The following is a 144179-nucleotide window of genomic DNA, read 5'->3' as shown; positions in this document are numbered from 1 at the left end:
GATAATATTATGCATCACAAATTCTTACCATAAGTGGAGAAGTATTTCAAAGACAATTAAAGTAATTATGAAGTTGCATGAATGTACCTATAAAGATATAATTGAGTCCTACTTTAGTAGGTCAAATTTTCATTTTATTCAAATGTTAGCTGTAAAGTGTCTGAAAACATTAAGCTACATTCAGTTCAAACATAAGTGTACTCTTTCTGTAAAGATATGCTAAAATGTACAGTACTTATTTTTCAGAAAGGATATTTGGAAGGCAGTGATTTTTGATATCAAAATTAAACTGAAAATGAATAATTCAATTAAATTCAATTAAATTAAAGTTTATTTGTATAGCGCTTTTTACGATACAAATCATTACAAAGCAACTTTACAGAAAATTAGGTTTCTACAATATTTAGTAGTAGCTTATAAGTGGTGAATGTCAGTTTGTGTGCTTATGACAGGATTTTTCAGAAAAATTAATACAAGACGTAGTCAGCCAGACGATGAACATTATTAACAGCGATTACTATATGATGCAGTCACACTTGTAGCAATATTTGTTAGTTCTGTTTGTTGATTCAGGGTTAGCATCATCTGAGGTCCTCTGAGGGTCAGCATCATCTCTTCTCAGGTGTTCTGGATCCAGACTGGAGCTTTTGTAAATCCTAGTTGCAAAACAGAGAAACAAATAGAGACTTCATTAGCATAGCTGCTGTTCCAACAAAGTAAAATTAATTAGTTCAACCCAAGCAAAAGAATAAGAATGCGCATTTGATCAGATACAACTGCAGTCACAATTTAAGAGAAGTATTATTCGAATGCTTGGCGAAAGAGATGCATTATTAATCTAGATTTAAACAGAGAGAGTGTGTCTGAACCCCGAACATTATCAGGAAGGCTATTCCAGAGTTTGGGAGCCAAATGTGTAAAAGCTCTACCTCCTTTAGTGGACTTTGCTATCCTAGGAACTACCAAAAGTCCAGCATTTTGAGACCTTAGGGAGCGTGATGGATTGTAACGTGGTAGAAGGCTAGTTAGGTACGCAGGAGCTAAACCATTTAGGGCCTTATAGGTAAGTAATGATTAATTTGTAACTGATACGGTACTTAATAGGTAGCCAATGCAGAGACTTTCTTGACCTGGTAAGGACTCTAGCTGCTGCATTTTGGACTACCTGTAGCTTGTTTATTGAAGATGCAGGACAACCACCTAGAAGTGCATTACAATAGTCCAGTCTAGAGGTCATGAATGCATGAACTAGCTTTACTGCATCAGAAACGGGTAACATGTTTCGTAGCTTGGCAATGTTTCTAAGATGGAAGAATGCAGTTTTTGTAACATGGGAAATATGGTTTTCAATAGACAAGTTGCTGTCTAATATAACACCCAGATTTTTGACTGTAGAGGAAGTAACAGTACATCTGTCTAGTTGCAAATTGTAATCTACAAGATTCTGTGTTCTGTTTTTTGGTCCAATAATTAATATCTCTGTCTTTTCCGAATTTAATAGGAGAAAATTATTGGTCATCCAAATCTTTTACATTTTTAACACACTCTGTTTGCTTAGATAATTTAGAAGTTTAATCTGGTCTCGTTGAGATATATAGCTGAGTATCATCAGCATAACAGTGCAAACTAATCCCGTATTTTCCAATGATATTACCAAGGAGCAACATGTATACTGAAAATAGAAGGGGACCTAGGACGGATCCTTGTGGCACTCCATATTTTACTGGTGATAAATGAGATGACTCCCCCATTAAAATAAACAAAATGGTAGCGATCAGACAGGTAGGATCTAAACCATCTTTGAGCCTGCCCTTGAATACCTGTATAGTTTTGTAATCTATCTATGAGTATGTCATGATCTATGGTGTCGAACACAGCACTAAGATCAACTAAAACTAGCAATGAGATGCAGCTTTGATCTGAAGCAAGTTGCAGGTCATTTGAAATTTTAACAAGTGCAGTTTCTGTGCTATGGTGGTGTCACGGCAGAAGTAAGGACAGGAAGCAGTTGCGAGTAATTGATGTTTATTAAGAGAAGTATCGTCAGGCTCGATGATGGTGGGTGACGCAGGGACCTCAATGGCAGCACAGACAGGTGAGGAGGTGATTGAGTGCGCTGGTGGTGAGGAATCCGCGTGATGACTGGTAAATCCAAAAGCGACCGAACAGGAACAAGACACAATGAAGCAGAGCTGGTGGAACACAGACAAGAAGCACGGAGGACCTCGAACAACGATCTGAAAAACAAGAGACGAAAGACAGGGCATTAAGTAGGCTGGAATGAGCTGCAGCTGCCGCTGATCAGATGATTAATCAGGCGGATTAATCGGGGAATGAAATGCTGGCTTTATTTTGGATACATGAAAGGCGGGATGAATTCTCCTGTACGCTGGAGGAAGTTTGAGGTGGACTGCCACCGGACTAATGATGTTGGTGACAGTGAACGGGCCAATAAATTTGGGAGCCAATTTATTAGAGACAGACCGGAGAGGAATGTTCTTGGTAGAAAGCCACACTTTTTGACCCACGACGTATACGGGAGGCCTAGACCGGTGGCGATCGGCTTTAGCCTTGGTGCGCGCCCCCACTTGGAGTAGAGTCTCATGGGCTCTAGTCCAAGTGAGGTGACACCTCTGGATAAAGGCGTGAACGGAGGGGACCGCGACTTCGGATTCCAGACTGGGAAAAATAAGTGGCTGGTAACCTACACTACACTCAAACGGAGATAGGCCAGTAGCTGATATTGGTAACATATTGTGGGCGTACTCCACCATTGACAGTTGTTGGCCCCAGGAGGAAGGATTCTTGGAAACCAAACATCGCAACACCCTTTCCAAATCTTGGATGGCTCTCTCGGTTTGACCATTGCTCTGGGGATGAAACCCTGAGGACAGACTTACAGTCGGTCCCAGTAATCTACAGAATTCACGCCAAAATTTGGACACAAATTGGGGTCCCCTGTCGGAAACCACGTCTATCGGGAGGCCATGTAAACGAAAGACGTGATGTACGACGGTAAACGCTGTCTCCTTGGCTGAGGGTAATTTGGGCAAGGGAATAAAGTGGGCCGCCTTCGAGAACCGGTCTACCACGGTCAAAACTACCATGTTGCCATGGGAGTGCCGGAGGGCGGTAATAAAATCTAGTGCGATGTGGGACCAGGGTCTCGAAGGGACCGGCAGTGGTTGAAGTAACCCATCAGGGGGTCGATTGGAAGTCTTACCAGTGACACAAACCGAGCAAGCCAAAACAAAACTGTGAATGTCGCGAGCCATAAGTAGCCACCAGAATCGTTGCTTGACTAAGAATTTAGTACGGTTAACTCCTGGATGACAAGCCACATTAGAGCAATGCCCCCACTGGATGACGTTGGACCGTAATCCCTCCGGCACAAATAATCGATTCGGTGGGCCCCCGGGTGGAGGCGTTACCCCTTCTAAGGCCGTCTTGACCTTCGATTCGATCTCCCATGTGAGTGTGGAGACCACTAATGTCTCAGGTAAACTACACTCGGGAGTAGATGGGCGTTCGGAACGGTCAAAAATACGCGACAAAGAATCGGGTTTGATGTTCTTGGAACCAGGGCGGTACGAGAGAGTAAAGTCAAAACGTCCGAAAAAAAGTGCCCACCGAGCCTGCCTGGAGTTCAACCTTTTGGCAGTACTAATATCTTCTAAATTCTTGTGGTCGGTCCATACTATATAAGGAACCCCCAAGCCTTCTAACCAGTGGCGCCATTCCTCCAATGCCATCTTGACTACCAACAATTCTCGGTTACCAATATCATAATTGCATTCGGCAGGGGATAATCGATATTAAAAAACGCGCATGGGTGCACCTTGTCGTCTGAGGGAGAACGTTGGGATAACACCGCACCTACCCCCACCTCCGACGCGTCGACCTCCACCACAAACTGACGTGATGGATCAGGGGTGATCAGGATAGGGGCTGAAATGAAGCAGCTCTTCAGTTTGGCAAACACAGCCTTGGCTGTGTCTGACCACCTGAACGTAGTTTTGGGGGAGGTCAAGGCAGTCAGAGGTGCGGATAGTTGGCTGAAGTTGCGAATAAAATGCCGGTAGAAGTTGGCGAACCCCAGAAACCTCTGTAGGGCCTTACGGGAATCTGGACTTGGCCACTCTACCACAGCCTTAACCTTATCGGGATCCATGCGTATTCCCTCAGTCGACACAATATACTCAAGAAACGGAACAGACTGTGCATGAAACGCGCATTTCTCCGCCTTGACAAAAAGCCCATTCTCTAGCAACCTCTGAAACACTCGTTGAATGTGCTGCATGTGTTCCTGGAGAGAAGAGAAAAAAATCAATATGTCGTCCAGGTAGACCTATATGAATTGATCGATCATATCTCGCAGCATGTAGTTGACGAATGCCTGGAAGACCGCTGGGGAGTTGGACAGCCCAAAGGGCATGACCAAGTATTCAAATTGCCCCCTGGGGGTGTTAAAAGCGGTCTTCCATTCATCTCCCTCCCTGATACAGACCAAATGATAAGCATTACATAAGTCCAATTTCTTGAAAATCGACGCTCCCTGCAACCCCTCAAAGGCTGAAGACATCAACGGCAAAGGGTAAGTATTCTTTACCATGATGTTGTTCAGTCCCCGGTAATCAATACAAGGTCACATCTATCTTCCCCACAAAAAAGAACCCCGCCCCCGCTGGAGAAGAGGAAGGGCGGATGAACTTCGAAGCTAGAGAATCAGAAATATATTTCTCCATAGCCTCCCTTTCTGGGACAGAAAGTGAATATAATTTGCCTTTAGGCGGAGACTTACCTGAAAGGAAATCTATGGCACAGTCATATGGACGATGCGGAGGAAGAGAAGCAGCATGAGACTTACTGAACACTTCCTTCAGGGGGAGGTACTCCGCGGGCACGTTAGACAAATCCACTGCCTCCTCCTGAAACACAGACATAGAAACAGACGGACAAGCAGACACTAGACAAGACTCATGACACTTGTTACTCCAGGCCAGGATGGAATTTAATTGCCAGTCTATTTTGGGGTTGTGCAGGAGGAGCTAGGGGTGACCGAGTACTATGGGTGCAAGAGGAGAGTCAAGGATGTAGAAGGAGATGGTTTATGAGTGGTTGCCTGATGTGATGAGGGTGATGTTTTCAGTGATGTGTGAAATGACCGGCAGTCTCTGTCCATTAAGGGCGTGAACCGTGATGTGGTGCATGAGGGGTCTGAGGGGAATCTTTAGGAGCATAGATGATGATGAGGTCTTCTCGGCGGAGATCCTACCCGATAGTAACCTCATACTCACTACCGGGCTTGTCGGCCCACGGGCGACGGCCCAATCAAAAACCCGTTTCATCTCGGCGGAGAGTGTCTGGAACGAGGCGCAGCATTGATCTTGATTCTCCCACACCGCCGTTCCCCATAATGCCGCCCTCCCAGTGAGCAGGGTTAACACAAATGCCACCTTAGCTTGTTCGTTGGAGAAAGTCCTGGGTTGAAGAGAGAAATGCATATCGCATCGTGTTAAGAAAGCTCTTGAGAAAAATTCGGCTCACCCGAGTAGGTCTCCAGAATGGGGAGGCGTGGTTCCGGCTGGAACGGGGGTCTCCGGTGGTGTGGGAGGAACGGGCGGTGTGAGCGGCGCAGTGGGAGCTCGTAGAAGCTGTAGTTGCTGGGTGAGCTCGGACACCTGCGCCACCAAAACCTGAACAGCGCGACCAGTGTCATTAAGATTCCATTCCTGGGAGTCCATCCTTTGAGCACTGGCGCTGAGGAACTCTTCCAACGCCGGAGATGGGTTACTCGCTGCTTCCATGGGTGGTCAGATCGTTCTGTCATGGCAGAAGTAAGGACAGGAAGCAGTTGCGAGTAATTTATGTTTATTAAGAGAAGTATCGTCAGGTTCGATGATGGTGGGTGACGCAGGGACCTCAATGGCAGCACAGACAGGTGAGGAGGTGATTGAGTGCGCTGGTGTTGGTGGTGGTGAGGAATCCACGTGATGACTAGTAAATCCAAAAGCGACCGAACAGGAACAAGACACAATGAAGCAGAGCTGGTGGAACACAGACAAGAAGCACGGAGGACCTTGAACAATGATCTGACAAACAAGAGACGAAAGACAGGGCATTAAGTAGGCTGGTGGATTGAGCTGCAGCTTACATGAAACAATCAATATGACGTAACATGAGACGAGCAGGAGATGGTGCATTCATGAACCGTGACAGGTGGGGCCTGAAACCTGACTGAAATTCTTCATACAGATCATTTTTTGCAGGAAGGAGCTCAATTGAGCAGACACAACTTTTAGACGTAAATGGAAGATTTGAAATAGGCCTATAATTTGCTAGTTAATAGTTAAATAGGATCTAGTTTTGGTTTCTTAATAAGAGGCTTAATAACCGCCAGCTTAAATTGTTTTGGGATGTGACCTAAAGATAGCGACGAGTTAATAATATTGAGAATGGTTCTTTGGCTACAGGTAACAACTCTTTCAGTAATTTAGTGGGTACAGGATCTAATAAACATGTTGTTGGTTTAGATACAGTGATAAGTTTATTTAGCTCTTCCTGTCCTATAGTTGTAAAGCACTGCAGTTTATCTTTGGGTGCAATGGATGAAACTGAAATGTTAGACGCTGTAGAATCTACATTCGCTATTGTATTTCTAATGTTATCTATTTTATCAGTGAAGAAATTCATGATGTCATTACTATTAAACGTTGATGGAATATTTGAATCAGGTGGCGTCTGGTTATTTGTTATTTTAGCCACAGTGCTAAATAAAAACCATGGATTGTTTTGGTTATTTTCTATGAGTTTGTGGATATGCTCAGCCCTGGCAGTTTTTAGAGCCTGTCTATAGCTGGACATACTGTTTTTCCACGCAACTATTGGCTATTGGTGTGTAAAGGCCAAAATGCAAAGCATTACTTGTAATTGTTACTGCCAAAAGACAAACTGATTGACATTAAACAGTTCTTCATTATAAATACCTTCTTTATTGCTGGCAAATGATATGATGCTTAATGTTTGTTTCAACTGACCATAAGAAAATAATTCACTTCATCCAGATTTTTTTGCTACCGAAAATCCACATTATTTAAAAACTTGTACTGCAACTGAGAGATGGAGATAAATATAGCTACATACAGTAGCTTAGTGATGTTACTCCCCAACATAGATTGCTAATGTCTTATATGGATATATGGATTTATAAAGGAAAAATTAGCAAAACAATAAAAAGAAAAAAAAATGACTTGTGTTTTATTCAGACAGCTTCCTTTACTAAATGTGCTGGAACTGCACAGTACATTTTTAAAACATGCTCCTGGCGCTCCCAAAATATACACGTTAAATGATATTCATAAGGTCAGCCGTGGATAATCTTAAATAAGAACATGCTTAATGCACTGTAATATTCTCAATTATGCCTGCAGAACTGAGAGAATGTCATTGGAGCCTTACTGTAATTTTTGATCACCCTGAATGTGATCAAAATGCAGTCAGTACTTGCGGATCTCTAAAGCGCAAACAAACGATCCTTCCCTGGTTTTAACCATATATGATTGTTTATGCCATATTGATAATGATAAAGCAGATTTTTTTTGGTGTGCCACCATGCATCTATGTTTTACTGCATCCCCGACTGACTCGGCTCCTTTGTAAGTTTGCTGCCAAGTATGTTGCATTTAAGATGTGATATTAATGACCACAACAGAGTGTGAATTTATTTACTCATCCAAACAGTTAAACTAGGTCAAATGCAAATTGCTTAGCACTTACTTCTCTATAACCAGAGAGGTTTTGCATTTTTTTCTCAAAGCTAGATCCTTTTCAGGGGCAGCTAGAGCCAGAGAACTGCATACTGTGTGTTACATATTGTGGTTTATTTTCAATGTCAGACAACATATACTGTCCTGGAAGATAACCGAATGTTCAAAAATTTGTGAATGCTAGTTGTTTTGACTTGTATTTACTGTTACACCCTGAAGGATACCCTGAATCCTATATAGAGCCTCCTGTACACTGAGACTTCGACACATTTATACATTTAGACAGTTTCTTCAAGCCATTGTTACGTCTGCTGTGAATTTCTAAAACTGTCAGTTAGTTGACGTAAAGACTGTAGGATAAAAAGTTACAGCTTGTGCTCTGTAGGGTTTCAGGCTCTGTTTATACTTTTGCACGAACCTCTAAGCTGCACTATTCACTTTTCTTCTATATGTGGAGAAAATATCATTGCATTCAGCAAGTAGAAGGTGTGACAAGTACTTTACTACTATAGTGTTTGCATGACTCTTGTTCTAGTTTACTAGTTAACATTTATGTTTACATTTCCATTTCCATGTTAAGTTGACAAGGGAAATAAATAAATAAATAAATAAATAAATAAATAAATAAATAAATAAATAAATAAATAAATAAATAAATGTTCAAATTAAATATCAATACGCAGGAAATTGTTTTATTCAAAATGTTCTTTCTATTTTCATTTAGGCTAGTTTTTGCAATTTTGTGTTATTTATTTATTTATTTATTTATTTATTTATTTATTCATTCATTTATTTAGTCAATGGTAATTTAATTCATTTCAGTTTAGAACTTCGGCTACACCTAAACAAAAATGAGAATTGTTGCCTTTGAAGAATTTACTGAAATAATAATAATGAAATAATAATAATAATAATTATTATTATTATATTTTTTATTTATTTTTTTCATTTCAGTTAATTTTTTATTTTATTTAAAGTCCTTTTTAATTGTTTTAGTACAACAATCACCAGACAATAACCAGAAAGTAATACATTGGGTAAAATAATATTGAACACGTCACCATTTTTCTCAGTAATATATTTCTAAAGGTGCTGCTGACTTGAATTTTTTCACCAGATGTCCTAACAACCAAAATAATCCATGCATACAAAGAAAACAAAACAAATAAGTTCAGAAACTGAGTTATGTGCAACAAAATGGAATGAAGTATGAAAGGGAGGTGCAAAAAGGCATAGAGAGCCAAGACACCAGAAGAATCTATCAGTCTATTAGAAAGCAATCCTGCCCATAGTCAGTGGAAATAATTTGGCTGGTTATTAGCTGGTTCAGTCCAACACCTATCAGGATGATGAAGATGAAACAAGGCCACATTTCAGCAAGACCATGATCCCAAACACAGCCAGGGAAACTCTCATTTGGTTTCAGAGAAAGAAAATAAAGCAGCTAGAATGGCCCAGCCAATCACCTGACTTGAATCTGGTAGAAAATAAGAACTAAAAGATCAGAATTCATAGAAGAGGCCCACAGAACCTTCAAGATTTGAAGAGTCTGTGGAAGAATGGGCCAAAATCATACCTGAGCAATATATGCAACTAGTTTCTCCATACAGGAGGCATCTTGAAGCTGGCGTTACAGCACCTTTAGAAATATATTTACTGAGAAAAATGCAGTTATATATCATTTAGTTTCCTCATTTAGTTTCCTATGTAGACATTGCCTATAGACAGAGGTTTTGGCATTTACTGTCAGCATCTTTCCAAACGACCCTGTGCTGCTGGCAGAAGTTTGTTGATCTGTGCTGTAAAGAGCTGATCTGAGTTTGTATGATGTGCTGACCTGTTGCCGCAGCCCTTGGGGCCCTGTGGAGAGATCAGAGACAGAAAGACGGCTTTACTGGCCCCTCACTGAGCAGCAGGTCTTCTCCATCAGCTCCCTCTCTCTGTGTGTGTGTGTGTGTGTTTATGTGTGTGTGGAAGAAACTTGCTGACATCCTACAGACTGATCTCTGATAAGAGAGCTAGAGAGATTGGCTACATCTCAGGTGGTTGCATTTCAGACGGGCCGCGATAACTGACACAGGCCACAAATACAGGTATATAGAGTATGCATTTGCTTATCAGGAACATACACTCACCAATGCAAAACTTTCTTTTAGTCTGCCAGATCCACTTAGTACTCAAACACACACACAAACACACACACAGGCGTGTGCGGGCCACCTTGCGAGGACCCTGCCTCGAAGGGGCCTCCAGGCAGCGAATCCCCCCTGTGGTTCTTGGATAATCCCTTCCCAGGTTAATACAACTATGACCTCCTCCAGCTCTGCCGGTCTGATCCTATCTGCTCTCTCTCTGGCCAAAGTGGACTTCAGTTGATTTCAAAGCTCTGCCACAGCAGTAATAAAACCCAGAGGCGAAGCACAGAGCGGCAAGGCCAATCTGATAGCAGCAAAGACGGCCATTTGCCACGTCCTCTGAGTCTTATTGCAGTCATTTTGGGAGTTACCAGTATATGATTTTTGGGGGCAAAGGGGTTAGAGTGTATTTGCTCCACTTTCGAGTGTTTTTTTTATTCCTCTTTGGGTGTAAGGAGTCACTACAATAAATTTGAGACTGTTTATTACTTTAAAACTGCAGTGTGTCATTTCTATGCGACTGATGGTGCCAAATGCAACAGTAAAAACAATAGGTGAGGGAAGAATTGATCATCCAGTGCATCACAATTCTGTCTTCAAAAATTTATTAATCGATTCTGAGCTTAGGTATTTTGTATTTATTTATTTTTCTGCATATGTACTAGCCATATTTTACTAATTACATCGAACAAGAAAGTATTGAAAACACAGTTATGCTTTAAGGATTGGACAAAAACCATGAACTTGCTTATGAATGACTAGATCTATGAAATAATGCTAAGAAAAAGAAAAAAATTGTCACTGCACTTGTCTGGAAAACTTTTATTCTTTGCATTCTTTGCACACTCAAAGCATTCTTTGTTTATAGATTGTAATGTGTGTGTGTGTGTGTGTGTGTGTGTGTGTGTGTGTGTGTGTGTGTGTGTGTGTGTGTGTGTGTGTGTGTGTAATGTGTAATGTTGTGTTTACACATATAATGTGAATGCTTGTTTTAACCTCACATTCAGTCCATCACTGTTCTGACACATAGTCCCACCTCTAAAATAACACCATTGGTTGAACCAATGTTGCTATGTCAGCTTTGCACATCACATAACTGTAGTGTTTACACTTTTTGGAGAAATCATAGATGATTTGCCTCTGAATATTCAACTAGAATACGAGACATCAGCTTTAAAGTGTATTGGTAACACTCTACTATACAGTTAATTGGTTAACATTATATAATGCATTAGGTATCATTAATTAATAATGCAAACTTTTATATCAATTTAATATCATTTATGTAAACACACATTATATACTGCCCATACATGCAGCACAGTACAGTACAGTATACAGTACAGACCAAAAGTTTGGACACACCTTCTCATTCAAAGAGTTTTCTTTATTTTCATGACTATGACAATTGTAGAGTCACACTGAAGGCATCAAGGGCTATTTGACCAAGAAGGAGAGTGATGGGGTGCTGCGCCAGATGACCTGGCCTCCACAGTCACCGGACCTGAACCCAATCAAGATGGTTTAGGGGTGAGCTGGACCGCAGACAGAAGGCAAAAGGGCCAACAAGTGCTAAGCATCTCTTGGGGAACTCCTTCAAGACTGTTGGAAGACCATTTCAGGTGACTACCTCTTGAAGCTCATCAAGAGAATGCCAAGAGTGTGCAAAGCAGTAATCAGAGCAAAAGGTGGCTACTTTGAAGAACCTAGAATATGACATATTTTCAGTTGTTTCACACTTTTTTGTTATGTATATAATTCCATATATAATTCCACATGTGTTAATTCATAGTTTTGATGCCTTCAGTGTGAATCTACAATTTTCATTGTCATGAAAATAAAGAAAACTCTTTGAATGAGAAGGTATATAGCAAAACTGTAATAATGTGAGAAATGTTGAAGGTGTCTGAATAAATGTATGTTTGATTGTATGTTTCATTTTTACATTGAAGACTATCCAGTGCTATTTTACATTTAATTATTTGGTTTCTGTACCTTGACACCTACAAACTTGAAAAAAACTTAAACATTGTGTAAATAGCACAAATAAATAAAAATAGACAAACATACAAATTAAACAATTTCAAACAGGGCCCACTGGTACAACCTTCACCGGGGCCCCGCTGACCCCAGCTACGTCCCTGCTCACGCCTGTTTCACACATACTCCGTCTGCAGTGCGTATGCAGTCCGTGTGAGTTACGTATGTAGTGCAGCACAGACTCGATCTGCTTTCACACAGGACGCGTTTGCAGTTCGCTACTCGGTACGTAAACGATCGCTGCACTGTTGCAGACGCAACTCTCCTGGAACACAACTGGAATCCGTTAACATGGGTGTGTAAAAAAATATGCAACGCATACGCACTGCAGATGGATTATGTGTGAAACAGGCGTAAGGTTGTTTGCACCTTGTGCAATGTGGAATTAGTTTACAGCTTTTCAAGCAGTTTGTGATGCATTTTGGAAACAGGAGATGAGCCCCTTTTCTAATGCACCACCTAGTTTGATAAACCCCTTCTCAAAGACTTACTGTTTGTCAATTTTATTTGGGTAACACACATATTCTGAATGCCTTCGACAGAATTCGAATGAGCCATTTTAATCTAGATTAATTTCAAGATCAGAGTGAGATTAATCTAGATTAAGAAAATGTATCTATGCCCACCACTAATATATATATATATATATATATATATATATATATATATATATATATATATATACACACACACACACACACACACACACACACACCAGCCACTTTATTAGGTACACCTGTTCTATTGCTTGTTAATGAAAATTCTAATCAGCCAATCACATGGCAGCAACTAGATGTGGTGAAGACGGCTTGTTAAAGTTCAAACCGAGCATCAGAATGGGGAAGAAAGGGGAATTAAGTGACCCTGAACATGAAATGGTTGTTGGTGCCAGACAGGTTGGTCTGAGTATTTCAAAAACTGCTGATCTACTGGAATTTTCAGGCACAAATCTCTAGGGTTTACAGAGAATGGTCCGAAAAAGAAAAAAAAAAAATCCAATGAATGGCAGTTGTGTGGACGAAATACCTTGTTTGATGTCACAGGTCAGAGGAGACTGGGCAGACTGGTTAAAGATGATAGAAAGGCAACAGTAACTCAAATAACCACTTGTTACAACCGAGGTATGCAGAACACCATCTCTGGACACACAACACGTTGAACCCTTAAGCAGATGAGCTACAGCAGCAGAAGACCACACCGGGTGCCGCTCCTAGTCAGCTACAAACAGGAAACAGAGGCTACAATTCACACTAATCAAAACTGGACAATAGAAGATTGGAAAAATGTCGCCAGGTCTGATGAGTCTTGATTTCTGCTGCAACATTCAGATGGTAGGGTCAGAATTTGGCTTAAAGAACATGAAAGCATGGATCCATCCTGCCTTTTCTCAATGGTTTTAGGCTGCTGGTGGTGGTGTAATGTGTGGGGGATATTTTCTTTGCACACTCTGGGCCTCTTATTACCAACTGAGCATCATTTAAATGCCACAGCCTACCTATTGTAGGTGACCATGTCCATCCCTTTATGACTACCCATCTTCTGATTTTTACTTCCAGCAGGATAATGCACCATGTCACAAAGCTCAAATCATTTCAGACTGGTTTCTTGATGATGACAATGAGTTCACTTTACTCAAATGGCCTCCACAGCCACCAGATCTTAATCCAATAGAGCAGCTTTGGGATGTGGTGGAATGAGAGATTTGCATCAAGGATGTGCAGCCGACAAATCTGCAGCAACTGCGTGATGCTATAATGAAGTAGCCAGTGAGTGTGTGTATATATATATATATATATATATATATATATATATATATATATATATATATATATATTAGGGGTGTAACGGTTCACAAAATTCACGGTTCGGTTCGATTCGATACAATACACTGGTGTCACGGTTCGGTTCGGTACGTTTTAGATACAGCAAAAAGAAAAAATTGGCAGATAAATTTCCTTGATTTTTAAAAAATGTTTTATTTATTAAAACTAACAAAGTATGTTTTTTTTTTTTTTACATTGAACAATGATGGAGCTTTTCTTTACCCATCTTCTATGGTGTTTTTTTAGCAGCATAGTACTGTTTAAAACAAAAACAGCTCCTTATAAAAAAAAATTAAAATGTTATATTAGTTATAAACAAATACAAAGATGTAACTTTTTATATGGAACTCTATAACTCTTTATATTGAGTGTGTTTTTACTCAATTGGTTCTCTATAGGGCTTATGTTTTTTGGAACAAAGCAGGTATTACGGTCTGTCTGGTGTTTGTCTGGTATTACCAACAGGTCTGGTGTTTGGGTGCACTTTGGATTCCCTGTAAGCTATAATGGTGATGATAGAATGAATGGTAAATAGTAAGGTCAGATCCGCGGCTATAACGTAAATGTAGCCTACCAATCACCGTGGTGATGTCTTTTGCCCTGTTTGAATCCGTTGTAAATGTCTGTATAAATGCTGCGGGGATAGTTTGTTGTGTGTATGTTTTCTCCGTCTTTTCCCAGATACTGACACACTAAGGTGATGTCGGCGTAAATGAGTTGACATGTTTCAAGTATTCCCGCTGGTGTTTTTTTTTTTTTTTTTTGTATTCCAGCTGGTGTACCCTACATATCGTTGTTTTTTTTATCCACCACTCTCTTGCCATCACCATTATAGCTTACAGGGAATCCAAAGTGCACCCAAACACCAGACCTGTTTGTTATTGGAGGATCTTCTATTTCTGGTCTGTTAAACGCATTGGCCATTTTGCAACGAGCCTTCAGCGTGTATTACTGAGTGAGCGAGCGCCTGACTGAGTAGCCTAGCATAAACATATAAGTTGGTGTTTTTTTCTTCTTCGGGGGTGTCAGGGGCGTTGCCTGCTACGTCGTTTGGGTTATTGGGCTACCTTGTTGAACGCATATCATTATATTTCACAATTGTTTATTTTCCAAATATAATTAATTAGTCCAACGAACCGTTTCAATACGAATGGTTCAATACGAATACGTGTATCGTTACACCCCTAATATATATATATATATATATATATATATATATATATATATACATTCATCAATCAAATGTAAGGGGGTCCGTTAAGTTTAAAAAAGCATGCATTAAATTAATCAAGTGACAGTAATTTATAATATTACAGACAATTTCTCTTTCAAATAAATGCTGTTCTTTTGAACTTCCTATTGAAGAATAATTAAATATATGAAGCAACACAAGAGTTTTCAACATTGATGATAATAATAAGTGTTTCTTGACCAGCAAATCGGCATATTAGAATGATTTTTGAAGGATCCTGTGACTCTGAAGACTGGAGGAATTCAGCTTTGATCACAGGATTAAATTGCATTTTACAATGTATTACAATAGGAAAAAAAGTATATAGTATATTCTTTTGCATGGTACATGAATGGTAGCTAATATTTTATCTAATGTTATGATAAACCTTAATATAAAGTGTTCCCCTTGTGCTACCTGTTTAATAATTACTCAATAAGCTGAAAAAGAGTTAATAAATCACTTCAGAGATGATAATTGGCATGACAGTCGTATTTATACAGTATAGCATGTATTAATATCTCTTATTTATTTATTACATAAACCCTGTTAAGTGCAACATTATGTATAGTTCATCAAGTAAAGCTGTGAGCTCTACACACAATGACGAAGATGTTGTGTATAATGGCTCTTGGCAGATAAAGCTCTTGTGCTGTAAGCCTCTGGCTAACTGGCATGTTTATGTGCCCATTTATGGCACGTGGCTCCAAGGACACATTGCTTTCCATGTGGCACTGTCATCTATGTTGACTTAGGCACCAGTGCAATCTCCTCTGTGGAAGCCAAAACGGTTTTGATGTGGGGTTTGCCCCGCAACAGTTGAGGAGTGTTACTGTAGAGCCTTTTCATTTGAAACTTTTGCTATCCTAGTTTTACAATTGCAGCGCTTAGCTCAATAGCTTTGGGTATTATTCAAATCAAGCTCCCCTTATATAACCTCACTGATGATAGAAGAAACACTCTGAGGTGGTCTTCTAGTCAAGGAGGAATTGCAGTTTTAATATGTTTTCAAAATACCGTCAGATGAAATTAGGTCATGTCGTCTACTGTGCTTTTTATTATACCTAAATAAGGAGTTTTGACTGTCCAGGATGTGTTTTCAGACTCTGATTGTGTCGCAAGTAATCTAGTCGTTTTATTTATAGGTTTCACTAAAGAACTGGTCCCATGTTGCACTTATGGACGTTACTGTTTTTTACAAGGGGAGTTAATGAGCTAGAATGAGTTTAGAGGATTTTGAGGTTAGGAGTTAAACATGAGGAGGGTTTTAAATAGACTAATTTTGACCAGGTAATGTGAACTTTGATGTACACTTAAGTGTACACCTGCACAGGGCATCTTTGGGTCACTGAGGATCATTAGTAAAGAGCAATTTTAGGATTCTAGCCCCTCAAGTGATTATGAGCCATTCCATGCTTTAAAAGCCAGAGATCATGAGACTGAATCTTACTTGTAAGATTTCTTTTTAACTGTATAAGAGAATATAAAGTCAGAGATAACTGTGTGAAAAGAATTACATTTATTTTATGCCCTTAATTTTGTCCTTGTCCTTGTTACAGGTTACATGAGTCCTTGTTAAAGTTTACATGTACTATACTGTAAAATAATAACGGTAAAATAAATTATTAAAATAGATTACAACCAGCTAACCCTAAACCCTACAGTAAGTACATGCTGTTGGCTAATATTACTGGGTCTGGCCCCGCTGTTGCTGAGCGCTGTTATCATGGGGATCAAAAGTGGATTTAGCGGAGGGATCCGAGATGGGTTCATCCTTATCTCATTCCTCACAGTTAGGTTCTCGCCCATTTTGTTTAAATGGGGTTACATCCCTTAAGTGGTCCTACATTAGTGGGCCTTGAGCAGACTATGGTATTGGAACAAGAAGTAGAAATTCTCTTGAGGAAGGAGGCCATAGAACGTGTTCCTCCTCTGAAAAGAGAATCAAGTTTCTACAGCCGTTACTTCATTGTTCCAAAAAAGGATGGGGGACGTCTACTGAACCATGCTATCAAACAATTTTGGTTCAAGATGCTTACTATCAAACAGTGTGTATCAAATCAGGTCAGGGTACTGGTTTGTCATGATGAATGCATACTTCCATGTATTCATCCTTCCTCAACGCAGGAAATACCTGAGGTTTGCTTTCGGGGGCGAAGCTGCATACAATGTGATACTTTTGGCCTGCTGTACCAAGAGTACAAGTACTGTATGAGACCCTTGCAGTGGTGGCTCAGGACCAAGGAGTTTTCCTCGAAGGGGAACCTGCTTCACAAGATCAAGGTCAGGGGGGTCTGTACTCGCGCCTCTTTAAAGGCTGCCGCACTAGGTCCTCCTGTGGGCTCAGAGAAAGTTCCTCTCCCTAAGAGCAGTTTACATTCCTGGGCATCTCAATCGGGGGAATGTCCCAGGGAATGGAGTCTCCACTCAGAGGGGGTGAACCTTCTTTGGAGAGAGTTCACCCAGGTGGAAGTTGATCTATTCGCGTCGCAGTAAATGATACACTGTCTGCTCTGGTTTTCCCTCACACACCCAGCTCCACTTGGGCTGGATGCCATGGTGCAGACTTGGTCGAGGATTCATCTGTATGCATTTCCCCTGATCACTCTTCTCCCGGGAGGTCTGGAGATAGTCCGCCAGGACGGGTCCGTCTTCTGCTAGTAGCCCTGTTCTGGCCAGCCTGAGTATGTTTCTCAAACTGTGTGCCCCTCATTCACGGCTCTCTGCTGGAGACTCTGATAAGGATGGACCTTCTCTCTCAGGCAGGGGACACCATATTTCACTTCTGCCCGAAGTTATGGAAGTTGTGGCTGTGGCCCCTGAAGGGTGGTCTCTCAACTGAAGTTGTTGAGAAGATACTCCAGTCCAGAGCTCCCGCCACGAGGAAATTGTACGCCTTGAAGTGGAGACTTTTCACTTCTTGGTGCAGACAGCGACTGCAAGACCCAGTCAACTGCCCAGTTAGTTGAGTTCTGGAGTTTCTACAGGAGCGATTATCCGCAGAGTTATCTCCCTCCACTCTGAAGGTTTACATGGTGGCCATAGCTGCTTACCACATCATTCAGGGTGGCCAGTCAGTGGAAAGAAAACTGTTAGTTACACATTTCCTTTGTGGTACCTGGAGGCCGAGGCCAGTACAATGCTCCAAGGTGCCCTCGTGCCCTACTCCCTTCCATGAAGCAAGACAGGAAAGACTCAATCTGATGGTTCCCCGAAGGGGACTATACTCTGTGTCTCCCTGCAACACTCCCTGCATGTCTGCAGGAACTCTGTGTCTTGCTGCAACACTCCCTGCATCTCTGCAGGAACTCGCTTCCACAGAAGCTAACATGTGTGCTTGCCGGATGCACCTTTATGCTTCCTGGTTGCTTATATCACCCTACTTGTGATGTCTCGCTTCTCTATTGGACTGATTTCACAAATGCTTTAGAACATAGTATTGCCAGGGCATCCCCAAAGTGTTCGATGTAGCGTCTCATTCCCTTCAGGGAACCATGGTTACATACTTATATATGAATATTAGAATTTTGAATATTGGAATATTTGAAATGTGTGTATGGATGTTTGATTGCCTGGATTTGTTGAGTTGCTGCATTTAAATATATGTCTAAGAAAAAGGTTTTCAGTCAACATTACAATGCGACTGAATCATTCCAGTTGCTGTTGATGAACAGACTGACAGAAAACAGCAACTGTGCAGGAATAGCTTTGAAGAGCTGCTGTCTTTACTGAAGGACTGAAGGCTGTGCAGTTCATTTATTTTCTCTGGTCTGATGTGTGCCAGTCAAAGGCCCAGAGAGCCACAGTTAGCGCTGGATTTAAAGCTGACCGCACAGATATCCATCAGTTTGATCCCACACCATGTGGTGTAGTGCTCTGTTTATGTGTATGCGTGTGTGTGTGTGTGTGTGTGTGTGTGTGTTTCTGTCTCTAGGGCAGATTACTGCTGCTACCAGAGTGCGCTGGAGATATTGAGCGAATGAGGACCAGCATTTGAGAAATGCCCACCTTATGTAGCCTAGTAGGAGACCGATTCACTTGGGGGCTGCAACACATTTGCCAGCTCTGTTTAGTTTATTATCAATGTGTGTGTGTGTGTGTGTGTGTGTGTAGATGCCACTCATGCTGTTCAATCTCGTTAGGCGGTCCTGAACACTATCTGAATTGCATCATAAGTATTAAAGTTAGGCATCTTGCATCTTCCTGACATATGGAAGCAAGTCGACACTCAATAAACAAAAAAGACCACATGCATAGATTTTGTGAGCTGCCCCTGGAAGAGCACAACAAGCCATCGTTCACCTCAGAGGGAGACGTGTTTACTGTTTACAGCATCTTTGATATCAGTCACTCTCCTCGCAGAGGACTGTTGTAGTCTCATCTGCTAATTGCATGTTTTCTCGCCACATTCACATGCATATACTAATGCACACTTGCATCTGTGGTGTGCAATGGACTTCTGTTACAAGGTTTTTGTTGTTGTTGTTGTTGTTGTTGTTGTTGTTGTTCATATAAATTACAGTGTTGTTATTAAAGAAAAAGACAAAAGACAAAAAAAAAAAAACTTAAAGGGATAGTTCACCCAAAAATTAAATTTATGTCATTAATGACTAGGGATGGGTATCGTTAAGGTTTTAACGGTATTACTACTCTTACCGATACTGCTTAACGGTCCAGTACTTTAACGGTATTCTTATTGGTACTTTGTGTTGTGTTACTTTGTATTGTGTTAGGCAGTCGGAAACTTTGCATTTCTCTTTCTGCACATAATGCACTTTTAAAAGATGCTTTGACAGATTGCTTGTGTTTCCGCCCTTACATGCAAAAATGTTGTTGCACTTATGACAACCAGCGTTGTCTTCATCAACTCTAGTGAATTATAACCACACTTTGGAACGTTTTGCTGTCCCCGCCATCTTCTCTCTGTGTATTAAGCGGGAGTTTACGTGCTGTAAGGGGATGTTCACATAATCGCGTCTAAAAACGTGTGGAAAATGCTAGGCACGCCGCTTTCTGATTTTTTCCCCCAAAGCCTTCGGGCGCTTGCGCTCCTGAGGAGTCTGCCATTGCTAAGCAACCATGACCTGCTCTCTCCATGAAGACGCAGAAATTTCAGCAATGGATAAATGGATTTGCAGCACTAAAAACTGCTTGCAGTAGCTCTGCTACTAAATTAATTTACCAAATCCACATACAGCTATCAGCTGTTCCTTCATCTTGGCTGAGCTTTCAACGTTGTTACGGAAAAGGTAAGGAAGCTACATGACCTGCGGTGCGCTTGCGGCATTCTGAAAAGTTGAGATGTTTTTAACTCGATGCGGTGCGGACGCGCCTGGAAAAAACGAGCTCTTCGCACCGCGTGCGCGGCCGTTCACATATCGCGTCTTTTGCGCGCTCAAGTTCGCTATTTCCAATGTAGGCGCGGTATGCACGCTCATAATGCATTCAGTTAAAAACCACCGCATTCAGTTAAAAACATCTCAACTTTTCAGAATGCCGCAAGCGCACCGCGGGTCATGTGACAAGAACTAACCAATCAGCTTCATCCTTTCCCGTAGCAACGTTGAAAGCTCAGCCAAGATGAAGGAACAGCTGATCATTGCTGTATATGGATTGCCATTTTGAAATAAATTTAGTAGCAGAGCTACTGCGAGTGATTTTTATTGCTACAAATCCATTTATCCTTTGCTGAACTTTCCGCGTCTTCATGGAGAGAGCGCGTCATTGTTGCTTAGCAATAGCAGATGCCTCAGGAGCGCTTCTGCCCAAGCGCTTTGGAAAGAAGGAGAAAGCGGCGCGCCTAGCGTTTTCCACGCGTTTTAAGGCACGATATGTGAACGGCCCCTATGCGTGTGTGTGCGCCACCCTCGTTCTTGTTGTGTGTATGTGTGACTGACAGCCTCTGCGGTGCGCATGAGAGATCTCGCAGATCTCACAGACAAACGTCTTAATAATATCGCAAATTAGAAATGTTTGGTAAGATCAAATGTGCACAATAACAATATTAAGCAAATCTCTTCGCCATCGTCACTCTTTATTATTAAGTGGGAGTTTTCATACTGTTATGTCTGTGCGTGCGCCGCGCTTGTTGTGGTGTGTGTGTGACTGACAGACAAATGTTTGGTGAGATAAAATGTGCACGATAACATTATTAAGCCAAAATACATAGTACATTAATTTTTTCCCTTCAGTACCGAAAGCAGAACCGATAGCGTCAGATCTTACTGATACTACGGTCTTTCATAATTTAGCCCTGGGTCCATTTTAATACCGGGTTTCGGTACCCATCCCTATTAATGACTCACCCTCATGTCGTTCCAAACCTGTAAGACCTCTGTTTATCTTCGGAACACAATTTAAGATATTTTAGATTTAGTCTTTATGTATTTACAGTGTCATTTACGTATTATCTGGACGTAATTACAGGTTCGATACGTATCGAAATTTACGTAAAAACAACCTCAAATACGTACAGATAGAACGTGTTTTCTGACCAGTCAGTTATCCATAGAAATTTGCTCATGAAGCTGCTTTTCAATGCGTATCGGATTATTTTTTTTAATATTTATGTATATTTTCCCTTTTTATATTTTTTTTTGTGATAAATGTAAGATCCCTATACCTCACCCGAACCTAAACCTACCCATTTTATACAGAATGTTAAAAGAATAAAACATAATAAAACACAAGTTTTGTAAAAATATAACATTAAAACGTTATTTTGAGCCACTAACGTTAATCTTAAACCTACCCCTAAACCTACCCATAACCATTTCTAAAAACTACATAACGTTACTGTTATAAAGAAACAAATAACAGACAAACAAACATAATGTTAATCATTTATTTTTTGCGAAAAAATATCAAAAGTGGTACCAAAAGTAGTTCAAATGATAATGAGTTCCAGTCGCAGTCCTCTCTTGAGGTAATACTTTTATAGGGTACAGAGCAGAATTTAATTTAATTTATTAATTCGTGAAATTATGAATCTGTCTTGTCTCCGTGAAGGCGCACTGGCGCAGTAGTGATGTGTCGTTCTTGAACGATTCGTTCATTTTGAACGAATCTTTAATGTGACTCGGGAAGAACGAGTCGTCTCGGGGAGTGATTCGTTCAGTCGCGCATGCGCATTATTCTATAGGTTCTGTTCTAGTAGTAGTGATTCACCTGTCAGTCAATGCAGTCTTGAGCCGGAAAGAGAATTGATTAGTTCATAGTTCGGGTCTATCAGGTTTTTGACTCGTTCCTTAATCACGTGATAAAAATAATTAAGCTTTAAAATAAATAACACACTGTGGCTATATATTTAGGACTTGCTTTAAGGCATGTTTGCATTTTAAAAAAAAACAAGCTCCCTGACCTTGGATGGGCTGAGTCTGTTTCTTCTATCTGAAATAATCTGCCCAGTTTTAGAAAAAAATATTTCAGATGGCACAGATGTGGCCACAATGCAAAGTCTTGTCTTTGTGACTTCAGAAAGGCTTTTGTATACTGGTGAACATCTCCTCCACCAGGCCAAAGGGTCTGATGTGCAGGGTAAGAGTGGCTCTGCAAGGTAGGCCTGCACCTTTATAGCATCTGATGTCTTAGAAGAGGTAGCAGAAGGCCTCAAGCTTGCTACCCTCTCGTCAAAGTTCCCAAAACATGGCCCCTGCACTGGCAGTCGCACCGGGATCTGAACTATCCTCCTCACTCTTAGCTGGGTTAAAACTGTTAAAGCTGAAGTTATCATAACCTTAATGTTTTAAACTAACATTATTAATTCAAATTCAAAATTTGATTTGCTTTTAATGTATATGTCATTATGTCCTTTTTTGAGCAATCTTCTCATACATATATTACACCAATATGTCAAGTCTGCCTAGGAAAAGCAATTATTATACCAGCAAACTCAAAATTGGAGTAAAAATGAACAAACTAGTCTATAAAAACTTTTTATTGTAAGCTTGGATTATTATATTATTATATATAATATAATAATATAGCAGTTGGGGGTTCGATGCCTTGCTCAAGGGCACCTAAGTCGTGGTATTGAAGGTGGAGAGAGAACTGTACATGCACTCCCCCCACCCACAATTCCTGCCGGCCCGGGACTCGAACTCACAACCCTTCGATTGGGAGTCCGACTCTCTAACCATTAGGCCACGACTTCCCAGTCAAACTCGACCCGAGACCCGAAAGACTCATGAGATGAACTAATCAATTCTCTTTCCGGCTCAAGACTGCGTTAGTTTTGCGTATGGGGCTATATCCTCTTTGATATAAAGTTTTTATTTTGGCACAAAAGTGTTATTTATTTTAAAACGTATTCAATTTAAATTATTATATTAAAAAAAGCAAAGCTTGTTGTGCAATATTTAGTTTTTCTTTTTTTTTTTCTTTTTTTATATTGTACTTTTAAAGTTCATTTGTTAAGGTTATTAGACCCTGTGGCTTTATTATCTTTTAATTTTAATTTTATTTTTAATTATTTACTTTTTTATTATTTTGATTTATTTTGGAATAGTTGTCCTCTTTGTTACAAAGCTTTTCTGGCACAAAAATAAACAATAAACAACAATTCAAAAGTATGTACACGGTGTTTTTTAATGTTTATAAAGTGTCATATGTTACAAAAGTATGGTTTATACAGACAATCTGATTTAATAATTTGGCTTATAATTTCGGCTTTGACTATGACGGACGCTGTTGCTGAGAATGAAGATGAAAATCGATTGATATGGTTATGTTCCTTGCAAACATCTGGATTCTAAAGATGGAGTACAGCAAACAAATAAAATGGATGTGATTTGTAATTGTATGCTGTGCTTTTGTGTATCTATGTGTTGCAGCATGCACAGAAATGTTATTTCCTATTAAGTAGATGAGTAAACTGCTTTTAATAAATTCAATAAAAACATTTATTGATATGACAATTAAATACAACAGATTTAAATCATTAAAGCCACGATTTTAATATTAATACATGGGAATTCATGTAAATTCACACTTTACGTTAGATTATTTATGTTTTTGTAGCTGCTAACACGTAAGTATTTGTACGTTTTACTGCTATAAATACGTCAAAGTTGTACGTTTTTATGTGCATGAAAACATAAGTACATGTACCAAATCAAACTGAATCGTTTTAAACGGTTCGTGTCTCCAATACGCATTAATCCACAAATGACTTAAGATGTTAACTTTTTTAATGTGGCTGACACTCCCTCTGAGTCAAAATAAAGCAATATCCCAGAGTAATTCATTTACTCAAACAGTACACTGACTGAACTGCTGTGAAGAGAGAACTGAAGATGAACACCGAGCCGAGCCAGATAATGAACGAAAGATTGACTCGTTCTCGAGACATGAACCGTTTCTGTCAGTCGCATCCGATTCGAGAAACGAGGAGCTGATGATACTGTGCATGTGTGATTCAGCGTGAAGCAGACTGACACACAGCGCGTCTGAAACGAACTGGTTCTTTTGATGATTTATTCTGAACTGATTCTGTGCTAATGTTATGAGGGTGGGTAAACCAAAGGCTTGAATGAAGGACAATCATCACCAATGACGCCATTACATCGAGCGCAAAAGAACCGGTGAACCGTTTTTTTTTTTTCAACCGGTTTATTGAATCAAACTATCCGAAAGAACCGGTTCGCAGAAAAAAAATAACTTCCCAATCACTACTGGTGATCCGAAAACTGATCCAACCAGTTCTTGACTTGAGATTTTTATTTATTATATTTTTTTATTATATTTATTTATTTATTTATTTATTTTAAGTTATATTTTTAATGAACAATAACAACACTGGTTAATGATTATCTTATTTTCACACCGTTAGTCAACAAATCATCAAACACTGCATTTAACCAAGATTTGTCCTCGCCCAATACTTTAAAGTTAAAAATCCATAGCTAAGTAGTTGTACTTTACAGTAACAACTACGAAGTACTTCTAAAACTGTTCCTGAAACAGGGAATGCTTCCTGCCATGGACAAGGGATAATTAATGTCTATTCGTTTCCAACAGTTCATTTGCATGAGCTCAAATTGTGGACAGATTGCAAACATGCTATGTGGTATACTCTATAGCACTGGTTCTCAACCACATTCCTGGAGGACCCCCATCACTGCACAATTTGCATGTCTCCTTTGTCTGACCCATTTCAAGTCTCTGAATCTCTACTAATGAGCAGGTGACCTGAATCTGGTGTGTTTGATTAAGGAGACATGCGACATGAGAACCAGTGCTCTATAGGACCTTAGTGGAAACGCATGAACTCAAAGGATGCAGAAGAGACTCTGCCATGGCTGTGTTACTACACCATTTGATGTTACATTTTGTAATATTTGTTTAGTTTTGTACTGTTGACTGTTTTCTAATCCAACATTGTTGAAGATGCACACATAACTGGTGCACATACACACACACACACACACACACACACACACACACACACTTGCAATCCCCCTTGGGCTGCATTTAGGTCAACTGGGATTTTCTGCTGTCTGTAAATTCTGCCATGTCACGCAGAGCCTTGCATCTCTCTTTCTGTATCTCTCTTCTCACACTTTCTTCTTCCTCCTTCCAAACTGAGGCAACACCAGGAATACATATCTAAAAGATATAACGCCTCAGCACTGGCCTTTATCTTTATCATTCCCTTCTCCGTCCTGTCAGCATGTGGACAAGGGACAAAAACAGATGAATAAAAGAGTAAAGAGGGGCACGTTACTGTCAGGCTGCTTTGAAAGCTCAAGCGTGAGTGTGTCGTGCTCGACTGTAATGCACACGGGCCACTTCCTCATGCATAATTTATTGTTTGTCAGATTAGCATTGTTTTTGTAGATTTACACACTCCACAAGTGGGATTGATCTGAGCTTGAATGTTATTCTGGTGCATCTGTGTTCATGCATATCTGTATGTTTGCATATGGTGAATGAGACAGTTGAGAGTTGGGCATGTGCATTTGTTTAATGGTTTCTGCAAAAAATAAAAATAAAAATGAATGAATGAATTATTAAATAAATAAAACTATATATAAAACTCTATAGTTTAAAAGTACTTGTACTGAAACAACAAAACAACACTCATAAGTTTAAAGTCCAGTTCCAGTTTATGTTTAAACAGTTTCTAGGCTAAAGGCAATGCAAATAATTTGTCCTATACAATGTCAACAATGTTTGGATATTTTATAATTTAATACTATTTTTACATTTGATCCAAACCATGAAGATTTTTGCAACATTTTTTTTTTCAATTGAAAAATACTTACATAACATAATATAGTAGTAGTAACATTTTGTGTAGCTTTGTTTGTAATTACAAAAATGCTTTACAAAAACATTTATTCGTTTTTTTTTCCGATTATTTCTAAAGTGAAGTTACAAAAATAAATATTATGATTTTTATTTTTTTTTATTATTATTATTATTATTATTATTATTGCATAGCAAATTTTACCTTTGAGTCCATACCATTCTCCTGAAGTAAAAAAAAAAAAAAAAACTCAAGAACCAAAACATACAAATTTCATTCATAGATAGCACATGAGCAGCAGAAGGTTAACAATAACATGCATATGTTTGCTTATTGTGAATGGAGACAGATAATGTGTGTGCATTTGATGTTTCAGCTTGCACATGGAAAGCTGGCACATGATCTACATGATGTTTAAAAAGATACAAACAGCATATTTTGAATCATGGTGCCTAGTCCATCAAAACTCAAATGCAAGCATCAACAATGTCACAGAAGTCTGGAGGATGCATGCCAGTAAACTGGGTCTTGTGATTGAAGTCAATGGGTTGAGCAGAGAGAATTTCTGAAGTCAGAGAACTGAGAAGTCTTACCCACAGGGCAAAGTCCGCACTGGCCAAAGAGACCATTATTAATGCATATGTATGAGAACCAACAACTGATAAAGCAAACCCACAATATACAGAGCAGAACTACTCTCTTCAAACAAGCCCTCATCTTGACAAGATCTCTTAGTTTACCATCTTTTCCTGCTTGTCTAAATGCAAATCTCATTTAATTGTAAATGACCACTAAACCTGGGGCTTACAAGGTTGTGGCCTTTAGACCTGTCAAAGCAATAATCCACTGACTGTTAAGTAGCTATTGAGAACCCTGGAGAAACTAATCATTATTAGTGGTTATTTTATTCTGTTGATGTTCTATTTTTATTCCACTGACATATCATATCCAACTTTACCTGCATACATACAGTATGCTAAAGTAAAGTGATATATAATATATTGTTGCAAAATGTAAACTGTTTTCAGACATCTCTATACAGCTGGATATACAGTACAGACCAAAAGTTTGGACACACCTTCTCATTCAAAGAGTTTTCTTTATCTTCATGACTAAGAAAATTGTAGATTCACACTAAAGGCATCAAAACTATGAATTAACACGTGTGGAATTATATATGGAATTTTATACATAACAAAAAAGTGTGAAACAACTGAAAATATGTCATATTGTAGGTTCTTCAAAGTAGCCACCTTTTGCTTTGATTACTGCTTTGCACACTCTTGGCATTCTCTTGATGAGCTTCAAGAGGTAGTCACCTGAAATGGTCTTCCAACAGTCTTGAAGGAGTTCCCCAAGAGATGCTTAGCACTTGTTGGCCCTTTTGCCTTCTGTCTGCGGTCCAGCTTACCCCTAAACCATCTGGATTGGGTTCAGGTCCGGTGACTGTGGAGGCCAGGTCATCTGGCGCAGCACCCCATCACTCTCCTTTTTGCTCAAATAGCCCTTGATGCCTTCAGTGTGACTCTACAATTTTCATTGTCATGAAAATAAAGAAAACTCTTTGAATGAGAAGGTGTGTCCAAACTTTTGGTCTGTACTGTATAAGTGTCTAATTTTATCTACATGTATATGGTGCATTCATGTAAAGCCATATACACTATATAACAAATCTCAACTGCATGATTGTATTTTTTAATTGCCAAATGTGAAATATGATCGGCCAGCTAATCTGCTAAATGTGATTATAAGGCATGACGATTTTAGGATATTATAAACATTAACTGTATGATTTTCTGTAAAACTGCTGAAACGTTGAGGTAAAGTTTTTTTTTTTTATTGGCTTGGCTTCATATTATTTATTTATTTAATAATGATTTAAATGTAATTTAATTTTAATATTTATATATATCTAAACATTTTGGTGTGTTTTTCTGTAGAGTTACTCATTGCCACTATGACATTTATCTTGCTCACTGGTGGTTCTCTGTAAAACTGCTTAAAACACTATTTGCACATTTTATTTATCAGTTATTCAATTACATTTTAATTGAATAGAAAACAAACAAAAACAATAATAATTTAGTTTGACTTCAGTAAATGATAAATATGAATGCATTATCTTTTTTTCACACTGATAAATAGTGTTTTCAGACAGAAATGTAGCTGCATATGTCAGGAAAGGAGTCTCTCGCAGGAGGTAGCTTCAAAATCTCTGAAAGCCCCTGGGTTATATGGTTCTTTACAGATTTATAAACATCTTGATGTTACATTATAAGCCCTTTAGATCAGTCTATTGGCCACAGTACTTAAAAGTACCAGCGAGTAGATAGATAAAATACAATAAATTCCCCAATGACATCAGGCCATAAAACACTTTCTGTTTTTAACTGGACCCTTAATTAAGAGTGTTTTCTCAGTCAATCACTCCATCCCAAAAAAGTAAAGACCCCGGTTAATAGCGAACTAGAGACTGTGATAAACCAAGCAAGGTCCGTTAAACTTTATTGTTGTGCATTTTACATTTGCGCATCTATGCATGCTGTGATGCAAGTGTAGGTGTATGAAACGGGTCAGGGAGTGCATGCATTTGATTCGTCTCATGTTTGTCTGCTTTTTCAAGTGCCTGTGAGTGTTTCACGATTGCTTGGTGCTTATTTAAAGTATGCATGCCCCTACTTTCCATTGCTCTCATGCTCTGCTTTTAAATCTCAGCCAGCAGCGAGCATCTTCATGCAGCGTGCAGTCACTCGTGTTCTCGTCCTACGACTTTACTCCCTTGGTGAAATAATGGTTTCTCTCTCCCTTTACCTCCTCCTTGCCCTTTTTGCTTTCTCTAGCTACTGTAGGTATTGTGATGCAGCATAACAATAACAAGCTGCAGTGTGTCTGTCTGAAACTAATGCCTGTAAACACAGGTTTCTGCACTTCTCCTCAGAGACGCATCTCAAGCATCCTCTAAAGAATCTCGTACTCTGCACATAATCTGAAAACACACTTGCATACACAAATTACAGCCTGTGGCCATTTTAGTTTGAATGTGATGAGGACAAAAAAAAAATAAAGAAAAGAAAAAGATAATGGTACACTGACAGTTGAGTAAAATGACGAAATTAATTGCAATCAACATTTATTTAAAATATTTTATCTTCTTTTTTGCCTGATGTTACTCTTGTTAAACTTGCACTACTTAATTATATACTGGCATCACTGTTGCACATACTGATTTAGATTCATTAGATTTATACAATCAATGTATTACATTTATACTTCTATTCTTAAGTATTGAACTTTAGTGTGTACCTCATTCCAACATCCGTGAATTTTCCAAGTGATCAGAATTATGATTTATGACTGTTGGGCCATAAATTAAGCAACAATCGTTGTGTGTGTGTGTGTGTGTGTGTCAAGTCAAGTCACCTTTATTTATATAGTGCTTTAAACAAAATACATCGCGTCAAAGCAACTGGACAACATTCATTAGGAAAACAGTGTGTCAATTATGCAAAATGATAGTTAAAGGCAGTTCATCATTGAATTCAGTGATGTCATCTCTGTTCAGTTAAATAGTGTCTGTGCATTTATTTGCAATCAAGTCAACGATATCGCTGTAGATGAAGTGACCCCAACTAAGCAAGCCAGAGGCGACAGCGGCAAGGAACCGAAATTCCATCGGTGACAGAATGGAGAAAAAAACCTTGGGAGAAACCAGCTCAGTTGGGGGGCCAGTTCTCCTCTGACCAGACGAAACCAGTAGTTCAATTCCAGGCTGCAGCAAAGTCAGATTGTGCAGAAGAATCATCTGTTTCCTGTGGTCTTGTCCTGGTGCTCCTCTGAGACAAGGTCTTTACAGGGGATCTGTATCTGGGGCTCTAGTTGTCCTGGTCTCTGCTGTCTTTCAGGGATGTAGAGGTCCTTTCTAGGTGCTGATCCAGCATCTGGTCTGGATACGTACTGGATCCGGGTGACTGCAGTGACCCTCTGATCTGGACACAGACTGGATCTGGTGGCTACGGTGACCTCAGAATAAGAGAAAAACAGACTAATATTAGCGTAGATGCCATTCTTCTAAGGATGTAGCAAGTACATAGGGTGTTATGTGAAGTGTTCCCGGTTCCGGTTTACCTAATTAAAGCAGCCTAAAAATCCTTTAACGGATTTGGATGTTAAAAGCATATTAGTATATTATGTGTAAGCCAGGTTAAAGAGATGGGTCTTTAATCTAGATTTAAACTGCAAGAGTGTGTCTGCCTCCCGAACAATGTTAGATAGGTTATTCCAGAGTTTAGGCGCCAAATAGGAAAAGGATCTGCCGCCCGCAGTTTTTTTTTTTATATTTTAGGTATTATCAAATTGCCTGAGAGAGAGTGTGTGTGTGTGTGTGTGTGTGTGTGTGTGTGTGTGAGAGTATTCAAGACATACTCCTGTTGCTCAAATAGCATATGAATAACCCATAGCAGAGCTACACAGGTGGAGCTGGGGAAGGTGGATGGTATCAGAAAACTCTGAATACCTCAAAATCTCAAGTGAATGCTATCCAGCCATATTAATGCAAGGCAGTAAGCTCATTGGCTGCAACATGAACCAATCTCCTTGTGCCAAGTCATTTAACTCTCTGATTATCATCAGTTACATTAACAACCCATCAGCCTGTGCCATCTAGAGTGTCATGAATAAAAATACACATATATATATATACACACACACATATATATATATATATATATATATATATATATATATATATATATATATATATATATATATATATATATATACACACACATATAGAGTACAGACCAAAAGTTTGGAAACATTACTATTTTTAATGTTTTTGAAAGAAGTTTCTCCTGCTCATCAAGCCTGCATTTATTTGTTCAAAAATACAGAAAAAACAGTAATATTGTGAAATATTATTACAACTTAAAATAATAGTTTTCTATTTGAATATACTTTAAAGAAATAATTTATTCCTGTTATGCAAAGCTGAATTTTCAGCATCATTACTCCAGTCTTCAGTGTCACATGTAACATCCAGTCTATCACATGATCATTTAGAAATCATTCTAATATTCTGATTTATTATGAGTGTTGGAAACAGTTCTGCTGTCTAATATATTTGATGAATAAAAGGTTAAAAAGAACTGCATTTATTCAAAATAAAAAATAAATTTCTAATAATATATATTATAATAATATATTTTCTTTACTATCACTTTTTATCAATTTAACACATCCTTGCTGAATAAAAGTATTGATTTTATTTAAAAGAAAAAAAAAATACTGACCTCAAATTACTGACCAGTAGTGTATAGTGTTATTACATAATATTTATATTTTTAAAACATAGCTTCTTTTTTTTTCTTTTTTTTACTTTTTATTCATCAAAGTATCCTAAAAAAAGTATCACATGTTCTGAAAAAAGATTAAGCAGCAGAACTGTTTCCAACTTTGATAATGAATCATCATATTAGAATGATTTCTAAAGGATCATGTGATAATGATCCTAAAAATTCAGCTTTGCATCACAGAAATAAATTATAATTTAAAGAATAATAAATTTAAAAACAATTATTTTAAATTGTAATAATATATCACAATATTACATTTTTTCTGTATTTTTGATCAAATAAATGCAGGCTTGATGAGCAGAAGAAACTTCTTTCAAAAACATTAAAAATAGTAATGTTTCCAAACTTTTGGTCTGTACTGTACATATATACTTGTAATATTATATCAACTTTATATTACATACAAACTGAACATAATTGTTTTTGTTTGTTTGTTTTGTTTTTACTTACTTAAGTAGGACTTAAATGTATCTTTATATGTAATTTCATAATTACTTCTATTGTCTTTGATATACGGTTACACTGAATGCACTGACAAGCAACTGTGGTAACTAAAATATACTTTAATGCCATTTCAGTTAAAACTACTATGTCTTGTATTTAAATATATTTGTTATTTTACATTTGTTTTTAAGTTGCAATTTTGTGAATTATTAACAATAACTGTCATATTGAATAACCCAATACAAATAAAATTATAATCAGGTACTTTACATGTGCTTTAGTATGTTAGTGAATAAAAAATATGTTTATTTCTTTTAATGCACAACAAAAGATTATTAAAACAATGACAAGATGTACTTTAAAGTCAAATTTTCAATTTGACATTATTACAAAGTGCACTTTAAAAGACTACTTAAGTGTGTCAAGAAGCACTCTCACTTATTTAATTAACATTAGACTTTCAAGATTTACACTAGTGCAGTGAAGTACACTTTTTCACAAGGTTTGAATTGGAATGACAGAAATGTATGATTTTTTTTTTTTTGTAAATGATTTGGTAACACTTCAGAATACGTAATGTTTAGGCATAGGTAGGGTTATGGGATCTAGAATATGGTCATGCAGATTAAGGCAATAGAATGTGCTTTAAGTACTTATAAACCTCCAATATGCTAGTAATATGTAAGCTAATAAGTAACTAGTTAATATTTAATCAAAAGTCTTGGCATTCATTTTAATTCTACTTCCTTGCTTTCAAATTTAAACTTTTATTCTGCATCCTTTTTGGTAAATCAACCGAATTTAAGGAATTGAACTGAAATTTAAAATGCATTGTCAATTCTTTGATGAATGACACATGACCCTGGAGACCAGAATATAATTTAGGTGAGGGAGCTGCTAACAAAAGTCAACAAACTCCTAGCAACCATTCAAAACACTTTAGCAACTCCTTGACAACTGCATACCAGCATGCTAAAAACATCTAAACAAACAAACAAACAAACAAAAAACTCAGAAACATGCTGGCAAACACTCAAGACATTTTAGCATGTTAAAAATCTTATTGCACTGTACTGTACATTTCAAGCATACGATACAGTAAATCAAGTTCTTCCTCTGTGTGCAGCACATGCCTTGACTCAACTAAACTAGTAGGACAGAGTCAGTTTGGTTAAGAATAAAAGCATAGAATTACAACGTCACAGTTATTGCTTTAAATGTTCTGTCTCTTTCACTCTGTCCTGCATTCAGTCTGACGTACAAGCTCACGTGACTGCACAGTTTGTACGCTTTTACTTTGAAAACTACTAATAATCATTAAGCAAACATTTGGAATTGTGGGTCACAAGACTTAAGGTCAAGTCAGGTTACTTTATCGATTCACTAATTTATGCCAAAGTCATACACGCACACACATTTCCATACGCACGCGTACTCAAATAATCACAAAGTTAATCAGTAAGCAAACAGGATCCTTTGAACTTGTCTGAATGGAACCCGGGGACCTTCGAACTCTCTCTCTGTCTGTCCATCTCGGTTTCTCCCACGTTCATCCTTTCTATACACGTGCTGACATGCTGTGAAGTCTGAGCTAAAGTTATAAGCCAAGTACTCATCCTGTCAGTGAAGGCTATCATGATCCCTCACACTGGCTCTTTAAGTTAGCCAAAGTTCAGCTGAAGGACAAAAACTTTGACTTGCAGTGGCAGTCATGTGGCCAGGCAGCCTCCTGGCGTAGCTCCGCTGTGGGCCCCTTATCTGATTCCACTCTGCCAAAGCTGCTGTTGACAGCACAGTGCCGGTTTGAAGAACAGCACGTCCATTCTTTGTGACGCCCCCTAATCAGACACTGCGGAGCTTTATTTTATAATATCCTTCATGTATTTGCAAAGTAAAGACCTTCCTCTGCTGCTTTCCAAGGAGAATATCAAGCACTGCATGAGAAGGCCTGTGGTCCGCCTTCACAACCTCAGAGTAAAACAAAAACCCAATCAAAATAGCTAGCTGGAGGGCAACAGAGGAAAAAACAAGCCCACCACAACATCACAAACAATTCACACTAGAGACAAATGGAAAGAGTGCAAGAAAGGGACAGAGATACATGAACCAAATCAAACACAGCACACATCAAAAGGATGGAGAAAGATTCACATTCACACTAATCATGAATAATAATCTGACTGTGCAATGACGAAGGTTTTGATTTGTCAGTGATATCACAAGATTTGATAAAAATGGAATTGTAACAATAATAATAAAACAAACTCTTGACATATATATATATATATATATATATATATATATATATATATATATGTACATATATATATAGTGAAAATATATAGTGAAAATAAAAGTTTTAACAATGCACTAAGAAGAAAAAAAATAGTGAAAAGGCAACCAATTACATTTATACAAATCACAATTCAACTGCATTTTCATCATACGATGAAGGTTTTGATTTCATCAATAACAGCAAAGACAAGTGAAGATTTTTTATAATTCTTCACTTTTTTATATTTGGAATTATATACATAACAAAAAAGTTTTACCTTTGAGCCCATACAATTCTGATGAGCAGCAGAAGGTTAACAATAACATGCATATGTTTGCTTATTGTGAATGGAGACAGATAATGTGTGTGCATTTGATGTTTCAGCTTGCACATGGAAAGCTGGCACATGATCTACATGATGTTTAAAAAGATACAAACAGCATATTTTGAATCATGGTGCCTAGTCCATCAAAACTCAAATGCAAGCATCAACAGTGTCACAGAAGTCTGGAGGATGCATGCCAGTAAACTGGGTCTTGTGATTGAAGTCAATGGGTTGAGCAGAGAGAATTTCTGAAGTCAGAGAACTGAGAAGTCTTACCCACAGGGCAAAGTCCGCACTGGCCAAAGAGACCATTATTAATGCATATGTATGAGAACCAACAACTGATAAAGCAAACCCACAATATACAGAGCAGAACTACTCTCTTCAAACAAGCCCTCATCTTGACAAGATCTCTTAGTTTACCATCTTTTCCTGCTTGTCTAAATGCAAATCTCATTTAATTGTAAATGACCACTAAACCTGGGGCTTACAAGGTTGTGGCCTTTAGACCTGTCAAAGCAATAATCCACTGACTGTTAAGTAGCTATTGAGAACCCTGGAGAAACTAATCATTATTAGTGGTTATTTTATTCTGTTGATGTTCTATTTTTATTCCACTGACATATCATATCCAACTTTACCTGCATACATACAATATACTAAAGTAAAGTGATATATAATATATTGTTGCAAAATGTAAACAGTTTTCACACATCTCTACATATACAGCTGGATATACAGTACAGACCAAAAGTTTGGAAACACCTTCTCATTCAAAGAGTTTTCTTTATTTTCATGACTAAGAAAATTGTAGATTCACACTGAATTCCATTCCATGTTACCAGCTTCAAATGACAAAAACTCACTAAAACAAAACAAATTAACCCTGACACAAATGTAACAAGACAGATATTCCAAATCACCCCAGCACAGACTCATAAAGCACACACCCTCAAACTCAATTACTCAGATACTTAACTAATCACACAAACACACTCGCTTCAGTACACACTCCAACGGCTGATGGTCCTGAAACAGACATAATGTTCCTCGAAACATTTACCCCCCTCGGCTCCCTTTTCGCTATTTAAAACAAAAATGCCTGGCTTCGTGCTGGTGTCGCGGCAGGCAGATTACGCACACAAAGGTTTGAATTGTTAATCTGGCAACTCGAGTTAGCGAGTGGTGGGGGGAAAATATCGCACGAGCTCCGCAATAGAGCTTATGTTCTCTCAATGGGGAGTCAGCAGTCTCCAACTGTGTCCTCGTCACCAATGCCAGTGCAGGGCCAATAAAGCTGCAGTCTTTATTGTACCTAGAGCACATTATGCCACGACACACTTCCTCTGCGCATCTTCTGAGAGTCACAGTGGAAAAATGTATGTGGGGGACGGGCATTTGTGTAGTTGTTGCTGAGAGGAAAGAGGTTATGCATTATGTAATTATATACAGGGCCATACATTTAGCTGTGTGCAGGTAAAAGAAAAGGAAATGCATGATAAAAATGTGAAGATCTCATATAAGGCTGATGAAAGTGATCGGAAAGGAAAGATTCTGACTCACTGCCATGTTTTTTTCCTTTAGTGTCCATGTGTTAATATCCGCAAGCTTCACTCATTGCTACAAGCAATCCACCCCATATTTTTTTTTCATCAAAGTATGCTGACAGTTTTCTGGTTATTTATTTATTTATTTTTTCAGTAACTCAGTGTGATTGGCTTGTGGGGCCACTAGAAACACATTTGGGCTCACCGCAGGGGAAGGCTGCAACTGTGAGGCCTCTTAGCAGGACTTTGGCGTCTTAAATCATACCAATCATAATGCAATAAAACGACAGTCAGTCATGGCAATAGCCAAAGGGTGGCATAACATACTGGCCAGGTACCAGTTTTGTTTAAGCACAGAGCAAAGGGGTTTTTTAAGGCCTTGTGAAATCAGGTGACAAGCACACTATTCTCTGTTCTCACTATTAACTAAATATTATTACTATGACTTGTTCACCAAGAGGTCCTGAAATATTTGCATTTGAGCAGATAAAATGGGTCATTTAAGTAAACGATAGGTTTCCTACAATACATGGTGTGTATATGCATGCAGAAACCCAAGTATGCAAAGTTGTGTTATACTGCATCACTCATGTAGAATTGATTCAAGAATGTAAGGAGAAATTGATGCTGACATGACGTGCAGACATTTAACAAACCTAAATGAATTCAGCTGTGTGTTGGCTACATAACTTAATTTGCCTAAACATTTATGTAATCCATTGGGATTTCCCTCCTTCTTGTGTCTCTTTACATAATTTGCGTATTTGCATGAAGTCCCGCTAGCTATTGAGCCGTGGGCTGTGTTCAGTGATGGACTCGTGTCAGTCACATCAGCATGCACAGCTGCACGGGGATGCAAATTGCAGTGATCTCATTTAAATAAAGACCCAACCATCTGGGGGCACAAACAGGACGCGGTGTACCAAAAGTAGTTGAGGGTTTTCTCATGAATCACATGCATATTTACACATAATGGTCAGTCAGTCTAATGATCCTCAGCTCTCTCTCACAGATATTATGATTTATTTTGGTCACCTGCATATGTCTGTGTTCATTTTTCATATGAAGGTAGGCCTTCTACATGTGGTTCAGTATAAAAATGTCAAACCCTGTTACACTTGTCATTAACATGTATTTTCATGTTAATTTTTGATGATACATTGTAATTTTGGCTTACATTTGTCCAGTTCCAGAGTACTTTTTACAAGGACTGAAAGTAGATGTGCATTTAGTGCTCTGTATGAACATCTTTCATTGAACCTTGGTCCATAGGAAAATATAACTTATATTGACTGTAATTGTCCCAGCGGTGGTGTCCACTTCATCGGGAAGGGGGTAGGCAGAAAGCCTGATGAAGTCTTTTGTGTCTGTTAATCAATAAGCCAGCAGGGTTCCCCAGAGTCAAACACTGACCATAAATGCATAACCTTCAATGATGGAGGCTCAAGATGGGAGATGGATTACTATCTCCATGTTTCTGTCTTACTTGATTTTTAAACCAAAAACTATGATGTAGTAGACTATTTAAAGCTATGATGAAAACATTTTGCACTTGAAAATATTAATATATATATATATATATATATATATATATATATATATATATATATATAACAGTAACTCAGGATTGGTTAAGGCTCACTCCAGTGTCAACTCTTAGGCTGGAGCCGACACTGGAGCGAGCTCTGGGGCTGACTGGAGATCTGGATGTTGGTATGTCCAAGTCAAAAATAAAATCAATTAATCAACCAATCAATCGGTCAATCAATCAATCAATCAGTCAATCAGTCAATCAATCAATCAATTAACCAATGGTATTCAGAGATTGTATTGTGATGTTTGTCGACAGGATCCATTTTATTAATTTTGTGGAATCATGAATCAGTCTAAACAGTCATAACAATATATCTGCTTTGTTATAGTTGATATGACGATAAATCATTGTATTTTGTCAGTGAACACCCCCCCCCCCTTTTTTTTTTTCTTATGGAGAAAACATCACTTTATCTTTAAGACTATGTGAGGTTTGCTCTCAGCTCCAAAATAGTTAGCGCTGACCAATCCTTCAGTGACAGCTTCTTTCCAAAGAATGCGTTACATTCTGAAAGCTTCACCAAACGATCTGAAATCTGCTACTCGAACCACTAAAGTCCTTGAAGAAAATACACTCATGACTCGTGAACAGCACAGTGTTTGGCAGACTTACCCAACATCTTATTGTTGGCTTTAAATTTACTGGGATAAAACTATTTTCTTTTTCTGTTGTTAAGAATTTTAGTATTCTAGTATAATCCTGTTTCCTCTTGATCATGAGTTATATGGCCATGATGCTGGATAGCCAGCCTGGTCTAATTGTTAATTCATGTGTAACATATGTTATGAATATTGAATATTTGCATATACAGAAACATGCTTTTTTTCTATCTTTTTATTTATTTATTTATTAATTTTTTGCAATCTTGGTGCTGAAATACATATACTGGCAGCATTTAATTAGTATTTTGTTTTTAAAGTGATCATCTTCTTGTGAACACTGTGGCTTATGATGATTTATACTGCAGGGTAGATTATTTACAAATTTAGTCTATTACTGATTACAAATTACACAATGAAAATAACAGTAATGTTATCTAGATTACTTGTTTTAGGTAATGTATTCTGACCTGCTGTCAATATGACCATTAACCAACATTAGAGCATGTCAGAGATGCTAATGTGTTGTTAAATTATTGAAATATTAACTTCAAATCTCACAGGGACTAATCCATAAAAGAAAAAAACGTAACTGTAATCTGATTATGAGCATTTTAAAATGCAATATAATCAAATTGCAAGTTCTACAATTTTTGGAATCTGACTACTTAATCCAGATTACATGTAATCAGATACTACACAAGACTGAAATATAAGATCTTTCTCAGTATCATTGTTTTGCTAAATAGTGCTGCTTTGCGAAAAAGTGCAGTGTCTCAAATACCTCAACTACATTAAAACGTAACGCTCTATAAGAAGGCAAAACAAAGAGAGGTTTGATATTAATAACTTCACCTTTAGTCCACAAAGAAAGCCAGGACAGTGATTAGATGTGGAAAGAGACAAAGGGTGAAGTAACATTTTCCAAAAGTTGCTAATGTTAGCAAGAACCAGTACATCCAGACACTATTGACTCGCACACCTTAATGGTCACACGTCTAGACGTTCCCAGGCGCAGAAATGCCTCAGAGTCTCATTAATTAATTAAACACACTGTGGTATCTGTTAAGATTACATCAGCATATTTCTACAGTCCTGGGATGGTTCAATGTGAAAAGTCTTGTATGTTTTATATATTCAGCTTCTGCCAAACTGATATGTCCTGATTCTCTCCCTGCAAACTCTTGTCCCAGATATCAAACCTTTCTACAAATCCTCACTCTTCCAAGCATAAAAAAGACCTAGAACAAATTGTCTTTATATGGTTATTTTTTTAGAGACCGGCATTCAAAACTTCAAAGTTAAACCCCTGTGAAAAGTACACTTTAGCACACTTTTAAAAAGAGTACTTTTTATGCATAATATATTTTAATATATAGTTAAGTGTGACATGAATGTAATTCTTTTTGACACTTAACTGCATGCTATTTACAATTGAATGAAACATTTATTGTAGTTTAAATGTATATTAAATGTAGATTTGTCAAATTAAGCATTTTTTGACCCACTTAAGTAGGACTTAAGTGCATATCTGTATGTAATCTGTATGTTTTACAATTTGGTTAAAGTATAAAACGTACAGCAAACTAAAATATAATTTCTATTGCAACTTATTTAAATACATTTGTGATTATGGAGTTGGAATTAAGTACATTTAAAATATATTCATTTTGATTAATACATTCAGTTCAGATTATAATCAATTACTTTAAATGGGCTTTAGTATGTTCACATACTAAGTAAGTATATTTCTTTAAAGCATGACTCAAGACCATTTTTTTTTATCTGACATGTATACAAACTGCACTTTTTAAAACATTCCTACTCTCTTTAAGTACACTTAAGTGACCTTTTATAAGCATTTTATTATCTGCATGTATAGATTATTCTGTAAATATTCACTGTACAAAGTATGATTAGTAAATCATGTCAGCTTATGTTGTTAACTCATCAAAATTAGTTGAGCAATTTTACCTTTTTTAAAGTGATTTTATGTTTATAATTCTTCAAAATTTTAAGGCAGCAACTGTAGTGTTTAAGATGAAAAAGGCAGATTTATTTACAGTTTACATTAAAGATTTAAAGTACATTCAATGTAAGTAATCACACTTTATTTTTTACAAGAGAAGTCCAACTTTCCCCCTAAAGTTAATTGATAACATAATGAAAATGGTGTTCCTATACAGTTGGCCTGTTTGTTGTTTGTGCCCCCCAAAATTTCCTTTAGTTCTTCAAATCTTGGGGCTCAATCAAAGATTATCTCCTCAGCCCATAAAGAGCTTTGTCACTTCTAGATGTCTAATTCTGATTGAGAACCCTCCCTCCTCCTTTCCTGCCACCCTTTTCTCCAAACTAATCCATAGCCTATAGTTTAGCCTTTCATAGGAAAGATTACAGAGAAATAGCTATTAAGGCTTTGGCGCTATCAATTCTGATATATCGCAAAGCCACTTAAGGGCCCAGCAGACTCAGTTAGGATTCCGGACCTGACTCTGCTGTGCAAGGAGTGGGAAGGAGGAGGAGGAAGGCAGGCAGTCAAGAGAAAGAGAGAGTTATCTTGTTTAGAAAGAGTTGGTCAATGTGCCCCTCTGTGGGTCACTCCCTTGTCTACTTATTGAGAGCTCCCAAGAAAACATTCATCAGAATAGCTGTAGATTTGATACAGGTGTCTGGCCCAAATGTTTTAAATTTGCCTTAAAGGGTTAGTTCAGTGTTTTACTCATCCCGAGGCATCCTAGGTGTATATGACTTTCTTCTTTCAGACCAATCCAATCAGAGTTATATTAAAAACTGTCTTTATCCTTTCAAGCTAAATCATTCCAGTCAACAGGTGTTGCATTGCTTTAGTCCAAAAGACTGGGGGGGGGGGGGGTTGGGTGAACAAAGGCCTCCTATAGCAAATCGATGCGTTTTTGTAAGTAAAATATCCATATTCAAAACGTAATAATCACTTTATTTCTATTTTTAATTACTATCTTGCGGCTCACTGTTGTAAATGGAAGCAGTTCTGGGGGAATTACATATGAGGTCAGCTTTGCACGTGTCGCTCAGAAGTGACACATGAAGAAACGCAACAGAGACATCAAAACAACAGTCACTAATTAGAAGTACAACACGAGCATTTGTACAGAAGAATGTCAGAGGATTTCACATTGTAAGCCAAGAGGACAGTGTTTTTCCTTTGCTAAAGTAAGGAACCTTTGCCTCCTTTACTCCTGGTATCAAACATTGGTTTTCCCGAGACCCCCCTGGTGCAAGCACAGCGCTGAACTCCATACATCATGCTCCCAGAACTGCTTCTGTGTACAACTGCTGGTGCAAGCAAGATTAAAGTGATTATTACGTTTTGAATATGGATAGTTTTCTTACAAAAATGTCACTACAGGAGGACTTTGTTCACTCCCTGGAGCCATGTGAGACATTTTTTTTTTTTTAATGGAAGGGTGCTTTTTATTTCACTTCTTTTGGACTGAAGGAATGCAACAACTGCTGACTGGAATGATGGAGCTTGAAAGATCAAAGATATTTTTTATATTAGTCTGACTGGAATCATCTGAAAGAAGACAGTCATATAGACCTAGGATGTCTCGGTGGTGAGTAACATGCAGCCTAATTTTCATTTTTGAGTGAACTAACCCTTTAATCATTTTTACATGATTACAGTAAATGAACTATTGGCAGGGGTTTTGAGACCTCGTGCAGATTATGTTGTAAAAAGTACTAATTCTTAATTAATATGCAATTCCTACTGTTCACCTAGTTGATTCATGCAGTAACTTATGTATTTACTGTACATCCATCTGAAACCGTGCTCTTCTAGAAAGATTTTGGAACAGCTTGGTGTTAAAGGTTGATTAAACTATGCCCATTTGATCACCCCAACATCCTATAGTTTAAAATAATGTGTCATTTCTTTTTTAGAGGGAAGGCATATTTTGTCAGTGTTCAAATGAAATGTACCACACTGTTGGGCACATACTGCCAACACTTATAATAAAACCAACACGACAAAAGGACCAAACAAAGTTTTTATTGTTTCCATTTGCTTGATAGCCCCATTCTTCAGGCTCCCTTTATTGGCGACTCTTTAGTTATCACCCTGAACAAGTCCTGGAGGACACGGCAGGAAGCCTGAAACAGCCAGCATAATCTGCGAAATAGAAGGCTATCTATGGCCACTTTACTTTTGTTAAGATTCCAGATGAGAGCGGAATGTAGTACATGAGCACATGAGCCGAAGTGCTTGACTGCTTACACTAACGTAATGGAAGCAAGGCTTAGGTTGTCAGGTCGCAGCAGAGCTATGCGCCGCTGGGCCTCGTGACTGCTTGCAGTTCTTCCTTGGATGTGTTCCCAATGACACCCTACACCCTCCATTGGGCGCCACATGTGACATCACCAATAGAGTGGGTTAAATGTGTGCTAGAGGTCAGGCTGAGAGGTAACACACTGTTTCGATGCATTGAAAGCCAAAGGCCAGAGAAAGTAGTTGAAATAGTGACTTGTGGAAACAACCTTTGCTTTATTGTCTGAAAGAGTCAATGGTACATCCATTGGCGCTATGCACTGATATTGACATGACATATCCAATTAAAGATGGTCATTAAGCTTACAATGCAATGAGAGCGACCATGGGTAACATGCATTTATGAGTCTTGGCATAACCTCATTCAGTCTTTATACTCACTTTACGGGGCTGCCTTACAAAGAGTTGGAAACGTGTGGCATATTAATTTATTTAAAAAACTCATTTGATTAGGTTTAGATTTGCTTGGTTACTATTTGCATTATGCTGGGTAGCCCCACCCATGGAGAAATCTCATTGGTCCATAATTGCACATGTCACAATTTAGGTTACACTTTATTTTAAGGTGTCCTTGTTAGTGTAATTATACAAATAAGTACTGAGTAATATTAATTAATGTACTTACTATACGGTTAGGGTTAGGATAATGGTTTGGTTTAGGATTGCTTGCATGTAATTATGCATAATTCATTGTTATTATAATAGTAAGTACATGTAACGTTGAACCCTTAACATAAAGTGTTACCGCAATTTACTACATTTAAAATATATTAACTTGGAATGTTCAATACACTAAAGAAAATTTTTTAATTAAGTACTGTACATGTGCTTTAGTATGTTAGTCAACACATAAAATGTGCATTTTAAAAAGTGCACTTAAGTGTGTTAAAATCATTGTCACAAAAATTACTCTCTTTAAGTACAAGTAAGTGGCCTCTTAAAAATTGAAGTATACAACAGGAGCACACTGAGTACAATAAAGCACAATGGTCTCCATTGCAGTATATTAAAAGTAGTGGTGGGCATAGATAATTTTTTTTACTTTAATCTTGGAATTAATCTAGATTAATCTAGATTAAAATGGCTCATTTGAATTCTGCCGAAGGCATTTAGAATATGTGTGCTACCCAAATAAAATAATGACTAAAAGTAACGTTAAGTCTTTGAGAACGGGTTTCTCAAGACAGGTGGTGCATTAGACCAGGGGCTCATCTCCTGTTTCCAAAATGCATCACAAACTGCTTGAGAAAGCTGTAAACTAATTCCACATTGCACAAGGTGCAAACAACCTTACGCCTGTTTCACACATAATCTGTCTGCAGTGCGTATGCGTTTCGTATTTTTTTACGCACCCATGTTAACGGAGTCCAGCATTTACGCGGTTGCGGTCCGTCAGTGTGTTCCAGGAGCGGTGCATCTGCAACAGTGCAGTGATCATTTACGTACCGAGTAGCGGACTGCAAACGCGTCCTGTGTGAAAGCACAATGAGTAAGAGTCCGTGCTGCTTCAGCACCACATTAGAAATGCACACGGACTGGATACACACTGCAGACGGAGTATGTGTGAAACAGGCCTGAGTCTTGTTGAGGTTTCCATTGGGAAGCTTCTTAAAAATAAAAAACTCCCTGAAGCAAACCCAAGGGGGCATCTTAGCTGCATCCATGTTAGCACGTCACGTTTGATGTGGTAATTTCACAGTAGGCATACACACAGGTTTAAAGACTTGTTCTCGCCCCCTACAGTGCAATTCGGTTAGGTATACATCCGCGCCAAAATATCAAGGTGAAAGTCATCATAGCTTGCCTAGTATAGACCCAGCTCTCAACCCAACTTTGAGAATAGATTAACGGCGACTTTTTTATTGCCCGATAAGAGTCTCCCGTTAACGCAGCACGATAACGCTGATAACGGCCCACCACTAATTAAAAGTAAAAATATTCTATCTTTGTGTAGCATCATGCAGCATATTCATAGACATATTGGTACTGACATCTTTATGTGCCTGGTTAGGATGTGCGTACAATCTTTTAATTCATAAAGGAACAAGTTTGTTCTTTCACTCACTCTTCAAACAGTGACACTCTTTTGCTCATTTTGGTCATGTCAGTTCAGTCCTATAGTTTTTTCCTCATCGGAGGAAACTCAATATGAAAGCAGTGAATGGAAAAAAGCAGTGCTCTGATGAAAAGTACACCATACTCTCATTATGGTGAGTTTGATAGCATTGAAGGAGGAAACAGCAACAATGTGATATAAAAACATTCCAGTACTTGCATATGAAAACTAATTGTGACTAAATGATTAAGATTTTGAGATTTACAGTATGTACTTGCTGATTTCCCATTTACTATCTGTAAGACATTTGTTTACCAGTTTACCTCTTGATACAGAGAAAGAGATGGTAAAGTTAATTTACACGTGACTGTACACCTTCCAGTCATTTAGTTAATGGTCCTCCTCCTCTCCCTTTCCCGTCATGTATAGCCACCGGTCTGTTGCTATGTGCCACCTTTAAACCCCTGCTCACTTTGGAGGCAAAAAGCATTTTTAGGCAAGCCACCAGCTGGCATGCAATCTCTCTCTCTCTGGCTAGAGATAGACAGAAGGTATGGTGCCATGATAAGGACAGCTGGCCCCAGCATCTCTTTGAGCTTGTGTGTGAAAGCACAGATACCTTTTTAAAGCATGTTATTCTCTCTTAAGGGATGGTTTTAAATGGTTTTAAATAGTTATGAGTCTAAGTACAGATACTTAAAACTGACATTGTTTGCATTCTCCATAGATGATTTTATTGTGTACAACAGTGAAAAGACTTTGATAAGTCTTTCCTTTCTGATGATGTCATCAAGGCCTTTTATTTTTCAGCCCCTCCCCCTCAAACCAGCTGGCTACATTCTTATAGGCAATGCCCACTTTTTAAGAACCAATCAGTTCAGGTCTTGGCTTACATTCCTCTATCATTCTTACAGACACATCACATAGCTGAAGTAAAATGGGTTGTAAATTTAAAATTAAAAACATTTTATATTGACTTCATGCTCTGTTGGTCAGATTTAGACATCTTACTTCACCCAACCTATGAGTGAACAGTTGTCCTCATTGACTACCGGACAACCTCCTACTCCCTAAACATATTTGTCATTCTTACACAACAATCATAGCAGAAGGACACGTCCACTTCGACAACCTTCTTGACTAGAATAGATCAGTATAATTAATTTGCTCAGGATTGTTATAAGGTGGCACAAATCCGCGGATTCAACTGATAAGAAGAGGTGGCTTCGCTGATGCTGTTATCAGTGAAACCATTATCCTCTTCAATTAAGATGAAGATGTAAATCCCTATAGAGGAAGTGCTTGTCAAAAAGAGATGGGGGATTTGTCGGAAACTCAGTACAAATGTGTTATACTTGTACTGTAGAACATTTATACTAAAACTGTGGCTATCATTGTAATCATTATAGACTGTGTATCTGCTTAAATATTTATAGAAAGTATGCTTAAGAAACAAAATTTAGGGGATAATTAGCCAAAATGAAAACCCGGTCGCACTTTATTTTATAGTACATGCACTTATAGTACATGTGCTTACTGTGTACTTACCTGTAAAGTACTGAGAGTATTAGCTAACTACATGGGTCAGGTTAGTTAAGGGTTAGGGGTAGTACCTAGTTATTACCCAGTTAACGTAATTACTGTAACTAGTTTATAAGTTTTCAAGTATATTATTTCCATAATAAGTACTCTAAAAAGTAAACTAAAGTGTACTTATTTTTCATAAGGGAAAACAAAATGTCCTTATTTATTTATATTTTTCACTATTTCTTCTTTTGTGTTTTACGGAAGAAAGTAAGTCATACAGATTTTGAATGACACAAAGATGAGTAAATGACGACAGATTTTTTTATTTATAATTGATATTATTATTATTTTAGTTGAACTATCTTTGAAGTATTAACATGAGAATGTTATGAGATATATATTGAGAAGGATGTGACCAAACGGCTGGGTTGAGATCAGCCCTTGTTATCATGTTAAATGATGCTGTCCTGAGCCTCCACAGCATTTAACTTTTACTTTACATAAAGTTGTCGATATTATCAAGACTCATTCGATTACACGGACAGTGATGGGGGTGTTACTAGATTTTGATGCGTGCCATTTTAAATGGAGCCCTCATCTTTCTGGGCCCTGCTGTCGGCATGTCAACAACCCACCAAATGAGTGTTTATTGAATCATTGTTCTATATGGGAAATTATAATTGCGGGAGTTGGTGGCTTCGCACATTACGCAAGTGCTGGTTCATGACTTTTCGAGAAATATGGGCTGCCTTATTAAAGCTGGCTGCCCCAGCTCCTAATCTATTTCTAGGATTTCCGAAGTTTCAGCAAACTAGGGATTAGAGTTTTTTTTTTTTTTTTACAGATTTAGCCTCTGTCCAGTGTTCTCCTTGCTCCCAGAGGGAGCTGAGTTTGTTTACGTCTGCGCTTTTGGCAGGATTGCCTGTATTTTGTCTGTATGTCTGAGGCATTTTTGAGGTTTGTGAGGTCTTGCTTGTAAACCGTTTGAAGCACAATACTCCCCTGTGACAGACATGAATGCAGTCAAAACATATTAGTACATTTACCAAATAAAAGAGTCTATACACAGAATTTGCATATATTATGGAGAGCAATGCAGTCTTGCACCGATACGTGAGATGCTGGTGTGATATCTGTGCACTTTTTGTAATGGCACCTGTCCTGTCTTGCACATCATACAGCCTTTTTTTGCCTGTTGCTGTCATCCAGATTCCCAAGGCAGACATGTCTCCTAAAAGCTTTATTCTGTCAAGTTCAAATGTTTTTTGTCTTCAGATTTCAGAGTCAGATGTTTCACTCAGAAGTGAATTTTAAGTGCAACCTCCAAATTAAATACTTTCTAATGACAATAACCATATATTTGGTAATGTATTTATGTGATTATATAAATAAATAAGAGTATGTCTAAAACTATAAGGCATAAAATATGTGATAAGGTGTTTTTAATTTCTCATCCAGAATTGCACATCCTTTTGTTCCCCACAACCTGGTTACTCATATATATATATATATATATATATATATATATATATATATATATATATATATATATATGTATGTATAGATAGATAGGTAGATAGATTAATTATATAGTATTAACTATAAAGATATAATAGTCAAGATTTGATGCTGAATAATAATTGAAAAATTTATAAAGATGTAAATATATTATTTAACCTTAATTGTTATTTTGTATTAATATTTATTCATTGATTGCCTTGTTTATTAATTAGATGTAAATAGATTAGATCTAATAACTTTTGAAGACACATTTATTTGAATGCTGAATAAAAGTTTTGGCATTATATATAAATAAAATGTAACATCTAAATTACTTATTACAAGTATAATATACTTACAAATAATATATGTACGCGACTATGTTATGTTTTTAGACACTTGACTGCATGTTAAAATTAGTATTTTTATCATAGTTTAAATTAGCAAATTGCAACTAGCTTTATTTTAGTGTTTTCCTTTTTTTTTTTGTGCTTTTTTTTTGCTTTTTGGTCCACTTAAATAGGACTCATAGAGTATATATTTTTTATATTTAATGCCATAATTTGTTTTATTGTGAAATATGTGTACTATGAAATAAAATAAAGTGACCAAAATAATTTACGGTAGCTAAAATATACTGCATATATAGATGTTTTTTTTTTTTTTAGATTTGAAGTACAAGTGCACATTCAGTACAATTTTATGCTTTTTCACAAGGCGTGTACTGTTACCAAAGTGCAAAGGCAATGTGAAATCCCTGCAATTATTAGCTGAGTATGAGTAAATTTGCGGGCGGCTTATATTCAAAGTTGCAATGAAACACTATCCCACACTGTTACATGTTAGTGAGGAAAAACCAACATGGCAGTGAACACATGAACCGTGTCTTTATGACACAACAGCTGAAAAGATCAGAGCAAAACATGGGGGTCATGGAATCTGCCAGAGGTCAGCAGCCCCTGACCTTTCAACATGTCCGTGTATGTCTCCTCGTATGTGTGTGTGTGTATGAGAAAGTGGGGCTTCCTTCAAAAGACTTTACACTGAGAGTATTTAGTAATTCACACTTCCTTGTTTAGAACCAAGCTAACTACGAAGCTTTACTATGTTAATGCTAATATTTTGTTGATAACATCTAAATCTATATATCTATATCCCAGGAATGCATACTATCCATACTTCAGCTTTGAACTTAAATCTGTAAAGCCTAACATATAAAGTAACAATTTAGTAAAATATATTAATTTTAAATAAGACAGTTTATTGAACCTTTATGCAAAATATTTTAAAAAGGTGTGTTTTGTTGTTGGGTATCATATTTGATACATTGGGCATTTATGGCTCATACAGTATAATATAGTGAGAATATGAAGATCAACCTGAAGGAGGAAAAACAGCTATACTTTATTAATTGCCGTTAAGAAAAAAAAATACACAATTTGTTGCAGATGCTGCTATTTATATGAACAAAATGATGATATTCTGATAGCTTGAAATGCAATCCATAACCCCTAATCAATTTACATAAATATATTTCAAAACATATTTTAGCAAATATATGTTTTTGGCCACACATACATATATATATATATATATATATATGGGAAATTAATGAGATATAAATATCAGTTGTCATTTGATGTCTCTCAATAATATGTTTCAGGACAAAAAAAAAAAAAAACACTTGTTTTAAAGCATATAATGTAATGCAGTACAATGATAATTGATAGATGAACTAATGCAAAGGAGTCAAACTCTCTAACCACTAGGCCACGACTTCCCACTAAGGGAAAGTTAAGGATGTAGAGCTGTTCTGCAGAGCAAATGAGTTCAGTTGCTTTTGGGCGGTTTTCAGCTGTTGGCGTCCTGCAGTGCTGTCAACACACCGTAGGTGCTCAAAACACTGTTAATACAGAGTCTTAAGAACAGAACCTCTCCACTGCGGCCCATTGTCAGCATCCAATACCTGTGTAACTTTTGGCAGCGCTGCTCTAAAAAAGGCTGAAGGAACTGGAAGAGGAACAGGCTTTTGACTGCTGCTGTGGCACTGGAATGGAGTAAGATGTGAAATTATATCTGGGGCTTTGTCGGAGCTTATCACGGGGAAGCTGGGGGCATTTTGGGGCACTTTAGAGAAGCATGACGAAAGGGACAAATTGGTCACATGTATGTTGATAGTGTTACATGACTCTGAGGATCCTGTTCTTAATCTTTTTAACTGCACAAGGAAACAAATAAAAAGTCGGCTTTCTTAATATCCACAAAGCACGATTCAGAGACCACAGGCATATCTGATATCATATCAAAGCCAGTTCCAAATTTATACTGGTGCACCTGGCAATGAAAGGGATTCAGAAAGCAAATATTCAACTCAGCCTTTATATTAGTTCTGTGTGTCTGTAGCTCATACTGCAACACAGATGTTTTCCATTAAACTACTCTAAATGTATGTGCCATCATCTTCCTTTCAGTGAATTAAAAGATTTAGATAAGCTGTAGTGATTAAGAGAGGAGGACGGGTCTGCTGGCAAATCCCTTCCAACAGTTCCTCAATATTTGTTTGCATTTTGTAATCTATGACAGTAAAACCAAAATATTAATGGCAAGATATCTGCTACTGGCATTCTGGCATGCTATCAATACACTGAATGAATGACAAACATTTGAGCCATGTTAAAAGATAATATTCAAACACAACGTTATTAAAACTGAAGCTAAAATTAAAACCAATGCAACATTATGCTACTTCAAATAAAAATAACCATTAACTAATATAATATGAAGCTGCTTTGGCATAGTCTGTATTGTATAAATAAAGGTGACTTCGCTTTACATTGTTTTGAGAATTTCATTGTTTTTAAGATTGGTACAAAAAGTAATTTGTTATTAAGTTTGAAGGCATATGTGCATTCTAATCCATTCTTTCCTCGGAGGCACCTTGTGATTATCTGACTCTGTGTGACATTTGTTGTGTGTATTGACTCTAGCCTCACCATTGTGGTCACTTATTGCCACTTTATCAATGAAAGGATAGTCCATTCACATGCCAATCAAGAGCAGCCACCCTGGATTACTAAACAGATTGCTGACCTTCCCCCACCACAAAAAGCAGCCTCCTGCACAGGGACACACTCCTCTGCTGTCCTTCTTTTACAAGTGTTCTCTGAGGGTCGACTTGTAGCAGATTTGGCTAATTAACTGCCCTTGTGTTGAGCAGTGATAGCTAGTGGGGATCCGCAGATGCTTTGACAATCAATACAGCCTTGTCCTTTCCTTTCCAGTTAGCATTTGGCAGGCCATTTTTATTCAAAGAGACTCGCAGTACTAACCAGGTGTTAAAGGAATAGTTCACCCCCCCCCCCCCCAAAAAAAATGAAAATTCTGATCCACACCTGTTTGACTTCATTTCTGCTGTGGAAAACAAAACAAATAAATTATTTTGAAAAATGGTTCTTCAGTGTTGTTTTGGACTACTAGGGGGGAAAAAATGTGAAAATGTGCTGGTCATTATCTGTTAAGTTTACAGACATTTCCAAGTACACTACTGAAAACAAAGCATGATTGTTACACATACAGTATTGCCAAAGTAACAGTGCACATATAGTATACACATAAATATTCTCTGATAAGTAAGGCATAATGTATATCCAGCTAAATTGTTTTCCCAACACTGGATATGAAAGAAGTGAAAGCAGCGCTTGCCTCAAATACCCAAATGAGTGGTTTGTTATTTGGTGCTACTAATGATGACGGTTGTTATCGGGGAATAACACATCTTGGAATGTTGCGACTGACCAGTTAGAATCGAGTATTTCAGAGAGCAGTGTAATAAAAAAGGAACAACAACAAAAAACCTGAAAGACAACTCAATGCAACACATATTTCAACATACGGGTAAAACTGTCAGAAATCATTACAGAAAATATTTTCACTATTTTTATAGACTTTTCTTAGAGTGTATGTTCAATTAAAAATAAAAAATAAAATAATAATAATAATAATATATATATATATATATATCTGTGGAGAGTGAGTAAATGATGATTTTCATTTTTGGTGAACTATCCCGTAAAGTATCTTGCTTAATGTAATAGCAGAAAGTCTCCATGAATTTGGTCACACCTACTGTACCTGAGACTGAACACACTCGTTCACCTGATGAGCTCTGAGAGGTAAATCACATGCCACAGGCTCAAATACAAAGAAACAAACATGATTCAAACTACTTACTGGAATTTCTCGAGATTTCAAGCAAAAGCTACTGAAATGGACTACACTTCCCAGAACTATGTTAATGCAAAGCTGCTTTGATTCTTGGTAGTGGTGCTTAGAAAGTATACAGAGCGAATTCCTGATTGAAAAGTTAATGTGTTACTTTGTTTGAGATGCGTGCAGTTGATTGAAATGTGAAGTTTCTAAAAATACTATATATGGTTTTCACTATATTTAACAGGCTATTTCAGAAAAGAATTGTCATGGTTTCATCACCGTCGTAAAAAGGAATTGACAACAAAAGCTAATGATTAACTGCAAGTTAAGTCTTCATGATCCAATAAACAGCTTTGATGAGTAATTAAGAGTGCGGTGTTAAAGCGTTACAATATAAGAGGAAGAAACTTTGTTCTTGCGATCCACAAAGAAGTTGGTGTCTCAACACGGTGTTACTTTTCTCACCAATTACTCAGCCTTTATCATTAGCGAGGGCTTGTTTGAAAGTCGGGAACCAGAGCATTAGAAGTCATTATTAGGAGCGTCTGGGCTGGTGTGTGGTCATGACACCCTCCAGGAGGTACAGAAGATGAGGTGTCATCAGTCCCAAGTGTCAAACAGTAGCTAATGGGGATGATCTGAGGGTGGTCTCAGGCAAATGGGGCTCTTAGAACCAGTTTTCCCCACTTTTCCCCAAAACTCCTCTTCAAGTGGCCTGTGTTGCATTGCTACAACACAGCAAACATAAATCTGAGGCCAAAGACAAGAGTTAGAGAATTGCATTAGGTATATAACTATCCCATGCTATAGAAGAACCATTTCTGTTTCCTCAAATAATCTTTCAGTGAACAGTTCATAATAACGATTTCAAGAATCAAAAAATTTCCACTATAAAGTTTTTTTTTTTTTTTTTTTGCAATGGAAAGATTCCATGGATGTTAAAGACCTTCGATATCTTCATTGAACCATAAATGCCAATGAAGAACCTTTATTTTAAGAGTGTGGTATTATGTAGTATTATAAACTAGTGAATGAACTATTTAACTATTTAGCACGTAGCCCACGTTTTACCTTTTTACAAGATACCAGTTATTTATACAGTTAGTTATACTTTAAATACTCTCATTTCCATTTCTGTGTCCAAATGACTTCAGAATTTTAAGAATCAATTATCACAATCACTCATTTCACAGTCTTTCCGCCTTCTGACAATGTACCGATTGTGAGTTGGCATGGTGTTGCGCATAAATAATTAATCTGATGTTACAATGGCAGTGTTTATAATATAATGCATTTTTATTTAATTGCAGATAAAATGTGGTTAAGTGTCGAAAGACGTTACATTCAGTCCACACTTAAGTATATTCTTTTAAAGGAAATTATGTCTGTAATAAGTACTCTTTTTAAAGGCATGCTAAAGGTTTGCCAGAGTGCATTGTAGGAAAGGAGCCATAAGTCACATTGAATGTTATAACAGATTCATTATTCTTTATGTATTAACATATTTCCTCATTTACATGCTTCACATGACGGCTCTAAACAAGTTATTCAGACAAACCTCTAAACCAGTGAAACCATTGAAGTTCTCTATGTGCAAACCCAGCTCTCAGAAATATATGAAAGATGTTCCAAGTGCAATGCTTGCGAATCCAAATCAGATAGTGTGGTATAGGCCAGAGTTTCAGGTCAGTGCTCAGGCTAAACTGTACAAACAAACTGCTCTCGCCTGCACTGGATCATTACTCATGTAAAATATGTGCATGTGACATTTTCTTCCTTTATGGGGGAGGGGAAGCCATGCATATATGATGCACGTGGTCCATCAATTGCATTACGTGTAAAAGGGCTTTCACTTCAAGCATATTAACTCTGTTGTGTATATAAAACGTGTTTTGTGAAAGACTGAGTTATGTGGACATGATGCCTACAAAGCTCTGAATCATGATGTCCGTGTGAATGTTTTCATTGCATTTGACTGCAAGTGCAACATACATCAGACGTGTGCTGCTCATGTGGAATATTTCAGCCAGAAAGACAGGAAGTGAAAAGGACATTGCATTAACTGTTTTGACATAAACTCATATCACTGTTTTCCACAATCTTTCTTCTCTTGGACGTTGCCAAGACATACTGAAGCTCGCCTTACAGATGCAAGTTCAAGGAAGCCATAATGTGACATTAACAATTAGTGTTGCTGCTTAAGGCTAATAAAAGAAGTCCCACTCCACCTTGAAATGTCAAGTTTCTAGATTAATTTGTGTGAAAGCAACACACCGTGAGTCACTGTGAGAACAGAAAAAAGCCTTGACTGTTTTCATAAAATAAGCATGTGAAGCGCCGCATTTGCTGGAGTAACTTAATCTTTGTGGCATGAAATGGTGTTTTGGGGATAGGAAGTAAGGCAATTTGCATGTCAGAATGATGCGTTTAATAGGGACTGTAAATGAGGTTACTTGATATTGGACAAGTCCGCAAATCTGGTTTCCTAGCAATCTTCCATGAAAAAGCATGCACAACTTAAAATAGCCAGTGGAGAGCCAATCATAATACTTTATTTTGAGAATGTAATTTTCTCAAGCCTCGCCAGTAATTAACCTCGCTTCAAAAAAGGTATTGCAAGCACCACACTCGCAATTCCAGCTATAGCACAGTAAAGAAGAGGCCATATGATAGGGAGGAATGAGACGGAGAGAAAGCAAGTGAAAAGGGCTCTGGATTTGGCTTTATCTGTGAATGTCAGCTCTTTTTTGCTCCGATTTTTATTTAAAACTTCTTTCTTTTTCTTTTGCTGAATTGGGGGTTTTGTTCAGCGTTAATTCACTTCCAGCTCATTCTAAGCCTTCTTCGAGCTGCTGGGATCACTTATAATGACAGCGGTCAAACACCTCGGCAGATAATTGACTGCAAGTGGTCCGACTTGTTTTGCAAAGGCTTAACAATGGAGACAAAGACTATTGAGGGGCAAAAGAGAGAAGATCTGAATCTTGAAGCTCATTGTGCAGGCAAAATGAGAAGAATGTGTCCACCTGTGCCAAATTGCCTCCTTTTGCTCGGTGCCAGACTAGAGATCTGTTCCAAAACCCAGTGAGCTGCTGAATTCCTAACAAAGGAAGCATCCTAACTGGCACAGAACTTAGAAGTGACTGATTTGGAACGCTTTCACCACACGAACACTCTGTTTAAGAAAAACTTGACTGAGTAAATGTTGGTAGACTTTAACATGAGCATGTTGTAAAACTATTCTTTCAGAGAACTTCAAATTATTCTTCTAGTTTACTCATAACATGGAAAAATTGTCAATAAAAACAGCCGAATGTTTATCTGTTTCTGTGTGGGTTGATAACACTGTGTACGTACAAAAAGATCAGGTTCATTTCTATGTACTATTTACTTTATTAAGATATTAATGCTCAAAGCTGACTTGTTGCTATAAACTTGAACATGTAAGTATATGAGATAGTAAATGAAACATATCCAGTAGTACTACCTAAAAAAAGCCATTTTTAAATTTTTAATAGGCCATACTTGCACAAGTGGGCTTTTCTGTAAACATGTCAGTTTAAACCAAGTACACTTATGTATATTTATATTATCTCTGAAAAGTACATGAAAAGTAGACCGGAACTGTACTTATTATTTTTAGCACAAAAAAAAAAAAAAAAAAAAAAAACCTTGAAGGGTTTCCTTTGCAATCAAGCTCAATTAGGAGTAAATATTCATTTGCATATGTATGCTTATGAATGAATCAAATGTTTTCACCAAACCAAAGAAAAAGCCAAATACAAAACTAGCAGCCTTTCTGGTTAATTGTTGCAAATCATAGCAATCTGTCTTTTTAAGAAGGCATTGCATGGCGCATCCATATTGCATAAGTGTATTCGACTTTACTTTAATAAATAATCGAGTGAAAAGTGATGCTACTGAATGTTATGACAGTAAGTTACATTTGTAAGAGTGAACTTGTTCCTAGAATCCTAGTCCCACTTATTTCTCTCTGAACAGACAGATTCATATGTTATAAAAGTGATATGTAAACCGCTGCTCAGATTTTCCCAGAATCATCATCCTGAGAGTCTTTTAGATGTGAACGGGTTCAGAAGTAGTTCTATAAGAGTTAGACAGTGACCTGACGGCGGACTGATCTCACTGTGGGCAGCTGGCCACTATCTGGAATCTAATGTTGTACTCTTCATACAGCAAGGGTTATTTTTAATGGCCAGCATGCCTCACGGTCTCCTGATGTGGCATCATCGAGTGTTGGCTCATTGGCAGTCACACCACTGCCATTTAAACCGAGCGCATTCAGTGGTCAAACCGTACTAACCTTCCATACTAAGGGTTACTAGAGTTAAGTAAAACTAAAAGCATAGGGGGGGGGGGGGGGGACTAAAACGTTGTTGCCTAAAATTAAATAAATTTTAACTGAAATAAATAAATAAAAAACTAAAATACAAAAAATACCTAGGAAACATCTCATTTTGATTTAGTTTAACTTAATGTATTACTAGATATATTACTGGATATATATATATATATATATATATATATATATATATATATATATATATATATATAAATAATAATAAAATGGGGGTTAAAAAATACATTAATATAAACAATTCACATATTGATTTAATTGGATATACTAATATAACAAAAACTAAACCAAAAGTATAAACATTAGAAAATAATTCAGTATATTTAAAATAGTTTAATGTATATTTACTATACATTAATGCCAAAAACCAGTTAAGTGTCTTGTCTCACACTTATGTTCATGCTTAGAGTTGTAGTACTGAACAACAACAGTCACGTTACTCTGTAATGTTTAAGTGCCAAGAACATCCAGTGCGACAACAGTTTTGACATCACCCAAACCGTGTCCTCTTTTCTGTGACTGTGTTTAGGCAGTTATGCTATTTCTGGTTGGGGGAAGAGTACAGTGGCTGCATATGACTCATAAGCCAATGAACATCTCTTTTTTTCCCCCAGTCACTAAACCGTGAAACGATGAATCATACTAATTTCTGAGGCAGGCGGAGGATATTAGTGTATTATTGTGGTATCACACTGGTGTGCTGTTTTTACAGTCATTTTCAATGGGGAATGCAAACATAATTAGCAAGCGAAGGTTTCGAGAAGATCGGCAAGGCGAAGAATAGTAGAAGCTTGTCGCCGGGTGAATATGAATTATTCCCTTTTTCCTGTATGACAAAAGACCACATTCCGCACCCTCCCTTTCTTCTAGCTCCTAAAAGAGAAGTTGCTACCCTAAAAACTTCCATTTACATTGACCTATTTATGGCACGGTGTGAGAGGAGGACAATAGTTGGCTGGTATATCTGACAGTTTTCAAGGCTACGTGCCGTCACAAGGTTGCCTTAGTTGAAAGGCAACATTCCATCCTTTGCCCTTTTGCTGAGCCCACCTGTTGGAACCATAAGCGGGTGTCAGGAGAGGCTGCTTTCAGACCGGCCCTCACGTTTAGCGCACTGGTGAGAATGTCACAATGAGCCCAGAAGCAGTTGTTGTTTTATGGCCATTGAGAATCACAAGATGAATATGTAATAATGACAGCCTAGAGGTTTTAATGAGATGAGGGCCTGAAAGAGGTAATTAAGGTATCAACCAGGGAAAAGGAGAAAGACATTTGAGTCTGAGGAGGGAGTGAATGATTGGAGCAAATTTGCAAATGGAAGAGTAGTTCTAGTTGATGTATTTGCTTTGTGATGCAAATACATTTATTTTTACGTTTGGGAAAGTCAGTGTAAATTTAAGATTGTGGAGCTTTTATGAACCATTTGAATTTGGTTTTATAGTTCTATTTTCTTTTTATTTTTTTGTTAAAGTTTTAGTAAAAAGAAAAGTTTGTGTGTGTTTTTGTCAGTTTCTCTACCGATACCGATAGCCGATTATTCAGAATGATATCTGCCGATACCGAGTTTGATTTTCCCAAGGAAAACAAATATTTTTCCTAACTAATGCTGTAAACTATACAAGGATCCCTCTCAACTGGTACATTATTTTCAGATATAATAGTCACACTCAAATAAAAGCTGAAATATTTATTAAAAGGGAATATACTCTTCTTCTGTGTTTTCATCATGGCTAACTAACCAGCTGTGAACACTGGATAACTTACCTGAGGTAAATGCATTGTTGAACTGTACAGTATCTGTGAGCTATATTTTTATTAAAGTGGAAGAAAAAACTGCAGCTTGAACTAAGGTGCTACAGTGATATGTTACCTTACATTTAAAAGCATCAACATGGCTTTTATTGTTTACTTTTTGTAAAGGAATGGACATGATTTGAAAGATGACACTTTGTTTCTTATCAGAAGTAACAAAGCAGAAAGCTCGTTGAGATTATTGGATGTGAGGTGCGCTACAAATGATGTTTGGTGTAGGGGAAAAACCATGCATCTGTAAACCAGTCTTGAACTATGGAGGATTTTTAAGGTCAAACTGTTATTGTGTTATTGTTGCTTTAACTTCAACAGCCCTAAATTCACCATGAGATTTCTTCACACTCTGTTGATAGAGAACCCAAAAATAAATAGCAACAATGTGCGAGTAAGCTGAAGCTATATTGGCTAAACTCCTTGCCTTTTCTACATGATTATCTGACTGATACATTGGAAGGCAAGCATGGCAGTGATGTTTGGTTTGTTGATTATTTCCTTGTCTTGACTGTTTGAATAAGCTCAGACATGGAACAGAGAGTTCACTTTTGAGCCCAGTCCAATTGTATTATCAATACCTCGCACAGAAAAGGAAGATGGAAAAGTGTTGTTCTGAAGGTACAATAGCTGAACTTTACAACAGCGATATCTAATGACAGGCTAAATGAACTTTCAGGCATCCAAAATATTAGACTGACAATCTATTCTGTCACTATCTCACATTACCCAGTCCTTTTAATTGCCAATCGCTTTTATACACACAACACTGTGTCCAGCCCAGAAGGGCTTAATGTGGCTGTTTTCATTGCCTGGGTTTATAGACACTGTACAAGGCAAAGATCACTAAATAGAAAAGTCACTCAAGGCACTGGTATTTTTATAATGGGATTTGGAGCTGCCAGGTTACTCTCATATAGGTTAAGGTTCTGTTCCCCACAGGTTTTTAGAGACTGGCACAGAATGAGATGCCAGCTGGCTCCCATGTGATGCCAAGTATACTGACATGCCCAGTAAAGCTCTGCTGGCCATGCAATGGCTCTTCATATGCACTGCAACGTTTCAATGGAAAGAATCTCTCTGTCTCGATTTGCAATATGTCACTGCACACACGTGCTGTTCCTTCATTTTCCTAAGGACAACACTTCATGTAATCATTATGATATGGATGACATGACAGCCCTCATGGACATTCATAGCATGTATTTTGTAGTAAAACTGGTACAGACTGAGTGCTTGGATTTTCTGCTGCTGTTTGATGAACAGAAAATACATTTCCTGCATTTCCTTTGAAGTTTTCAAAAGCAAATATAGATACAAAGTACAGACTTAATTGTATTGAATGTGCACTTGTAGTGTACTTTGAATCATGAGAGTATATAATTGTACTTCTACTGCTGACCGTCAGCTGCATGGACACTTATAATATACTATTAATTTAATAAAAGGCCACTTAAGTGTACTTAATGATTGTACAGATTCATGAATATGTTTCTTATCACTTTAGAAAAGTTTACTTTGTAATAATGTAAAACATTAACTCTAAAGTACATTTTAAGTCATCGTGTTTTAATAATCTGGTCATACTTTAAAGAGGTACACTTTTCGTACAATTTTGATATGTTGACTAACATACTAAAGCACATATAAAGCACTTTATTATCATTTGAACTGTAATCTGAATATTCATGGTAGCTTGTGTCTGTTATGGGATAAAAAAATTATAAATAATTGCAACTTTTTATTCTGACTTTTTTCTCACAATTCTGAGTTGATATATTACAATTCAGAATTTTTCTTCTTGAAAAAACAAACAAAAAAACAATCAGAATTGGGAGACATAAAGTCAGCATTGCAAGATATATGCTTTAAATCGCAAGATGTAATAAGCAAAGTCAGAAAAAGTGATAATTGCGAGAAAAATTTCCTGGCAGAAATGAGAAACAGCATTGCAAGATGTTAAACTTTAAATTATGATGGAGAGAGAAAAATAATAATATAAAATGATTTGCGAGATGTAAATTCATAATTCTCAGAATTCTGACTTTTCTTCTCAGAATCGCAAGTTTATATCTCACAGTTCTAAGTTTATACCTCGCAGTTAATATAAGAAACCTGAAATTGTGAGACGCAATTCTGACTTTTATTCTCACAATTCTGAAAAAGAAATCTGAATTGCAATATAAATTGTGAGACATAAAAGCTGTAATTATCTTTTAATTTTTTAATTTGTAATTTTTTTTTATCCCGTGGCAGAAACAGACTGCCATCTAAATTTAATATAGTTAATATATACTGAAAAATCAGCTGACGGTCAGCAGTAGAAGTCAAAAAGACCCAACACATCCACTGGCTCAGAATATATATGGACTCTGCTGACGTCCGGATGAATTAGGCTGCACTAGCATAAAAGAGTTTAGTAAAGAACGTGGCCCCAATGATGGCCGAAATCTGCATATTGCTCTTATATTCACCTTTTTTGTCTTGTCACCATCCTCTGAATCAGAACCACTGTATAGTCTAGAGATATTTTCGCTGGCTTTGCATTTACTATTCATTTCAAAATGACTGTATCCTGAATAGGAGATTAACTTTAGATTCAGCCTTCAACATGACAGCCCTTCAGATATTTCCACTATTATTTGATAGTATTTCTTGAATAGGGATGGCTTCCTATCAACTCTCTCTCTCTCACTTTATCTTTATTTATTTAATTGTGACCAGTTAAAGCACTTTAAAAGTGTACATTTTCTGTTTGAACTTTCCATGAGAAATTAAGTTATTTGATCTTTCGACTTCAAAAGCAGTGTACGTGTGAGTACTACATCCACTGAATTATAACACTATCCTGTGTAGCTCGAAAAAAAAAAAAAAAAAAAACATAAATATCTTGTATTATGAATTATTTAAGGACTAATTGATGATGTCCTGTGATGGTGGATGGGGAGCTTCATTTTTTTGGTGCTAACTAATTTCTATATGCTTAAGGGGTGTAATAAAAATCCAATTACGTAAAATACCTGTGTCATTAACCTAACAATGTTCATATAGGAATCAGCAGGAATTGATAAACAAACGCAGTAGTGCCTTCCACGTGGGCTTATTAAAAATGTGCCATCATTATTTTTGTTGGACACCAATTTTGAAAGCAATTCATAGGGGTCTTTTGTGGAAGAAAAAAAAATTGTATAAGTTTGCTATTGGAATATAGTTTTTAACTGAGCTCACGTAAAATTCTGTTAAAGTGACTGACTCATTCGATTATGCATTTAGATACTAATATGAGTGAAATAAGCTAAACACAGTTTTACATATTTAAATCAATTGCAATAATTATTCTACATTCAGAAACAAATATTAATCTTCTGTCTGGACTTGTTTATGACATATTATTAACAGCCTTTTCTTCTAACCAACACATCTCCATCACTATCAAACATGAAGCTGGAAAATGGGCTTTTCCACTTTCTTTGCCTGGAAATGGTAGTTGCTGCTATTTGATGAAGAGAAACAACTGTGAACTGTGAAAACAAATTTCCTGAGGCTATTTTTGAAGAAGGGTTTAAAAGCAGCTTTTTCAATACAGATAGCGTGCACACATGCCTTGTGAAACAGAAGTGTGCTTGATTGTATTGAATGTGTACTATATATATTTGAGTGTACTATAGTGTACTATATATATATATTGTTTTTATATGTACTTACAGATAATAAAATAATAATGAAATAAAAGGCCACTTAAGTGTGTCTTAGGAAACATACTCATGCAAGTGTACTCTCTTTAACACACTGAAGTAAATGTTTAAAAAGTGGACTTGGTAATAACTTAATAACTTATAATCATACAGTATATATAAGTTTTTTTTATTTTATTTTATTTTTTTACTAATTGGTGATAACATAAAATACAAAAATGCCACTTTCACATAAAAGTGCACTTTTTAATAACGTAATAAATCAAAATAAAAAAATTGCCAAAAAAGTCACAGTAAAATTGTTAAATGTAAAAAAAAACCAACAACCTTTAACTTACTTTAAAGTATTGTTGTTTAGTAATCTTGTTGTGCTTTATACTGTTACTATTACTGTTAAATGTTAATTATTATCGATATTACTTTCTGAAACCTTACATTCAGTTTGCCCTTAAGTATACTGCTTTACAGTATATGATTTCTATAATAAATACTAATAAAGTATGCTAAAGTGTACTTCCTTATCATACGGGATCCACTGAACTTGCAAGACCTTTTACAGACCCGATGGTATCAAGTGATTCACAGACAGTCAGTGAAAGGGAAAACTTTGGACTGAGATGAAGGGATCACGAGAATCTGCGATGCCACTGTAGAGGAACATGGCATGAAAGATTCTCCCAAAGATATGAAGCTGCTAAAAATAGTCAGGAAAAATGCCCTCGCGTAAGGTATTTATTTTTCCACGCTGTCAAGGAATGATGACACTGTTTCCATATGCACAGACAAAAAGATATAATGTCCCTCGGGTGGATTCACATGCTTCTTTTCACATCACCTTCAAATTAGGGTTCCTCACCTGGAATCGGGTGGAATTCGTTTATCGTTCCAGTTTAACATACTAATGCAAAATAAATATGCAGAAACAGAAAGGACAAGTGAAATGGAATGTTTTGTGTCGCAATGCTTCCAGTAAATATCAAGAAGCCCTGACCTAGTTTGTCCCTCACCAGCACATATGCATACACACATTTTTTTCTAGGTCTCTCTCGCACTGACTCACTATCTCTTTCCCCCTTACGCGCATAAACCCAACCACTGATGGGCTCTGACTAAAGAATTATTCCTTCTTTCCCCTTCCCCCTCGCCTCCGTCGTCTTCTGCCGTTTCAGACTGCGAGGTTAAGAAAGCGGCCCGGAAACCAAGTATTCTTTAGCTCCTAATCCCCAAACTCCCTGCTTTCCATCCTTCTCTTGACTGATGTTATGGAAAAAAAAACACCTGGCCTATCTCTACGTGGACTGCACCCCAGCACGTCCCCGGACCTCCGTTGTTATGGGGAACTGGTGCAAATTACCCGTCGCTATCATAGGTGATCAGCACCTCACAACGGTGACCCCCTCTCTGAAAAACCAGCCCTGATCCTCCAGAGTTCTGTTGTCCAGGCTTTGCTGCTTTGGCTTCAGTGAAGAAGGAACACTTTTTACTTTCTTCCCTCAGTTCTGTTTGATCCAGGGCTCACCTTTTGACTCCCTCGAGAGAATAGAAGAGGATCTGGTAGTTCAGAGTTAAAACACTGTCCTTGTAATGCTATATTACTTGGACAGTAGGGTGATACATATTATATAGCAAAGTTTGGTTGCTTGTAGCATTGCAAATAGTGAACTATATTATCAAATCTAATTTGTTAAATTCAACAACAAAGCTTGAAAATAATAGATACTTGAAACTTTAGATATGTAGATATTATCAACTTATTGTAGATTAACTAATATTTTACTGTAAAGCTGCTTTGATGCATATTGTGAAAAGCACTACATTGTTATATATATATATATATATATATATATATATATATATATATATATATATATATATATATATATATATATATATATATGGCATATCCTTCGGTACAATTTAAATTATATGAAATAAATTAGTAACACAGAACTAAACTGTAAACATGATTTTTCAAAGTTGTCAGTAAAAAGAAGATTATTGAAATATGTTTCAAAAATAAAGATTTTTATACTTAAAAATCCATGTTTAATTAATTGTGTAACTTGCTGTTTCTTTGTAATTGCTTGTGAAATATACTTGTAATTTCTGAAAGAAAATGGTTTCTTCACCATTTATTTTTTATTTTTTTTCCTTCTATGTATTTCATGTACAATAAAATATGACTATATATGTCCAGGGCTGTATAGCTGGTGTCCTGTGGTCATTTTTTTTCCTGATTAACACCATGTTCACAGTCTGATTGAACCGCTTGTGGCTCTACTCTTGTATGCTAATTCACTGTCGCACCCCTTGCCCTCAACTGGAGGCCATCTGAGGTTTGCTCTAATGAACTATTGTTTTAAGAGCTGTATGAGCCACGAGGCACATGGGGGACATGGCTAAATAAGTGGATAAATAACTAAGCTGGAAATTAAGAATAACCAACGAATTACTGCAAGGGAAAGTGTCATTTAGTACGCAAATTAGAGCATAAGTATGTGAGCGGGAACGTAAGTGAATTAGAATGGAAATAGATGAAGAGATAAATGAATGAAAATGTTATATAAGTGGGTTTGTATGTAAATGGGTGCACAAGTGTGGAGGGGGGAGTAAATAAATAGCTTAGTATGTAAATAAAAGAATAAATGTACAACTTAAAGGAATGGGACAGAGCCGGGGAGCGAGCGAGTGAATGAGTAATGAGAGAGTGAATGAGTTATAAGATGAACTACTTATTGCATTTCAAAGGAGTGAGAGCTTACCAATTAGTTCTACACCCATCAGCTTTGAACTGCATCAAGCAAAACAAACTAGATTTCACATTTGTGGAAGAAGATATAAGTGCTCGCCCATGCAAAACACACTGCTACGATACTATGCGATTGCTGAAGTGTTTTGAGAGGATTTAAGCAGTTAATTAACTGTCCTGAAAACATCTCCATCTGAAACATTTTTGCACTTTAAAAGTAACACTTTCTAAGTAGCTTACTGTGTTATATATAATGTACTGTATATACTGAATTGAGTCAATGAACTGACGTTAACAAACTGCATTGATGTTTACACATCAGACTTCTCGTAAAAAAGCGCTACCATTGATTTCTGTGTTGACTAGTCATTATAACTGTTTTTGCATATCTCTGCTGAATGTATATCATCTTTCCTTGTGTCCAGATGATGTGCCAATTATGCTCTAATTACATGCGTCATCTGGCTGATAAATCCTGTTTACCGTACTGACAAGCCTCCCGGTGGTCGCTGCAGTCTCTGGAGAGAGGGATGAAGTGATGGACCTCCACAAAGAGGATGGCGAGAATTGGAGATCAAGCAGGGGCTGTTTCTGAATTTAGCTCCAATGACTGCATCTGAATGATTACTAACAGAGTTTGATATTGTATTAAGGGCTCGGTAAACAATATTCACAGTTCACCGGCATGCAGTTTTATCTGAAAAGCCTAAACATGGATAATAGACATCTTCTTTTTGATCTCTTTCATCAAAATAGGCCATTAATGTCATTCACTATTTAAAATATAGTATTTCGCTCTAAATCCATCTTTACCCATATTTACATTTCAGAATTATCCTCTGTTTAGCCAGTTGGTTTTGGTCAAAGATGGCATGGGTGGGCAAGCACATAAGCCTACTGTAGCTCTTTCACGTTTCTCTATTTCAGTACACTCTTAAAATAAAAGACCCAAAAGCTATGCCATAGAAGAGCATTTTGGATTCCAAAAAGAGCATTTTAGTGAAAAGTTAATCAAATAAATTTTTTTTTTTTTTTACACTTTAAACAAAAAAGTTATCTGTTGGCATCTGTGGTTCCATGAAGATCCTTGAACATCCATGAAACCTTTCTATTCCAAAAAAGGCTCTTCAGTCTTAAAAAAATAATTGTTGGGGGTAACGCATTACAAATAATGCGAGTTACGTAATCAGAATACTTTCTATAAGTAGCTAGTAAAATAATGTAAGTTACAACAAAACATCTAAATTACTTTTCCAAATAAGTAACACAAGTAAATAAACGCAAGCTTATTAATTTCACTTTTGATGTGAAAGGGCCCTTACAGTTACCAAGAATGTAACTTTTGTTTGTTTGTTTTTGGTTATTAAAAACAAACAAGCAAACCCAGCCCAGATTACAAAAAAGTCTCAATTAGTTACTTTTTATGGATTAACCCAATATTGTAATGCATTACTTTTAAAAGTAACTTTTCACAACACTGTTAAAAATAAAGGTTCTCTATTGCCATTGGTGGATCAGAGAACCATACTTTTCTTCTTAGTGTGCAGAACATTTTAATAATCCAAAAAAACGACAATGCCAAATAAGAACCTTTATTTTTAAGACTGAAGAGCCTTTGGTGAATGATAAGGTTCCATAGATGTTAAAAGTTCTTCAATGAACCTTAAATGCCAATAAAGGATGTGTGCTAAAGAGTGTAAAATTGATAAAATGGAACCAAATACAGCATTGTCACTGATATGCATTTCCAGACAATCATTTGCACTTAAGTCAAGAACTATTTTTTTAAACCACGTCAGCTCATGCTCAGGTAGCAGTCTGAGTCCACATTAAGAATAAAATCCTTGTATCGCCTCTGAAGAAGACTTATCAAATAATGCCTTGCTGTTCAAAGCATTGTTTCATATGGTTTGACGTGTGAGAGATCTTCATTTTAGAGCCGTGATCATTTTCTAACCAGAATCAGTATATAGCCAATCTAAATCCTAAAGAAGTCTCACTACTTCCAGACACTTTGAGGCAGATTACACATTTGGGTATCAAATGTCAGTTATTGCATCACAGAATTGCTATATTAAGAACATTTCCTGGGTTTATCCATTCATTTAAGCTCCCTTCGTTTTTTCAGCTCAAAAAGTTCACTGAAAACCACTGAATCACCCGACCATCTCTACCTTAATTACACAGGAATTGTAGAGCTGGCACTTAACTGCATGACTGCTTTTGCGGCCAACTGGGCCACATCTCTTTCCTCCACTACTTTAATGTACCAAACTATCCTCCATAGAATTCATGTGTCACAAAATTAGTGGCATGCCTAAGAGATATTCGTTAAACAAGGCATGGGAAGTGCTGTGTAGAACAAAACTGAAGTCAAAGAAACTCCATCTCACCATGCAAATGGTTCTTGTGGTCAACCACTTGGGGAAAGATTTAAAATTAACCACGGGCTCGTAGTAATTCATACATACATTCTACAACCTAGTTACCACTATTACTTGAAAGCTCAACAATTGCTCATCTAATTAATCTCATATATATATATATATATATATATATATATATATATATATATATATATATATATATATATGTTTTTTTTGTTTTCTTTTTTTTTAGAAAGCATTTCTAATCAGTCAGATAAGTGGACCAAATTGTTCATGACACTGGCACACTGGTGCAGAACCAGTTTTTCCAGCCCAGCAGTCTTTTCTGTGATGGACGCACATAGAACAGTTTGGGAATCAACAATCCAGCAACCATGCAAGTTAATTTCAATACAAAAGCGACATTGAAGTTTTTGTCTAGAATCTTCTTTAGCTCTATCAATCCAATGTTTGGCTGTGATGCCACCCGTTCCCAGACATCTTACCATCCATTTCTCTCTCTCGTGGCCATCTATGAATTCATGTAATTTTCTGTCTCCATGATCTATCTATGCATATTAAGAAGCACTAAATCTGCATGTCTTCACTCGCAGCCCAGGGACGCTACAGTAATTTGGGGGAAGGGGTGGCATGTAGGAGAAATTCCCTCTGTAAGGGGAAAAAAAAAGATGATGATACACTCTTTTTTATGATGCCGTAAGGGCTTTCGCCTGTATGCAAGCCAACAACTCACATATAATTTTCCCTCTCTCCTCGTGTTCTAGGACCAATTAGGCCGGTCATGAGCAGCGTGCCGAATTTAGATAACTTTTCTAAAACGTACTACCTGTGCGCCTCCCCTCCCCCATTTTTTTTACCATTTCATGGTAAGATTTTAACATGGAATTTTTTGCAGGCGCACCACTCAAATAGTGACCTAATTCTTCCCAAGCATGCCAACACTGCTGAGAGAGCAAGAGGGGCAAACTCATCTTGGAGTTGGAGTTCTAATCATACCAGGACTACATAAGAATGCCCGCTAATGCGTTTCAACTCCTCCGTTTTAATGCCGATAACAAGTATGACCGTTTTGATGTTGTGGCTTCAATCAGTTTAATTCCACTCATTCGAGAACAGTCCTTCACATTTTGTCACGAGAAAGTCATAAAAATATCTCTCCCGTATGCAAACGCATGTCATACGGAGCTTGTAAACACATCCCTGCTAGTGCTCGTCTTCTTGCAAGACTCATGTTTTTCTCCATGCATCTTTCATGACTGCATAGTGATTCTAACGTGCCGTAATAACAGCCTCAGACGGGGAGCTTTTTCCAGATATGCTGCTCTGACAAGCAAACAGAGCCCATTTTTTTCCCTGCTTGACCGTGGTATTTTTGTGCATGGGAGGCTTCGGTACATCAAGCTTTCTCTTCGAAAAAATATCACAGGGCTTTCCCACTGAGCCCATACTTCTCTCTTGAGTTATGTCCTTGGTGTGGATATGCTGTTGTGTCCCGCCATTGTTATTTCCAATTTCATAGTCGAGTCCTGGCTAGCACGCCCTAGCCTCGCCATGCCATTTACTGCAATAATACACACCGGGCCCTCCAAGGTAGCAATCGGCCACACTTCAAACCTCCTGTGAAATGGCTGAATTCGTCAATAGAAAGCCTTTTGTTCTGATAGACTAGGCTGAATAGCTTTCTTTGATTCCTCTCTCAAGATGACTTCCTTTCAGATGAACTGTCTTCCATTTGCTGCTATTATTTGGGGTTTTATTGTATCTTTGGTACGTTGTGCGGTGAGGTGATGCATCTTAAGTGTATTTCAGAAGCCCTCATATTATCTCTCAGTTTACTTTCATCTGCTTTTCTGATTTTGCAAAGGAGATATAATGATAAGAACTATAAAAAGATGGAGTGAACATGTCATATATTCATTTGTTGCTTCAAGATATACTTGTCTACTAGATATGCATTGTGTTTCTATCCTCCATTTGTGTATACCAGCATATATGAACACTACAGTATATTATAATTCCAAAGTATAATTATAAAACAAAATAATCTTATATATGAAGAAAACAGTTGGATGCACACATTTGTTTTGTTTCTCCATGTTTAAATCGAATTTGAAACACTGGGAAAGTATATATCCACAAAATAGCTTTGCAAATATAAGCACAGATGCCTTCAAACTGCAAGATAAGCTCCCAGGGCTTTGCCCCAAATCTGCCTCCGAGTCCACGTTAATAAATGTTTTACAGAGCTGGTGTGTCTAAGCCCTATCCAACATAGCTGTATCGCACATTCCAATACCGTATATTAAAAGAATAATAAAACAGTGATTTAAAGTGTGTTCTGAAGTAAAACTTTTAATTTGATGTTATCACACAGTGCACTTTTTAAAAGCATAGTGAAAGTGTAGTTTTGAAGTACCGTACACTTAAATGGCCTGTGAGTATATATGTATATATTTTTTTAATATAATTTTAAAATTTAAAGTATAAGACTCCAGAATACATTCGGTTTAGCTGAATGTATCTGTTTGACATTTGTTCATTGATAGTTTGGCTGTTAATTTACATTCAAAACATGTTGTTCATTTACATATTTCATGCCACCATGAACTACAGTCTCGTGACAGGCTGTACACTAGCTCTTTCTGGAACTGAACATCTTCTCCTCTCGGAAACATTCAGCTGCCAGAACGAGGAAGAAAAATGAAAACAAATCAAAATCCATTTAAAAGGAAATCACAACAGAGCCATATTTTTAGCTTGCAATTTCTTAATTGCCATAAAGAGAACAATCAGATAAGGCTTGCAGCTTGTCTGTGTGAGTAAGAGAGAGAGAGAGCGAGAGAGAGAGAGAGAGAGAGAGAGAGAGAGAGAGAGAGAGAGAGAGAGAGAGAGAGCAGAAAGCAAAGGGACCGAGAGGGAGTCACGTGCCTTTACAACCATACAATGAGCAACTATTTTCATCCCTCCAGCTCCAGCCTTGATTACAATATGGCATCAGTGTGTCATCTGTGTGTTGCATTAGTATTGTGTTTACGCTACCATGTAAGAACCATCTGAGATAAGAGTGGTCGTCTGTGGATAGAGCAAATGCCTTCATTGCAATGGCATGGGATCAGCTTCCTGAAATAAACACACACACAAAATACAGTCTAATTTTTGGACTAGGGTTTTGATCGTTACAAACCAGTAGGTATATTGCAAACCACTTGTCCATACCTCACCAACCACATACAAGGGTGGCAAAAATTGTTAGAACACTTGGCATATTTAAGAGGTTTCACTTGAATTGTTGAATTGAGCATTACAATACCCATAAAATGAACTGTGGCCAGAACTACCTGAGAGGGAAGGAATCTGCTGGAACACTGAAAATGATGGACTGGCTCCCTCAAACTCCAGATCAAGCAAATGTGAGGAGAGGTGGAAATAAACTGGACAGATCTACTGCAGGCTACATTCAAAAGAAAGCCTTTGTCTTGAGTTACAGAAGGCATGGGGTAACATTAGTGTTGAAGTTCTCAGGAAATATACTGACACCATGGCAGAGAGATGAGTAACTGCGGAAAAAGGTGGACATACCAAATATTAAATTTAAAAGCTGATAAAAAAAAGAGTATGATTCACTTCACCTGTTATTTTTTTGTGGTCAGAGCAACCGTCTGCATGTTTCATGACCATTTTGAAATTAAATCATGTTTTCTAACAATTTTGGCCACCACTGTAACTCTTTTCCTCAATGTTTTGGTCATGAAAATTAAAGAAGCACTTGATAAACAGTGGGCTTGCAGCTCGCAGAAGTGGGCAGTCATCAGTGGTCGACCTGCGTTTTGTTTTGACTGTCTACAAACCTCATGTTTTGGTTTTCTCTATGTCTATGTTGCGTATACATGAACTGTTGACACTGTACACCTCGTCACCTGCTTCTCCCCGGCGTCTGAGGGAGGAAGAAAATCCGTCGTGAGCGCATTACTCACTCTCTTTAAGTCGTTGTGGCTCTGAGCAGCCAAGCCGATGATGTTGCTTCGTTTGCGATGCCTCGATGTATGGAAACAGTGCTTGAGAGCATAAATCGTGCGCAAGGGAGAGGGGTGGGGGTGCTAAATGTGACACGACATCCAATGAGCTCGAGATGAAGAAGCCAGTCCCCTCTCAGTCAGCCGCTGTATACACGCCGTGAAGCATATATTTGAGCTCACAGCAACCCCCTCGCAAGCACGCTTCGGACAGGGAGCATTCGAGTAAAGAAAACGCCTCAGGCTATATAGATTCAAAGCATTCCGTGAACCACCACAGTCCTCACAACTTATTGACCGTGTTCTCGTATAACCAACACATTTATCCTGTCTTGATTTACATTATTTTCCGTCCGCACTGGTCGGAGATGAATGATACCGCCGCAGATTTGCTTAATAAAGAGGCCTAGAGCAACTGTTTACTTCGGTGAACGAAAGTAATTAGGATTAAAAGCTTTTCTTAAGCGCACCAATATAATTACATTTGATATGGCGAATGAGATAGCTGTTCGCAATAAAAAAAAAAAATATATAATAGGCTAATAGCATATCTGATATATGAACTGATGGGCAAAAGTCCCGCCAGAGTCGTAATTTATCCCTCGGACTGCACTGACCCCCGTTAGTATTTACACAGACAGCATTTATGTTTTTTATTTATTTTTTACTACAGATGAGCTAACTAGCTACATTATGTCAGTTCATTCCGAGTAGTAACAATCCCGGTTATTTTACATTTCCTAAATAAAATATCCTACTAAATAAACCAACAAACAAGACGGGGACTAAATTTATTTAGCACTTCATTTGCCAATTAATCGGGTTTTTAATGGCATGCTACTTATTTTATACGTTTGAAATAAGCAATCCCAGCTGAAGCTTTCAGGTTTTACAGTTCTTGGTTTATTTATTGCCTGATATAATGAAATAAACAATTCCCGTTTTCAGTAGCCTCTCAAAGACATTCACAATGTTTTATACTATACTAAAGCAGCCGATGTTATTGGAGAATCGAACTACATTGGTCACTGTATGTTGCGCGCTCTATATTCAGTAGCGGTGCTACGGCGCAGCTGAACAGCCAGTTCATTTTAACACGGACTCCCGGCCCTATCGGTGGAAAAATGCACGTTCAGTCAGTGCAACCAAAAGTCACGAGACCCATATTTATATAAAAAAAAAGCACTGTTTCTTGGTTCCCAACCCTATCCGCTACTAGAGGCATGTTGAGAGGAGCGAGTGGTTTCATAGTTGGGGAAGATTTACTATGCGCGTGCCAAACTCCGCCTTTCCTTACAGCGCGTCACTGGCGAGTGACAGCGAAGGGGAGTCACTCCCCTGCCTACTTTTAATAGCTTTGTCATGTGATGGAAAGCAGTTGTAAGACAGGTGCCCTCGGTTCATTGTCAGTGAGGGGCGTCCGGGAACGAGTGGATTTTCTCTTTTGCCCGTGTTTTCTTTTTTCGTGCCGTCATTCAGGGGCTGGATGGCGTGGGACAGGTGTAATCAAGATTCGGTGTGGAGAGAACTAGAGGTGAGAACTGATGTGCAACTTATTTTTTCCAGGGCTCGAACACTTAATTGTTTTTATGTGAGTAGACGGATCGCAGGAAACGTCCAAGACTGGCTTCTCTCGTAAATGTGAAATTCTACCGATCCTGTAAGATGCGCGGAAGACACTGAGGCTCTGAATACACGGGAATACACCGGGTTGTGATACACTCTAATTTGTTGGCAGAAATTGTATGTGCAGTGGTTTATCTGGTGATAGAGTGCGGCTTCTCTCAAGCTGTGTCGGAGTTGAACAGTGCCAGTCTACTTAGGATGTCTTGTCGTGGGAAATTGTGTTGACGTTCCCGTGGATGGAGTGCGCTCGCTCGCTGTAACGCAGGTGATGATGAGACAGGTATCTGCTTCAGAGCCACTGCCGATGTGCTGGAATTACTAATATGTTCTCGCGTCAGGTATTGTATATACATTGAAACTTCCAACTAGAACACAGATACAGTCTCGAAGAAGGCTATTTGGATGCATGCGGACCGCGGAGCGCGTGCTGGATTTATTATTGGACAATATGCGTGCTGAAAGGCAAAGAAAAGCTGCTTTACTTTATATTTATCAAAACCTCATTGCAAGGTTAAGCGTTGCTCAGCTGCAATACATCAATAACGATTTCATAACTGTGCATGACGTTTGTCGTTTTTAGTGCGAATCATTGCAGTTCGGGACATATTAGGTTTGTTTAAACATCATGTTCACTCGGCGAAATGTAAGATATGGACGCACGAACGTCGCCCTTTTATTATTATCATAGCAGTCTATCTATCTATCTATCTATCTATCTATCTATCTATCTATCTATCTATCTATCTATCTATCTATCTATCTAGTCGCGTCGTGGTTTATTGCAGGTTTAATAATTTCAGATATTCATAAAGAATTGTTTCCGGCATGCTTTGATGAAACTTTTACTCACTAGCTGTAGAAATATATCGCTGCGCTGTATAGGCACCTGTCTGTGTTGCAAGGTATGCACGTTGCGTTATTGTTATAATATTCATTTTCAAGCGTTAGTTGAGCGTCTCAGTCGGAGCATAAATCCATCTAAACACAATCAGCAAATTGCTGGTCGGTTAGAAATTCTAATCATTTCCATGTGCTCTCTCTCTCTCTCTCTCTCTCTCTCTCTCTCTCTCTGTATGTGCTAGTGATTTAGCGTGTCCGTATTTCGAAAGGAAAAGAGAGAAGGCTTTCAACAAGATGCCTGTGAGATGCATGTGATTTTATCATTTGGTTGTAACCGCGTTGCCGGTGTATAATTCTGTGACAGCGGAACGACGGGATTTGTGTCATTAATAGATCTCAATTAAATCAGACACCGGTGACCAAGTTTGACGCGCGAGATTCTTCGGCACAAACTCTATCGTGCTGCCTCCGAGCAAAGTCTCGCTTATTTATTTTGATTACTTGTTGTGACATTTCTGTCAGTAGCCTACCGAGAAAAGGATTTGGGAAGCGGAATCAGTGGGTAACGTTGGATGATAAACATTTTACTGTTCTCTGTATCGCTTTTTCACAAAACGCATCACTCTACAGCACCCTCCGCCGTTTGTCAAAACTCTATCCACCGCGCACAGTCTTTCCGCGAGCTGCTGTTGGTTTAGCCTCCGCTTCGCCTCTATTTTACTCACAACATACTCAGTGAAATGAAGTACAGTGTCTGACCAACCAGAGGGCGTGGCTGTCGCGCTCTTCCCCACACGGCCCGCCCCTCCCCTGCCTCGGCCAATCACAGAATTGTTGTTTTCTGGTTGGTTATGCTAATGTGGTTTCCTAAATTCTGCAAATGCCATGTTCACAGCTGAAGAGTATGCAATTTGGTTAGAATTCAGTTCACTTTATTTGGTTATTAGTCTGTTTAATTTGTAACAATGCATCTTAAATAAGTACTAAATTTAGCAATGAAAGGCGTAGCTTTCGTGTGCTAGTAGTCACAGAGGACTCAATTATGTAGCAAAGTTACACTCCCTATGAAACAAATAGAGGAAGAGTTATTGGTTTCATCAGACACACAGTACAAATGGGCAGGTGAAGATATTAGAGATATGTTGGTGCATGTTGTGGACCAATTTGTCAAAGTTTTGCCTAGAAAACAGGTAAACCGATAGAATTAAGTGCGGAAAGTGTTTTATTTCCATAGTTGTTTTATGGAAATATAATGTTTTGCTTTCAGTATTTCTCATAGTTCATTTTAGCCTTCAAAAAGTTCTGCCCAAGGAAGAATTTGGCAGTATCTTCATATCCATTTTTAAAAATGATCCCATCTTGAATACCAAACTGCCCCAAATGTCATAGTGCCAAAGGTTTCATTTTTACATTATGTCGGATTTACAGTATTAGAGATAATGAAAACATTTCTACGTTGCTTTAAGAAACTAAGCATTTTGTTTGGTATAATGAGCGATGTAAAACCCGACAAAGCATCATTTGCCAAGTTTTACTTATGATTACAAAAAAAAAAAACAATGGAAAATATATGGACTTTTGTTTAAAAGAAAATCAATAAAAGCAGTGGAAAATAAATAGATTTGAGATGTTTGCCTTATTTACCATTTCCAGTAAAGCATTGGCTTTTTATCTCACATTTGATTTTCTTTGTCATTATTAGAATGTGCAGGGCTTTTGTTTGCATTAAATAAATGGGTTTGCAAGCTTATTCCAGTAACATGTTTATATCGAGCCTGCTGTCCATATACAAGGTGTTGTGAAGCCTGACCAACAATTTATGATTCAATATATGTTGATCCCACCATTAACAGTTGATACCATTTGTGTTTGAGATACATACTGTAAATGATGCAAAGTTAATGTTAACAAATGGTAAAACATGGTGAATTCCGATTGATCAATTCTACTATCAAACAGACCCTTAATTGAATAGTTATAATGCCATTTATGGCTTTTTGAGAAACTGGGTGGGTAATTTCTTCACAAACACTGAATGTAGATGTCTAACATCTTGGCAAATATGTGCTCAACCATCTCCTCTCTCTTTCAGTGTGCTGCCTTGGTTGGTGAAGACCAGCCCCTTTGCCCTGACCTGCCTGAGCTTGACCTCTCTGAGCTGGATGTCAGTGACCTCGATGCAGATAGTTTTCTGGGAGGACTCAAGTGGTACAGCGACCAATCAGAAATCATTTCCAGTCAGTATGGCAATGAAGCATCGAACCTGTTTGAGGTAAAGAGGGTCATGCGATGTTTTCTTATCTGAATGTGCATGTTTGTATATTGTAAAATTAGATATGATTCTGGCTTCACGCAGTTTATTGCGCGAGTGTGGAATTCTTCACAAGCTGGGATGGTCAGTCAGTGCAGTTTATTAGTTAATAACAGAGCTTAACTCTTTGGGAATGAGCATTTATCCATGCTGTCTGATAACTGGGGTGAGGTATTATGATAAGCACCCAACCTTTGTCCAATACTGAAGATCAGTGTTTGTACCTTTTTCTACAATCTTGGGCTGGAATTTATGGCTGTTTGTATGCACTTTCCTCCCGATGTTCTGGAGTAGTGGTCAGTAATAACACAGAGCAACAGTGTCCGTTCACTTTTTCAGTGGCCTTAGTTTCGGAACTATTTTTTCCCTTTATTTTTTTCCGTAGGGATTAAAAAAAAAAGTACTAATTTAAGATTTATCTGCATTAAACCAAACCAACCAGCTCTGAAGTGAACTACAACTTCACAATCTTTGATTTGAAGGAAATCAGACAAAAAGACAAGACTGTTCACTCTATGGCTTTAACAAGGGAAAAAACTACAATCCCATGAATTATTGTGAATGACAATTAGAAAAAAAAATGAAATATGCGACTATTGAACAACATTTTACATTTATTGAAAATTCTACATATTTTGCATAAAACTATTAAAGTAGTTTGAGAGCATAAGCTGACTATGTCATTCACTGGCACAATTTTCTGACTGGTGGAGATTTCTCTGTAAAAAGCATGGGTATTTTTTTGCTGTTAAATATTATCAGTTTAAAAATATATTAAAATAATGCTGACTGAGGCTTCAACAAAAACATATGTCATTGATTAGAAGCCTCATTACTCACAGTAGGTCTGTCTTTAATGGCTTTTAATTATTGTTAGAATCTATTCCACTATTGGAATGAATGGCATGTTTACTTCTACACTCTGTGGTGGTAATGGTACCGTTTCCCAGTGGACAACTCAGTTCCACTGAACTCTATTGAACTCACCAGTGAAGTTCTAGTTTATTGTACAACTAGTCTGCATCCTCACCTTGATCTAGTGGGTCCACTTTAACCGGCTTGTTCCTGCCTGGGGTTGTCATGTTGAAAAAGGGAAGAGGTAAAACTTTAAACCTGTTGCACTTGCACTTCTTCGTCACTGACAGAGAATGCAAAGTCCAGAGGAAAAGAAATGAGGCGGCTGAAACAAAGCAGCCCTGGCTCTGGCTAGTTCATTATGTCTTATCTGTGCAGATAGAGAAGAGAAATGATAATGCCGCATTGCTCTGAGTGCTGGCAAATATAGTGTCGCTCAATTTAGGGGTCTGTGTCATGTTGTTATAGGGAATTCTTGAAGGACTGTGTGAAACACTTACCTAGACCATGTGGTGGGAGGATGATTTTATAGGGCCCGTAATTACAAGTGGCAAAAATAATACTGTGTGTAGGTGCATGTTAATTAACATGGCAGTAATTTACATGCATTACTGCTCATGTGGCAGAAGTGTATTGGAAATTCTTAGAGATATAGAAGGTTTCAGAATGTTTTTGTGGACCCTGATTTAAAATTTCAGTTTAAGCACATTGTGCTAAAACAGCTGATCCTAGTTCAGTGAAATAGGACATGAGGTGTCAATAGTTATGAATGTGTGTATAGTATATGTATTTCCAATACTGGCCTATGTGGGTCAGTACAGTGCCCAAGAGTGAGTGAAGACAGGTTAATAAATGGCCAGCTCTTGTGTAAAGCTAGTTGGCAGGACTTTTTCTTCCTCCCATTGCACTCTTTCAAACCCCTGGCAATGTTTTCTTAACCTGTCTGACTGCAGTATAGTTAATGGGTGGCCTGGCGAGTCCTGTGATGTCACACAACAAGCAGGCCACACACGGACACAGAGACTGAACCTGCCTGTGCTGTTTAGGATCTGGCTATTTTAATATATATATATTAATTTTTTTTTTTCAGTTTTGCCTTAGATATTTTAATTTCATTCTTTGATTTGTATTTATACATCATAAAAGCAGTAAAAGCCCATGTTTATATAATATATATATATGAATGTAAATTTTATTGACCCATTAGACAAAATTAGTGGTCAAATGATTAATCGCATCCAATATATATATATACTTTTTTTTTTTTTTACATAATATACATATATACAGTACACACACATTTATTGTTCATCTCAAAAACTTTTTTTTGGGGGGGGGGTGCAGTTAATCGTGATTAATCGTTTGAAAACACTAGACAAAATATTAAAAAATATATTATTTTTGTTAAATATCATGTTTGATACATTGCTTTTATTGCTCATACTCCAGGAGGATTGTTCAGATACCCAAACTGAGCAAAAATATGCAATTTGGTGGATGTACTTACATTTATATGGTCAAAAAGCTAAATGCTATTCTGATAGCTTAATAGGCTAAATCAAAAAGGTATTTATAACATTAAAACAGATTACTTACATAAAATGCATGTAAATGTAATTTGTCACAATGTTTAAATAATATGTCTTAGTGAGATTTTTAATGCCTAGTTTTATATTCAAAGGTCTGTAGTTCCAAAACATATAATGCAAGTCAATGCAATGCATTGACTGAGAGATGCATAAACAAACAACATTCCTCGAAAGCCTGATAATCATATTTGATACTCACATCTGAGCATGTTTTTTTTGTAGAAATGTATGTATGGATAATCAAGTAAATCAAAGTTGCTTCAGTCCAGTGAGTGTTCATCTGACAATATTAATAACATTATAAAAATTATTACTATGTTTACTCATTAAAGATTTCACAGCAAAAACTCATGTGAGCCCCAACCTGAAAATAGACTTTTAAGAATTATACTTTACAAAGTTGTTATAAACTGGATGAACTATCAATCAGACGACAGAAGGCATTTAACAGATTGCATACAAAAGGGTTTCAGCAAAATTTTGATCATGCTGATAATTTAGAGGCCTTATGAAATTTACATATCAAATACGAAACAGGCGTAACATGCAAAAAAGGAAACAGAAAATTACAGCTATACAAAAGCATCATCAAATAGGCTTACATATATTTTCCTGATTACGATTCATTATTTCATGTCTTACGCTTTCCTGACATTTTGTACATGATGTTCCATTACTGCAGGGCCGTGTGGGGCAAGCCGGCAGGCAGATGAGAGTGAGTGATAGCGGCGCAGGGAAAACGCATTTCGTGTGACGTGATGGCTTATGCCTTTCAGTGGCAGTTCAGCCCTAGTTATCAAGCCCATCTCAGGGGCTAAAATGGATCTCCTGAGGTGGGGGCCGACAGGCAGCTCGCTCTGCCCCAGGGAGAGGGCCTGACAGCATGGTCAGCCTGTCACCAGCAGCCCCTCTCTCGGGAACAGGGCCGTGGGGAGGCTAGAAGCACTCAGACATGTAAAACCACGCTTTGAGTCAAATAGATTTGCTCTTTCAGGCACTGGTTGAAAGTGTAGGGCTGCTACATTTGTATTGAGCTGCTTGTATTCCGTAAATGGAACATTTACTTCTCATGCATAGTGATAAGTGCTGCACCCAAGTTTTGTCTTTTTTTTTTTTCTTCTTCAAGAAATTTAAAAGCAAAATCAAGTTAGGTAGCACTTTATAGGATATTTACAGACTATTCAAAAGACAATCCCTGGGATATGCTTTGGTATCAGGCTGCTGTGACAAATATTGTAGCTATTGTGCTTGCAAAAAAAGTACTATGTGGAACAGTGATGGTAGCAGATCGTTATGTTAAAGAGAGAGAGAGAATACAGAGTTCACACATGAGGAGAAAAAAAAGAACTCAATTTTATTCAGAGGCCCAAACTGAGTGAAAAAAATATGCAATTTAGTGAAGATGTTGACATTTATATGGCAGAAAAGTGCTGAAATTCTGATAGCTTGCGAATCCGTAAGATTTTTATAACAGCATAGCAGACTACTTATATAAAATGCATATAAATCTCAGTTGTCACTCTGTCTCTCTTGATAATATGTCTTGGTAAGATGATATTTAAATGCTTAGCTTTGTGATCGAAGATCTGCAGTTTTAAAACATATAGACTACAATGTATTTCAATGATGATTGACAGATGTACAAATAAATGTTCCTATGCATTATATTTATTTAACTCTGGCTCATTGGAAAAATGCGCCTGTAGCACCATTTCTGCAAAGTGATATTAGGTTGCTTGTTTTGTGACATTCGCGACTCGTCTTTGACTTGTAGAATCAAGCTTGGGTTTCACAGGTGCAATGCAGTGCAAGGCTGTACCAGGTGAGCAACCGAGCAAGTTTACTACGTCACAAATGCAAAATTCAAAATGCATTAGTTGACATATCATGCATCCATGTTCATGCAAACATGCTGAAATTGTTTTAACATATCATTATATTGTGCAAGAAATTGCAGAAAAAATAAGTCTTTTTAATCAATAATCTGTCACGTACAGTAATCATCATTTGTGTAAAAAAGAAATATAAGTTGTTGGTGTTTTACTGCTACTAGTGTTGATTTCTGCAGGAAACGTTTTACACGTATTTCCAAAAAGCCTAAACAATTCTTAGCAATTTGTTCACTTTAATTCTGCCCAAAACTCCAGCAATCCTGTGACTAAAACCTTTTAAAGGGCATGTTTTAAGCAGAGTTCTAGTCCTAGATGTAGTCCTGATAGCTCTCTCATTTGATGAACAGGTGACTGGAGTGTAACATGCTGTCTTTTTGGATGGCATTTAGCTCTGAATCCAGGCTACAGTTCTTGCTGTTCTCATCGCTGCATGGACAATGTGTGGAATGGAACACTCCCTGACTCCAAGAGATTGCCGCAGCCTTTTATTTTAAGAGCACTTGACACCTAGTCAAAATAACTCCCTGTTAAAGACTGTACTGTATTAGGTCATCCAAGGCTGTTCAGTCGGTTCTTGTGATGTTTATATCCAAACACAAAACTATGCTGCCAGCAAGTGTTTGGAATTATAACTTGTTCGTGGAGTGAAAGCACTGGCTGTGCTTTGTAAGGTGAGTGCAGTTACCGATGACCGGTTAAAACTTTGACCAGACTCTGACCTAGCTATTGGAGATGAGCCAAAGTGTGTATTTGTAGGTGTGTGTGTTTGGAGGCTCGGATGTCTAAGTGTGAAAGCGAGATTAATTGCTCAAATAAATCAGACACACACCCAAGCGCACACATTCATAAACACATCCATGTAAACAGGCTCTGTTTGCTTCTTGCTCGTCTAATAATTTCCAAATCTACAAACAGAAACCCAGATCAAATCGTCCAAATCTACTGTAGGTCTACGTCTCTCAGAAGACAGAAAAATGCTCTCAAGCACATCTACGCTGAGACACGCGCACATGGTGTTAACGGTGACTGCTGATGGCTTCGCATTTTTAATTTGCAAATATATGCTGACATTTGAAAACACACCATCAGTTTAGCTGCACAAGTTCAGCTGGGCCAAGCATATTATCATTTTGTGCTGCATAATGTGATTTCCTCACGCACTTGCACACACACACACACACACACACACACTCGACACTTTGACTTATCCTCTCGAAGCGCAGACGGTTTGAATGTTGTCAGGCCTCAAAAGCATCACTAAAGCTGCTGCTGTCATTTTTTGACAAGTGTTATTTATCACTATTATAGTATTCATTAATTATTTTGAATAAGCCTTTATTTAGATATTTTTAGTTTTAATTTTTGTAATTTTGTCATGTGCATTTGTCATTTTTTTTATTATTATTCTTTTTAACTTTATTTTTTTTATTTATTTCTGTTTTAGTAGTTTTAAAATTAAGATCTATTTATTTCCATTAGCTGTCAATGCAACACTTCTAGTTTTATTTATTTAATTTATTTGTGTATCATTACCTGCTATAGGTGAATTACTAGAACAATAACAAAGTGCATTAAACATTAAATGAGACTTTGTGCTGCAAACCAGTATTTATGATTAATATAAAATTATGATAAATAATATAATGACCAGTTTCTATAATTTATAATCACCTCATTATATTTTAATCGTTTTATTTTATTTTAATTTTAACTTTCAATTACCAAAAAAAAAAAAAAAAACCTTAGTTTAACCCCTTTTATTTTTTGTTATATACAATATATATATATATATATATATATATATATATATATATACACACAACACTGGTTTTGCCATTTGTTTATGGTTTTCATGGTGTTAAGTCACCTAAAATCTAAATTATTTATATATTTTGTTGTTTTGCAGTGAATCTAAATTGATTAATGCATTTAATTTGTTATATCTCTCATTTTGCATTATCTGAAGGTGCAATCGTTATAAATATTACATTTTATTTTATTTAAAAAAAATACTAAAAACTACAGGTTCTTTCACTGTAAATATTGTATTTTAATTTCAGCTCTATTTCAGTTATCAAAAATGATGTAATAGTTTTAGAATTAGTTAAGAATAACAACATCCATTAATGTTTTTTTCTGTTTCACTTTTATGTATAATGCATTATAATGGGTTATTAAAGGGTATAACCCATTATAATTATTAATAATGTGCATTGTAATACATCATATCTTGCTGTAAATAATTTAAAATGCATAATGTACCAATGAATTGATGAGTGTTATAATGTATTAAATGTGGTTAAAGTTATTCATGAGATTGTACAATGCATTATAAGTTACATTACAAGTCATAATTAATGCATTACAACTACTTTTATAATGCATTATACATAAAGTAAAGTGTTACCTGTTTTTCTTATTAATTGTTGTTGTATTATGTTTACACACCTGACAACTAAATTATTTAGCTATTCTCAGTGAACCTGAACGGTTTAACGGATTCTCGTGGTTATATCTCTCATTTAGCTTTATGTGCAGGTGTTATCATTATTCATATTTTTATTTCATTGCAGCTTTTTTGTAGGTAACAACACTGAATTCTTTTTTTTATATTTTGTATTTTTTTGTATGGTGTTTAGTCACCTGACAACTAAATTAATTTTAGTTTAAATAAGCTATCCTGTTACTTCAGATTGAAATGAATGCTTAAGTGAATTTCCTTGGTTGTATCTCTCATGTTGCATGAGCTGCAGGTATATTTAGCTGTATGTCACGGCTCCATCCTGCTCCCAGAGGGCCTCTTTCCTGCAGAGTTTAGCTCCAACCTCCTCCAACACATCTGCCTGGAGGGTTACAGTAATCCTGACGACCTTGATTAGCTAGTTACGGTGTGTTAGTTAGGGTTGGAGCTGAGCGCTGCAGGATGGAGGCCCTCCAGGAACAGGACTGGACACCTAGGCTGAAATTAGGTGGTATTTTGAGTAGTGGCATTGGTGCCACCATTGGTCAAACAGGTAATGGGTTATATTTTATAAGCGCGTTTCGTTATATGCATGTGTTGTGATGATTTGCAGCGCGTTTCGCTATATGCACGTGTTGTGATGATTTGCAACACTTGTGTTTTCTTCACTTGCTGATGTTTTTTCAATTTGCATGTGTTTTCTTAAGTTGCAGCGTGTTGAGCTGTCTCGGCCACCGTAGGTTAGGGTTGTTTCGTCACACATTTGAAGTATGTTTCTCATATAAAGTGCATCAAAAAGAGTTGGGCAATTTCGTAGCCATACCAGGGTGAATTCTTAGTTGCAATAGTGTGACAGAGCCCTCTCATCAATAAGGAGCCTCTGAAGTTTTGGCAGTGAAGCTTGTCAAACAACTGTAGAGAGAGTCTGAAATCCAGCGGGCATAAGCAAATATATTCACTTTGCAATGAAGGGAGGGAAAAAAAGCAAGGGAGCGCGAGAAGGAGGGAAAGAAGAGTGAGGGTAACATCACTTGAAGCTGGAAAATAGTCCCCGCAAGGCATGTTTGGAGAGGGACAAGTTAACATAAAGCTGTTGCTCGGTTTGCTTGCATACTCTTGCATTCTGCTTCTTTCTCAGGCTCTGGTTTCCTGTCCTGTATTCATTTTCATGCTTCTGTCATCTTCCTCTGTCCACAAAGGCAATGTTTTATTCTTTCATGCTTGCTTTCCTATCCCTTACTGTCTAAAGTGGTAGTTGTACTTCGGGGGCCCGTAGCCTCAGCTGATCTTGATTCTTAGCCACCTGATGCTCATTACAGAACAAATTCAACACCCCACACACCCCTGCGGGGGAGAGAGAATGGGGGGGAATTTGTTACCAAGGGTATTCGAAGTCTGTTTGTGCAAGTGAAAGAGAAGGATAGAGTTTTTTTTTTTATAACACTGTGTGCCTGTTATTGATATATATTGACATTAAATGCATAGTTCGTTAATAGTAGCATTGCATGCATTGAAATTTCAACAACCCAAAATGATTGAGCAAAAATGAAATTTTCGGTTAAGGCTGGAACTTTTTTTATTTTAAAAAGTTTTTATTTAGGTGAAAACCAAAGCCTAAAATAACCAAAAAAGTAATTACATTTAAGTAACTGACCCTTCGCTGGGAGCTTCATTGACAGGCGATCTGACCAATCATATCGCCGAATCTGCCATTTTCTCTGACAGACTAACCAGTCAGGAGAGTAGAGTAACAACAATGGACTTGAACTTGAAAATGGTATGAAACAAGATACCTTCTGATGTTCATTCATGTTTATTTTGTGTTTTAAGTAAACGTGAAAAGACGATCAGTCCTGGCTGTCATCTCTATGTTGTAGATAATTCTCTACCAAGACTTTATATCTGCTTACAGATCTTATCTAATTCCTTCAAGCCACCGGTGTGAATTACCTCAAGCTTGGATCTTAACACATATCTCCCGTGTGTGTATATGTGTGTTTATGGTTGTGTGGCATGCTGGTACTGTTCAAATGGCTGTAACAAGGTTTAGCTTCCTTTGCTCTGGGACACAGTGTGTTCTGCCAGTTCAGTGTCAGCTGACAGCCACTACCCAGAACTGAAGCACCACAGGTGGTCACACATGTGACCATTTTTCCATGTTACACATTGGGGTTTTCCTTGGACATATTGGACATCCCTTTAAATCATGTTTTATGAGTCTGGCTCAGACGGCTTGTGCTGGAAGTCGCACTGATCTGGTGCCAAATTTCATCTGGGTCGTGATAAATATCCTGCATGGACAGTACAACCAGTACTACTCGAGGATTTAATGAGCTTTAATAATAATTTAATAACAGTGTTCATGAGCTTTGCATTATTGACTGCGTGGATGTGTTCGAGCATCCAAACACACACACATGCATGCAGTTAGTTCAGTAATATTCCCGTTTTGTAACGTGTTACCAGTTGTAAGTGCAGGATAACCATTGTGGGCTATTTTTAGTCTGGGACGTAATCTCTTCTAAGAGCCATTCAGGACCTGTCTCTTTCTAACCTGGCCGGAAATGCTAAGCAAATAAGCCCCAGGCGTCTGGCTCAACTCTAGGCCGAGAGAGAAAGTGAGTCCCGGTACAGGCGATTCCTGGATTATTTAATACTTCATCATGGCAGGGAGGGGGAGTTTGGATCTCTGAATTCCAGGAACGCTGGTTGTTTTAGGGCTTATGCACTGCAGGGTACAGAGTGTTTCGGACGTAGCTTAGTGGCGTCACACTGCACGATTTTACAGTGGGGGTAAATTAACAAACAAAATGCTACATTTTTGCAATGGGGAATGAGTCGGTTGGTTTCATTGCAGAAGATAAATTTGATACATGCTCAGACTTGCATGAGCACTTTTAATAGTTCTGTCTACCAGGTGAAATGAAACGATGTAACATATATTCCCAAAGTTTTGATTGAGGTTCAGTTTTTCAGTTGCAGACAGTCTCATTTCTCCTTCCATCTGTAGTTCATCCCACAATATTTCAATGGTATTTATCATGAATAAAAAAGTGTGAACATATGTTGAGTGTGATATATCCTTGTCACAGTGGTAAAAAGATGTAGTTAAGTGCTGTAAAAATCTGCTTCAATTGCGGCGGGTGGTTGCAAAAGCAAATTTAGTTTTAGTTTTGGTTGGTGTTTTAATTTGTGGCCCAGGCCAAGCCAGACCTTGTAAAGATTTAGGCCTACATGCGTGCATAAACACAGTGCCTCCAGTGTGTGCATAAATCATTATAATTTCTTTGGTGTATATGCATCACAGTAATTTGCAATTACTTTACAAAACCATCAATATATTTTATTATTATTATTATTATTATTTATTAATGTATTTTTTGATTGCATAATTATGGCAATATATACACGTAACTACCAGGCAAGCCCCTTTGGCAGCTGTGATGCCTGACTAATGGATTAAACTTGATCCAGATATCTTTTTTTTTTTTTTTTGATTATTGGGTCATCACACCTTATATATTTACTGATTAATTAATCTCATACTGAATGTGTGTGTGTGTGTGTGTAGAGACACTCTATAATTTCACAAGTAACACTTTGAATAAAAACTGAAATTTGCTTGAAAGCCTAAAGTACACTTTTTTAAGTATATTTTGCATTAGTATGTGTTGCAGTCATAAAAAAAAAGAAAGAAAGAAAGAAAGAAAAAAAACCTTTTGATATTGTTTAAAATACAATGTGTGCATGTTTCCAGACTTTACATGCATAGATAAAAAAAAAACTGAAAAGGAGAAGAAAAAAGCTTAATGGGTATTTGAAACATAATGGGAATAATCGCTTCACAAACTCAAGGTCTGGTAGATCTTCACTCACCTACTGGAGATGGAAGTCAAGGTAAAATATAATGCATTTATTTAGTAATCAGCAAATAGCTTTTATCCAGTGGGGTGACAGCATTGCAGTGGGGTCTGATAAGATCATTTACTTTCAGGTGTTTTGCTGGCAACTTTACTCAGAATTGAGTGTAAATTGAATAGCATGACCTTTTGCAGCCGAATTAAATTGACTGCATTTCCACACACATTTGATGGTTTCAATTACCATACATTTTTTGATATTGGAGTCTGTAACCTCACTCGTTCCTCACTGATACTTGTCTAAGAGCAGGTGTTAGTGATAAAACACACAGACATGCAGTCTGTAAGGAAGGTGTTTTTTTTTTTTTTTTTGCCCTCTGCTTTCATACAGTACAAACGTATTCCGCCAAATTGACCCTTGTGTAGTTAAAACATGCTTTATTATAGAACGAGGTCTGTAGTTTCATCTTTCTCCATTGTTTTCACTCCTCTGCATGTTTGGTGCAGTGCCGGTGATGATGTGCCCCGTGGCTGATATCAGGGTGACAAATGACGGGCCGCTCCACCGGTGTGCTGCTCATAAGTCTGCCAGCAGCCGAAAGGTCAGAAGGGGATCTGGAGGATAACAAAGCACTTTTAACAAGAGAAAAGGGTGACTTTACACGCTTAAATACTGGCTTTATATGTCCACATTTTCTTGTTTTGACACGTATGGCAGTACCTGCAGCATTGGAATGAACCAGAACTCAGTTTCCTTTCATCCTACCGTTCCTGCTTACTTTTCTAGCACATCTTAGCATGATCACCATCCTGTATATGTTTATTCTCACAAAAGATTGCCTACCTCTGCAGATTTGCCACCTCAGACTTAAGCAAAGTTCTCTTTGCATGCACATTTCAGAAAGGAAAGATGTGTGCTTTTCTTTTCACCACTGCATTAAAATATTTAGACTCCAGCTCTTTAGGAATCCGAGCACCCTAGTGTCAGCATTATCGGGTGAGTTTCTAAAATAAGCAGTGCATCAATATGTCTGAGCACCGAAAACTACGTTTATTCTAATTGCATTAGAAACAGAGCTGTGGGCCATCTGTTGCACCACAGCTAAAAAAAAACAGCATGCAAACTCCTCTTCCTTTCTTTATCATCAGTGCATCCATTTCGATCATGTCAGTTTGTTGCTAGCATTTTATTTTTCACTTTCAACTCTTTCACTTTGTGCAAGAGAGCAATTATTTCTAGGTAAAATTGTTTGTTTGCGGCTCTGTTTGTGGGCACTGACGTCTGAAGGTCTGAAATTCATGGCAACTTTCAGTGGCCAAGGCCCACCCATGAGGCCGTTTGACCGACGTGTCAAACAACCAATAACAGTTTGTTTCGTTCTTCTTCACGTTTCAGGGTGTGGAAATGTTGCCACAATAACAGACCAGTGTGTAAAACTTTCGGACGTATTTGAAAGATTATATGTCGCAAACTTTAAATATTTCACATACTTTTGAAAATCCAGTGTTTAGTAGATACTGATAAGCGCTCGTCATCACAGCTGTAAACACGACGCTTTGTTCTTTCGTGGGGGGGTTTGGCGTCACGGCATCTTTGTTTTCAGGCTGAACTTGAAAGAACGTGACACACACGTCTACCAGAAATACTGTATAATTCAACCAATCCAACCATGACTTCGAAACACCTGAAGTGTTTCCACTTTTGTGTGCCGTATGCATCAGATGTATAGCCAACGGTCCATGGGAATGACGTCTGAGGCTGAGACTAGGGGGGTGGTAATGTTGGTTTGGGTTATGAAAAGTTAATCTTTGCCATACTCTGTCTCTCTGTGATCATTGCCTCTGGAGCAGGCATGCCTCAGTGCCCAGTGTGCAGGATCATTTGTGGGGGAAATGAGGTTTGAAATAGTGCTGGTGATTCCACTGGCAGAATCCTATTTTTGAGTATGACATGACTGATGTGCCATGTACATATACTGTGACATGATCTGGTTAGGCTTATTGAGAGAGGCTTAAATTGGAATGTTTTTGATAATGTGAGGGACAATATTATGTGTGACTTATAATATATTTGAGGTGTTTTATTGTTTTTTATTGGAGTTCTGGATTTGATCAAAAATATATTTGTTGACATGTATTCTCTCTATTTCTTAATTCCAAGTGTAGTAATTCCAATTCATTATAATTCCAATACTGCTATCCAAATTAATTTCAAATTCAGAAGATGTATTGCATTTTAAAAGACATTCTCTGTTCGGAACGGTGTACAAACTTTGTTTTGGCCACAGCTAGAAAAGGTAAAATTATAGACAAATATTGAATAATGAAAATCTATTTTAGAGCTGTGAACGAAATTCTGTCAGATGGAAACAAACTCTATTTTGGTTTCAGAGAGAACAAAAAGAGAAAGAAAATTACATCTATCTTCACTTTAACCTTTTTCCACACATTCTAGGTCATGTAATGTCTTCCTTGTGATGGTGCACACCTTTGGTTGTAAAATGCACTCAGAGTAATTGACTTTCTAGGTTTTATTACCTGCAGAGTTTTCCCCCTCTGTTATGGTGGACATGCAAGGCCGCAGATCAAAATATGAACCTCACATTTTACTTTTTTTTTTATATACATTTTTTGTTACCTGTGGGGTATTCGCTCAGATCCTCAAATGATATCGGATCAATTTTATTCCAGCCGTGAAGTTGGAGTAAAAGAAAAGGACCATGCTACCTGTTATCAGTGGCATAAGTTATATCTCAGGAATACAATGGCTTAGGTGGAACTCAATAAAAGAGTTAAAGCAAGGACAATTTCAAAGACAGCCTGTCTGATAACAAAAAAACGTACCTGATAATGAATGACTGGTGAGCACTGGCGCGCCTCTGAAGTACTGGGGGAGGGAGGGGAGCTAGATGGAGTGTGACTGCCGAGCGCTTGCCAGAGTGTTTTATGGCTAATTGAAGCATTTGTGGTAAAACAGCCATGAATGGCACCCTTTAGAATTAGAGCAGGTTAATATATTGTGATCCCACAATTAGCCTACGATTGTTAAGATCTGTTTAATTCAGTGGGGTCCATTAAGCGGAATGGGAAAGGTCCTATCTATTTTTCTTCCCTTCTTACTCAGACTGTTTCTCTTTAGAGGCAATCGATGGCTGCTGAAACGGCTCCAGAGGTTGCCTGGAAAATCTGGCCACTCTGACACAAGGTTGAATGTACTTTGCTAGTGTTGGTTACACTTTGAATTATGTGCCTGAATGGAGGACAAAGGTTATTGGCCTGTTACGTAGCATACTGAGAGATAACCAATGCTGTAAGAGGAGTATGGTTTTTGGCCAAACTTTTGATTGCTGTATAAACCCTGGAGTAGCTTCTGTCATGCTAGATAAAGTCTTACCAATAGTTCACACTTTAGTTTCACTAACTTCGAGTCCTTATTTGGGTGCATGCGGATGGTATGGAAGTTGTTTCAGAAAGTAAAATCCCCAAATGAATAAAAGCTTTCCTCTGTTAATCAAACGATGAGCATCTATGGGAAGTCATTCTAAATAACCAGGATTATAATTAGCTTGAAGGAAATGCTTATTGTTATTGCCCTCTGTTTTAGTGGCTGCCTGGGATTTTATGAAGTTGCAGAAGACAAATTGCAGGGAGACAGCAAAGGCAAACCTCATTGAAAGGACATAGTTAGCCAACCATTAAACAGCAGGCTAAGTCACAGCCTGTGATTTCTTCACTCAGGTGCCCCTGCAAATCTTTTATCTTTTATCAATTCAAACTCAGATTTAGAAAATATGTCCCAAGGAGGGCATTGTGAACTCATTTTCCTCCCTGTCAGTGGCTAATCAAACGTTAGCGCTATCAGTACCGAAATCTCTTAAATGGAGTGAGATAAGTAAAATGGCCTTGTTTTGATGTCTCAAAAGCAGCTCCCATGAGCATATGAACATGCTGGTGTGTAATCGTGGGAAACTATTAATAGAAAAGGGATCAAACTAGGTGATCGTTGCACATGGGACTGGAGGCTAAGCAATGCAAAACTTCTATCTGAAGAGGACAGTCCCCCTGCAGCCACCACCATCATGCCCGAATGCTATCAGCAAGCGATACTAATCCTGTGGTGTGCATAAAAGGATTTGTTCTTGTTGGCCTGCATACGCCACGTCCCCCAGCAATTTTGGTGTTTATCTTCTGCAATTGCTAAGTCCCGTGGGTTTTGGTGATGGAACTTCCAGTGCCTGTGACTTTTCCACAGCCTCCACTCCATGGATACTGCCCCTCCTGTGTTACCATCTGCGTAAGAGACAGAGACGGGAACTTCAAAGAGTTTAGCATTTAGCATTTGATTCTATAATCACACTTCATATGCTCAAAAAAATTGCATCTATTTCAAGTCACAACAAGGCTTCATATCTATGGATTGCCAGCTTGAATTTAGTTGATAAGCCATTTGAGATGTCTGAGTTGGGGATTGGAGGAACTTAAACTTCCCTCGAATTGTTTCTCACCTCTTTCTCTCTACTTCCCTGAGAAGTTGCTGTGTGTCAGCTCAGTTAATGGCTTTCTTAGAGGAGATATTATTTTGGTCCACTAAGCTGCATGTTAAATGTATGACTGACAGTGCTGTCTCACGTGGCTTAGGCAATTTGTAGTTGAAAGAGATTTTGTAGTAAAGAAATAAATAAAAATGGATGCAGCAAAAAAACAAATACCATCCTCTATTAGCGATTATTGAGTGTGGCTCCACCCAGCCTGAAAACAGACAAAATATGCAACTACCCTAAACTAAAATGTCTTATTTTCTTTCACTGTTCTTTCCCTTTTTCTTTTTGTCCCCTTAAGAAGATAGATGAGGAAAATGAGGCCAACTTGCTGGCAGTGCTCACAGAAACACTGGACAGTATCCCAGTGGATGAAGACGGGTTGCCTTCGTTCGAGGCCCTGGCAGATGGGGACGTGACCAATGCCAGTGATCAGAGCTGTCCTTCCACCCCAGACGGCTCGCCTCGCACCCCAGAGCCAGAGGAGCCTTCATTGGTAAGAGAACCGCCCCACCCGTGCTTCCCCTGTGGCCAATCCTATTTTGCCATGAAGCATGGCCCTCTCATTTTATTTCCTTCCCTCGCTCTTTTTTCCGGTCCCAATGTGTTTCACTGTGCTCCCTCTGTCTGGTCTTCACTAGCACCAGATAAGGAGATGCTGCAGGCCTGTCACCAAAAATGGGTACAGACTCATCAGACATCAGTCTCCTATTGATGTTTGCACAGAGAACATATCCACGGTGCTGTTGAAACAGCAAATCAAAGTAGACAGTGTTCCTGAGCTGCTAATTGCATTGTTCATTACTGCAAAAAGGCAAATGCACAACACTGTCAAGCCGAAGCAACGAAAGATATGCCAAAAGAACTGAATTTGAAAGTGACTATTTCAATTTTCTCAATAGTATAAACAGCGAAAATTTAATTTCCATCATTAATTACAGTCTTAGCAACTCAGAAAAATCATTGCACCTGTTCTGTTTGACATGCTGCCACAGCATTACTCTGATATATCTGATTCATAGCCTGCAAAATTAAATAATTAAAGTTTAATGTTGCAGCTCTCATATTCAGTCATATATTGCATAAATGTTTTTCAAAACATGCACATGATTCTGCTGTCATCAATAAATGAGTTTGTCAACTTTGAAGATGCTTAGAGAGAGAATTGTTTGAAAACAATGCATGCAAAATTGAGATTGCAAAAGACCGTATACAGAAACAACAGAGTATGCTAATAAAGGCAAGGTCATGGGTTTGATTCCCAGGAAATGCATAAACTGATAAGCTATATACCTTGGTTACAAAGTAAGTTGCTCTGAATAAAGCATCTGCCAAATGCATAAGTGCAATGTAAATTCAAAAGTATTGCAGTATATTGTGATCTTTTTCTCTGCTCTGTTCGTAGCTGAAGAAGCTCCTCCTGGCGCCTGCTAACTCCCAGCTCAGCTATAATCAATACCCAGGTGGCAAGGCACAGAACCATGCAGCCAGCAACCAACGGATCAGACCAACACCTGCTGTTGCCAAGGTAGCTGCTCACTGCACTTCTTGCATCAAAGGCCTGGTGTGTGAGCTCATTTGCTAGTTCCATGTAATTTTTCCTATCTGTAAAATTATACAAATAGTCTGCTCCGTCCAGGGAGCTAAAGCTTGATTGAGTTGTGTGTGTGATGGAGGTGTCTCATCTGATGTTACATTACCCTTGATGACGTTCAGGACTTCTGAATGGCACCATCTAATTTCCATGAAAAAGAAACCGCTGAGATGTCTTCATAGAATTAACACTGTCGATCTTGTCACAAAAACAATGATTTATTACCCCAGGCCCATTCATGTTTGCAAACTAGAAGAAAAATTAGTAGTTATTTGAGGTGAACATCACACATAATTCTCTCCCCTCCACACAAACACACGCACATGCACAAGCTAATTTTCCTTAATAACTTTGACTAGTCTGTTTCTGGATCTCTGCACATGGCAGGGTCCCAGAGGACACCGCTGTCTCCTCCTGCTGCCTGCATTCAGATCTTCCTGGAGCCATCCCAAGACCTTGTAATTAAGATGATGGGCAAAGTACACTTACGTTGTCTTTTGGGAGGTTAAACCACCTCTGCGCTAACCCCCCGTTCTCGATCTCCCTACGTTAACCTGTTACAATCCATGTTCATTCTGCTCTCTCTCTCTCTCTGATTTCTGTTCTTTAGACAGAAAACCCCTGGAACAGCAAACCACGAGGGTCCTGTCCCAACCGTTCCATGAGACGTCCTTGCACTGAGCTGCTCAAGTACCTCACTTCTAGCGACGAGGCCTTCCAGACCAAAGCCAGGGAAGCCAAGAGCACCTGGACAGGTTGTGGCAAGGACAGGGGAGGGGCTTGCACGTCCTCCTGCTCATCTTCTTCCTCTCCATCGTCCTCGTCCACCTCCTCTTTCTCCTCCTTGTCTTCCTGCTCCTCTTCCACCGCCTCCAAAAAGAAGACGTCCTCTGCCTCCCCTTCATCACAGCAGCAGCAGCAGCAGCAGCAGCTGGCAGTGCCGGCCCAGCGAGGTGAGAGCCAGGCAGCCGGCACGTGTAGTGTGGCTGGTGAGGGGGCGGGGAAGTGGCGGCGGTGTACTCAAGGGGGGCACTCCGCTCCCGTTGCGCTGTCCCATGGAAGCGGTTGTGGCCATGCCTGCTCCGGCGAAGAGGGAAGGCCGCCAGGCCTGCAGCCAGGTGTTGACCCAGGCAGCTTGGCCGCTGCCCGCTTTATTAGGTACATGCACTCTTACTCTCTCCCGCCTAGAGAGACGGGTCATGCAGGCAGCTGTGGTCATTGCCTTGAGGCGGGCGGCTTGGCTGAGGCTGGCCGTCCTAATAGGCACGTTACGGTGACCATTAGGAAAAGGAGGCAAGAGCTAGAGCACCCCATGCTCAGTCAGCTGCTCACCTCCAGGCCCAGGCCAGCCCGTTACCGGGCTCACCTGCAGTTGCCCCAGAATAAAAGGCGAGACCTACCAGACACGGCTTCTAGAGTCCAAAAGAGCCACAAAAACTTAGAGCGAGCTAGTCGTGAGCGCCCTAGAGACCAGTGCAATCTTAAGTGTTCGGCAGAGATTAAATTAGACCTAGAGAGCTGGTATAGCATGCCAGAACAGGTGACAGGAGACAGCTTGCATGATCCGGTGGGCCAAGCCAGGGAGGATGTTTTTGATGATGTCATAGGCAGCCCCATGTCATTCTCACAGGGCTTGCCAAGCCCATTGTTCCCCGACTCTTTAGTTCCAGAGTTCACGCCCTCCGACTCACAAAAACAGGCACTCCGCAGGCACCTCGATGACCAAGTCCCACCAATGTTAGGTAATCATTGCTGCATCCCTGCCCTCTCTCCTTTGCCTCTCCTCCTTTAACCATTTCCCAGTTTGACCACACACTAACCACAATGCTAACACAAACCTAACATTCACTATGAAGCAAAAACTGATGCGGCTCCAAAGCGTAAACCTCTGAATTGGCACAAACCTTTGTCTGTAGGAACGCCTTCAACACTGTAAACTATCACGTCGGCCAATTTGAAACTTACATCTGTGCTGAAAAGCTTATTTCTCAGGCTGCCATAATATAGCTGTCTAACTGAGAGATACTCCCTAGCTACAGTTGGAGATGGTCGCAGCCTCAGGCAACTGCACATGCTTCCTTGACTCTTCTTTCTTCCTCTGCTTTGCTTTCAATTGCATGCAAAACATCTTCTTGTTAATTTTAGTAGCAGTATGAAACATGTGCCATTCTTTTTCATGTCATAGTCTGTATTTTTTACGTTTTCTACTCATTCTGACTGTTGGAATGTGGTGGATCTTGTATGATGGGCTGCGAAACTAAACACATGCCATCACTCCATCCTGCCTCACAAAGTATGCAGTCAGATAAAGACAAAAACTATGGGGTCAAGTTAGTCCAAATATTGGTTTTACCCAAAATTTCTGGCTGGCTGGAGACTCATCTGGCCTTTCAGCACAGGGTTGGATTTGCAACATCATTGCTGACACTGATTAAGTCTAAGATATTAGATGTAGATGTGGACCTGAAATATCTTGGGTACAGTGTGAACTAGTAAATTAATTACCCATGCTCCTTTGTGTTCTGCAGCCAAACCAACCATCTTGCCACTTCCTTTGACCCCAGAGTCTCCAAAGTAAGTGAGAGAGTTTTTACACAACTTTTGTAGAGCAGAAAAAACCTGAACTAAAAAAACAACAACAACAGTGATGAGGCATTTTGTTAATTTCATTTCCATTTGAAAGCTCACACAAACACTTCTAGCACTCCATCCATGTTCTCATATAAATAAATATGTATATATATACATTTTTATTATTATTTTTTTCTCTCTCTTGTGTTACAGTGACCACAAGGGATCTTCGTTTGAGAACAAAACCATTGAACGCACATTGAGTGTGGAGATCTGTGGAACCCCAGGTAAACAAACACAGAGTTTTTGGTCATAACCAAGAAAATAAAATAAAAATTGTACCTAAAACAGACAAATGAATAGCGCAAAAGAATCAGAATCAGAATCAAAATGAGCTTTATTGCCAGGTATGTTCACACATACGAGGAATTTGTTTTCGTGACAGAAGCTCCACAGTACAACATAATGACAGCGACAGAACAAAAAACACAATAAGGAATAAAAAATACCAAAAAAAATACAAATAAATACAAAAAGGCTCCCCCTTTCCTCCGTTAGTCTGGTTGTTAGTCTGAAATATCTTGCTGGGTGTTTGTTTTTTTTAAAAGATTTTATCCTTCACTAGTAGAGATAACATTTCTTTAGCAAAGGTAAAAGTTTCCTACAAGCCTACTTTGATAGTTTAATTAAAGTGAAATGTTCAAAGTAAACTGATGGAACATGGATCATTCATTGATTACTTTTTTTCATTCTTTGGCTGATTTATTGCAAAGTTTCACTCTTCCCCTTTGAAGAGTTAATATTCTCTCTTTCTAATTTAGACTCTAATGCTTTTTGACTGGGCAGCTCGCTGCTTCAATACATCAGAGATAAATTGTTGTGGCATTATTATTGTTTTAATTGGCTTCGCCATGCAATTTGGCTTTGCCGATATTATCTGGATCCTTGTTTTTCAGACTGTCTGGCAATTTGATTAGAGACATTAAGGTAATTCCCTGTTTATTCTGCTATTTATGAGAAGGGCTCATTTGTGAAATTGAGCCAAAGCATTGTATTTATATATATATATATATATATATATATATATATATATATATATATATATATATATATATATATATATATATATATATATATATATATACCCTAGTGAAAAAATAGTATACACACTAAACAATTGGAGTACTTAAAGTATGTTAAACTGGAAAAAAATTGTACAAAGTGCATTTTTTTGTGCCAAAGCAGTGGTTAAGTACAACTAAATTTATAATAAATATACTTGAGTGTTCTAAAGGGGAACTATTTTAAGTATACTTAAGTGCACTTTAAATATCCCTTCTTGTATTTAAGTTTTGAAATTTAGAATTCAATCAACATAAATTTCAACTTTATTTTGCTGACATTACAATTACACTTTTAAGAGTGTTAAACGTGCATCAATTGTCTTTTCTGTTATACTGTAGTCTTAGTGAGAACTCATACAACAGCCTTAATGATATGACAACATACAGTACAAACAGTCCCCACATACATATATTAAAATGGCCTTTTTACATCTACAGGATCATAGGATGAGTTGCTTCATTCATCCCTTACCAAGACTAATTGTTGGGCTGAGTGAGCATTAGGGCTATGAAGTGAGCATCCTCTGTCAAAGGTTTCATCCAGTTGGTTTATATGTGTGTGTGTGTGTGTGTGTGTGTGTGTGTGTGTGTGTGTGTGTGTGTGTGTGTTTGTGTGTGTGTGTGTGTGTGTGAGAGAGAGTGTTGATCATATTTAGAGTGTTTATTTATGTATTTTTTGTTTTATTTATTTATTTTTTGTATATTTATTATATTTAGTTTTAGTTTAGAGTGTCAATCTATTTTTAGTATACTTATCATGAAATAAATATATATATAAATATATAAATATATATATATATATATATATATATATATATATATATATATATTTATATATATATATATATATATATATATATATATTTAAATACAATTAAGTATATTTATTTTTCACTAAGATAGATAGATAGACAGATAGACAGATAGACAGATAGATAGATAGATAGATCAATAGATAGATAGATAGATTTTAACACATTGGTGTTGACCATAAGTAATTAAATCCAAACAAAGTATATGTCAGCTGGGGCTGAAACACAGCTCTTCAGCAGTTCTCCACTTTCTCGCTTTCTTTCTCTCAGCATAAATCATGCAGGTAATTATTTCTGAATCCCCCTTGCAGAGATTAATCATTCCAGGTCAATAAAAACAAAATGGCTGCCCTTTCCCTTTCACAATGTGTTTTGGTGAATGGGCCATTTGGTATTCACTTACTACAAGGTAATGGCCCTCAGTATACAGATTTGACCTAGCCCGAGGGTACAGTGTAACTCTGTATTTGGTGTTTTTGCTCAAATGTTGAATATATTATAGCAGTTTATGGAAGCTCCACGTTTTAAGGAATTTTATGACTTCTACAAGCAATTCAATTTCGTGATTCCCTTTCTTCGTCAGTCTTTACCGATGATCATACTAAATTATCTCATTACAGGTCACTGTAAAGCCAGTTGGAACTCTGAAGTCATAAAATAAATTTCCATTGGGGTTTGTGCAATCATGACAGTAGTGCGAGAAACCATTTTTATGGTGCTGTTGAATTAGAAAATGCCCAGACATTTCACTGCAGAGCAAAACACCTTGACACCTTCGGAAAAGCCAGCACTATGAAAGTGCCAGATTTAATACCATTCCCTAATCCCCATCCCTCTAATAGATTAACTTGAGCGGGGGTTCCTTTAATTATGGTATCATATGACACCCAGGTCAGTCTGTGTTACACTCCTTGCATGGCGTTTTAAGATTACCACGGGGATCAGTTCTGTAAGCTTTAAATAATAATTTGTTCGGAGGTACCTGTGTAAATCACACCCTGCCAGAAACAGATGAGAGAACCCACCGGTGTACAGTATGATTAGTGTTTGTATCTGTGTGTATTCATCATGCCTGCCTTTGACTAAACAGAGCATATTTATGTAATGCTATGTAATGTAATTTATGTAATGTAATGTAAAGGCAATAATGGTCCTTGGTTTATGACCTTGTGTGCATTGTATGCCCAGATGGTGTTTGATTGGTGCAGCAGAAGTTCCTTTGGCAGTGCATGCTTTCTTTTCATAGCTCATTGCATTGGCATAATGATAAATTTAGTCATGGCCACAGTTGTTTTGTATGCCGAATCAGGCTCGTGCCCGCTGCAGTACTGTATCCATTTAATTTAGTGATTGAGGCAGTTTAATAAAGAAAAATGATTGATACATTTAATGGGAGCATTCTATCAAATAAGTGTGTGTGTGTGTATGTATATATATATATATATATATATATATATATATATATATATATATAATGTATATCAGTTTCAGGGTATGGTTGTAAGAGGAAGTGGTCCTGAAAAATATTAAAAAAATGACTGTAATTTTAAAATAAAAATAATTATCGTGTGTGTGACTGGATCAGGAAAGCAGAAATCTGAGAGATGTCGAAATAGAAAGAGAGAGGGAGAAGTAGAGGAAAATGAAGAGGAACTACCTCCGGTTGTTTGTGCAAGTGCATTAACCATGCCATAAAGCAGCACATCTCAAGACTTCCCATATAAATGCCATCTGTGGGCACATAAATCTGTCAAGATGGCTGGGGGTACATGAGGAGAAAAGGTGGCAAAGATGAAGAGAATGTTAACAGCTCCCACATCACTGTGCTTTCATCATAGTCCAAGGAGTACAGCATTCCTGCATCTGTCTAAAGCACCAGTACTATTATAAGATCTGACTGTTAACTTTCTAATGAATTAGGACTGGAGGAAGTTTAATTGAGTAGCTCTGTCTGTATCACGGTGCAATCTGAGGTAACATAAATATGTCAGGGTTGCAATAAAAGGTGGATAAGGATTAGGTCTAAATGAAAGGGAATATTTTAATCAGACTCAAGAGTGTGCTCGTTCAATCACTTAGAGACAGACCGATCACTGTTAAGGAATGAGAGCGATCTTGTTTGGTAAATCTGTTGTCTCTTCTTCCCTCCAGGTCTGACACCACCTACCACGCCTCCTCACAAAGCCAGTCAAGAGATCCCTTTCAAAGTATCACTCAAAAACAAGCTGTCTTCATGCTCTCCCTCGGCCCTGACAAGCAAAAGGCCCAGGCTTAGCAATGAGGGCTCTTGCCCTCAGCCAACCAGTGGCTCTATTCGGAAGGGCCCAGAGCAGACTGAGCTGTATGCCCAGTTGAGCAAGGCCTCCTCTACAATGCGCCCAGGAGTTTTGGAGGAGCGTCTGGGCAAGCGGCCCATGCCCCGCGTCTTTGGTGATCACGACTATTGCCAGTCTACAAGCACAAAACGAGACAGTACCACCATAGCTGCAGCGGTAACTGGGCCAATGGAGGGCCGGCATGTGGAATGTAAAGACTCAAACATGCCGACCTCCTCTATTTCTACATCTTCATTGTCTTCCGCCTCCCCTTCTTCTTTTTCCCTGGCCAGGCAGCTTCAAGGCCTTTCCTCCAAAGCTCAGGAGGCTTGTCCGGATACGGATGCTCACAGACAGGACCGCGACTCCACTTTGGGCTCCAAAACATCAACAGATGACAGTTCTGCTGGCAGGAAACTACTTAGGGACCAGGAAATCCGCAAAGAACTCAACAAGCACTTTGGAAAGCCTCAACAAGCCTTCTATAGCGGGGTAGTGGGAGAGCAGAGGGGCATCCGGCCTCTCGAGGAAAGTGACTCTGGGGACGAGTACCCTGGTCTTCTCGATGAGTACATACACCCGGGTCTGCCTGACTTTGAGGACCTGGAGGTAGGCCGGGAGCGCCTGCTCTACTTGGGAGAAGGTTCTCCACTCGAGCTGTTCCTAGAAGGGTCGCCCTCCAGCTCCCCTTCCAGCAGTTCATTCTCATGGAGCTCCGTCTCACCTCCTTCCTCTCAACTCTCCCCACAGCACCACCGCTGGCCACGCTCCATCTCCCGCTCCCATTCCTCATCTCACCACAGACGCAGATCACGCTCCAGGTCTCCGTACTCCTGCTCCGAGTCACCCGACACCCGTTCTCCCTCTTGGTAAGTTCTAGCGTGAGCCTTCCACCTGTCTCAGAAACACGTTTATCTAGCTATCTTTTTGGACATGAATCCACGTGTCTCAGCAGGAGGGGCTATAAAAAAGGTAAACATCTTTCTGTGGCTGTCATTGCGATGAAACACAAGTCTGGGTCTCACAGCATGTCCACTGAAGTTGTTATGGCTGATTTTGCACAACCAGAGAAAAATTACATTCAACAGACAGTAAGCATTGGTTTTGAGAGACATAAGATAAAATGAGCTTGAAAGATAAACAATATCTTAAGTGTAAAATTGCTTATCTACATACTTGCTGTAACACCAAATGAGCCATTCCAAACTTGAGTTCAGACATTCGCCCTCTATTATAGTGGTACTTTTTATAAATCGCAGAAACATATTCAGAGGATTTTTGGAGTTTAATTTTGAAGTTTTTCATCTCTCATCATTTGCAAACAGCGCGGATGACAAATAGAGTCCAGCAGAGTAATTTCTTGAGCAAACAAGCTTTTGCCACTTGAGAAACTTGAGAGACTTATGGAAGTCTCACATTGTTTCCTCAACGGACCTTCATTCTTTTAGCTTGAATTTTAGATTAATATCTCACCAGTGCTCTTTGATGGGGCTCTGTTGTTTTTAGTAGCAGCTGTTGTTTTGCTCGACAGCATTGCCCGCTCCATCCCCGCCAGATGAAAGAAACGCCCAGTGAGTAAAGTCGTGGACAATTAAAAGTGGGTCACATCCAGACAGCATGCCAGAAAGACAATATTTACTGTGCCTCCTTTTGAGTTACATAGCGATTGTACTGATGAAGGAGACTCTAAAACCCAAATATAGAATATTTCCCAAATTTTATACCCCCTTTTGACATCCACATCATCATAATTTTCCCCCCTTTTATCCCATGTTTTATTCTTCATTTCCATTTTTTTAGCTTATGTCTGTATATTTAAATTATACATGCATTTTAATTGCCTGTGATTCTTTAGAAGTAAAGACTATGTTCAGTGTTCAGGCTTGGCTTTGCATTTTTCTAAGAATGTTGTTGTCTTTCTGCTTGTACGTAGGTCTCCTCACAATTTGGGCGATAGCACTTTTATTCCCAGGATTTATAGAAGCCCTCAGTCCCAGGCTCATTTTATTTTTGCCCGGAGACCCAGGTAAGTGTTTGCACATGGCAAATAGTGTTCCATTTGTTACTCTTCTTCAATATACTGTGCATGTATTATGTGACACTTGCGCTAGAAAAATTCATATATGTTGATATTATAGACCTGTCCATGAGACAGACTTAAACAAGTGCTGCAAGATAATGTACTGTGTCTGCAATACTTCAGTTCTTATGCAAAGGAGGCAAGTCACTTGCTGACTCCGTCTAATTGATATGATGAGTTATGATGATACATCATTTCAACGCCTTAACTTTTCAAACTTTTACAATAAAGCTTTTGTTGGCAAGAGCAGCTTGCATTAGGGACCCACTACCTCCCATCTACACCTTTTCCCTGATGGTGCTTTAGTCCGCTCATATTGTGCTTTTACACCATGTTGCCTCTTTTGCAAATGGCTTTAGAAAAAGTTGCACTTTTTGGATGTTAAGTTCAAACTAAGCAAAAAGTAATGGCATGTGAAGTTGTGCTGACAGACACAGCTGCCAAATTTCTGCCATATTCCCTTAAGAGTCCCGCCATTGGGAGCTGTAACCTTTTGCGATGTAATGAGACATCTTATTAATGTGTTTGTTTGTCTTCCAAGCTAAGAAGAATGGAAAGCAGTCTGCTCTGAGTGAGCTGATTCCCAAGGCCACTTGAGCAAAACAGCAAACAATACATCTATGTGTGAAAAGTTTTATTGCTCAGTGGTTGCTCTTTCACAGCTCAGAAGACTTAATGGAGTTCTCAGTTATGTTTCAATTACGTTTCTTTTACAGTTCCTTTGGAAAAAATAAAAACCGAAGACCTAAAAATAATTTTTTGGAACTCTGAGATTATTTAGTTCGTCAAAGATTTCCCACTGAATCATTTTTATTAGCAGAAATGGTGTCTGTGAAATTCTTAAGATATTTTCGGAAACTCTATAGGAGACACTTAATATTAATTGGGACTTTTTCCTCAGAAAAAAATATCTGAGAAGCAAGAGACCTAAACAAGTATCTCCATCTGCTCTCTAATCTCATCTTGTAGAAACAATTTAGATACTACAGATAATCAGTGTTTTTTCTTTCTTTTCTTTTTCTAGCAGCTCTGTGTTTAGAAAGAACTTGACATGATTTTTTTTCTTTTCAACTGCAGGTATGACAGCTATGAGGAATACCAGCACGAGCGTCTGAAACGGGAAGAGTACCGACGTGACTATGAGAAACGGGAATGTGAGAGGGCTGAACAGAGGGAGAGACAACGCCAAAAAGCAATAGTAAGTGCACTCACCTATACTTTGTTTAGTTATTGAATGTTTCTTCGACTATGGACACATTTTTATCCCTGGGGCTGTTTTTATTAAAGCTTACAGGCTTAAACTTTGAATAGAGCCACTGGTTTGTTATATAAAGGGCATATAAAACTCGGATTTTCAATCCAAAAATTTTTTTTGATAACACTTTAGATAAGGGAACACATATTTACTATCAGCTAAGAGTTGTCCCACAATAAACTCTGAATTGGCTGTGTATTGATAAAATCGTTGTTACATTTAGGTATAGGGTAGGGACAAATGAATAGTTCATGCAAAAATGGACATTTTGAGTTTCTATTTAAAAGAATGGTGGTAACAAATAGTTATAATTTGTTACATTGACAGCATTCTTCGAAATATCTTTATTTGTGTTCAGTAGAACATTTATACAGATTTGGAACAAGTTGAGGGTAAGTCAATGATGACAGAATGTTCATTTTGGGTGAACTATCCCTTTAGGGCTAATAGGCCAGTTTTCTTAACAGGTCAAATTAGCTCGAGATCGCAATTCCAGAACAGCGCTGATGGGAGGGGAAATTTCTGAAGGTGATTTAATAACAATGCGCAAATTAAAGAACACAGACGCAACATCTCATTTGCATATCGACCAACCAAATCAATACTGGAAGCCAAAAAAATTAAGGTTTGCTAGAAGTTTTGATATACCTGGTATTGCATGACTCCTAGTTGAAGGTTCCAAGTCATCTTTTATTTCCTGAAGCAAATTAAAAATACCTTAGCAAATTATATGTTCAGATAATGTGTTCTTCTGTCATTCCAAATAAATTAATGCATGTGGAAAAATTCCTCTCCCTTCTACCACTCGTTCACTGTTGTCTGTAGTGCCTCCTCCTAGCAACAATAATTTCAGCCATTTCAAGCGCAAAATAGTTTAAGACAATTGGCTTTTTTGGGCATTAAATAATGGTGCAAATTCAAGTAATCTGATGAGCGCAAACGTTAGTAAAACACATTGCATGATTAATTTGAATATTATCATTCTAAAACATTTGAGTCTGAAAGGGAAACGGCTAGAAATTCATATTCGGTAAGGTCAGTTGCAAAAATAACTGTCCACATCTTATCAGTGCTAATTTTACACTCCGTCTTTAGTAAATCCTGACAGTACAATTTTAACACAAAAAGACAGTTTATGTGGGCGCAAGCTGTTAGTAAAACTGTCCCTTAGAATATTGTCTAGCAGAATAAGGCATTAAGTACTAATAAAGATTAAGTACTAATAAATATGCTAGTAATATGCATGCTAATAAGCAACTAATTAATAGAGAAAAGTGTTCCCTAATCTAAAGTCTTGCCGAATATATTTTTAAAAACATTGATAAGATGTATTTATTTTTTAAATTAAAACATGGTAATCTGAACAGCAGTTAAATAACTACTAAAAATAAGTATTTTGTGCATATTCAAGACGTAATTTTGGCAAATTATACCAAAAAGAAAAAAAAAAAGTCTGTTATTTCCGTCCCAGAATGATAATCACAAAAGGAAATGAAACTGGGTTTAAAATGTTTCATATTAAAGGAATTGTTTTTTTTAATTATCACTTTTATTTATTTATTTATTTTACATTTTTACAGAAGTCTGCCCACTTTTGAACATTATTAGTAGAAAATTTAGCAAACTAGTGAGAGTGTGTTTTAAAGCTGTTGATTTTCTAAAAGTCCACTGGACCAAACATGCCCATGCTTAAAGAAAACCCTATTACGCTTGGAGGTGTTTTTCAGTTGTGGTCTCTCTCCTGCTGGCAGGAATCGTAGATTAGCACAGACGTTATCCTTCTCTCAGGCTTTCTCTGCCTCCATCACTGTGTTTGCCTACAGAAAGCTTGAAGCACACAGCCATCCCAGTTTTCTCTTTCTCTCTCTCTCTCTCGCTCAAAAAGTGAACTCATGCAAAGACGGCGCTCTGAATCTTTCAGGCGACACGCATTTCCTCTTTATCTCCCAATTGTGTATTTTTAACATCTCCGTGGCATTTTCCGAATGGCGCCGGATACCATTAATCACACCATGGGCTAAATACTTTTGAACAGACAAGGGAAAAGTTGAAATAAGAACCCCCCACCCCAAATTCAAAGGTATGTTAATACTTGGACTCAAAATGAGCAGTTTCATTTCAAACACTTACATATTTGAAATGCAGTTCTCTGAGATGGAATATCAGTTTTGTTCTCTCTCGCTGTGCCTGACCAGACTGTGAAATGAGACGGCTTTCCAACTCAGTTCACTGATAAATGCACACGTCAAATAATGCACGCATGACTTGGCCCCAGCGTACGTTTTTTCCTCCATTTTTTCTCTTTTCTTCGTGTTCTGCGGCAGCGAGACAATTACCAGCAGCGGCGGCTGAGCTGTCAGAAGAGGTTTCGGGGGGGCAAAGGATGTGAGAGCTTCATATGAAGCGCTAGTCTCAGGGTGTCATCTTTAAAACCTCACCGCATTTATCAGCTGTCAGCAACAAAACCACCAATTCAGCAAACACTTTTGTCTCCTATTGTACATGATGGAAGCACGAGGGGAGCTTCAGAGGAAATGCAAAAAAGAAACAGCCCTCCCAGGTGTTTTGGCTAATTTGTAGGTTTTTGTTTTTGTTGTTGTTGTGACACGGTGACATGTACACGGTTGAATTATGACTCTGTTGAGGGCCAACAGATTGGTATCATAATTTAATGTATGACTTACAAGAGACCTCTGGTTATGTTTGAGGATCATAAGTATATTTTGTCACACATAATGGCAGGTACATGAGCATATGAATAAATAATGCCATGTTATAAGGCCTGAGGCTTGTGTTTTGTCTCAAGATTAGCAAGCTAAATTAAATACCTCCATTTTATGTATTCAGCCTGGTGGGGTCTTTACGTTTTCTCAATCTATGTGTTCTGTCTTGTGCTTCGTTGAATAATGGAACAAAGTTATAATAGCCTGTGGCTAAAATGGATGATCAACGCACACCTGTGACTGCATATCAATTCATTTCTGTTTTAATGCTTTGCGTAAACGCTCTCCATTTAGAAGTATGAACAATATTATTTGGTAAAAAAAAAAAAAAACGGATTATTATTTTTACTATATATATATTTTATTTATTGTAATGAAATAATTAGATTAAATGTTGTTCCTATGTTTGTTTTTGTGAAAAGTGGGTTCATCCCATAGGCATAATGGTTTTTATACTGTGCAAACTGTAAATTCTATGGCACTACACCAACCCTACACCTAACCCTAACCCTCACAGGAAACTTTTGTTACTTTCTCAAAAACTCATTCTGTATGATTTATAAGCGTTTTGAAAAATGGGGACATGGGTTATGTCCTCATAAGTCACCCTCGCCTTGTAATACCTTTGTCATACCCATGTCATTATACAGAGTTGTGTACTGATATGTTACAAAAACATGACCAAACACACACACACTCTCAAAACAGAGTGAAAAAAAATAAAGGAGAGTCCTCCTGCCATTTCCTCCAGACTGTTCTTGGCTTTCCCACAGTGCTGGATGTTAATTACAGTCATGGGGTGAGGTTGAGAGAAGTCAAGGAGAGGGGGAGGTGGGAAAAAAGAAAGCAGAAGCACTATGTTAGACTAATCTCTTCTCTCTCGTTCCCTTTATGACCAGGAGGAGATGCGAGTGGTGTATGTGGGACGTCTCCGTACCGACAGCACACACACAGAGCTCAAGCGCCGCTTTGAAGTCTTCGGCGAGATTGAGGAGTGCACAGTCAACTTGAGACATGACGGGTAAGACCGTGGGCCTGAATCTGAGTGTATTGTGTGTGTGTGTGTGTGTGTGTCAAATGGTTAAAGGGAGTCAGTATCCTTCAGCATAAAAGGAATCATCTAAATCTAGTTAATGATGTACTTGTGGCTATTGGATGGTGATTAGTAAAGCAGACTTCACTGCTTCTCATTGGACATGCAAGTGCGTGTTGGAATACAAATAGAATTATGCTATAACAGAAAGCGAGAAGTCACATATTTAGGACCAAATTACTAATAGCTTGCACCAGTGCAAACCCTTTCTCGGCATTGAAAAACTACTGTCAGGATTTACTAAAGATGTACACTGAAACATTAGTGATAGAAAGGTGTGGATGCAGTTATTTTTTGCGGCTGACCTTATTGCAAATGGACTTGTAGGAGTTTTGTGTCTTCTGTGATTTGCTATGGTTTGCATTAGTCATTTTACTGGTAATTGCACTATTATTTAATGCCACAAAATTAATGTTTTAACCCATTTTATGCCTCTCGTTTGTAGATTACATGCATCTGATTATCATCAGCTGCTCTTTTTAGATTGCGTTGGTCATTATGGAAATTAATTGACAGCATCTATGTTCTATCTCTGGTGCTGTTTGGTAATTTTTAACTGTTTAATTGTTAATTTTTTATTTGATCAGAATGTTGTGAAACTTGGTAAGGGTTTTGGCACATGCTATGTATAAAACTATTAATAATAATCATGGACATGATTAGAAAGGATTAAATTGTCCTTATACTCTTTGTGGTCAAAAATGATGACTTTGGAAATTAATGGGAAGCGATTTTCATTTAGTGGAAATGTTTGATACTGGGCCCAAACAAAATTTTAATGAAATCTCTTCTTTCAACCTCAAATTTGGAACATAACTTTAAATGTGTGCATGTTTTATCCACTTTTGATAATAATAAACTTTAGTAATAAACTATACTTTTCTTTTCTTTCTTTTTTTCACTTTAGCAGTAATCTGCCGACAAGTGTCTTCTTTAAAAAGAGACCTAACTCCAAAGAGTTCAATATTTATGACAGTTTAAGTTGGAAGATGAATAATGTATAACTATTCTATAAATATAATTACATTTACAAAAATACATGTTTAAATATACAAAATGAAAAAAATAATAAAAAACTCAAATATAGTACATTCATTTCATTTGAAAAAAAAAAAAGACTTTTTGACAACCACATGAGAAGCATGAGAGTTAATTTGCAGATTGTCAGTAGATCAGTAGATCACCTGGAAGACTTTCCAATCCCATCAATGCTTTTATGGGACTGCAATATAACACTAATTTGTCCTGTTTAGCAAATCTGGCCCTGATTGATTCCAATTTTGCATTTATATATTTGAAATGGCAGCTGATAGAATCACACATTGTTCCTATACTTTCTTCGTTTTCTATTTGTCAACCCAGGGATAACTTTGGCTTCATCACCTACCGCTACACTTGTGATGCGCTCGCTGCCCTTGAGAATGGACACACCTTGTGCAGGTCAAATGAGCCTCACTTTGAGCTCTGCCTTGGTGGACAAAAGCAGTACAGTAAATCGAATTATACAGACTTAGGTAAGTACACAGGCCGGGCTGCATTTCTACACTGACTAGAGACACAACAGATAAAAACCAACACCTTAATACAGACTGAAAAACTGCTAGTATCGTAGATCAAGTTGCATTGTTGATGCATTGTGGGAATTCTCTATATAGTACTTCTGCTTAATACATGTACATGCATTGGTGCTCTGGATGGTTTATATGAGTTGTAAAAACAATAAGGATAGGTAGGAGAGCACGTTCCTCTTCTAAAACAGGCTTTCTTTTTGCTTGCTCTGGGATGCTGAAGAGCATCAAGACCTCGCCATGACACTGAGGAGTGTGCAGCCTGCAGAAAGAGATTAAAAAAAAGAGAAATGAGAGGATGAGCTCTGTCAGCTGTGACTGGTTCATAAACAGATTCATCTTCATCCGGCCCCGGTCAAGTCCATATTCAGTCCAATTCTAAGCTATGCCACTTGATCAGCAGATTTGGACCAACATAGATATTCTTGGAATTTCATTTTAAACTTTTTTATTCATGTCTTTTCCTGTATCATCTCCTGTGCTGTTAATGTTAAAACTTAAAATAAAGATAGATCAATCACCCTATTCCCCATAGGCTTTTAGACCCCCATGCTTTCATTTCATATGCACCAAGCCCTCTGTCCAGGATTAACAAGGTGACAATCTGGATCAGATTGATGTATCTTTGAGTGACAAATTCCTCTGTAAAATGTTATGGGGCTTTTTTCTACCCATGATGCTTGTGATAGGATTGTGGCAGTAATAGGCAATCATCCCCCAAAACACACTTTTACCTAAAGGGTAAAAGTGTGTTTTGGGGGAAGGGACGAGATAAGAGGCGATGGAATTGAAGCCTGAGGGCAGTGCCTTTACATGTTGGTGAAGGGGGGATGCAGAAAAACGGGGATCCCATCTTCCCTGTTATAACAGATGCTGGGGAATGGCGTGCACTTCAATATTTAGTCAGTGCTCTGCTTCTGCAAAATGTGAGGTCATGGACGTGTAATGCTCGGAACGCTGGGATGATCCGTCTCAGTGGCATTGATGGTGCTGCAGGCCAATGGAAAGGAACAAGAGCACTTTCACTCAAATAATGAGGACATTAGCATGTATTTCAAAGGCTCAGACTAAGGCCAAAGGTATTCAGGTTGTGGACATAATACGCTCTCCAAAGGTGAGCGTGGAAGCTTTGGTTAAGGGCCATATAGCAGAGACATTGTCTTTGGGAAATCTATCCCCTCCTCGGGGCAGATGGATGGCTTGACCTTCATTTTCTTGAGGCTTTTCACTAGACACTGGGTTTTCCGGTGAGTGTAGGATGAAGCGCAGCGACAGGTTCAGATGAAGATGGTATGGCAGGGAAAAGAGGCAAGTGACTAGAATAATGCGGCCTCAGGACCTTCCTCTCAATCTTCTGCCTTTCTCTTCCTCTTCCTCCTTGTTTTCCTGGATACTGTCCATTAGTTCTAAGTAGAGCGCAGGGGCATTTTTCATCTTACAAGGTGCACAGCATGACACCGCTCTCCCCTTAGCCTAAGCATTAGATCACGACTGGCATCTCCTGCATGCCACAGTCATCCCCATTTCTCACGTGCTCCGACTCTGCCACTGTGCATGTGGGGCACCATTTGTGAAGCTGTCTGCCACTAGAGATAAGACAGATGTATTTGTTATCCTGGATGTGAATCAAACTGTATGTGTAATGGTCGTTGGGTTCTCATCATCGGGAACTTGCCCCTGACTGTTTAATTATTAAAGTAGGTGGTTCAAGACAGTGAAGTAGCATATTACAGCAGAGGTTGAGACGGAGGCCTAGGAGACTGATTTGTTGGGTTTTAAACAACCTCTGCATTTTAGTGTATAAAATATAATATTGTATAATACTGACCCACAGTGACAAAAATCTGGTTTGAAACACATGTGCCAGTTTTTAAGAGATGTGCTCTTTGTGTTCTTGTTGGTTTTGAACAAGTTTTATACCATTTTCTAGAAAGTTTAAAACTTTTTTATATAAAATAAAATCTGATTTGGTAAATCATGATAGAAAAAAAGTATGAGATACTAGGTCAAAATTCTTAAATAAAATGTTGAAAATGACATTGTCAATCATGAGATAAAAAAGTCAAGATTCTGTCAAATTATGAGATAGAAAGAGATAGAAAAAATAAAATCATTAGATAGACTAAATTGACAAAATTTCATAATTATGAGATAAGTCAAGATTATGAGATACTAAATCATAAATATGAGATAAAAAGTTATGACAGTCTAAATTGATAAATTCAAAATGTAATGTCTAAATTGACAAAATCTCATAATTATGAGATGATTTGAGATTATGAAATGCAAAATAATAATTATGAGATGAAAAGTTGAAATCATGACAGTCAAAATATTAAGAAAAAAATAATAAACATGACAAAGTAAAAAATAATTAATGAATTTAATTTGGCATAAAAAGTGTAAATTATGAGATAAAAATAAGTTGAATCTGACAAGTAAATTATGAGACAAAAAGTCTAAATTGACAAAATGTCAGTTATGCTATAAATCAAGATTATGACATACTGAAAGATAAATTGCAATTAAAAGTCAAAATTATGAGATGACAATTATGACATATATTGTTAATTGACATTAATTAAATGAGATAAAATGTCAAGATTTATAAAAAGCTAAATTATGAGATAATGCGTAACTGTGATTAAGAGTCATCATTATGACACGAGTCAAAATTGTCTCATAATTCTGACATTTTATTACATAATTGATTTACCAAAGTATGTTTTTCATGCACGTGGCAGAAACAGGGTTCCATATGAAGCAGCTCTTGCAAAGCGAGTAACACACAGTAGCACCTTTTAAAATGAGGCCAGCGTCTCTGATTTCCACAGATGTTCAAATTTGCCATTTTCTTCCTCCAGATTCCCATTCTGAGGACTTTGATCCAGCCTCCACTAAAAGCAAGTACGACTCCATGGATTTTGACAGCTTGTTGCAGGAGGCCCAGTATAGCCTGAGAAGGTAATGAGCTGCACCGGCTGGCTGCAAAGAGAGGGATTTGCAATACCTCACTGTTGTTTCTGTTCTTTGAATACAAGACTACAAGACTTTTACACTTTATCAAAGTGGAAAGAGTATATGTGGATTAAAAAGCTCTACGTATATGAAGGGATATATATGTATATCTGCAAGCAAAGTTTACACGAACCTAGCTGCTGCAACACTGAGGAGAAACTTTCCCTGCGGGAATAGCCAGTGAAGTAGTGGACACTACTTTAGTGGACTACACAGATACGTGTGCCGCGTGAGACTCTGGAAGAGACACGAATCTTCGTCAGAGTTCGCTCCACACGCCGCATCAACCTCGGCACTTTGAAGAGTGCAGCTCGTTCAGTCTGTTTTTATTGTTTGGAGTTTATTTTTTTTTTATCTGGTGTTTGGACGTGGTGTTACACTGTTGAGAAGGGTTTGGGGAAAATCTCTCGGATGTTCAAGGTAACATTGTCTACATTTACCGAGGGTTGGGGGGGGGTATGTAATCGCCTATTTACAAAACTAATATTTTTATTTGATGTGCATATCAGATTTATTTGTTTGTTACAGCTATGCACTGTAAAATGCAGCCTTTTTAAGATGAAATTTTCTTAATCGAGAATGTTTATCTGTAGTCATTACGATGATGTATAACCTACATGGCGTTTAGATGACGTGATTTGATTGTAAAAATATGTATGGAGATTTATCGCTCTTGTTTTGGGGGAGCATGCAACAGTTTTTTTTTCTTTCAGTTTTTCTTTTGGTTTTTCTTCTTTTGGTTCATTTTATTTTAAAACTCCAGTTTCATCCAATTTTGAAGTTTAATAACTTGGTGTTTTCGGTATATACTTGCAGTGTGTAAGATAGAGTTTATGTTCACTATTGTAAAAAAACATTTAAAACAAAAATTTTAAAGAAAAGCCCTGAGATATTTTTTTATCCTTTATGTCTTGAAAGAATCGAAAGCTTTTATTTGATTTCCCTGTGCACACAAATCATTGTTATTGTTCCTGTTTGATTATACACTTTCACAAAGAGATGATTACTCTTCTAACACAGAATTACTCATGCTTATTTATGTATTTATCTCAGTATTCTAATCAAAATATTTATGGCAGCCATCTCACATGATGCGCCTTACAAATTTTGCTATTTATATTATTTGTTATTCAGCAATCACTGGAAAGGATGTAAATTTAAAAGTTCTAAGAAATACTGTTTTTATATATGCCTTCAGCGATAGAACAAAAACATATTGTATGATCACCTTTTAGGCTCATGATGAACTTTGCTTCTCCAAACTCATTCGTTTTTCTAACTCTGAACCACTTTCATCCCTCTTTCTCATCTCTTTTTTTATTACATGAAGCAATAAAATGATTTTGCAGGAATTTTGTTGTACCACAGAAAAATCTCTTTTCTCCACACTTGATTATGTAAATGACAAACTAAAGTTTACAATTTTTCTTTCCTTAATTTTTTAAAAAGAAGAAAAAAAAGATGTATTTGATGTAAAAAATAATATTTATTTATATATATATATATATATATATATATATATATATATATATATATATATATATATATATATGATGCTAATCTTGTCATTACTCACAATAACTCAAAATAATGAAAAGTAATAATGCATATGAAAATGTGAATTAAAAAATAAAATAAAATAAAAAAGCAATAAATTATTTTTCAAAGCTGTATTTTAGCTCATGTTGTTGTATGGTTTTAGACATGACATATTACCCAGACTCTGTTCATTCCAGTGCCTCGATACAGATGGTAAGATCGCCGCCGCTGGAAAGAGAAATAGATTGTGAATGCAGTTCATGTGTGTGTGAGAGTGAGAGACGAATTTAATACAAGCAATGACTTAAAGGGTTAAAAAGCCAAAAATCACATCTGTGAAATCGAGTCTCTTTCCAAAGTGAGAGCTATTTTTGTCTATGCTGTGGTTTGAAGGTACCTCAGAGGAACTGTAAATAATTTAAAATCGCCCAAACACATCAGTCCCTTGTCACTGACACTCAAAGTAACCTTTCTTTGTCAATTAAGGACAGGTTTTGTTGTTGTGCTGATCTGTTTTTGAATGAGAAACATAACATTGAAAGAATGACAGTGTTACTGCACTGAAAGAGGCATTGAAAGAGCATTATTTTCTGCACAGAGCTTGGGTATGACGTCATGTCACGTTCGATATGTGTGGCTTTAATCATTGCAACATGTCTGTTGCAAATCTGCTTTGTAAATTGCTGTAGCAATATGTTACAACACCTGATGGGGTGTATCTTTTGGAGTGGCAGACTTTTTACCATAGTAAAAACTACTGAAGGATTTGCCAACGCTTTGGAAGTATTTTATTTTTATTTTATTTTATTTTTTGGGTGTTTCCATGAAGAAGCAGATCTATCTAAATGAGGCTGTGTGTGGTTTTGTGTGTGGATTTGATAGAGTGTGTGTGTTCTGGGGGTCAGGGGGACTGTGTTTGGCTGTTATCTGCTATTTGTCTCCTATCCATGTTGCCTTCTGCTGAGTCCTAACCAATGCCTTTGTAGTTGTACGTATTGTACAATCTTTGTTGTGAATTTTCTTTTTTTTTATGTGTAGTTTTCATCAGCCTCACCATGCCAATAAAGGAATTTGTGTCTAATTTATTCTTTCCCTCCATTTTCTTGCGCATCTAAAAATCGAATACAATTAGCAGTAGTCACTCAAATGAGTGGTGCAGCTACAGTATGATTTTACTGTGTGATTATGCTCAACCAGGTTGCATTTATGCACTTAAAAATTCAGTAAAATTGCACAATATTATTGTAATTTTAAATAACTGGGTTTTGTTGTAATATATTTTAAAATATAATTTATTCCTATGATTCCAAGCTGAATTTTCAGCATCATTACTCCAGTCTTCAGTGTCACATGATCCTTCAGAAATCATTCTAACATGCTGATTTGCCACTCAAGGAACATTTCATTTTATTGTTAATGTTGAAAACGGTAGTGTTGCTTCATATTCATGCAGAAACCATGATATACTTCCATTGAAATGTTTGTGGTTTAGGGGTTTTTAATAGATAGTAATTCTTTTATTCAGCAGATATGCATTCAATTGATCAAAAGTGACAGAAAAAACATGTATAAGGGTACATAAGATTATATTTCAAATAGAAACTTTTCTTTTGAACTTCTTAAGATCCTGAAAAATATACATACATACATACATATATATATATATATATATATACGTTTGTGTGTGTGTGTATTATGCATCAAGAACTGTCTTCACATTGATGATATGGAGAAATGATGCAAGAAATTCAGCTTTGAATCATAGGAATAAATTATATTTTAAAATATATTCAAATATTTGAAATTGCAATCATATTTAACAGTTTCTACCATATTTGTGATCAGATAAATGCAGCCTTGGTGAGCAGAAGAAACTGCATTAAACATTTAAAAAATCATGTTTTGAGCAGCACTGCGTTGTGTAGTTAAAGCTTGCATGTGAACATCATGCGAGCCCTGCTGTTTTGTGAGGATCATCACAGCACATTGTTTTGGATGACTCACTTGCAGGCTCAGTTATTTTTGCTGGATGCTCGTGTTTTCGCCTGCTCCACACGAACCTGGAAAATGAGTGATGATAATCCACTGGAGCTTGTTTCTTAATTCCCATAAACTCTTCTGACGGCTTTTGCAAGCGCATTCGTGCCTGTAAAGGGGCCGAGAGGGTTTGATGGCACATCTGTCCAGCTGAAATGTAATACTGTATCATTATTATTCAGCTTGTGAAGTGGAAGAGGAGGTGAATAACCTCTTCTCATCTGTGAGAGATGTGGCAGGAGTGGACATTAAATTTTAAAAGTAGAGGATCCAATTGTGGATTTTATTTATTTATTTATCTTTTTCATTAATGCTTGGGTTTAGCCTCAGAGCTTTCATTTTGCCGTCACAATCGTGCAGGCAGGAGGTCTCTCGGCGTCTGCCCTTTTCCACACAATGAAGCTGGGAGCTCGAGAGCTTCACTTCACCTCTGTTGTTTTGTGTGATACAGGTTCTTACTCCTATAATCCGTCCTTATCTTTCATTTCACACAGTCAGTGCTGAAAATTCCCGTGTCTGCAGTTTTTCAGCGTCTATTTCTACCTGCTATCCTTAAATATATGACTATACTTGAAATATGGTGTATTTATACAGTAACATTCAAATATCTGAATCGTAGTCACTGACCAATTCAAATTCAGTCGAAACTGAAATTGCACCAATGTCTTGTATTGCAGTATGAAAAAAATCAGTAATGATAGTGTTTTCACAACTATATATACAACTATATATGCATTCTAATGATTGGCTGTTCACTAAAGATTTATTATTTATATAGATTCTTTGATGACTAAAAAGTCAGTTTAATTTTAGTATTATTTATGTCATTATTTATTCTCATAGCCAATTTTTTATTAATATTTGTTTTCTTATTCTTTTAGTTTTACTAATTTTACATATACTTTTGTCATTTTTTTTTTGATTTGCTGTTTAAAAAAATATTTCTTACTATGATCCATGCTTTTTGTAGATTCTTTGATGACTAGAAACTCAGTTATATTTTGCCATCACAATCTATATATATAGACATGTAAATAAATGTATATATTTTCAAGACATATACATGTATGTGTATGTATATATATATATACAGAACACACACACGATTGTGTGTTGTGTTGTCTAGACCATTAATTGCGTCTAATTAATTGTTGTCTAAACCATTAATTGCGATTAATCGCAATTAATGGTTTAGACAAAACACACACACACACATATATATATATATACATAATTTTTTATATTTATTTTATTTTGTTTTGTTTTATTTGTTATTTATTTTCATTCCAGTTGTTAAAAATTATTTTAATAGTTTTGATATCAGTTAACTATGACAACCCAATTGAAATTTGAAGAGAACAGCTGTTATTTAAAATGATGATTATTATCATCATTATTTAATTATATATTTAAAAAAAACTTTATTGCTACTTTTGATCACTTGAACAAAAAATATAAATTTCATCAAAAATATATCTGACTGAGCCCAAACTTTCTGAGTTCTCTTGAAAATACATATTCTAGTTTCAGCTGCATTGAAAACAAATAACAGCAGCAGGAGTAAAGCTGAACTCACCGTGAGATTTATTAGAATGGAGTTCAGAAGCTGTTATTGGTGATGATGAAATAACATCAAAGGAAAAGTGAGCTGATACTGAGGATCACTGAGCTCACCAGTGTGGTGTGTGAGGCGTCATCGACACCGGAGCCAGCCTCATTCTCCATCTTCTTCTCTCCGGTTATTTTTAGAGAGCTTTATGAGCGCCACACAATTCCATTGTCTGGAGGTCTATCAGATTTACTTTCTCATGTAGGACAACAGCTGCCAAAGTCCCCAGACATTCAGCCAATCGCCACCTGTAGAAATGAGTATATGAGGAACATGTCAGATGTTTACTCAATATTAACTTTGAAAACTTTTAAATGTCACTGAGGGCAGCAAATATGATGTTATTTGGTCTAATGCATAGGATAAACGCCACAGTAAAAGGACCAGATTAAGGTCAATGTTTTTATAAGGGTTTGATATGGAGCGGAAAAACAGTAAAATAGTTGTTTACTACGTTTGAAGCTAAAGCTTGCAAAGTTTTAAAGTAATAAAAAGTGGTTGTGTCTATAGATGGCAAACCTGTGAGATTGACATTTGCAGCTATCAAGATTAAAGGTTAGTGTTCTAGAACTTCCACCCGATTTGCATAATTCATATAGTTAACTAGGTGCTCAACACAGACAGTACAATTAATTTGTAAAGAAATGTTCTTTGACATAGCGTTGTTGTTAACTAAAAAATTACAAACAATTATTATAACTCTTAAAAATGATTTTCATTGACGTAAATGAGGCTGAAATAAAATGAAATAAAAAAACTGGATTAAAAAAAACTTTTGAAATTAAAATAAAAATTATGGAAAATAATAATGAGAAAATACATAAAATAGGTAAATTGAAGTACTAAAATTATTCAAGCTAAAAATACATGTAAGCTAAATAAAGCTAAATGTGTGACGCTAGGTAAGTGAGACAGGAGGCAAAAGCAAGTAAACAGGGTTTATTGTAAATGATGTGCTGATGGAGGGTCGGAGAGTGACGCAGGAATCTGGATGGCAGCACAGACTGGTGAGTAGGTGCGTTGCGTGCGCTGGTACAGATGACGGTGGTGGTAGATCCGATAGAGGTGATGATAATCCGTGTACGAAGGGAACAATCCAGGGCAAACCAAAACAGGAGACAAAGCAGGACAGGAACACGAGAACCAGACATCTAACACGGAGGACCTCAAACAACGATCTGACAAACAAGAGACGAAAGACAGGGCGTTATAAAGGCGGTGGGGATGAGATGCACCTGCCGCTGATCAGGCGATCAGTGGCCACACCCACATGAACCAATCAACATGACATAACCAGACTACAGCTGGAGACGGTGCGTTCACGAACCGTGACAGTACCCCTCCTCCTAAGGACGCCTCCTGGCGTCCCCAGAATCTCTTACCTGTCGATTGTAATCATCGATAAGGGAGTGATCCAGGATGTCCCTGGCAGGTACCCAACTTCTCTCCTCCGGACCGTAACCCTCCCAGTCCACCAAGTACTGAAATCCGCGTCCCCTCCTTCTAGAGTCCAAAATGCGATTTACCAAATAGGTGGTCTCCCCATCTACGAGACGCGGCGGGGGAGGAACCGGGGTAGGCGGATTAATGGGAGAATGAAATACGGGCTTAATTTTGGACACATGAAAGGCGGGATGAATTCTCCTGTACGTAGGAGGGAGTTTAAGGCGGACTGCCACCGGACTAATGATTTTGGTGACAGTAAACGGGCCAATAAATTTGGGAGCCAATTTATTAGATACGGAACGGAGAGGAATATTCTTGGTTGAAAGCCACACCCTTTGACCCACGACGTCTACGGGAGGCCTAGACCGGTGGCGATCGGCCTTGGCCTTGGTGCGCGCACCCGCTTGGAGTAGAGTCTCACGGGCTCTGGTCCAAGTGCGGTGGCACCTCTGGACGAAGGCGTGAGCGGAGGGGACCGCAACTTCGGATTCCATACTGGGAAAAATAGGTGGCTGGTAACCTACACTACACTCAAAAGGAGATAGGCCCGTAGCTGATACTGGTAAGGTATTGTGGGCGTACTCCACCATAGACAATTGTTGGCTCCAGGAGGAAGGATTCTTGGAGACCAAACATCGCAACACCCTTTCCAAATCTTGGTTGGCTCTCTCGGTTTGCCCATTGCTCTGGGGGTGAAACCCTGAGGACAGACTTACAGTCGCTCCCAGTAGTCTACAGAATTCTTGCCAAAATTTAGCCACAAATTGGGGTCCCCTGTCGGAAACCACGTCTATCGGGAGGCCATGTAACCGAAAGACGTGGTCTACGACGGTCAACGCTGTCTCCTTGGCTGAGGGTAATTTGGGCAAGGGAATAAAATGGGCCGCCTTCGAGAACCGGTCCACCACGGTTAAAACCACCGTGTTTCCCTGGGAGGGTGGGAGGGCGGTAATAAAATCTAGAGCGATGTGGGACCAGGGTCTCGAAGGAACCGGCAGCGGTTGGAGTAACCCATCAGGGGGCCGATTGGAAGTCTTACCAGTGGCACAAACCGAGCAAGCCAAAACAAAACTGTGAATGTCGCGAGCCATAAGTGGCCACCAGAATCGTTGCTTGACTAAAAATCTAGTACGGTTAACCCCTGGATGGCAAGCTACATTCGAGCAATGTCCCCACTGGATAACGTTGGACCTTAATCCCTCCGGCACAAATAAACGGTTCGGTGGGCACCCGGGCGGAGGCGTTACCCCTTCTAAGGCCGTTCTGACCTTCGATTCGATCTCCCATGTGAGAGTGGAGACCACTAATGTCTTCGGAAAAATACTCTCGGGAGTGGACGGGCGTTCGGAATGGTCAAAAATACGCGACAAAGAATCGGGTTTGATATTCTTTGGAACCCGGGCGGTACGAGATAGTAAAGTCAAAACGTCCGAAAAAAAGTGCCCACCGGGCCTGCCTGGAGTTCAACCTCTTGGCGGTGCTAATGTACTCTAAATTCTTGTGGTCAGTCCATACTATAAAAGGAACCCCCGATCCCTCTAACCAGTGTCGCCATTCCTCTAATGCCATCTTAACTGCCAACAATTCTCGGTTACCAATATCATAATTTCGTTCTGCCGGGGATAAACGATATGAAAAATACGCGCAAGGATGGACCTTGTCGTCTAAGGGAGAACGTTGAGATAACACCGCTCCTACCCCCACCTCTGATGCGTCGACCTCCACCACGAACTGACGCGTAGGGTCCGGGGTAATCAGAATAGGGGCTGAGCTGAAACGGCTCTTCAGTTTGGCGAACACAACCTCAGCTGTGTCCGACCACCTGAACGCCGTCTTGGCGGAGGTCAAGGCGGTCAGAGGTGCGGCTAGTTGACTGAAGTTGCGAATAAAACGCCGGTAGAAGTTAGCGAACCCCAGAAACCTCTGTAGGGCCTTACGGGAATCTGGGCTTGGCCATTCTACCACAGCCTTAACCTTCTCGGGATCCATGCGTATTCCCTCAGTCGACACGATATACCCCAAAAATGGAATTGACTGTGCATGAAATTCGCATTTCTCCGCCTTGACAAAAAGCCCATTCTCTAGCAACCTCTGAAGCACTCGTTGGACGTGCTGCACATGTTCCTGGAGAGAAGAAGAAAAAATCAATATGTCGTCCAGGTAGACATAAATGAATTGATCGATCATATCTCGCAGCACGTCGTTAACAAGTGCCTGGAAGACCGCTGGGGAGTTGGAGAGCCCAAACGGCATAACCAAGTATTCAAAGTGCCCTCTGGGGGTGTTAAAAGCGGTCTTCCATTCATCCCCCTCCCTGATCCGAACCAAATGATACGCATTGCGTAAGTCCAGTTTTGTGAAAATTGACGCTCCCTGCAACCTCTCGAAGGCCGAAGACATCAACGGCAAAGGATAAGTATTCTTTACCGTGATGTTGTTCAGTCCCCGGTAATCAATACAAGGTCGCAGAGACCCGTCCTTCTTTCCCACAAAAAAGAACCCCGCCCCCGCAGGAGAAGAGGAAGGGCGGATGAATTTAGAAGCTAGAGAATCAGAAATATATTTCTCCATAGCCTCCCTCTCTGGAACCGAAAGTGAATAGAGTTTGCCCTTAGGCGGAGACTTACCTGACAGTAAATCTATGGCACAGTCGTAAGGACGATGCGGAGGAAGAGAAGCAGCCCGAGACTTACTGAACACTTCCTTCAGATGGAGGTACTCAGCGGGCACGTTAGACAAATCCACCGCCTCCTCCTGCAACACAGACACAGACACAGACGGACAGGCAGACACTAGACAAGACTCATGACATCTTTTGGACCAAGACAAAACAGAGTTAGAGAGCCAGTCAATGCTAGGGTTATGGAGGAGGAGCCAAGGGTGTCCGAGGACAATGGGTGCCAGGGGAGAGTCAAGGATGTGAAAGGAGATGGTTTCGGAGTGATTGCCAGAGGTGATGAGTGTGATGTCCTCAGTGATGTATGATATGGTAGGAAGTTGCTGGCCAGTGAGGGCGTGCACCGTGATGTGGTGCGGAAGGGGTTTGAGGGGGATGTGGAGCTTGTGAGCTAATGTGCTGTCCATGAAGTTACCTTCTGCCCCGGAATCCAGTAGTGCCTGACAGTGATGTGTCTGTGCTGACCACCGCAGCCATACCGGGAGGAGCGTGGAAGATGATGGTGATGATGATGATGATGAGGTCTTCTCGGCGGAGATCCCACCCGATAGTAGCCTCATACGTACTACCGGGCCTGGCCTTTTACCGGACAGGCGTGGGCTTGGTGTCCGGCTCCCCCGCAGTAAAGGCAAAGGCCCAGGGACCTCCGCCTCTCCTTCTCCTCCCGGGAAAGCCGAGCTCGCCCTACCTGCATGGGCTCGTGATCGTAGACGGGGCTGGCCACGTCCCCGCCGCTGAACCGCACGTCTGCCGGTCCCCTGGATGGGGTGTTGAGTAGCCCCCTCCTCTCCATCCGTGCCAGACGTGCGTCGACCCGAAGGGCCAGCTCAATGAGCCCATTGAACGACGGGGGAAGGTCCAGGGCGTAGATCTCCCTCTGGACGCGGTCAGCCAGCCCATGCAGGAACATGTCCCACTGCGCCTCCTCGTTCCAATGGCACTCCGCCGCCAGTGTCCGGAACTCGATGGAGTAGTCCGAGACGGATCTTTCGTGCTGGCGCAGCTCCGCCAGCCTCCTGGCCGCCTCCCGTCCTGCGGCGGCCCGATCAAAGACCCGTCTCATCTCGACGGAGAGGGCCTGGAACGAGGCGCAGCATGGGTCCTGGTTCTCCCACACCGCTGTTCCCCACAGTGCCGCCCTCCCAGAGAGCAGGGTCAGGACGAACGCCACCTTGGCCCTCTCAGTGGCGAACGTCCTAGGCTGGAGGGCAAAATGCATATCACACCGGTTAAGGAACGCTCTACAATAATCGGGTTCACCTGAGTAAGCCTCCGGAATCGGGAGGCGTGGTTCCGGCTGGGAGGGGGCCTCCGATGGTGCTGGTGGAACAGGCGGTGTGAGTGGCGCAGTGGGGGCTCGTAATAGCTGGAACTGTTGGGTGAGCTCGGACACCTGCGTCACTAAAGCCTGGACCGCGCGACCAGTGTCGTTAAGAGTCCGCTCCTGGGAGTCCATCCTCCGAACACTGGCGCTGAGGAAAGCTTCGAGAGATGAAGGTTGGTTACTCGCTGCCTCCATGTTGTTGGTCAGATCGTTCTGTGACGCTAGGTAAGTGAGACAGGAGGCAAAAGCAAGTAAACAGGGTTTATTGTAAATGATGTGCTGATGGAGGGTCGGAGAGTGACGCAGGAATCTGGATGGCAGCACAGACTGGTGAGTAGGTGCGTTGCGTGCGCTGGTACAGATGACGGTGGTGGTAGATCCGATAGAGGTGATGATAATCCGTGTACGAAGGGAACAATCCAGGGCAAACCAAAACAGGAGACAAAGCAGGACAGGAACACGAGAACCAGACATCTAACACGGAGGACCTCAAACAACGATCTGACAAACAAGAGACGAAAGACAGGGCGTTATAAAGGCGGTGGGGATGAGATGCACCTGCCGCTGATCAGGCGATCAGTGGCCACACCCACATGAACCAATCAACATGACATAACCAGACTACAGCTGGAGACGGTGCGTTCACGAACCGTGACAAAATGAAGCTAAAAAAATATTTAATTTATTTTTGAAAACTTACACTGAAATTAGAAATGTAATAAAAATAAGAAATAAGTAAAATAGGTAAGGTGAAGTACTAAAAGTACTAAAATGAACACTGAAATACATTACAGCTATTTTTTAATATAAGAAATGACAAACTTACAATAAATACTATAAAAGTACTAAAATGTCTAAAATAAAAAAATGCATTTAAACTACATAGAAATGTAAAAGCTGTATTGTGTATAATGTAAAATTAGATATAATTACCAAAAAATTCAACATATTGGAAAATATAGCAGTATATGACAAACGTATTGAAATTACTAAAACTGAAATAAGAAAAGCTAAATAGAAACATTATTATTATTAATATTATAATTTTTTTCAATTATGAAAATTAGAAAACCTTTACTAAAACATAAAAAAATACAATAACACGTTATTTTAGGGTCTCTTTACTAGTTTCTTATTAGCATGTTATTACTAGATTATTATTATTATTATTTATTAGTAGTAATTTTAGCATATATTAATGCCTTATTCTATGTGACCTTATTCTACATCCCTAATCCTACCTAATACCTAATTGTAACAACTACCTTACTAACTATTAATTAACTGCAAATTAGGAATTTAATGAGGGAAAAGTCGTAGTTAATAGTGAATAAATGTTCCCTATTATAAAGTGTTACGAAATACACTATAGTATACAATAGTATACACTATAATAGTAGTAAAAATTTATTAAACTGAAATAAAAAAAAAATTACGAAAATGACAACGCTTGACTAAAACTAACTAAATGAAAATAAAAACTGCCAAGTTTAGTTTAAATCTTCATCAAATATTTTACTAAGTGTGTTAAATAAGCTGATAAAGTGAAATGCAAAACCAAACAATTAGGCAAGTAATGAGCAAAAAGCTGAGTGTGAGATTTCTGGCTCTTTCTGCCAGCTGCTCAACAACAGCCGTCCTCCATCTCCATCCACACGCTGCCATCGCACGCTGTAAAGAGTAATGAGCGACAGAAGGGACGTATTCCTCTTCTCCCAACTATCAACTTTGGGGACCAAACGTAATCTTGGCTTGATAATTAATGACAGCGGACAAATGGCGGCTGATTGAGCAACTTGCCTTTTTTTGTCAATCAGCATCTGGCCGCAGCACAGACACAATACATCGCTAATTACCTCGAGTGCGCTTAAGATGCCTTTATTAATTAAAAGTGATAATAAAAGGGTTTTAGCAATGCGTTGGCATGCGGGACTCTGGTGGGGTTTGAGGGCTCTTCTGAGGGAGGTCCCATCATGCCCTGAGGCAAACGTAGGCCTTTCAGATTCTCCGGGACATCAGCAGAAAGTCACGGACTGAAGGGAGCAGAGCTGACAGAGCGGGTTAGCACAGCGAGAGGTGGATGGGCTGTTCTCCTGTCAGTGCTTTACCTTGGGGGGCGATGGGGGACGGATTGGGACAGAAAGGAGAGATTGACACAATGGTGGAGGAGAAAGACAAGGAACTCAGAGCAGAGCTGTCTAGTGCTGCACGATTTGGGGAACAATTCAAATTGCATTGTGGTTGTGATTTAAAACAATCCAGGTTTGCCTTGTTTGTTTTTTTGGGACCTTTTTACTTCGAAATGCATACTTTGACTCCAAAATGCATGATTATATATCATTAAGGATATGAAATAAGAGTAATTTAATAGGAGGGATCCAACATGGCGGCGTGTTAATGGGACATGTCTATTCATGATCCTACAGCATTTGGCAGTTTCTCAGCTTTAAACTGAACAAATACACATAAATCACAGTGTTGGAACCACAACTGTTTCTGAGGAACTACATTGTTTGGTGGAAGAATCAATTTTTTATTTATATTATTACACTTTATTTGCTCTGTTTTATTCTGTGAAACCTTACTATGTATATGGAAAGACCGTTTTGAAATATATTTGGGCTTATTGCTTTAGTTAACTACATCACGACAAAATGGCATCACGTACAACAAAGAATAAACATGGAAATCAAGATGACATAATATAATAATAACTAGAAAGACTAAACATAGTGAAAGATAAGTAGTATGTATTCCGGCTTCGTATAAATGTGGCTTGTCAACCCTAGAGTTTTTTTCTCTCTCTCTCTCCTTTAATGCAAACCCTACCTTGTATACAGTTATTGTAAGCCATATATGCTGGCTTCGTTCTACAAAAAAAAAAAAAAAAAACATAAAATAAAATAATAATAATAATAATAATAATATAATAAAATGTTATAATTATTGACATTTAACACTATTTATGTAATTATTTAATATTATATATTAAAAGTCATATTTCTGTTGTAATATTTCATTGCCAAATAAGATTATTTGAATCTTATTTAAATAATTATTTAAATTAATTCCTTAATTTTTAACCTTTTATTTTGATGGAAAACTGCAGGGAGCCCTTAAACGTTGTCTTTTTTTATTTCTTTATTTTCAAACATTTAACCATCAACAACACCAAGTAAACCATCAATAATAACAACAAAAACAACAACAATACTTCACAACTCTAAATAACAATTCTAATATGTATGGCTGTCGTATTGTCATGTTTAAAAATATTAGTTTTTTTTTCTTAAATTATATATATATATATATATATATATATATATATATATATATATATATATATAATTTAAGAAAAAAATCCTAATATTTTTGTTTGATATTCCAACAGTGAATTTACAAAACTAATATTTATTTCTTCATTTTCAAACATTAAACCATCAGCAATACTAGGAAACAATTCTCTGTAAATCTGAAAACAACAACACCAACAAAAACATCTCATATTATTATTATTATTATCATTATCATCATCATCATTTGCTATTATTAGCTGTGAATCGTGCTGCTAAAAACCGTCAGATTATGAGCTGCTCATGTGTAAAAAAGAACACAGTGGCGCACTTCACTCTGAAACACACAATGCACATATTTATTTGATGAAATCATAACCTTTGCAATTTGATAATCGCAATAAACCATGTGATGATTATTGTTTTATTTTGATTAATCGTGCAGCTCTAGGAGAATGTAACATTTTATGCTAGTGCCAGATCCACTCCTGTTGAATAAAACATGCAAATGTAATGATGTACAATTATTTTCCATATCATCAGTAATTTGGTTTAATTTTGTAATTATCAACCATCATCAATACTCATTCATGTAATAGCTGAGTGTCACGATGCTTGCAATGACAGGCCAAATGACTTCAAAGTTGGCTTCAGACCGAGAGGATCCATCCATCCACAAACACAACAACATGCTGCATATCTTTAAAAAACTGTGAATATTTCCAGGCTGTCATAACTTGTACAGTTTGACATGAATAATTCTTTGACATGGTAATGTCCTTAGCTTTCTGTCAATATGATTTGACATGCAAGGACGAGAGAAAATATCACTCTCGCTGCCTGCACGTGAGGTTTCAGCCGCTTCACTGGACACTTTTAAATGCATCTCATCAATGAGGTGTTATTTCATATTCGTTTTAGAAAGATATCAGATCATTTTTTTACATTATGCTAAATGTTTAGCATGGAAAAACAGCAGCCAGAAAGCCATAGATAAACTGCTGTGAATGCATAATAATTCCTTGTTTAAAATATTGTTGACCTTAATCCACATGCTAATGGCATAATTAAAGTGATGTTTCATGGACTTCGTAATCTTCTGTGACAAGGCTTGAAAATTCAATTAACCCTGTGTAACGAATTAAACCTTCATAATCATCGGGAAGAAGGAGGCGGGAACCGGCGGACAATCAAATGATATTTTAATGATCAAAATAAACACAAAACAGCGCGTCAGCCCCCTCACGGACGACTGACGCGCACAAATAAAAATCAAAACACAAACTAAATCCCAGGCCTGGTCCTCTCTCGTCCTTCACTGTCGTCGCTCCAGTTTTATATCCTTCCATCTCCTCCGTGGGACTCGAGACCGGTGGTGGGTCGAACAGGTGTCGTTCATCTCCAATCACTGCACCGGCCTCGCTCGTGTTCCCACGTCTCTCGGCCCCGCCCCACTCGTCACACCCCGTTTTAAGACTTTTGTTTCAACTGTGTTTAGAAAGCTACTTTGCTTCAGATTTAACTCGGCTAAATGTAATTAAGATTTGAAAATAATTTGGTCTCTAAGTACACAAGCATAGGATGTTTATGTCTTTAGCACACTGATTTGCTTTGTTTTCTCTGGATGGTAAAATGTGTATATTACACGACGACTTTGTATATACAAAATTAAAACCTCCAAATTATCATAATGAATCGTGAATTAATCAAAACTATACATAAACAAAGGAAAATGCTTTATGCTTTATGCTAATGCTTTAATGTAATGACATACTGTTAAATTTACAGTTACAAATCTACGTTAACTTCCAAAATCTGCTTTTTACCTTTAAAATGTATTGATTAATGAAAAATGAGAAGAAAGAAAAGTATTTAAATAAAATATAATGTATGTGATGAAGGCACTTCGGTACTTTTACTTTTTTTCTGCCATACATAATAAAATAATTATTTTCTTTTCCTTTTCCCCCTTTTTAATTTTTACAGGAAGTAAAAAAAAATTTAAGATTTTATATGCAAAACATAAATTTAACAGTGTTTTACAGTAAAATTACATACAATGCAATGTTAAACAATTTACATTGTTCCCTGTATATCATAAAGTATCTGCTGCATTTTACAGTTTTACAAACATTTCTTTTCTGCAGTTTATATGTGTATATATATACATACATATATATATATATATATATATATATATATCACATGATCATTTAGAAATCATTCTAATATTCTGATTTATTATGAGTGTTGGAAACAGTTCTGCTGTCTAATATATTTGATGAATAAAAGGTTAAAAATTCTAATAATATATATTATAATAATATATTTTCTTTACTATCCCTTTTGATCAATTTAACACATCCTTGTTGAATAAAAGTATTTATTTTATTTAAAAAAAGAAAGAAAAAAAATTACTGACCCCAAATTACTGACCAGTAGTGTATAGTGTTATTACAAAATATTTATATTTTAAAAACATAGCTTCTTTTTTTTTTTTTTTTACTTTTTATTCATCAAAGTATCCTAAAAAAGTATCACATGTTATGAAAAAATATTAAGCAGCAGAACTGTTTCGAACTTTGATAATGAATCATCATATTAGAATGGTTTCTAAAGGATCATGTGATAATGATCCTAAAAATTCAGCTTTGCATCACAGAAATAAATGATAATTTAAAGTATAATAAATTTAAAAAGAATTATTTTAAATTGTAATAATATATCACAATATTACATTTTTATATTGGAGTATCCCTAAACCAAAAACGAACCCTATAAGTACATGTAGTTAATTAATATTTCTAAGTACTCAAATGGACAAATACACAAATGAACAAAGACACCGTACACTGACATGTAACCCATACTTTTATATCTCATCTTACATCTGTCACGTGTACGCTGTGTCATCTCACACTTTCTTTAGCTTTTCCAAACTGTCCTGCTGCAGTTTTAAAATGATCCCGGCGTCGTTCTTGTCTTCCTCTATTACCGCCGCTGTGACATATTGAGCAAAGACGTTTTCCATGTTCTTGTGGAGAAGGTCGTTGGACCAGCCCAAATCTAGTCCCCTGGAAGCAAGCCAAGATTTCCATCGGTGTCATTCAAATTAGCATCAGACTTGAATGCGGTTGGCGAGCAGATCAGACAGTGTGAAGGACGGAGCCGCAGCAGGCGCAGGCCTTGCTGTTTCTGCGCTATCAGGGAAATTAATTGTCCTCAAACCACTTTTATCACACCCTCAGGTCTGTGGCTCGATTGAGTAAAGAGTTTTATTAATGCTACAGCTTGGGACTTGCTATTGACATGTCAGACATCGATTGCGTGGCCTGCAAAAGTGAGTGTGTTACTAATCAGTATTGATAGACAAGAATACAGGAGTGTCTTTTTGAGGCTTTTCTGAGCAGTTCGTCTGTAAATATGATTATATGACAGGATATTAAATTACCATTATATTTGGCATCAGTTGTGACCAAAAAGAGCCAAAATTTTTATCATATGATGCCTGTCAAAAATCCTGAATTATTAAGAATTTGTGATGTTTTTAAGTCTCTTATGCTCACCAAGGCTGCAGTATTTTACTGCAAAAATACAGTAAAAATTGTGTGATATTATTATTATTTAAACAAACAGTTTTCTGTATGAAATTTATTCCAGTTCAGTTCAGTTATTCAGTGTCACATGATCCATAGATAGATATTATATACTACGATATTTGGCTGAGATAAAACAATTTGAAAATCTGGAATCCGAGGGTGCGAAAAATAATAATAATAATAAAATAAAAAATAATATATAAATATCTACATTAAAGTTGTCCAAATTAAGTTCATAACAATGCATATAACTGATCAAAAGTTAAGTTTAAATATATTTACAGTAGGAAATTTACAAAATATCTTCATTGAACATAATCTTTACTTAATATCCTGATGATTTTTGGCATATAAGTAAAATGTATAAATTTGACCCATACAATGTATTTTTAGCTATTGCTACGAACATACCTGTGCCACTTCTGACTGGTTTTATGGTCCAGGGTCACATATGATCTTCTCCATCATGACTTTATATCCAGCAGTCTATAAGAACAGGCTGAATGTTCAAGGCAGAATAAAAGGCAGCTCATATCGGACGGGTCTATTTTTACAGAGGCCACGAGTGCAGCGGCAGAGCAGGTGAGGTGAGGTGGGACCAAGTTTTTGGGGCCCGTACGGGAGAGTGAAACGGCCCACGTTAATCATCCAGACAGCAAGACATTAACTGTGCATGAAGTGGAGTCTCTGGACATCACACCAGAGAACACACTCACCGTACGGGAGAGAGCAGGCCAACAACTCTGGGATTCACACACCGCTGCTGTTACACTGAGTGCAGCTTTCTTGGCCACTTTCGCCTTTGTGCTTTGAAAAATAAATAAAAAGTCATATTGTATTAAAAGTGAAAGTCACATAAAAGCCTCCACTTCAGAGCTCTGAAGATGAATAGACATCTTCTCTTTCTTAAAAATAAACTATTCTCAATATTGAAATAAACACAACAGCCATGCACTATATTATTTTTACTTTTATTTTCTGTCTGTATTCAAAACAGCTAAAGCTAGATAGATAGATAGATAGATAGATAGATAGATAGATAGATAGATAGATAGATAGATAGATAGATAGATAGATAGATATGCAAGTAAATATGTTAACACATCTTCTAAATTAGTTTTTATTTCATTTTTTATCAATTATTATTATTATAAAAAAATATATAAAAAAATATATATATATAAATAAAAAATCTCTAAATAATCTTCAGATCTCAAAACAGCAAAAAATAAATAAAATAAATAAATCAATATAAGCCTAGCTACATTTGTATTATGTATTTTCTAACATGGATTTTAGCAGTATGACGGATAAATCCTAGAAGCCGCTGCTTTGTCATTGTTCTGCTGGCCCGTCTTCATACCTGTTCACAGCTGGGTCAGTCTCTGTTATTATTTCAAGACTGGCTGATTCTCCATGACCTACTTGAAGGAGTCTCTGTGTGCACGCATGCATCGAGTACTGTCCCGTTCTGAGCATTACAAATCAGCCGCGCTGATGAGCCAACATACCACAGTGACTACAACGTGAATTAGCATTACAGTTCTTGAGGACATGGAAAGTAATCATTTGTATTCATGAAGCATGATAAAGACAGTTAAAGGTTTTAAAGGAGTTTCTCTGCTTTAACGCTGATGGCAAGTGTATAATAATCAAATGGCTGGCGTGTCACTGCTCTGCTCTCGCTGACACATTACAGACATTTCTGTTTGAAAGTTATGAAGACTCAAATGTTAACACAGGAATGCAGATGAAGATCTCGATGAGGTGGAGTGAGACGATTAAAAGAGTTCGGACAAAAATCATCAGGTACTCAGCCTCACGTTGCTCTCTAAACCAGAATGACTCTCATATCAGTTATCACCCATATCGTGCTATATTAGTATTATTTGTTTACTTTTATTATTGTAAATATTTTGATTTTTTTTTTTATGTTGTTTTTTCATTATGGTTTTTTTTTTTCATTTTGATTGTTTCCAAATTTAGTACTTCCTCTTCCATTTTAATTTTCCATATAATATCAGTTTTAATCGTTAAAATTAATCATTTTAGTTTTAATCAATAAAACATATTTTTTATAATTTTGTTTTTTAGTATTATATTTATTATATTATTATTTAAATGTATAATTAACTTTTAGTTTTATATGTACAGTTTACGTTTAAGAAATTTAATTATGTTGTTTTGTTTGTTTTAAATTTTCTTTAATGTATTTTAATTTTGCCTTTGGTTTTAGTAATATTTATTTTTTTCAAGTTATTAATTTTAAAATATTTATATTTTATTTCAGTCAAACAATTTTTAGGTTTAGTTAATATTATGTACGAATGGTATATTGGTAAGTAAATGATGATGTATGTATGAATATATATATATATACATATGTATATGTATGTGTGTCTGTGTGTGTGTGTGTGTGTGTGTGTGTGTGTGTGTGTGTGTGTGTGTGTGTGTGTGTGTGTGTGTGTGCGTCTGTGTGTGTGTGTGTGCGTCTGTGTGTGTGTGTGTCTGGAGCACAAAACCAGTCTTAAGTCGCTGGGGTATATTTTTGATAAGTTTTTATGGTTTTGATAAGTTTGTAAACTTACTTCTTAAAACCAGGTTCTGTCATATTAATCGATGTAGTAATCAACACTCAAAAGGTGTGTGTAGCTGTAGATGTTTGTCATTGAGCTAAAATGACTGATCTGAGTTCACTGATTCTCCTCAGCTCTCAGTCAACAGGACATTAACAGCTGTAAATACATGTATCCCATCAATCCTTTCTGCATCTTCAGGTCTTATTTATCAGCCCGCTGTTCTCTGTTCTTACATGACGGAGAATTAGAGGTGTGATCTGGATGCCACATTCGTCTTCTGACTTAAATAATGGTCTTTCAGCAATCATCTTCAGCAGAGAGTCCAAATCCTGTAATAGTTTCCCCTTGTGCCCACATGAGCTGCGGAGAAATTCAAGCGCTGAACTTTTCACACAGCGGAAAATGAATAATTCTCAGCAATACTTTTCTTCTCCGAGGCTATGAAATTTTAGAATGTGGAGAGGCTTTTACGATAACAGAGTAGTCTTAGACATTAGCTTTAGAGGTTTTTGAGTGAGTGTGCATTGCACACGTGTGCGCCTGACTAAGATTTACAAGAACAATAGCACCAAATTTGCATACGGTTGTCAAATTCTCATTTCGCTGCACTTTGACATCACGCGAGCTCCAGCACATGACAGAATCAAAGCAGAATCTGTTCAGCTTGAAAGCCTATTTGCAAATAAAACATGAGTTATGAATACTAAACCATCCTCATTTTTCTCAAAGCTGGTGTTAGACAAGAAATAAAGTCAGGGCGGGAGAGAGCAAAAGAGAGCCGGAGAAGCACACAGCGGTGACAAAGAACAGAAATACAGGTAGTTTGCAGCTTTTATAGAGCCTAATAAGCCCCTCAAGGCGCTACAACATTACAACCTTCCGCTTTACAACCGAACACAAAGGCTCTGGAGGGGATTTGAGCCACAGAATATTTCCTGTCACGTTAATATTTGCCTGTAAATTTGATGCCGAGTTGTTCTTCCAAATTCTTTCCTCTGATCATTTGCATGATAAAATGAGAAAACATTCCTCTCACGGAGAGAATCATATCTGACTGGCATCCTGACGAGGGGCTGGAGATGCTGACAGTGTACATCCTCCACGCTGATGTCTAAATCACATCATGTCAGGAGTGTCAGAGTCATGTTCTCCTCACGCTGGGAAGGAAGGATTCCTCGTGCATCATCCTCGGCCTCAAATCTACAGTATCATCTTAATCACGGTCTAATCTGAGGAAACTGTCTAATTGAAGCCATTGCACCAGCAAAGGTCAGCTTCCACACTCGAAAAACAAATGTTTTGGCTCAACAAAAACTAGAGTTTGCATCAGTGTTTTTGAATTTCTAATGAAATGGATTTCAACCAGCATAACACTGAGTTATAGTGAAGAAATGTTCATCCAAAAACAAAAATGGCTGAATATTGACTCTCCCTCATGCCCGCCAAGATGGAGATGAGTTTGTTTCTTCATCAGAACAGATTTGGAGAAATGTTGCATTGCATCACTTGCTTACAAGTGGATCCTCTGCAGTGAATGGGTGCTGTCAGAATAACAGCTGATAAAAACAACACAATAATCCACAAGTAATCCACTCCATTCCAGTCCATCAATTAACATCTTGAGAAGACAAAAGCTGTGCCTTTGTAAGAGATAAATCCTTCATTTAAATGAGTTTTAGTTTTAAACTGTTGCTTCTGGCCAAAATATGAGTCCATAATCCATAATAACACTTCCTCCAGTGAAAAAGTGTTTGAATTGAAAAATTTGTATAGATCTAGTTTGGACTGTTTTCAATAGAGTAAACAGTACTTGATCTGTGCATATTTCTCTCCTGATTCAGACAAGATGATTTTTACATTGGAGGAAGTATTAATATGGACAGCACACTCATAATTTAGCTGGAAGCAATGGTTTAAAGTTAAAACATAGCTTTTAATGATGGATTTGTTTCTTACAAATACAAAACTTTTCTCTTCACGACACATTTACTGATGGACTGGAGTGCTGTGGATTACTTGTGGATTATTGTGATGTTTTTATCGGCTGTTTGGACTCTCATTCTCACGGCACCCATTCACTGCAGAGGAACCACTTGTGAGCAAGTGATGTAATGCTAAATTTCTCCAAATCTGTTCTGATGAAGAAAAAAACTCATCTACATCTCGGATGACCTGAGGGAGAGTCAGTTTTCAGCAAATTGTCATTTTTGGGTGAACTATTCCAGCCCGTTCTCATCCCAAGGCGTCATATACTGACACTCTTGACATTTCGTCAACATCCTACGCACATGGCACCCTCTAGCGTCAATATTAGAAGCAGATAAAAATGGGCCAGAAGGCGCCTCCTAGCGGTCTAACCCTAACCCTAACCCTAACCCTAACCCTAACCTTAACCCATAATCTGTGTCTCATATTGACGCTAGAGGGTGCCATATGCGTAGGATGTTGACGAAATGTCAAGAATGTCAGTATATGACGCCTTGGGATGAGAATGCGTTAACTATTCCTTTAGTAATTTGTAACAAACACAAATAACTTAAAATGCTGCTTTTTATTAAACCGTTTCATTCATTCATTCATTTGTTCAAATTACTTATTTCTTCAAATGTGACAATCTGAACATATCTGGCATCTGAATATATTTTGAAATAACATATTAAAAAGTATGGGTAACACTTTAGTATAGGGTCCAATTCACACTAATAAGCAGTTGCTTATTAGCATGTCTATTATTAACATATTGGCTGTTTATTAGTGCTTATAAAGTACATATAATGCATGACATCCATAATCCTACCCAATACCCTAAACTTAACAACTACCTTATAAACTATTAATAAGCAGCAAATAAGGAGTTAATAGAGGCAAAAGTCATAGTTAATGGTTAGTTAATAGTCAGAATTGGACCCTAAAATAAAGTGTGACCAAAGTATGTTTTGCAAATATCAATAAACATGTTAAAAAAAAAATATGCATAACTCAAAGTAATGTTTGCATTTTAAAATGTTTCATTCATTCATTCAGATAGGTAATAGGTTCTCCTGATTTTCTTTTTAGTGTATCAAAGTCTGCAAGGGAGTTTTTGGCCCATTCGGAGCCCACGGTGACCTTTGTCAGGTGAGGTCACAAACTTTCGCTGCGGTTTTGTAGTGGTTATATTTGTACAAATGAAGAGTTCAACCTCTCTGCAAATGCAATTTCTCTGTCTCACCTGACAGCAAAGTTTGATACGGCCTCCTTCCAAGCTGCCTGTGACCCGGAGCGATCCTTTGGTCCAGGTGAACCCGAGTGAACTCGCAGTGTCTTAACTTTCTATTTGTGTTTCTGCTCACAGTGTGTGATGTCAAAGGTTCAGCTAAATGCATGTTGGGAGAGATCAGGGCCGTGTTTCTGAACAGATCCAGTCAAGTGTAACCATTGATTTGATGCTCATTGTTGTGGCTAAGGCTGCCCTTTAAGCTGATAAGAGGCATGTTGTTTGATGCTGTGGAAGGAAGTGGCTTCATACGCTGTTAGTCTTGTTGCTTTCTTCCAACAGGATGAGTGAGTTTTTGGCTCCTTCCATTGATCCAAGATAATCCTAATTTCCTAATGTCATTTCAGTGAAGTGACATTCAGCCAAGTATGGTGACCCATACTCAGAATTTGTGCTCTGCATTTAACCCATCCGAAATGCACACACACAGAGCAGTGAACACACACACACACACTGTGAGCACACACCCGGAGCAGTGGGCAGCCATTTATGCTGCGGCGCCCGGGGAGCAGTTGGGGGTTCGAAGCCTTGCTCAAGGGCACCTAAGTCGTGGTATTGAAGGTGGAGAGAGAACTGTACATGCACTCCCCCCACCCACAATTCCTGCCGGCCCGGGACTCGAACTCACAACCTTTCGATTGGGAGTCCGACTCTCTAACCATTAGGCCACGACTTCCCCACGATTTCATTGATTTTCCTAAATGTGACCATGCCCTAGTTAAAAATAGATATTCTAAAATGTTTTTGAAATGCATTTATTTCATGCTAAGTACAGCCTGCTACAAACGTCTCTCAGAGCACTGCTAGTTACCCCACAGAAGAGAGGGGCGGAGTCAACAGAGCTCATTAGCATTTAAAGCAACATGCAAAAAAAAAAAAACCTTTGATTTCTGCAGAGCTGATTTTGACAGGGTAAAATAGGGTGATGTTTTACATCCCACTCATTGTTTCTGCCATGCTAAACAATTTTGCCACTAATAAAGTTTTGTCTAAAGTTAGTGTACTTGATTAATGAGAAGACAACAGTGTTGTCTCAAGAGATATGAGAGATTATAATGAGAAATCACAATAAATGTTTATGTGCAAATTTCCAGTCGTTTTGTCAAATTATATAAATTACACAAAACGTGTTATAAAATGTGTCTTTAAGGTCATGCAGTGTTAGCTATAAAACTAACAAGACAAAAGAGTGAGCCGTTTTAGACTAAAAATATTAAAATGGCATTTCCATCACTATCATTTCACCACAGAATGTTATTAAACACAATACATTTGCAATGTTGTGGAAATGACACTGGTGAAATTTTTTTTTCATTAATTTCAGAGAAAATGAAGAAAATAAAATGACATTATTAATGGGTAAATTAAATTAAACTGTCCACAAGGCCGAAAGTTTCCATAGTTGAAGAAACCCAAAATCTTTGCATAAATCCTCTGCAACTATAATTTATTAATTTTATTGATTATCATTTTCTCCATCTCTAGTAGTTCTGCAATCATATCCATCCAAAACAAAACGTCTCCTGCTGACAGCATTAAAATGTGTTCAGGTGCAAACCAACAAAAGCACATCATCAGCAGTCTGAGCATCAGTGATTCAGGCAGAGCTTGCAGGAAACTTGTGTTCACTATTTTCCACGCAGTCATGACAAACTTGAGAAATGTATTCATTTTAATGCATATTAATGTGAGAGCACTAATTCCCCATATCTAATTAAAGAGCACCCACAGATGAACTCATATTCAGAAATCATTTTCTCAATTACCCATATGCAGACATTGAAAGAACCGGGTCTGACGGTTAACAGATGTACAGTGCTTGTGGGTTTTGGGAGATTTAAAGTTTGCTTGTTTGGTTAGAAGTTGTCATGCAATTAAGCGTTTCAAAAAACATTCTCACACAGCAAATATTCATCCTATCATCTTAAAAATAAACTCTTTTGGCTGGAGAAAATGCACGTTTTAATGTATGATCTAGATGGATGTGCATTAACTGTGTAAGTGCAACATGGCAAGCATAGCCTACATTTTAATAAGAAATTGGGCTTTATTATAAAATACTTGAATTCCTTGTAAGCTTCCTGGTGTGTTGGGCTTAATTTGACCCCTGTTCAAATTTCAACGGAAACACTGGTTAAACTACTTACTTCTTCTTGAAATCTTATCAGTATTTCTCATTTAGGGTCATGAATGCAAAGTATGTGTTTCTGAAAGGCTGAACAGAAAAGAGTCCGGAAAAAAAACTGAAAATCTTTATTGAAGCTTGTCAAACACTGATCTTGAAAATACATGACAACTTCTAAAAAAATCGTCTCAACGTTTATTCGAAAATTAAGATTATTTGATGGATTATAAAGATGGAAATGTTTTTTTTTCTTCTTCTTCTTCTGACAAAGCTACAAATAGAGGTTTTCTGCTTCTTCATTAACATTTAGTGTTTTTTTTTTCAATTTTAACCCAATGTCGATTTAAAGTTATTGTACCCAGTTTTTAAACACAGACTCTTTGACAAATATATGTATTTTGAAACAGCTGAACATGAACAGATTTTTTTTTTTTGCTACATGAAAGTCTACTAGAAATTGGAAGCTCGACTGCTGAATCATCCAAGGAAAATTAAATTTCTTCATTTAGTTGAGCTTCACATTCAATTAGTCTGTTATTTATTTATTTATTTATTTTGGGGGATCTCAATTACTAAAGTGTGGTTTATTTTATTTTATTTTATTTTTTACAATGGTTTAAGAACCAGACATTTCAAAAGGCAGAGACTATTTACACGGAGTACAAATACCACTTACAATAAGGACAAATACTGTTAGATATTATTTGTAGTTAGGTGTGCAATTAATTACAAGTAGTCATGACAAATAAAAAGAAAGAAAGAAAGAAAGAAAGAAAGAAAGAAAGAAAGAAAGAAAGAAAGAAAGAAAGAGAAAGTAAGAAAAAGAAAGATGACATTTTTACAATGCCAGTGTTTTCTGTGCATCTGATTAACATTAAAACCTTTGGGTCAAATTTCCCCTTAACACAATATAAATAATAGAAGTAGATGGGAAATATAACATCACTCACATGTTTTAATCTCTGACAAAGTTGCAATAAAGATGTTCTGTTTTTATATGAATCTTTATAGTGTTTTTTATAGTGTTGATTTGAAAAATGCATGGAAACTAATGGGGTCAACTAAAGTTATTCCCAGTTTTTCAACACAACAAGAAGGAAGAAGATCATTTCAAGTCTTTCATGAAAGGTATAAGTTCTTAAGGTATAAATAATTATATGTTTCACCTGGACACACACACACACACACACACACAAAGATATTCACAAACAAACAGATGCATAGGCACTGCATGTACAGAAACACACTCACTTCTGTTTAAGAGCTTCCTGGAATACACACAACCATAAAATCAATGGCTCTAAAAATATTTAGGCCTTCTGGATCAATGAGAAAGATCATTCTCATGCATGTATCTTGTGTAGAAAAAAAAATAGCCTTTTGATTTTATTGAGTATGGAGCGGTTTTCAGCCCTGTGCTGCGGCGGAGAGGAGGCTGTGTCCTTAGACACTTTGATGTACATGTAGCCTTCTGTTTCCATTTCATAACAGCTAAATATAGACACAAAAAGGATTGTAGCGAGCAAAGTCTTACAGAGCCTTTAAGAACACACAAGATTCGGTCGTGACGTATAAGCAAATTTACAAGCGCATCAGGATGGGTTTCTTGTTTTGGACACATTTAGCATGCATATATGCCCCATATTTAGCAGAAATTGAAGGTCAAGCTTACTTGTTATTTCTCAAATGCTGAAAAAAATTTAGTAACATCATGTTTTAGGTACCGTATATGCCTGCATTGTTGTTTAATTAAATTCCCAATTAAAAAATAATAAAAAAATAATTCAAATCAATCATGAAATCAGTGCAGCTGGACATCTATGGTGATCAAATGTTTTGAATGGACATTTTCAACCAACCAAATGCAGCAGCCGACTGGATCTTTGATTCTCTCTGACTTTTAATCCATATATTATTGTTGCAGTGTATGAAACAGAAAACCACAGCTTACAGAGCAACTTGTTGGGATTTAGTCTGAAATCGATGGGTGTTCACTAATCCAAATTTGAGATGTTTGTACCATGGCTTTTTAAATCTTTCTTGTAGTCCAGTGAGTTTTACAGTGGTGGCTGTTGAGCCACTTGATGTTTTGACCTCTCCTCACCTCTCTCGGGTGTCTATTACTGCTTAACACAGCAATTCGGCATCAAAGGCCATATATCTGAGGAGGGGGACTGGAAAAAAGAGGTAATGTGTTTGGGATTAGCGGACCCAGAGTTAACAGTTACAGTACTGACAGCCAAGATGTGTTATAGACCTATGCAGTGCTTGTGCCTGCTGAAGATACACTTAGCACACTTAAAAATAAAGAAATAATTAAGAGCACATTATTGTTTTGAACAAGCACTTGGGTTTATTTTGTCATGCCCTTGTTACAGTGTAATTACACATTTAAATACTGAGTAATGTAAAGTAACTACATGTACTTATTACATGGTTATAATTAAGATTAAATTTGGTTTAATTTGATGTATTTATGCATAATTTATTACTGACGTATGTGCAAGTAAACTGACTTATTTTACTAAACACTGTAAAATAAAGTGTTTCAAATCTTAAAAGCATATTTGGAAACACATTATTTTACAGTATCCATGTTACATGTGAAATTTAATTATTATAGTAATCAGATTAAATAATGCATAATTCCATGCAACTAACCCTAATGCCGACAATGAATGTTGATTTAGAGTTAATTTAATTTCACTGTATCAAACAAATTACAAATATGGGAGTATTAAGTTTTAGTTTTTCATAAATGCTTGTCAATAAATTTGGCAGTAGTTTAACAATATTTAAAAAACGATCAATTCTCACTGTTAATAAAGCATTAGCTACAACTTTTGCCTCAACAGACTCTGAGTTTAGGTCTGGGTAGGATTAGATACGTAACATGTGGTCATGCAGAGAATGTGCTTTATAAGTACGGTAACACTTTAGAATAGGTAACACTTGTTAACTATTAACTACGACATTTCTCTCAATAATTTCTTAATTTGCTGCTTATTAATAGTTAGTAAGGTCGTTGTTAGGTTTAGGTACTGGGTTAGAGATTAGGGATGTAGAATAAGGCCAAGTAGAATAAGGCATTAATATGTTCTTAATTAGCACTAATATATGGCTAATATTCCAGTAATATGCATGCTAATAAGCAACTAGTAAGTGTTACCTATTCTAAAGTGTTACCCTATTCTTAACTGTTAAAAAAAATAAAAAACACACCAAGACAGCAACACAGTTAGTATGTATTTTGAACAAGGAAAAATCTGAAAAGATTATGACAGTGTCAGATGAGACGATTCATAGTCAATAAGGTGAAAAGGAGGAATTTTAAGCTGCTCTTTTCCATATATTGGCAGCTCATAATGTGCAGCTCTATAATGTAGCGTTTGCTTTACAGAAAGAAAGCAAGAATGCTATACAGGTTTGGAATGGCATGAGGCCGAGTAAGTGATGCCAAAACGTTTATTTTTGAGTGACCTAGCCCTTTATCACTCAAACTCCCTGCTTCTAAAGACTTCTGATGTCAGCAATAATTTCAGCACGATAACACCGATAACCCAGCAGCTGAGTGAGATAAGTGGTGAAGAAACAGACAGGGCAGAGCAGCAGCAGAGGAGAAAAAAAAGAAAAGGAGAAAGAAAATAGAGAGAAACAGACAGAGGGCAACAGGAGGCCTTGGCCTCCACTGATCCTCCTGAAATGATAAACAGACAATTAACTGGTCAATTCTACCCGTGTGTGTGTGTGTGTGCAGCAGAGACCAATGAGCCACACGCCCTGCCAGAGGACGGTTGTTCCCTTCACACACACACTCGGCCATCCACCTCCAGGGGCCCATTCTATAGTCACGGCGCGACTGCTTCTTGGCACCCTCCATTATTTAGAAAGCCCTCAAACGAGGCAGCTCATTGGCAGTCCACTTACATGAAAAGGTGAGGAGCCACACCACACCTGCTTGACTCCCTTTGAACAAACGCGTGTGTCTGTGTGTGTGCGGATGGAGTGGAACGGGGGCTTGAACGCTTAAATAGATTGTTTGGTGCCCCTCAAATGTTTTCTATTGCTATTCTTGGATGGGTTCAAGTGCATCGAGCGTCCTTTGATGCTTGCGTTTAGGTGAACGCGAGCAATGACACTAAATGGCAAGGACGTGCTGAGGATAAAGACAGGACAACTAGAACGCTTACAGTATGGCAGTATGTAAACAGTTCAATATTAAAACACATTCTCCCATCCAGTGTGATGTACAAAAACACCAATAGTACTTTTGAAAAAGAAGTACATTTTTGCAATAATTATTACAGAAAGAATATATTTACACATGAACTGAATGTAAAGTTTTACTGGAATGCATGTTAATGGCAATTAAATGAAAATGTATATTAAATGCCATTTTAGCTTAACTTCAGAGTGTTTTTGATCCACTTAAGTAGGAATCAAGTGCATTTGCATATGTAATTTCATAATTGCTTCTATTATCTTTGACGTGTTTTTGTGTTTAAGTATATTTGTAATTGCAATTGTGTACTGTAATTTTTACTTCTAAATATGGTTAAAATGTAATGCCATCAAGCATTTATGGTAAATTAAAATATACCTCAATGTAATTTCTGTTAAAACGTTATAAATTTAAATACATTTGTAAGGTTACACTTTATTTTAAGGTGACCTTGTTACAGTGTAATTATATATTATTACATGTACTTACTATATGGTTAGGATTCAGGTTTGGCTTAGGGTTTGTTATTATAATAGTATTTATAATACACTGTAAAAAAAAACTGTAAAAAAACAGAGATTTTCCAACAGTAAAGCACTGTTATTCAAAAATACAGTTGAATACTGTGAATGCAAACCGTTTTTGGAAAAAAAACTTTTAATCGCAAACTGCTGTTTAATTCAACGGTACAGAACAGTATTTTTTAAGTCTAGTCACGTGTCCAAAGCTGTTTCGAATGCTCACAACTCCTCAGAAGAGAAACCTGCAGGTCTAATCTGAGCAAGATCATCAAATCTAGCCTCATCTTTTCACCTGGTGTACGTAAATATTGCAGAACGAAGGATAAAGAGTTTTAGAACACAACAATTTTGAGGTTTGTCCCGAGTCGACTATGAACTGAACGGCTGAAGCTGAACTGGTCGAGATAAACGGCATTCCCGCACTGGGTTTTCCCTCCTTGCTTGAGGTAAATGCAATTTTATCATTTTCAATGTTACACTGTACTAACCTTTATTATATTATTTGCTAATAACAAATCGATTTTTCTGAGTATTATGTACTGAATTAGCAACATGTTAGCTACGTTTGCATTCGACGTAAGTTTAGTTTATTTTAGCTCAAAGAGGGCTTGTGTTAAACTAGCATGGTTATTTTGCCGTTGATATTTGCTGACTGCATTATAAAATGTTAATCTGCAATATTTGCAATAAAACCTGCAGCAATTCCTTTACGCATGTCAGGCACATGCGGATGCATAGTTTTTTGCCTAATGCAACGTTTAAGTGCGGTTTCCCTCAGTGCACAAGAGTTTTTTCAAAATTTTCAGCCTTTAAGTGTCACACATATGGTCATAAATTTGGAAAGAATAAGACTAAACTGCATAAAACTGATGATTTAACGTGTCACGTTGACTTTTGTAGCTCGAAGTGTGAGGATATCCGGGGTCTAATCTTACACCTGAAAAACCACATTACTGAAGGTAAGACTGTTACATGCCCATTCAGAAAATGTAACCAAAAATTTACTGTCAAGTCTACATTCACATCACATGTCTCAAGAAAGCATAAACATTGTTCTAATGAAAGTCTACTTGACTCAGTTGCAAATCCTGCCAGTACTAGTGATGGTAATAATACAAGTTGTGATATGCAAACTGACGATTTCTGTCCTGAAGAAATGGATGTGTTCCCAGAAAAGGAAGATGAAGGAGAATTTATAAGACATTTGGCCTTGTTTTATCTGAAACTTCAATCTAAATTGCTCCTTCCATCTTCTACTATTCAAACCATCATTGAACACTATCAGGAAATACATGACATAAATCAGTCACATCTAATTTCCAAACTTGTGGATAAATTGACATTGCTTGGACTAACTAAAGATGACATAAACACTGTGATTGATACCATGAAAAGTGAGGATCTCCACAGGGCTTGTAATACTCATGCACTTAAATCTGACCATAAGAGAAAAAAATTTTTCAAAAATAACTTTAGTTATGTAGAGCCCGAATCCATTTGTCTTGGTAAAAATGAGTCGGGCAACGAATGTTTTGTGCAATATATTCCTGTGAAAAACACGATTGTGTCCCTTTTGTCCTCAGAGTCAGTGAGAGACCAGCTACAGCAAATACAAACTAGAGTCCAGACTGATAATATTTTTCAGGATTTGTGGGATGGCACAAACATTAAAAAGAACTTACTACTCAAGCACACAACATCTTCAATTGGCATAATCCTTTATCAGGATGCCTTTGAAGTAGTAAACCCCCTAGGGTCAGGGAGGAAAAAGCACAAGATTTTAGCCATGTATCTGACACTTGCAAACATTTTACCACACAACAGATTGAGTCTTGATCAGATGCAACTTGTACTGTTATGTCGAGAACAAGACTATAAGCATTTTGGACAGAATCTAGTGTTTGGCTCTCTGGTGAAAGATTTAAAGGATTTTGAGACAAATGGAGTAATACTGCCAGATGGCCAGCTCTGCAAAGGAACCCTTTATGCAATTTCAGGTGACAATTTGGGTTCACACAATATTGGGGGCTTCACTGAAAATTTTAGCAGAAGCTCATATTTTTGCAGGTATTGTGAGATTAATCGGGAAGCATTTCTGGCAGACCCTCTGGCCAAGGGCCCTGACCGCACACCACAGTCATTTCAGAAACATGTTGAGGATCTGAGTTGTAACGTAGAATCACGTGACTGTGGTGGTGTTAAATTTGACTCCATCTTCAATGAGCTCACATATTTTCATGTATGTCAGCCCGGATTACCTCCTTGCCTTGGTCATGACCTTTTTGAGGGCGTTGTCTCAACTGATTTGGTGTTATACCTCAACCACCTTGTGTCAAAAGAGAAAAACTTTACTTATGTTCAGTTGAATCGGCGCATAAATCAATTTAAATATCTAGGCAATGATGCTAACAACAAACCTTCTGAGGTGAACCCAGGGGCTGGAAAACTCTCCGGACATGCAGTTCAAAATTGGTGTTTCCTGCGAATGTTGCCAGTGTTAATTGGTGATAAAATAAAATGTCCTGAAGATAGTGTAGCATGGCAACTTATCTTACAGCTGAGAGAAATTGTAGAGCTTGTTTGTGCACCAGCAATTTCCACAGGTCAGGTAGCCTATTTACGAGTTCTGATAGATGAATATTTGCATACCAGAACACAGAGTTTTGGGGAACATCCACTTAAGCCTAAGCATCACTACCTAAATCATTATCCAGAACTTATCATTCAGTTTGGGCCACTCATCCGTTTATGCACATTAAGGTTTGAAAGTAAGCATACTTACTTCAAACAATGTGCAAGGAAGCTTCATAACTTCAAAAACCTCTG

General features: G+C 37.8%; 2 protein-coding genes across 6 annotated transcripts in view; both read left to right on the top strand.

Annotated features, from left to right (window-relative positions):
• Positions 1-72353: 72353 nt before the first annotated feature.
• On the top strand, positions 72354-111445 carry ppargc1a (peroxisome proliferator-activated receptor gamma, coactivator 1 alpha). 4 transcript variants are annotated; one of them, XM_059538845.1, is made up of 13 exons: positions 72354-72535; positions 75560-75739; positions 91278-91469; positions 92379-92501; positions 93178-94309; positions 95096-95141; positions 95352-95425; positions 99226-100258; positions 101323-101415; positions 102547-102667; positions 106347-106468; positions 107903-108054; positions 110973-111445. In XM_059538845.1, exons 1-13 carry the CDS (start codon positions 72488-72490, stop codon positions 111074-111076), a joined length of 3420 nt encoding a protein of 1139 aa, XP_059394828.1. In that variant the 5' UTR covers positions 72354-72487; the 3' UTR covers positions 111077-111445. The 4 variants fall into 4 exon arrangements, with proteins under 4 accessions (XP_059394828.1, XP_059394820.1, XP_059394837.1 ...); XM_059538837.1 differs by having other exon boundaries at positions 72355-72535; positions 91275-91469; XM_059538863.1 differs by having other exon boundaries at positions 72363-72535; positions 91275-91469; positions 93178-93520; positions 110973-111443.
• A 30216-nt stretch (positions 111446-141661) lies between these two features.
• The window catches only part of LOC132127152 (uncharacterized), a 6651-nt gene continuing 4133 nt past the window's right edge, over positions 141662-144179 (top strand). For both annotated transcript variants that reach the window (XR_009427492.1, XM_059538822.1), the window contains exons 1-2: positions 141662-141799; positions 142254-142312. The gene's annotated coding sequence lies outside the window, so the exon portion shown is untranslated. The remainder of the gene's footprint in view (positions 141800-142253; positions 142313-144179) is intronic.

The sequence above is a fragment of the Carassius carassius genome, chromosome 3, assembly GCF_963082965.1.
Source record: "Carassius carassius chromosome 3, fCarCar2.1, whole genome shotgun sequence".
Taxonomy (NCBI): domain Eukaryota; kingdom Metazoa; phylum Chordata; class Actinopteri; order Cypriniformes; family Cyprinidae; genus Carassius; species Carassius carassius.
Note: the sequence above shows the minus strand (reverse complement) of the source record. Positions and strands in the feature narration are given on the sequence as shown.

Coding starts and splice junctions, on each gene's coding strand:
- ppargc1a (XM_059538837.1), top strand. CDS start 72,488: ATGGCGTGGGACAGGTGTAATCAAGATTCGGTGTGGAGAGAACTAGAG. Junction 92,502..93,177: donor CAACACCTGCTGTTGCCAAG/GTAGCTGCTCAC, acceptor TCTGTTCTTTAG/ACAGAAAACCCCTGGAACAG. Junction 108,055..110,972: donor ATCGAATTATACAGACTTAG/GTAAGTACACAG, acceptor TTCTTCCTCCAG/ATTCCCATTCTGAGGACTTT.